The sequence below is a fragment of the Ambystoma mexicanum genome, chromosome 10, assembly GCF_040938575.1.
Source record: "Ambystoma mexicanum isolate Mex_15411 chromosome 10, UKY_AmexF1_1, whole genome shotgun sequence".
Lineage (NCBI taxonomy): Eukaryota > Metazoa > Chordata > Amphibia > Caudata > Ambystomatidae > Ambystoma > Ambystoma mexicanum.
In genome coordinates, this window is record NC_090932.1 from 1,635,230,821 (window position 1) to 1,635,374,999 (window position 144,179).

Here is a 144,179-nt window from a genome sequence, read left to right on the forward strand (position 1 = left end):
ATCTTTGGTCCACTCGCATATTCACTGGCCTCAAACTGTGTGCATCTTTGGTTCTCTCACATATTCACTGGCCTCCAACTGGGTGCTTCTTTGGGCTTCTCACATATTCACTGCCCTCCTACTGGGTGCTTCTTTGGTCCTCTCACATATTCACTGGCCTTTTACCCGATGCTTCGTTGGGCCTCTCGCATTTTCACTGTCCTCCTACTGGGTTTTTCTTTGGGCCTCTCGCATGTTCACTGGCCTCCTACTCGGTGCTTCTTTAGTCCTCTCACATATTCACTGCCGTCCAACTTAGTGCTTCTTTGGCCCACTCATATCTTCACTGGCCTCCAGCTAGGTGCTTCTTTGGCCCACTCACATCTTCACTGGCCTCCAACTGGGTGATTCTTTGGTCCATTCACATATTCACTGGCCTCCAACTGGTGCTTCTTTTGCCCACTCACATCTTCACTGGCCTCCAACTGAGTGTTTCATTGGTCCACTCACATATTCACTGGCCTCCAACTGGGTGCTTCTTGTATCCACTCACATATTCACTGGTCCCCAACTGTGTTCTTCTTTGGCCCACTCATATCTTCACTTGCCTCCAACTGGGTGATTCTTTGGTCCACTCACATATTCACTGTCCTCCAACTGGGTGCTTCTTTGGTCCGCTTACATATTCACTGGCATCCAACTGGGTGCCTCTTTGGTCTGCTCCCATATTCACTGGCCTCCTACTGGGTGCATCTTTGGTCCACTCGCATATTTACTGGCCTGTAACTGTGTGCTTCTTTGGGCTTCTCACATATTCACTGGCCTCCAACTGGGTGCTTCTTTGGCCCACTCACATCATCACTGGCCTCCTACTAGTTTATTCTTTGGTCCACTCACATATTCACTGGCCTCCAACTGGGTGCTTCTTTGGTCCTCTCACATATTCACTGCCCTCCTACTGGGTGCTTCTTTGGGCCGCTCACATATTCACTGGCCTCCTACTAGGTGCCTCTTTGGTCCGCTCAAATATTCACTGGCCTCCTACTGGGTACTTCATTGATCCACTCACTTATTCACTGGCCTCCAACTGGGTGCTTCTTTGGCCCACTCACATATTCACTGGCCTCCAACTGGGTGCCTCTTTGGTCCGCTCCCATAATCACTGGCCTCCTACTGGGTGCATCTTTGGTTCACTCGCATATTCACTGGCCTCAAACTGTGTACTTCTTTGGTTCTCTCACATATTCACTGGCCTCCAACTGGGTGTTTCTTTGGGCTTCTCACATATTCACTGGCCTCCAACTGGGTGCTTCTTTGGCCCACTCACATCTTCACTGGCTTCCAACTGGGTGATTCTTTGGTCCACTCACAAATTCAGTGGCCTCCAACTGGGTGCTTATTTGGTCCTCTCACATATTCACTGGTCTCCTACTGGGTGCTTATTTGAGCCTCTCGCATATTCACTGGCCTCCTACTGGGTGCTTATTTGAGCCTCTCGCATATTCACTGGCCTCCTACTGGGTACTTCTTTGGTCCTCTCACATATTCACTGGCCTCCAACTGGGTGCTTCTTTGGCCCACTCACATCTTCACTGACCTCCAACTAGGTGCTTCTTTGGCCCACTCACATCTTGACTGGCCTCCAACTGGGTGATTAATTGGTCCACTCACATATTCACTGGCCTCCAACTGGGTGCTTCTTTGGCCCACTCACATCTTCACTGCCCTCCTACTGGGTGCTTCTTTGGTCCTCTCACATATTTACTGGCCTTTTACTGGATGATTCTTTGGGCCTCTCGCATATTTACTGTCCTCCTACTGGGTTTTTCTTTGGGCCTCTCGCATGTTCACTGGCCTCCTACTGGGTGCTTCTTTAGTCCTCTCACATATTCACTGGCCTCCAACTGGGTGCTTCTTTGGGCTTCTCACATATTCACTGGCCTCCAACTGGGTGATTCTTTGGTCCACTCACATATTCACTGGCCTCAAACTGGGTGCTTCTTGGGCCCACTCACATCTTCACTGGCCTCCAACTGGGTGTTTCTTTGGTCCACTCACATATTCACTGGCCTCCGACTGGGTGCTTCTTGTATCCACTCACATATTCACCGGCCCCCAACTGGGTGCTTCTTGGGTCCTCTCATATATTCACTGGCCTCCAACTGGGTGCTCTTTTGGGCCGCTCACATATTCACTGCCCTCCAACTGGGTGCTTCTTTGGTCCTCTCACATATTCACTGGCCTCCAACTGGGTGCTCTTTTGGGCCGCTTACATATTCACTGGCCTCCAACTGAGTGCCTCTTTGGTCCGCTCCCATATTCACTGGCCTCCTACTTAGTGCATCTTTGGTTCTCTCACATATTCACTGGCCTCCAACTGGGTGCTTCTTTGGGCTTCTCACATATTCACTGACCTCCAACTGGGTGATTCTTTGGTCCACTCACATCTTCACTGGCCTCCAACTGGGTGTTTCTTTGGTCCACTCACATATTCACTGGCCTCCGACTGGGTGCTTCTTGTATCCACTCACATATTCACTGGCCCCCAACCAGGTGCTTCTTTGGTCCACTCACATATTCACTGGCCTCCAACTGGGTGCTTCTTTGGTCCGCTTACATATTCACTGGCCTCCAACTGGGTGCCTCTTTGGTCCGCTGCCATATTCACTGGCCTCCTACTTGGTGCATCTTTGGTTCTCTCACATATTCACTGGCCTCCAACTGGGTGCTTCTTTGGGCTTCTCACATATTCACTGGCCTCCAACTGGGTGATTCTTTGGTCCACTCACATATTCACTGGCCTCAAACTGGGTGCTTCTTGGGCCCACTCACATCTTCACTGGCCTCCAACTGGGTGTTTCTTTGGTCCACTCACATATTCACTGGCCTCCGACTGGGTGCTTCTTGTATCCACTCACATATTCACTGGCCCCCAACTGGGTGCTTCTTGGGTCCTCTCATATATTCACTGGCCTCCAACTGGGTGCTCTTTTGGGCCGCTCACATATTCACTGCCCTCCAACTGGGTGCTTCTTTGGTCCACTCACATATTCACTGGCCTCCAACTGGGTGCTCTTTTGGGCCGCTTACATATTCACTGGCCTCCAACTGAGTGCCTCTTTGGTCCGCTCCCATATTCACTGCCCTCCTACTGGGTGCATCTTTGGTTCACTCGCATATTCACTGGCCTCAAACTGTGTACTTCTTTGGTTCTCTCACATATTCACTGGCCTCCAACTGGGTGCTTATTTGGGCTTCTCACATATTCACTGGCCTCCAACTGGGTGCTTCTTTGGCCCACTCACATCTTCACTGGCTTCCATCTGGGTGATTCTTTGGTCCACTCACATATTCACTGGCCTCCAACTTGGTGCTTCTTTGGTCCTCTCACATATTCACTGGCCTCCTACTGGGTGCTTCTTTGGGCCTCTCACATATTCACTGGCCTCCAATTGGGTGCTTCATTGATCCACTCACTTATTCACTGGCCTCCAACTGGGTGCTTCTTTGGCCCACTCACATATTCACTGGCCTTCAACTGGGTGCTTCCTGGGTCCACTCACATATTCACTGGCCTCCTACTGAGTGCTTCTTTGGGCCAGTCACATATTCACTGGCCTCCTACTGGGTGCTTCTTTGGTCCTCTCACATATTCACTGGCCTCCAACTGGGTTCTTTTATGGGTCTAGCTCACATATTCACTGGCCTCCAACTGGGTGCTTCTTGGGTCCACTCACATATTCACTGGCCTCCAACTGGGTGCTTTTCGTATCCACTCACATATTCACTGGCCCCCAACTGTGTGCTTCTTTGGCCCACTCATATCTTTACTTGCCTCCAACTGGGTGATGATTCTTTGGTCCACTCACATATTCACTGTCCTCCAACTGGGTGCTTCTTTGGTCCGCTTACATATTCACTGGCATCCAACTGGGTGCATCTTTGGTCCGCTCGCATATTCACTGGCCTCCAACTGGGTGATTCTTTGGTCCACTCACATATTCACTGGCCTCCAACTGGGTGGTTCTTTGGTCCACTCACATATTCACTGGCCTCCAACTGGGTGCTTCTTTGGTCCGCTTACATATTCACTGGCCTCCAACTGGGTGCCTCTTCGGTCCGCTCCCATATTCACTGGCCTCCAACTGGGTGCTTCTTTGGCCCACTCACATCTTCACTGGCCTCCAACTTGGTGACTCATTGGTCCACTCACATATTCACTGGATTCCAACTGGGTGATTCTTTGGTCCACTCACATATTCACTGGCCTCCAACTGGGTGCTTCTTTGGTCCGCTTACATATTCACTGGCCTCCAACTGGGTGCCTCTTTGGTCCGCTCCCATATTCACTGGCCTCCTACTGGGTGCATCCTTGGTCCACTCACATATTCACTGGCCTCAAACTGTGTGCATCTTTGGTTCTCTCACATATTCACTGGCCTCCAACTGGGTGCTTCTTTGGGCTTCTCACATATTCACTGGCCTCCAACTGGGTGATTCTTTGGTCCACTCACATATTCACTGGCCTCCAACTGGGTGCTTCTTTGGCCCACTCACATCTTCACTGCCCTCCTACTGGGTGCTTCTTTGGTCCTCTCACATATTCACCTGCCTTTTACCGGATGCTTCTTTGGGCCTCTCGCATATTCACTGTCCTCCTACTAGGTATTTCTTTGGGCCTCTCGCATGTTCACTGGCCTCCTACTGGGTGCTTCCTTAGTCCTCTCACATATTCACTGCCCTCCAACTTAGTGCTTCTTTGGCCCACTCATATCTTTACTGGCCTCCAGCTAGGTGCTTCTTTGGCCCACTCACATCTTCACTGGCCTCCAACTGGGTGATTCTTTGGTCCACTCACATATTCACTGGCCTCCAACTGGGCGCTTCTTTGGCCCACTCACATCTTCACTGGCCTCCAACTGGGTGTTTCTTTGGTCCACTCACATATTCACTGGCCTCCAACTGGGTGCTTCTTGTATCCACTCACATATTCACTGGCCTCCAACTGGGTGATTCTTTGGTCCACTCACATATTCACTGGCCTCCAACTGGGTGCTTCTTTGGTCCGCTTACATATTCACTGGCCTCCAACTGGGTGCCTCTTCGGTCCGCTCTCATATTCACTGGACTCCTACTGGGTGCATCTTTGGTCCACTCGCATATTCACTGGCCTCAAACTGTGTGCATCTTTGGTTCTCTCACATATTCTCTGGCCTCCAACTAGGTGCTTCTTTTGGCTTCTCACATTTTCACTGGCCTCCAACTGGGTGCTTCTTTGGCCCACTCACATCTTCACTGGCCTCCAACTGGGTGTTTCTTTGGTCCACTCACATATTCACTGGCCTCCAACTGGGTGCTTCTTGTATCCACTCACATATTCACTGGCCTCCAACTGGGTGCTTCTTTGGTCCTCTCACATATACACTGGCCTCCAACCGGGTGCTCTTTTGGGCCGCTCACATATTCACTGCCCTCCAACTGGGTGCTTCTTTGGTCCTCTCACATATTCACTGGCCTCCTACTGGGTGCTTCTTTTGTCCACTCACATATTCACTGGCCTCCTACTGGGATCTTTTTTGGGCCTCTCGCATATTCACTGGCCTACAACTGGGTGCTTCTTTGGCCCACTCACATCTTCACTGGCCTCCAACTAGGTGCTTCCTTGGCCCACTCACATCTTCACTGTCCTCCAACTGGGTGCTTCTTTGGTCCGCTTACATATTCACTGGCATCCAACTGGGTGCATCTTTGGTCCACTCGCATATTCAATGGCCTCCTACTGGGTGCATCTTTGGTCCACTCGCATATTCACTGGCCTCAAACTGTGTGCATCTTTGGTTCTCTCACATATTCACTGGCCTCCAACTGGGTGCTTCTTTGGGCTTCTCACATATTCACTGCCCTCCTACTGGGTGCTTCTTTGGTCCTCTCACATATTCACTGGCCTTTTACCCGATGCTTCGTTGGGCCTCTCGCATTTTCACTGTCCTCCTACTGGGTCTTTCTTTGGCCCACTCATATCTTCACTGGCCTCCAGCTAGGTGCTTCTTTGGCCCACTCACATCTTCACTGGCCTCCAACTGGGTGATTCTTTGGTCCATTCACATATTCACTGGCCTCCAACTGGTGCTTCTTTTGCCCACTCACATCTTCACTGGCCTCCAACTGAGTGTTTCATTGGTCCACTCACATATTCACTGGCCTCCAACTGGGTGCTTCTTGTATCCACTCACATATTCACTGGTCCCCAACTGTGTTCTTCTTTGGCCCACTCATATCTTCACTTGCCTCCAACTGGGTGATTCTTTGGTCCACTCACATATTCACTGTCCTCCAACTGGGTGCTTCTTTGGTCCGCTTACATATTCACTGGCATCCAACTGGGTGCCTCTTTGGTCTGCTCCCATATTCACTGGCCTCCTACTGGGTGCATCTTTGGTCCACTCGCATATTTACTGGCCTGTAACTGTGTGCTTCTTTGGGCTTCTCACATATTCACTGGCCTCCAACTGGGTGCTTCTTTGGCCCACTCACATCATCACTGGCCTCCTACTAGTTTATTCTTTGGTCCACTCACATATTCACTGGCCTCCAACTGGGTGCTTCTTTGGTCCTCTCACATATTCACTGCCCTCCTACTGGGTGCTTCTTTGGGCCTCTCACATATTCACTGGCCTCCTACTAGGTGCCTCTTTGGTCCGCTCAAATATTCACTGGCCTCCTACTGGGTACTTCATTGATCCACTCACTTATTCACTGGCCTCCAACTGGGTGCTTCTTTGGCCCACTCACATATTCACTGGCCTCCAACTGGGTGCCTCTTTGGTCCGCTCCCATAAACACTGGCCTCCTACTGGGTGCATCTTTGGTTCACTCGCATATTCACTGGCCTCAAACTGTGTACTTCTTTGGTTCTCTCACATATTCACTGGCCTCCAACTGGGTGTTTCTTTGGGCTTCTCACATATTCACTGGCCTCCAACTGGGTGCTTCTTTGGCCCACTCACATCTTCACTGGCTTCCAACTGGGTGATTCTTTGGTCCACTCACAAATTCAGTGGCCTCCAACTGGGTGCTTATTTGGTCCTCTCACATATTCACTGGTCTCCTACTGGGTGCTTATTTGAGCCTCTCGCATATTCACTGGCCTCCTACTGGGTGCTTATTTGAGCCTCTCGCATATTCACTGGCCTCCTACTGGGTACTTCTTTGGTCCTCTCACATATTCACTGGCCTCCAACTGGGTGCTTCTTTGGCCCACTCACATCTTCACTGACCTCCAACTAGGTGCTTCTTTGGCCCACTCACATCTTGACTGGCCTCCAACTGGGTGATTAATTGGTCCACTCACATATTCACTGGCCTCCAACTGGGTGCTTCTTTGGCCCACTCACATCTTCACTGCCCTCCTACTGGGTGCTTCTTTGGTCCTCTCACATATTCACTGGCCTTTTACTGGATGGTTCTTTGGGCCTCTCGCATATTTACTGTCCTCCTACTGGGTTTTTCTTTGGGCCTCTCGCATGTTCACTGGCCTCCTACTGGGTGCTTCTTTAGTCCTCTCACATATTCACTGGCCTCCAACTTAGTGCTTCTTTGGCCCACTCATATCTTCACTGGCCTCCAACTAGGTGCTTCTTTGGCCCACTCACATCTTCACTTGCCTCCAACTGGGTGATTATTTGGTCCACTTACATCCTCACTGGCCTCCAACTGGGTGCTTCTTTTGTCCACACACATATTCACTGGCCTCCAACTGGGTGCTTCTTTGGTCTGCTTACATATTCACTGGCCTTCAACTGGGTGCCTCTTTGGTCCACTCCCATATTCACTGGCCTCCTACTGGGTGCGTCTTTGCTCCACTCGCAAATTCACTGGCCACAAACTGTGTGCTTCTTTGGTTCTCCTACATATTCACTGGCCTCCAACTGGGTGCTTCTTTGGTCCGCTCACATATTCACTCTCCTCCAACTCGGTGCTTCTTTGGGCTTCTCACATATTCACTGGCCTCCAACTGGGTGATTCTTTCGTCCACTAACATATTCACTGGCCTCCAACTGGGTGCTTCTTTGGCCCACTCACATCTTCACTGGCCTCCAACTGGGTGACTCATTGGTCCACTCACATATTCACTGGCCTCCAACTGGGTGCTTCTTTGGTCCGCTTACATATTCACTGGCCTCCAACTGGGTGCCTCTTTGGTCCGCTCCCATATTCACTGGCCTCCTACTTAGTGCATCTTTGGTTCTCTCACATATTCACTGGCCTCCAACTGGGTGCTTCTTTGGGCTTCTCACATATTCACTGACCTCCAACTGGGTGATTCTTTGGTCCACTCACATCTTCACTGGCCTCCAACTGGGTGTTTCTTTGGTCCACTCACATATTCACTGGCCTCCGACTGGGTGCTTCTTGTATCCACTCACATATTCACTGGCCCCCAACCAGGTGCTTCTTTGGTCCACTCACATATTCACTGGCCTCCAACTGGGTGCTTCTTTGGTCCGCTTACATATTCACTGGCCTCCAACTGGGTGCCTCTTTGGTCCGCTGCCATATTCACTGGCCTCCTACTTGGTGCATCTTTGGTTCTCTCACATATTCACTGGCCTCCAACTGGGTGCTTCTTTGGGCTTCTCACATATTCACTGGCCTCCAACTGGGTGATTCTTTGGTCCACTCACATATTCACTGGCCTCAAACTGGGTGCTTCTTGGGCCCACTCACATCTTCACTGGCCTCCAACTGGGTGTTTCTTTGGTCCACTCACATATTCACTGGCCTCCGACTGGGTGCTTCTTGTATCCACTCACATATTCACCGGCCCCCAACTGGGTGCTTCTTGGGTCCTCTCATATATTCACTGGCCTCCAACTGGGTGCTCTTTTGGGCCGCTCACATATTCACTGCCCTCCAACTGGGTGCTTCTTTGGTCCTCTCACATATTCACTGGCCTCCAACTGGGTGCTCTTTTGGGCCGCTTACATATTCACTGGCCTCCAACTGAGTGCCTCTTTGGTCCGCTCCCATATTCACTGGCCTCCTACTTAGTGCATCTTTGGTTCTCTCACATATTCACTGGCCTCCAACTGAGTGCTTCTTTGGGCTTCTCACATATTCACTGACCTCCAACTGGGTGATTCTTTGGTCCACTCACATCTTCACTGGCCTCCAACTGGGTGTTTCTTTGGTCCACTCACATATTCACTGGCCTCCGACTGGGTGCTTCTTGTATCCACTCACATATTCACTGGCCCCCAACCAGGTGCTTCTTTGGTCCACTCACATATTCACTGGCCTCCAACTGGGTGCTTCTTTGGTCCGCTTACATATTCACTGGCCTCCAACTGGGTGCCTCTTTGGTCCGCTGCCATATTCACTGGCCTCCTACTTGGTGCATCTTTGGTTCTCTCACATATTCACTGGCCTCCAACTGGGTGCTTCTTTGGGCTTCTCACATATTCACTGGCCTCCAACTGGGTGATTCTTTGGTCCACTCACATATTCACTGGCCTCAAACTGGGTGCTTCTTGGGCCCACTCACATCTTCACTGGCCTCCAACTGGGTGTTTCTTTGGTCCACTCACATATTCACTGGCCTCCGACTGGGTGCTTCTTGTATCCACTCACATATTCACTGGCCCCCAACTGGGTGCTTCTTGGGTCCTTTCATATATTCACTGGCCTCCAACTGGGTGCTCTTTTGGGCCGCTCACATATTCACTGCCCTCCAACTGGGTGCTTCTTTGGTCCTCTCACATATTCACTGGCCTCCAACTGGGTGCTCTTTTGGGCCGCTTACATATTCACTGGCCTCCAACTGAGTGCCTCTTTGGTCCGCTCCCATATTCACTGGCCTCCTACTGGGTGCATCTTTGGTTCACTCGCATATTCACTGGCCTCAAACTGTGTACTTCTTTGGTTCTCTCACATATTCACTGGCCTCCAACTGGGTGCTTATTTGGGCTTCTCACATATTCACTGGCCTCCAACTGGGTGCTTCTTTGGCCCACTCACATCTTCACTGGCTTCCATCTGGGTGATTCTTTGGTCCACTCACATATTCACTGGCCTCCAACTTGGTGCTTCTTTGGTCCTCTCACATATTCACTGGCCTCCTACTGGGTGCTTCTTTGGGCCTCTCACATATTCACTGGCCTCCAATTGGGTGCTTCATTGATCCACTCACTTATTCACTGGCCTCCAACTGGGTGCTTCTTTGGCCCACTCACATATTCACTGGCCTTCAACTGGGTGCTTCCTGGGTCCACTCACATATTCACTGGCCTCCTACTGAGTGCTTCTTTGGGCCAGTCACATATTCACTGGCCTCCTACTGGGTGCTTCTTTGGGCCTCTCACATATTCATTGGCCTCCAACTGGGTTCTTTTATGGGTCTAACTCACATATTCACTGGCCTCCAACTGGGTGCTTCTTGGGCCCACTCACATATTCACTGGCCTCCAACTGGGTGCTTTTCGTATCCACTCACATATTCACTGGCCCCCAACTGTGTGCTTCTTTGGCCCACTCATATCTTTACTTGCCTCCAACTGGGTGATGATTCTTTGGTCCACTCACATATTCACTGTCCTCCAACTGGGTGCTTCTTTGGTCCGCTTACATATTCACTGGCATCCAACTGGGTGCATCTTTGGTCCACTCGCATATTCACTGGCCTCCAACTGGGTGATTCTTTGGTCCACTCACATATTCACTGGCCTCCAACTGGGTGGTTCTTTGGTCCACTCACATATTCACTGGCCTCCAACTGGGTGCTTCTTTGGTCCGCTTACATATTCACTGGCCTCCAACTGGGTGCCTCTTCGGTCCGCTCCCATATTCACTGGCCTCCTACTGGGTGCATCTTTGGTCCACTCGCATATTCACTGGCCTCAAACTGTGTGCATCTTTGGTTCTCTCACATATTCACTGGCCTCCAACTGGGTGCTTCTTTGGGCTTCTCACATATTCACTGGCCTCCAACTGGGTGATTCTTTGGTCCACTCACATATTCACTGGCCTCCAACTGGGTGCTTCTTTGGCCACCTCACATCTTCACTGCCCTCCTACTGGGTGCTTCTTTGGTCCTCTCACATATTCACCTGCCTTTTACCGGATGCTTCTTTGGGCCTCTCGCATATTCACTGTCCTCCTACTAGGTATTTCTTTGGGCCTCTCGCATGTTCACTGGCCTCCTACTGGGTGCTTCCTTAGTCCTCTCACATATTCACTGCCCTCCAACTTAGTGCTTCTTTGGCCCACTCATATCTTCACTGGCCTCCAGCTAGGTGCTTCTTTGGCCCACTCACATCTTCACTGGCCTCCAACTGGGTGATTCTTTGGTCCACTCACATATTCACTGGCCTCCAACTGGGTGCTTCTTTGGCCCACTCACATCTTCACTGGCCTCCAACTGAGTGTTTCTTTGGTCCACTCACATATTCACTGGCCTCCAACTGGGTGCTTCTTGTATCCACTCACATATTCACTGGCCTCCAACTGGGTGATTCTTTGGTCCACTCACATATTCACTGGCCTCCAACTGGGTGCTTCTTTGGTCCGCTTACATATTCACTGGCCTCCAACTGGGTGCCTCTTCGGTCCGCTCTCATATTCACTGGACTCCTACTGGGTGCATCTTTGGTCCACTCGCATATTCACTGGCCTCAAACTGTGTGCATCTTTGGTTCTCTCACATATTCTGTGGCCTCCAACTAGGTGCTTCTTTGGGCTTCTCACATTTTCACTGGCCTCCAACTGGGTGCTTCTTTGGCCCACTCACATCTTCACTGGCCTCCAACTGGGTGTTTCTTTGGTCCACTCACATATTCACTGGCCTCCAACTGGGTGCTTCTTGTATCCACTCACATATTCACTGGCCTCCAACTGGGTGCTTCTTTGGTCCTCTCACATATACACTGGCCTCCAACCGGGTGCTCTTTTGGGACGCTCACATATTCACTGCCCTCCAACTGGGTGCTTCTTTGGTCCTCTCACATATTCACTGGCCTCCTACTGGGTGCTTCTTTTGTCCACTCACATATTCACTGGCCTCCTACTGGGATCTTTTTTGGGCCTCTCGCATATTCACTGGCCTACAACTGGGTGCTTCTTTGGCCCACTCACATCTTCACTGGCCTCCAACTAGGTGCTTCCTTGGCCCACTCACATCTTCACTGGCCTCCAACTGGGTGATTATTTGGTCCACTCACAGATTCACTGGCCTTCAACTGGGTGCTTCTTTGGCCCACTCACTTCTTCTCTGCCCTCCAACTGGGTGCTACTTTGCTCCTCTCACATATTCACTGGCCTTTTACTGGGTGCTTCTTTGGGCCTCTCACATATTCACTGGCCTCCTACTGGGTGCTTATTTGGTCCTCTCACATATTCAATGGCCTCCAATTTAGTGTTTCTTTGGTCCTCTCACATATTCACTGGCCTCCAACCGGGTGCTTCTTGGGTCTTACCCACATATTCACTGGCCTACAACTGGGTGATTCTTTGGTCCACTCACATATTCACTGGTCCCCTACTGGGTGCTTCTTTGGGCCAGTCACATCGTCACTGGCCTCCAACTGGGTGCTTCTTTGGGCCACTCACATATTCACTGGCCTCCAACTGGGTGCTTCTTTGGGCCACTCACATATTCACTGCCCTCCATCTGGGTGCTTCTTTTGTCCGCTCACATATTCACTGGCCTCCTACTGGGTGCTTCTTTGGGCCTCTCACATAATCACTGGTCTCCTACTGGGTGCTTCTTTGGGCCTCTCACATATTCACTGGCCTCCTACTGGGTGCTTCTTTGGGCCTCTCACATATTCACTGGCCTCCTACTGGGTGCTTCTTTGGTCCGCTCACATATTCACTGGCCTCTTACTGGGTGCTTCTTTGGTCCTCTCACATATTCACTGGCCTCCTACTGGGTGTTTCTTTGGTCCAGTCACATATTCACCGGCCTCCAACTAGGTGCTTCTTTGGTCCTCTCACATATTCACTGGCCTCCTACTGGGTGCTTTTTTGGTCCGCTCACATATCCCCTGGCCTCCTAGAAGTAGATGAATAAAGAAGTGTGAGTTCCATACAAGATTTGAAGTAGGTGAAGTCCTCAAAGAAGCTCAGAGATTTGTAAAAACCTAATCGAGTATTGGACCGTACATGTTTTTCATTTGGCGCCTGCTTTTAGAATGCTTGGGGTTGTAGTTGCTTTAATCTGCCTTTGAAAGTCCTCCGCAGTGTCCCAGTGGTGGAAAAGAAGCGAGGTCCCCTTGTTTGGAGCAGGTAACCCCCAGAATCTAACAGAGGGGATATCTTGGAAAATGTACCCCGTATTATTCACAGGTCATCATGAAAGGCAAACCTGTGCCTGTGGAAGTCAGTCTGCAATCCAGAAGAAGAATATTTAGAGATCTTATTAGAAAAATGAAATGTTTTGAAAACTTTCCTAAATGTCACATGATGAGAGCATTCTCCTAACTTTAGAGATTCGGACCGGCCAAATCTGCACATTACAGCCCAAAGGCGTGGTCTCTTTATATGTAACGCGCTTAATACCCAGAGGTTTCCAAGCGCGGACCCGGGGGTCGAACCTGTGGTGCTCTGCGTCATCTTGCTTCCACGCGAGTGCATTGCCGCTGAGCTATCCTCCCGAGACTTATATACAAAGGTCATAAATGTACTTCCAACACAACTGAGTGTTCTTTTGAAATGCTCTTTTATTTTAAAGATGCTCTCTTTTGAGTGTTCTTGTTAGACTCCCTTCAATAGTTCGTGCAGGAGGTATGCGTTATTTTCTCGCAGCACTCCCCCTTACCGTCTTCTGAGCATCACCTCTGAATTCAATATTGCACTGAAGGCCTCTCAGCATGTGTATCCCTGCAGTCAGCAGCTTTAGGTGGGCTGCCCTCCAATCTGCAGCTAAGGGCTGAAAACCTGAAATATGCAGGTGAGAAATGAATAACTCGTGTTCCATTATCAAGCACGTGAAGGTGTTCATTCAAGTTTTTGCCTTCTTTTTTTTTAACTATATACGTAACATTAGCTTTATTTAAAAAATGTTCATCCGTTTATATGTTTTAATATTTGTTAATATTGTATATAGCATAATAGATTGTATTGCAGCTTCATCAATTTGTATTTTTCTGTATGTTGATACGTGTCTTGTTGCATGCATATTTTGTGCTCAAAATACTCTCTGTTTATAGTCTTTTCTCTTCATGCAGTCTGTAAAAGTCTTATCTTTAGTGTAGGTACCTCTGTGAGCTTATTTGCATCTGTGAGGGGCAAGTATACACAAAGGACATCCCAAACAGGAATCCACAGTCCCCATCTCCCACTATGAGTACTGTGAGAAACCTGAGGGCATCCTCACTCCTAAACTCCCTGGATCCTCTCCTCAGGTGGCCAGGGAAAGGCCATCACTCTTGGATCCTGACCCTGGGGTCGGAGAAGCGAGGAAGGATCACCTGGCTGGAGAGTCCTTGGGGATTTGAAGTGGGGTGCTACCAGGCGAGACATGGTAGCCCCTTTTCCCATTGACGATTACCCTTCCCTTTCCCCAACCTTTATGGGTTATTGTAAGTCAGCTCCCTTCATTGTCCCTGATGTGACATTTGACTGTACTGAGGTGAGGAAGAGGCAGCTGAGAGCAGTGAACACTATAACATCATTTTTGTACTGGGACGAAGAAGATGCCTGTTAAGTGTTGGGAAGGTCAGGCATGTCCCCTTAACCATGGTCCGGCAAGTCAAATTGGAAAAGCACACCTGCAACCTGTTGGAGGGTCGCAGGTGTATAAAATAGACAATCAGCTGGGGAAAACTGCAACAGGTCGGTCCGCCGTGTGCAGCATGCCGAGACGCTGGGGACTGCAGAGGGAGGCAGTCTATGGAAGCATGGCGTGGGAGCTGGGGCTCCATGCAGCAGACTGAACATGGAGAAGGGACCCTTATGGGAAGGCTGTCCCGTTCCCTTATGTGCAAGATGCTCGGTCCCCTGTTTGGAGAGGTCCACCCAGGAGTGTCGGAGGAGCAGGAGCTGGGACTCTGACATCAAAAGCAGAAGGCTGTGTGATTCGCGCTGCTGGAAGAACAGTGAAAGCGGCAGGTGAGTTTCGGGCGAATGAGAAACCCGGTGTGTGAGTGTTTGAACAGTTCTATTGTTAAGGATTACCTTGTATCGGAGTGGTCACGTGTTTCAGTAAAAATGTTTTCAAACGTCTCTGAGTGCTGGGATCTATTCAACACCTGTTCAACCCAGAATGGAATGGAACTTTACATTCAAGTAAAAGCCACTGCATGCTGAGTTCTGAAGTGAATGTAACTTTAAAGAATAAGCAAAAACAAAAGTATACCGAAGTTTAATTCAAAATAGAATTTTACAATTGAACCAAAGAGATGAGTATTGGAGACCAAATTGTGTGAAAGCTGCAAACCACAGAAATATACATTTGAAAACAGACCTAGCTGAACCTTGGAAAGACAAGAATATTTTTGTGGAAACTAAATTAAGTCTTGGGGAAGGGACTCCTTGAGACATTTGTTGACTTGTGGATGGAGCCTCAAGGTTCTTTTCTGTTTGAACTGTGTTAATTGAAACTTGTGAATAGGGAAAGGAACCCCTGTATTGGTTAAAAATGTATCACTTTGAATCCAAGAAAGGTAATTTTGAGACTTTGTGTGGAATTGTTGGATACTTGGGGAAGGGAGCTGAAGGGAAGCTCAGAACCTTATGTTGAACACTGTTTCTTTTGGTTACTGACATCCCTACACATTCCATAGATTTAGTTGTGAGGCAAGTGTAGGATTTTGTCACACATAAATTCTTAAATTGAACTCTTTGACTCAGACATTCCTTAGTTTCATTTACGTTGGGAAAGTTAGTTAAGCAAGTTGGTAAGAACAGGGATCAAATGGTACCCTGGCCATTGTTTTGCTGTTTGGAAGATCACTGAAGCCTCAACAGGATTCTCCCGTTTGAGCTCCTTTACGGAAGAGCCCCATTGGATGTCATAGACATGTTGAGAGGAACCTGGGATGAGAGAGAGGAGGCCCCGATCCCACTCTCACAAAATGCAAATGAATTGAAACAACACATGACAGTTGCAAGATCACATGAATAAAGCACATGAACAGCAAAAAGGCCTCCTACAATAAAAATAAAACTTTTCTCTCAAATCCTTTTTAATAGGTCGAAAGGTGCTTGTTTTGTTACCTACTTCAGAAAATAAACAAGTGCCCAGGTGGCATGACCCATATGAAGTATTAGAACAAACAGGTCTCTGTAACTTTAAGATCTCACAACCAGATCATCGCCTAAAAACGGATATTTACCACATAAATCTATTGAAGGAATGAAAGGAAGACCCTTCTGAATCCCTGGTCATAACATTATTCTGCCTTTTACCAGAAAACACAGAAATCAAAGCATTAATTTCTCTTGACCTCAATGAGAATCAGAAACAAGACTTGTGTGAGCGTACAAGACAGTTCACTGATGTGTTTTGAGAAGAACCTAGGAGAGTAAAGGGCATTTCTCATCATATCTTCACTCTGTATTTATTTATTTATTTATTTGCATTTTTAAAGCGCAGCAGCTGCCTTCGGGCATTGTGGCGCTGTTACAAGAGAATTTACTTAACATGGTGAACTTGGTTAGAGGCATGGCTGTGGTTCCAAGGTTACATGGGAACCGAGAGCATGGTAAAGTTGTGGTTTACAGACATTGTTGCATGCAATAGAATTATAGGTGGGATTCACTTAAATAGGGTGGTTTTCAGAGCTTTTCTGAAAGCTATGAGGGATGTTTCAGCTCTTAGTTTGGGCGGTAAGGAGTTCCAGGCTTTTGGTGCTAGGACTTCAAAACTCGAGCCGCCAGCTTTGACTCTAGTGAAGTTAGGGATTGCGCGTTGGTTGGCATATAGGTCCCTTTTGGGTCTGAGTGATTGGACTGGATGTATCCGTTCATTGAGGTAGCTAGGGGCAGATTGGGATATGCATCTATGTGTAATGGTGAGAGTCTTGAACTGGATGCGCTCTTTGACTGGGAGACAGTGTGCATTTTGTCTTGCTAAGGAGATGTGTTCCCTCTTTGGAATATTGTCACGGATGGCACCCTGTTAAGAGAGGCACAGGACACCCAGGAAGGGTTTTGGGTGGTTGTGCCGAAGTAAGGTGGACAGATAAGTACACACACAGCTGAAAGTAATGAGAACGAAGAATAGGCAAGTGTAGCAAGGAATAAGGTGCAACAGAATAGATTCCCTCTAGGGGTGTATGCAGATATAGGAAAAGAGTATTCCACAGACCTTAGGAAAAACTCTAGCCTTCTGCACAGTTTGCTATAACAGAGGTCCACGCTGTTTGCTCATGGCTTGGAACAACAGCTATGGGTGTCTGTAATGTAGAAACGAGACAAGGGAAGGGGCAGAGGTTGCCTGATGGAAAACAACAGACAAGCTCTGTACAAAAGGGTCTACAAACAGTACAAGAGAAGATACTTACAGACAAATCCAGGAAAAGGAAGTTGATAGCAAACTAGCAGAAGGAAATGAAGGGAAATTTGTATAACAGGATTGGATAGCAGAGGACGATATGGAACAAGGTTGAGAGCTCAGAGGAGCAGGAAAGCAATGAGCAAGCCCACAGGAGCAGGGCTGTAAGGTAGGGAGCCCAGAGGGAAAGGGATTAGGGCAGCGGAATAAAGCAGGCTGCACGGCAAGGAGCCCAGAAGGGCCGGGCAGCAAGGAGTGTGCCCTGGGGGGCAGGGCCGCTGACTGTAGAAGGTTGCAGAGGACTGTAGAGGGCTGCTAGGCTGAGAACCCAGCGAACAAAGGCTGTAGGTAGCAAGCAGCGGAGCGTGATCGGCTGCAAGGTAGGAAGCCCTGAGGACAAGGGCTGTTGGCAGCGGAGAGAAGCAGACTGCGCTGCAAGGAGCCACAAGGACCGGCAGCAAGGAGTAAGCCCAGAGGAGCAGGGCTGCTGACTGTAGAAGGCTGCAGAAGACTGTAAGCTGCAAGGTAGGGAGCCCAGAGGACAAGGGCAGTAGGCAGCCGGAGTGAGGCAGGCTGCAGAGCAGGGAGCCCAGAGGACAAGGACTGTAGGCAGCCGGAGTGAGGCAGGAGCCTGGAAGACTAGGGCGGAAGGTAGCAGCTGAGCGTGATCGGCTGCAAGGCAGAAGCCATGAAGGGCAAAGGCAGAGCTGGAAAGCAGCAGAGCGTGATCGGCTGCCAAGCAGAGAGCCCGGCAGGGCAAGGGCGGAGGCTGGAAAGCAGCAGAGCGTGATCGGCTGCAAAGCAGAGAGCCCGGCAGGGCAAGAGCGGAGGCTGGAAAGCAGCAGAGCGTGATCGGCTGCAAAGCAGAGAGCCCGGCAGGGCACTGGACCCAAAACCGGAGTAAGGAGGAACCGCATACAAGATCCATAGCTCGAAGCAAAAAGGTGATGGAAGGACTCTTAATGCAAGAGACTGAGCCCCTGCAGGCAGCAGCCTTTATACCGCCCTGCCCACCACAGAGGCAGGCTAATTGGCCGCACCTGGATCAGCACACCTGCAGACAATCGGCCTCCTCCCTCTCTGTTTCTGAGCAGGTGGAAGCAAGCAGATCCCTAGGGCTTCTGGGGATTGTAGTTCCGAAGATGACAAATAGGAATGGCCAGGAATAGATGGTTATAGCCAAGTGCATTGTGATAAGTGTAGTTTGTTGGGAAAAATAGAAAAGCACCAAAGTCTCGCAAATAGGAAATAAGGTCCATATTGATCGCCAATGTATGCGCCCATGGCGCAGGCATGACAAATATTGAGGGCTGCTCTCAAAGCGTTGTTTTGTGCAATCTGGAGTCTATTAATGTTTTTGGCAGAGGTACCTAGTAGGAGGACGTTACAGTAGTCCAGTTTTGCGCCTATGGTGGCTCTGGCGATGTTGAGGCGGTTTGTAGTGGACAGGTGAGGCTTTACTGCATTGATTATTTTGGTTGTAAGAGCTGCTGAGGGGGAGATGTAACTGACATGTCTGTCCATGGACAGGGTGGAGTCGAGGTATACACCCAATGTTTTTACAGCAGGGGAGACGGAGATTACTGAGTTCTCGATTAGGAAGGTACTGTATTTGCTGTCTAACTTGTTGAGGGATTCTTTAGGGCCCACTAGTAGGATCTCTGTCGTGTCTCCATTGAGACAGAGGCTGTTGGCTGCCATCCATGCTTGGATGATGGCATACATGTTTTGTAAGGTTTTTTGGTCTTGCTCGTAATCACCAGTTAGTGGGAGAAGGATTTGAATGTCGTCGGCATAGTTGGTGAACGTTATGCCGGATTCTTCTAGGTCATTGAATAATGGGAGTGTGAATAGGTTGTATAGAGTAGGGGAGGTGCAGGAGCCTTGTGGTACTCCACAATTGATAGGGGAGGGGGTGGCTGACGCTTGGTCCGAGTAGACCCTCATAGCTCTGCCCTCCAAGAAGGATGAGATCCAAGTTGTGGCTTCATCCAAGAAGTGAGCTGTGTTGGTGACATGTGTCTTCAGTGTTTTGTGGTCGACTAGATCGAACGTGGCCGACAGGTCAAGGAGTAGGAGGATGGCACATTTGCCTTTATCCATATTTTTTAGGAGTTGGTTCTTTAGGTCGAGTAGTGCTGATTCTGTACCATGGCGTGGGCGGAAACCAGACTGTCTCTTGCCTAGGATGTTGTGAGATTCAAGGTAGGCTTGTATCTGTAGATAGGCGGACTTGTCAAGGCTTTCAGAAGGAATGGCACTGTTGTAATGGGCCTGTAGTTGTTGGGTGAGTCTGGGTCTAGCGTAGGTTTTATAGTAGTGGGCGAACCCACGCTTCCTTAAGGGAGGAGGGTACTGAGCCAGTGGCGAATGAAGCATTAATAAAGGTAGCAATGAAGTGGGCTAGGGGTTCAGCGCAGTCTTTGATTGTTTGCTGGACAAATGTCTCCCTTGCAGAGTGAAGGTTTTATTTGTTTCATGATGCGTCGGACCTCAGGGGCGGTTACCTTTCTGAAGGTGAAAGGCGGTAGAGGATTGTTAAGTTAGCTTTGGGGAGGGTGCTTAGGGCTAGGGGCAGTCCATGTTTTGTGTGGAGATTTGGGTAGATTGTCCAGGTTGGTTTTGATTTTCTTTTGGAGTAAGTCTATTTTGTCGAGCATAGCCTTCTGGATGTCGTTACACCAATTCTCGTATTTGATTATTTGATGTGTTGATGCGGGCGGTATGACTAGTTTGTTAAAGATAGCGAATAATTCTTTTGAGTGTGATTGGGCATTGTCAATTCTAGTGTTGTATGCGTCAGCTTTGGCTTTGGCTATGGCATTTTTGTATTGTTTGACAATAGTTAGATATGAATCGGGTAGAGGGGCGGAGGGGTGGGATTGCCATTTTTTAAGAGCTTGTCTTAGTGGTACACCTAAAACCATATTGGTTACCTGAGACTAGAAAATAAACCCTCATTCAAGAGGTTAAGAACATGCTAGAGACCCAACATCAATGAACTGTCTTATAGTCTGTGGTCATCCCCTATTGTATTGGTGGCAAAACCTGATGGAAGCTGAAGTTTTGCATAGATTTCAGAAACATGGATAACATCTCTGCCTTTGACGCCTACCCTATGTCCTGTATTGACGATCTAATAGACTGGTTCGGTAATGTTGTCTAACCACACTAGAGTCAACTATAGGATATTTGCAGGTTCCTCTGTATGGCCCAGATAAAGAAATAAATATGCTTTGCCACTCCCATAGGCTTGGTTAAATATAAAGTCCTGCCCTTCAGTCTGCATGGTGCTCCTGAAACATTCCATAGATTAATGGATAGATCTTACAACCTTATCTAGAATGTTATGGAGACTATATAAATGACATTGTAATCCCCACACATTGTATACATTTAGTTGTCAGGGCAAATACAGGGTTTTGACAAAGACAGATTCTTAAATTGAGCTCTTTGACTCAGACTTTTCTTAGTTTCATTTAGGTAGGGAAATCCCACCTTATCATAGGGTAGGTTAGGCATTTTTCCATCCTGACACTTAAGCTAATAAAGTGTTTTATTTTGAACTCTGAATCTCTTATCTGTCTTGCTTCATGATGCCTTCACAGCACAGGCAAGATGGTCGCAACTTCTGACAAGGTAACACTTACGCCATTGGTGGATAGGTGGTGTCCAAGCCCTGACCGCAAGGTTATGTATTCGAAGCACTGGAACCCAAAAAGCATAGGCCCACTGCAGGATTGGTGACCCCCTACACACAGACAGTGTGCGTGACCAACCCAAACCAAGAACCTTTTATTGTACCGCTGAGTCAGACTGCAGAATGGCAATCCTAGATGGCTGGCGGACTTCGTTAAGGCTTGAGTCGCCGATCTGTGCAAATGGCGGAAGTGGCCACAGAAGTGGCTTCAAAACTGTGAACCATAATTTCTCAACCAATCCAGTTCCCTGCCTTAAAGAAATACTCACTTGAATGTGGTTAAACGAGGGCAGCCCCAGTGGACCGGGGCAGGATTCTATATAACCCGCTGGATAATGGATAATTGTGTACATGTTTGGAGATGGGAAAAAGGATGGAGGAGAGTTGGAAGCGAAGAGAAAAGGAGAGATGGGTATGATATGATATGCTAGTTTATTTATAGAGTGCCTACACACAATGTGTTTCAAATCGGTTCCAGGCAAGGGAGGGAACAATGAAACATGCAATGACATTCTTACAGGCCATGAACAGTAAGGATGTGAAATTAACTACTCGGCCTGACAACATTTCAAGCTAAGACATAGATAAGCAAGACAGGCGACTACCGTACTAGGCATAATGACAAAAGGTGAGGGAGAGGGGTGCAGAAAGGGAGGGGAGGAACAAAACAAGCGACTATCGTACTAGGTCTGATGACATTTCAGATAGTGCTTTGGAGGGTTTGGGGGGGAAATCAAGTGAGGGGAGGAAGCAGGAGACTGACGAGGCTGCTATCATACTAAGTCCAGGGACCATTCTGATAGAGTAAGTGCATAGAAGAAAGTAAGGGGAGGAGATAGGAAAAGGGAGAAAGAGAGAGGAGTAGAGAACAGAGAGTAAGCAGTCAAAAAAGAGTAGAGAAGCAAGAGGGGAGAGCGAATACAATTGCAGAAGTCAGTAGTAACACATAATGTTACAAGCCAGGATACACGATGAAGATTGGAATAGCATGATTCGGGGCCACCATGAGTACAAGATGCAAAGGAAATCCAGCATGAGAGTTGAGAAAGGGTGACACACCATGAGTCAATGAAGTACGTAAAAGTCAAATCCAGCATTGGCCACAAGACAGTGATGGTGAAACCAGAATATATCATGACAGACTCCAGCAGAAGTAGGCTGGAGGGGGGAACAGGGTAGAAAAATCAAGCAAAAAAGGCAACACCTGTGTGCGAGAAGGGTGGGGGGCACAAGGGACCATCACAGGGGTCCAGAAGAGAAGAGTAAGGATGCTGCAGTGCGGTAGCCAGAGAGTGAGAAAGGAGAAGGCAGGTGGAAGAGAGCAAAGAGGTGGCGAGACAAAACAAGAGAGACAGAAAGCTGCCTGGAAGAAGAGCTATGGAAGGCCAGAAAGAAGAAATGAATATTAAGGAGGATGGGGATCATTCAAAGGGGAAGGTGGAGGAGTATAAAGGAAAATGGGGGAATTATCAAAAAGGAAGGTGGAGGAGTCTAAAGTAGGATGGGGGAATTATCAGGGGAAAGCAGAAAGCATGCATGCATTCAGGAGGAGTTTGGCAAAAGGATCCAGAGGCAAGAGGAGGACAACCAGTAGAAGAGTGAGGTTGGAGGAGAGGGTGACCACCAGAGATAAAGACAGAGGAGAAATCAGAGGGAGAGACACAGACACACCCTAAGAGTGAGACATGTGAGAAGAGGAGCAGTGGAGGAGGTGGGAGAGGAAGAGTGATGAGAGAAAGGAGCAGGCGATTCTGCAGAGGTCGCCTTAGACAAAAATGGACAAAGACGATGTGTTGGGGGCTAGAGCTAGGACCTGAAGGCGTGGAGGGAGGCAGCCAGTCTCTGGCCATAGAACGCTCGGGTGGTCTGCCTCTTGGTTGAACCTTTGGGGATTACATCACTATTGACATGCCCCAGCTCTTACCATCTTCCCGCCCTAGTGTGCAATGTCACATGGGGCTTCCAGACCCAGAGTAAGAGGTCCTCCAGGACTCAAGGAAGGGAGCAGAGGAGCGGAGACTAGGAAAACAAGAGCCAAGAAAGAACTGTGGGGTACTCGCACCCCCAGACTTACTAAAAATGTAAACTAAATCCCGTGAAGGTACCCCTGCTTGAGTGGGCAAAACTCTGATACTTTGTGGTTGAAAGCCATCCTCTTGTTATGTTGCAATTTTCTAAATTGGCCCAATCTTTGAAACAACCCTAAAGAACCTGCATCTATTATGTTGGACGCGAAGGCTACGTACAAAGGAGGCCGCACACCAGCATTGTAGATAACGTCGTCTTTATTACCTTTCTACACAAAACTAAAATCTTCCCTTCTTCTCTCCTCCCACCTTGCCTGTCACGCAAACCATGTGACCTTCTCATGGAGCCCTGTTTTAAAGGGCCAGGGCCATGTAACAACACCCCCAGACAAATGTCCCTGCTTGTACTCAACCATTGAACTCAACAGTTTATGCTCAACATTCTTCAACTAGTCTTGGAGGCGTCTTTATGGTCCTTTATGGATGCCCCTGTGGCTCTTAAACCGAGCCACCATCGGTATTGTCGGGTGGTTCCAGCCGATGTGTAGCCAGAGGTTCTGGGGGAATCCACAACTTATCTCGGGTATCATGATACTCAGGGTCCGGCTCAGGTGCCGGAGGTCTCTCCTCCTCTCCTCTATTGGCATGCTTGAATAGTGAGCAGTTCCTGATTATCTCCTTTTCATTGTTTGCTGCCGTTCCCATTGTTCCTTTGACAGCAGTCACTTGAAGAGGCTTCGGGGAAAACTGTGAGTATGTTTTCTTGCTCATGTTTTGTTGGACCCACACTTTGTCTCCTATGAGGAATTCTTTTGGTCAGGCCCCCCCTTCTTTTGTCGGTTTCAATTCTTGTCTTCTCCTTCCGTTCGGTATCTCTTTTGATGACCTCTCGATCTGATTCGGGGTGGTTTGTTGGGTTTCTGATGATTCTGGTGCGGACCTGGTATTTCATCATTAGTTCCACAGGTAATGCTGTAGTGTAATGCTCCAGCGTTAAATCCTTGGGGGCATTTTCGTCCTGGTGTTCCCAAAGAGGGACAGCAGAGCCTGATGGTCCATGATAAGGGTGAACGTTTTTCCAATCACGAAATTGTGGAAATGTTTGCAGGCCCAGACAGCTGCTAGGCTCTCTTTCTCGGCCTACGAATCAGCTGATTCAGGTGGGGTCAGTGCTCTGCTGGCATATGCCACGATGTGTCTCGGGTTGGCGTCTGGACCACTGGTCTGTGCTTGGATGGCACCTAGCCCCACTGGGCTTGCGTCCACTACAATCTCTGTATGCCAGTCTGGGTCGAAATATGCAAGCCTCGGGCTAGAGCCAAAGCATGCTTGATTGTGTCAAATGCCGATTGGCACTCGGCGGACCATATGAATGGGACCTCTTTTTGTAGTAGTCACCATAGCAGTTCTGTGATGTGGCAAAATGGGGAACATATCTGGCGCAATATCCAGTCATCCCTAGGAATTATTTCACATCGGCCACCTGGCTGGGTTCTTTGCAGGTTGAAAATGGTGGAAACTTTGCCAGGGTCAGGCGTCATGCCTTGAGCCGAGAAGATGTGGCCAAAGAATTTGAGTTTGGACTTGTTAAAACTGCATTTTTTCTATATTGATGCTCAGTCCTGCCTCTTGGATGGCAGCGCAGGCGGCACAGTGGGCTATGTCATGTTCTTCATGTGACTTTCCGAACACAGGGATGTTATCACTGTAGTTGAGTGTTCCTTTCACGGGCCTGATGACCTGCCTGATGGCTTCATGGAAGAGTTCAGCCGCGGATGACCCCCCGCTTGTACTGGAAGAGTCTGTCATGTGTGGCGAACATCACAATCATTCTAGAGCCAGGGTGGAGTACCATTTGATGGTAACCTTGGTTGAGATCGAGTTTCAAAAAGAGGACAGCCTTATTGAGTTGAACTATCATGTGCTCTATTCTTGGTCCAGGATCCCGTTCTCTTTGAATGGCGGTATTGGCCACCCTCATATCCACACATGGTCTTAGGGAGCCCCCTTCTTTTAGTATGATGACGAGTGGTGAGACCTACGAGGTTTGGCCCATGACCGGTTCAATAATGTCGTCCTTTAGGAGTTGATTGAGTTCATTACTTCGGTCTAGAGATGAAAGCCGACCCTGCGCGGATGTTGAGGGACTGGGCGGACTGATGGGTCAATGTGCAACTTGACCGTAGGACCCTTCATCTTGCCTAGACCCTGGCATAGAAGTGGGAACTCCTTAATGATGGTGTCTTTCGTGATGGTAGGATTTGGCGGTGGGTTATGTTCCATGCTGAAGACGTGTTCCTGCACTTCGGGTAGGGGGGCTGTTGAGCATATGGTGTCGCCTTCTTGTACATGGATGTCAATCAAACTTAGGCACAAGGCTGTCTTGTAGCTCAACAGGCATCTTGACGTGTAGTTGGGTCCATTGCCCCTCTCTCCTCCTCTTATGGTGGTTGTGTGGATTGCTGCTCTCATGTCTCCTCTGTCCTGCTTCGGTGTTGCTGGTCATTTGAGTTGCTTGTCTATCCACTCTTTCAAGGATCCTGGCAATTTCCCTGACTTCTTCAATGGTGAGGGGTTTCTTGAGGAGTTGTTTCTTAAGTGTTGGCGATTTACAGCCTTCTATTACTCGTAGGCGGATAGCCTCGTCTAGGGAAAATGCATGGAACTGGCAGTGCGCACCTTTGATTTGTAGCCTGGTGATGAATTCATCCACGGTTTCATCTATCCGTTGAGTGCATTGATTAAACATATATCTCTCATAGTCTCTGTTGGGCTCTATGACACGTCGCTTGTTGAGGGCTGTAATTAGTGATTTAAAATCAGGGTGCTCTGCTGGCGGAATGGTTTTAATTAGTGTTTTCACTTCAGTGCCAGCTGTGTTGAGGAACATACTGCGTAGTTGTGGGGATGTCTCCTTGCCTGCTGCTGCAATTAAGTTATTAAAGTCATCAAGCCATTCCACCCACCAGGGCCCCTTGTCGGCTTGCGGGGTCATTGAAAATGGTGGAGGCATGCGCCATGCCGTGGCAGTTGATCTTGTTGCGGGTGTTGGGGGAAGTGGGGCTTGCCCGCCTTGGTCGGAGGGTGAGCTCATGGTTATGGTGGGCCGTAGGCTGGGTCTTGAGTGCTTCGCGGCTGGGTTGCTCAGTGGGGGACATTTGTGGTGTGGCAAAGTCCTTGCTGTGCCTGGCAACACGTGTTGCATAGGTGTGGTCATAGGTCTCTGCCGCAGTGTTGTTGTGTGAACTTGCAGTCCTTCAGTTGTGCAGAGCAAGGAGGTGTTTTTCAGTTGCGTGCCCCAGTCCTTTGTGGGGCTAGCTTGGGGTGTCCGTGGGTACCTCCAGCCCCATGAGTGTATTTCCCCACTCTGAGTATTTTGCTGTGCACGGCTCCCTCTTTATTCAGGGAAGTGGAGCGTTGTGGAGGGCTGCTGCACCCCAGGAGCACATTGTGGCAATGCTCAAAGTGGTAGGGCCCGTGGTGGAGGCACGTTGTGCCTGGCTGCTGCGCGGCTCCTGCCGCTGGCAGATTATCACACAGCACATGGGACGGCGCGCGATCCTTTCCGCGCCGTCCGGCCCGTGTATAGGTCGTTCCCGAGGAGGCAGGAGACGAAAGGAGGCGGGGTCCGGGATAGAATCCCCTGTGAGGCTGTTGGGGATTCCACTGCAGCCTCTGTCGGCAGTCGGAGGAGGAGAGGAAGCGGGCTCTGGGATCGGGCCAGCACCTCTGCTCAGTAGGATCGCTGGTGTTGCAGGAGGATGCACATGAGGATTGCTGGAACTTTCTGGAGGAGGATGCTGGTGCGCGAGGGGTGCGTCTCGTCGCCAATTGTTGGCTGCAAAGGCCACGTACAACGGAGGCAGCACACCAGCATTGTAAATAACGTCTTCTTTATTCCCTTTCCAAACTAAACTAAAAACCTCCCTTCTTCTCTCCTCCCACCTTGCCCGTCACGCAACCACATGACCTTCTCATGGAGCCCTGTCTTAAAGGGCCAGGGCCACGTAACATATTAAAACCCTAACTTTCTGTTTCTGTCTCAAAATGATTCCGCACGACTTTGTGACACTCTCCAAATGTTACATTTTCTTTCTGGGCGAAGAGTTCCTATTTTCTTGACCGCAGAGGGTACAACCTTCCCCACACTGCTTCCAAGGCGCGAAAGTGTTGGATTCTCGCCAGCCTCTCCCGACAGAATGCAAGTTCATATAGTGGAGCCTCTTTTGGCATTGCAGCGACACTGTGTTGTATTCGCGTCACACTCATTCACGTGGTGACGTTAAAGGTTGTCTAATGATGCAAGGAAGTATTGGCAACCATGCTTTGCCTTTGTGTACAGATCACGCTTTAAATGTGCGCGTGGCAGGGAGCTTTGTGTACGAAAAGCCAGTCATTAGTTGATGTTTCTGTAGGGTACGAATAGTTGGGTAGGGTTTGTGTTTTTAATACATACTAAGCCTTGCTATCAATTACTTGCACTTGACCATCAATCGACATCCTTGCATTGGCAACATGTATGAACAAGTTCCAAGCTGGATAATTTGAGATTTTGTGTTAGTCGCTCGTTTTTTAGATCCTCAAAATAATCTGCCCATCTGGCAGGAAACAGCTGTACAGCATCCCTCTAGGACACACCCTACCCTCACGATACTCCATCTCCACAATCTCCACTTTAAAGACCAGTTCTTTCGTAAAACAGGTGGCACAGCAAATGACGCTAGAATGGCAATACACTGGACTTGGTCAAAAGGACACTCCTCATTGGACAACCGTCCATAAGGTTTTGCAACTGTGTCACTATCTGACAAGCCATATTTTTCACAACTTTGTACCACGAAGCAAGTGACCGTAGTCGCCTGTAGTTTAGAAGATTTCATCCTCAACAACTCAAGAATTACCTTTGATATTGCCAAGTCCTATCTGTGAAACGTCTTGCCGCCGACGATACTTTCTTACGACAACTGCTGTAATCTGTGTGCAAAAAGTGTACACAGGGGGTGGTCTACTTCCCCGTTTTCACCAGAAATTAGCGCAGAGAAATCAATATTCAGTCAAAATTGCTGCAATCCCAAATCAACATTTAGTCTCACGTATTTCTATTAATTTCTGTATTCCCGCTACGGAGCAAGAAGATCCAACAAGGGCCTACATCACACTGGTCATCGTTCCAACTGGATTGATGCATGGCTCAAATGATCCAAAGATCCATCGTCTGGCACCTATGGATGGATTGGTCAATGCAGTAGTACCTTCCATACAAGGGCAAACAAAAGATTTTGATCAGCCCCATATCCGGAACGCTTCCATACATGTATTTCCCCTGCTGAACTGCTTTCTCTCTCAGCAATGCTGCACCTGGCCACCGTCTGCCCTTCGTGCCCAGGTCCCTGCTCACCCTGTTGCCCTCCTGCACTACCCCCTGGCCACCCCTTGCACTGGGGCCTGTATCTGTACCCATACAGGCCCCCCACTCTTCGCCTGCACTGATCAGATACTCCCTATCTGACTAACCTTGCACTTGGCCCGCACAGGCTTGCACTACCACTGTTTCTGATCACCGTATTTATTTATTTATTTACTTATTATTTATCTTGTTCTCTCTTATGCTTCTGCACTTTCCAATGTCTCCCCCCTCCCATGCACTTTCCCCCTTTTTCCCTTCCCCATGCACTTGCACGTTCTCAATGTCACTGGGCCTAGTAAGATCGTTGTGTTGTGTTCTCCCCTGTTCCCCTTCCTTTGCCTGGTCACGCTCTGAAACACCTGTGTATGAGCGCGATATAAATAAAATATCATATCATATCATATTTCAATAATGTGCTTACGGATTATCAGGTCTGGCACCCACATACAGGAAAGACGACACAGTTAAGATCATAGGTTACATACGAGCGCTTGAGTGTTGTTTACGCACTCAGATGCCCTTGTGGTCTTTACTATAAGGGTCAAACCACAAACAACCTAACTTGCAATGGAATGAAGATTATTTTTATACTAGACCAAAGAATTCCAAACTCCCATTGTCTAGACATGTAGTCATAATAGCTGAAGCGAGCCTGTCCTCTATGTCCCCACAGAAGGTGAAGCATTCTGGGTACTATATCCCCAGTGGAGTGTGAATCAAGACGGTTGCTTTATCGCCAAGACCAGAGACGAAGAGTGCACCGCGACAGGGGCTTTTAGTCTTCATAGAACCTGCAAAGCCACCAATACAAGCCAAGAACCCAGGTAGGGAGGAGAATTTCATACCCAAGAGTACATGTCTAAGGGGGGAATAACTACTTACAAGAGAGGAAATCGTCCAGGGAGGAACTCTGGGGCAAGGCAGGGATCTACAGACCCTGCCTACCAGCTACCACAGTAAAATAACCACCAGAGGCCGCCCTCTGTGTCGGGCGAAATGAAAGGCCAAGGCAAATATAAAGACAAGCCATGACAACACCTGCTGGGGATCCAGACTCAATCAAGGATCAAATGTGTTTTGGGGCACTGTCGACACCCTGAGAATGTGAATGAAGGTACTGGACACTGAACTGATTGTGAAGGCTCTGGAATATTGGGATTTATATTAGGGAATGGCCATTTGGACTTAGGCCACTAGGCCTTCTCATCGGCACGCCTTCTCCATCCTTTACCCTCACTCTCTGGCCGGCCTCCCTTGGCCCTCCTCCTATCCCCACCTGCGAGGCTAAGATCCTCGGTCATCTTTTATTCCACACATTCCTTCTCCACACACATCTCTGACGTCTCTAAAAAGTCAAACTTCTTACTGCATCTCCTTAGAGGTACTCTGCCTTCCCTCTCCTTCCCCCAGAAGCTCATGGTATCCCAAGCTCTGGCTCTCTCTAGGTTGGACTATTGCAACAGCCTCTTTCTAAATCTACCTGCCTCTACTCTCCGCATGGCCTCAAGCCCTGGGATCGTATCTCTCCAGCTCTGAAATCCCTTCATTGGCTTCCAGTTGATGCAAGGATTACATTTAAATCCCTCTGCATTGTCCCCAAGGCTTTCTGGGCCTTGGTCCAAAATACCATCAACTATCCCTCCGTAAATACCTCCCCTCTCGAGCCCTTCACTCTTCTACCTCTAACTCCCCCAAGGTCAGTCGTTTTTCAAAGAAACGAGCTGGGGGTAGACCTATGTCTTCGGCTGGGTCCTCCCTCTGGAACAGCCTCCCTGCCACCTTGAAACTTGAGGAGAACCATCTCCGGTTCCGGAAGCAGCTCAAGACCTTCCTCTTCGCTTCTGCCTTTGCCCCTCAACTCCGCTGCTGACTTGCTTGCTCCTTAGCACCGTGCACCTGGACTCCCTCTGTTCTCTGGGCCCAGGTACCTGCTCACCCTGCCTCCCTCCTGCATTGCCTCCGGGCCACCCCTTGTACTGGGGTCTGTATCTGTACCCATACAGTCCCCCACCCACTTTTCTTCGGCACTTATCAGATACACCCTATCTGACTAACCTAGCACTTTGCCACTTGCTGGCTGCACTACCACTGTTTGTCGTCTGTATTTATTTATTTATTTATTTGTTTATTGTACTTACTATTATTTATTCTGCTCTCTCCTCTGTTCCGCACTTTCCACTTCTCCCCATTCCATGCACTTTCCCTTTCCCATGCACTTGCACGCTCTTAATGTCACTGGGCCTAGTAAGATCGTTGTTTTTGTTCTCCCCTGTTCCCCTCGCTTTTGCCTGGTCGTGCTCTGAAACACTTGTGTATGAGCGCAATATTAATAAAATATCATATCATAGAATAGGTTCTTCGCTGAACTATGTTCACTCCGTCCTGACACTTTGTGGGCATAGAACCCCCTCTTGAGTTACCCCTTTCCTGATTGGTACAGAGGGAATGGGGACGTCACTCAGCCGGGCGTGGTATTCCTACTGAGGAGAAATCCAGAGCCAGTCCTAGCCCTGTGGAGGACAGTGGCAGTTCAGAGGGCACCCGCTTGTGCCATCAGATGCATGTGCAGTACTGCTTTGTCTTATGTTATGTTATGAGATTGTATATAGTGCAAACCATCACCAACTAGGACATCATGGTTCTAAAGCAAAGTCCGAGAGAAACAGCAATGCAAAGAAAAAAGAAAAAGAAATAGGCAGAAAACAGAAGAGTTTTAATAGCATGCCGGAATGAAAGATGGTTACAAATGGAATGAAGGGAGGCAAACCGTTCCACAGCAAAGCAGCGGCTACAGAAAAGGAACAACCCCCAGACGGAAGTGCTTAAGACGTGGCACAGTAATAGAGTAGGCTGTAGCAGAGCACAAAGCGTGAGAGGGAATATACTGCTTGAACTTAGATTGTAGTTATTCCGGGCCTGTATTGTAAAAGGCCCAACGGCAAGGCACAGTGCCTTAAACTTGACCCGCTTGGCCACTGGAAGCCAATGCAAAGAGCCAAGAATGGCCGACGCAGAGGAGAGCCAAGAGGCCCCAACAGCGATCCAGGCCGCCGAATTTTGCACAATTGAAACACGTCTGTATAGGCATGTTATAAATGCCATATCACATGATATCATGTCATATCATATCATATCATTTGTAGGTACTGAAGGAGATACGCCGGTTGCCCAAGATAAAGGGCGTTGCATTAATCAATAGAGCCAGAGACCAAAGACGAGACAGGCAAAGGACAAAGGTGCTGTGGAAGATATGGGAGAACCTTACGCAGGATGCAAAGTTTGAACTGGACAGCCCTACATCCTGCACTATCCTGGTCAACCATCGACAAAGATGACGATAGCTTGACACCAAGATCATTTATTGTGGCAGAGGGAGGTGGCAGAGGGCCGAGCTCATGCCGCCAGAATGCTGCGGACCAAGGAGAAGAATCGGGTGGAGCACCAACCACCAGGACCTCCATCTTATCACCATGAAGACGGATCCAGTTACTACCCATCCACGCATGGACGGCCGAAAGACAAGCACGGCAACGCTCAGAGGTGGAAAGGAGGGCCAGGTCGAGACAGACTAAGATTTGTGTGCCATTCGCGTAAGAGTAACACTGAAAACCAAAAGAGTGGATACGTTTAACTAGAGGGAGAATACATATATTGAAAAGAAGAGGGGAAAGTGCAGACCCCTGTGGAACTCCACACATGATGGACAGATAAGTAGAGGTGAAAGGAGGAAGAGAAAGAGATTGAGAGCAGTCAGAAAGAAAAGACAGAAACCACTCATAAAATGCCTCTGAAACTAGTCACCAGACTCTGTTTTCCAGAATCAGTGTACCAGAGATGAACAAAAATGAGCAACTTCAAAAACCAAGAGCCCTCCCCCACTCTACGAAGACATTGTCTGGTCCAAAAACAAAGAGAGCAACCCTCCTGTGTTCATTTCAAGTTAAGCTCTCCCCTGGACACACAGAGAGGGAGAGAGAAAGAGAGATCAGTTGACAGAGGAGCTATGTGGCTACAGGGGAAGCAGTCACACACTCCATTGTAGTAGCAGCAACTCCCCCACTGCTTAATTTGTAAAAATATCTAAGTGCCAGGGCCCAAAACATTTTGGCTCATTAATGCCGGCCCCATCTGTCAGTGCGGGCGGCCGGACCGGTTCAGTGCTAGATCGGCCCACCACCAGCCCATTCGGGCAGGTTGGCCATTCAAGAGGGAGGCACCTGCAGAGGAGAGAGGTCTAGCCCCCACTCTGCCTGGCGGAGTGCCTGATCCTCTGAGAGTTTGAGGTAGCTGAGTGAAGGGCTCGAGAAGGGGGACCGCACATAGAGGTGACACTCCAAGACTTTTTGAGCATGGTAGGGTACTGAATAAATGGACATGTATGTTGTACCCGTCTGCAGATCTGCCAGTGGAGCTGTCATGTGATCAATGAACCTCAAGGCAGAGGGAATTGCTGCCAGGGGACACACACCACTTCTCACGGCTCAAATGAGAAAAACATGAACATCAGCACAAGACCGTTCTGCGAATTCCAGTTTGATAGGGTACCAATGGGCAGCAAGGCCATGTCAAACTCACTGAAGGATCTAGAAGGAAGTGCAAACAGGCCCTGTTCAAGTCTCTAACTCTCACAATATCATCCAGTAAAGGGACGATGTGCTGGTGCTTCGTGGAGAGGACAGACCCGCCGGTTGAAATTGATATTTTATTTGTATGGCGCTCGTACACAAGTGTTTCAGAGCGTGACGAGGCAAGGGAGGGGAACAAGGGAGAACAAAACAACGATTTTACTGTAGCTTGATATATACATTAGAGGTGGCGGACCGAGGGAGGTCTAGAGGTAAGGTATTCACTACAGCTTGTGAAACAAGCCCAAGCTGTGAGGTCTGTGAGCAAGAAAGACACGGGCTGGTGAGAGATGCCAAACACACCACATACACCCACACCCAGATGCTCACAGATCACCCAATAAAAAAAGCATCAGTATCTTTCATCAGCAAGTGTCCTGTCTGTGCGGTGGACAGTGCACTAGCAGTGCTATCTTACATCAAGCCAGCAGAAGGTACTTCCATAACACTCTTAATTTTCTTCACCATGAGTCTAGCTTGGCCCAGGTAATCCCAGAATGTCCCAATTTATTTGCAATTTGCCTGCAACCAAGATGGTGGTGTAACGCTTAGACACTTACAGAGTAATTCATGGAATAAATGTGCGTTGAAAAGGGGAGCGCAAGCGTGAAAATCACAGCGCACGCGTGCTAAAGCCGCGCACACAGCCGTTCGTCGCTTCATGGAATGTGCTGCACGTGTAAACCCTGGGATGAGCGCCAAATCCGTGGGTGGTGCACGCAGGCGCACACGTCACCAAGCGCTGTGCGTGACGCGCACAGGGAAAGCGCACAACGTGTAGCGCACACAAGAAAAGTGGGCGGAACACGGGGTGTAACATGCGGAATGGGGAACAACGCGTGCACATGTGGGCATTACGGGGGAAGTACAGGAGGTAAATGCTCTTAATGCCCACACGCGCGCTAACAACACGTATTCATGGAATTGAACAGGGGAAACCCATGCGCCAAAAAAGACGCGCTAATCCAGAAACACGTACGCCAGCAGGAAGCAGGCATAAGCGGCCCACAAAGCATAAAAGTGCATGCAGACACCAAACAAGCTCATACGCTACGATGAATATACCGTTCCTCGCAGCAGCGGTCGTGGGACACCGCAGGAGAAGGAGGATAGCCATGCCCCGCATTTTTTTACCCACGACCAGCCTTTTTGAGATGCCTGATGACCAGGTGTATGGGAGGTACAGGTTTCCACCACTAATAATCCTAGAACTGGTCAGGGCGTGGGCGGATGACCTCACATCACCCACCCCGTGCTACCAAGCACTGAGCCCCTTAGAAAAGGAGCTTAATGTACTGCACTTCTTGGCAACTGGGTCATTTCAGCAGACAAGTGCCATAGTTGCGGGTGTCTCACAGGCCACGCAGTCACGCTGCCTACACCAGGTGTTGGCGATCATGACTGCACACCCCTCAGTCCGCAGGCACATATACCTGCCCAGAACACCTGCAGAAAGGCAGGCCGTCGTCCAGGACTTTTACGGGGTGGCACACTTCCCCAAAGTGCTTGGTGCCATTGATTGCACCCATGTGGCTCTCCGTTCTCCCAGGGCCACTGAGCACATCTATCGAAACCGCAAGCACTAGCATTCCATCAACGTGCAGGTTGTATGTGATGCCAAGGGAATCATCACCTCAGTATATGCCAACTATCCGGGGTCCAGCCATGATAGTTTCATATTCCGAATGTCACCCCTAAACCGGGACCTGGAAGCTGGGAGGCATGGCGACACATGGCTAATTGGTGAGTATAAATGCCCCTGCACATGCATGCATGTCAGACACTGAGAAATGGGAAAACCCAACTAATGACAACCATTATAACCTCCCCAGGGGACAGTGCCTACCCTCTGAGCACCTACATGATGACGCCAATACGGAACCCCACCACACCACCCGAGGTAAGATACAACACAGCCCATATTGCAACCAGGGGTATAGTGGAGCGCACATTCGGAGTGCTGAAGTCACGCTTTCGCTCCCTTGACCGCTCTGGTGGGTAGCTGCTATATGCGCCTCCAGTAGTGTGCAGGATCATAGTGGCAGCATGTGTGCTGCACAACGTTGCAACCCGGCGGGGCGTGCCGGTGGACATGGTGGTGCCCCCACATCCCAACCACATGCACGGCCGCTGCGCATGGGAGGTGAAAGGGCACGTGGTGAGGCAGCCCGTACCCAGCTTGTGGCAAATTACTTCACCTAAAATCCCACCCCTGCAGAGTGCACACAGGCCTGGCACATACCAGCTGACAATTTATGATGATGACAAAAGGGACAGTCAACTGTCACAACCATACCACCCTGAGATTGTTTACCTGGAAGTGCTGCAGTGTGTGCATCCATAGCTACTGAAACACACCCAATGCTGTGTCAGTAAAAGTAACACATTCATGTACCATGAAGGACTACCCCCTTGCAAAATACTACATCCAAATAGTGGCATGTCACCCAACCCCTCCCTAACCCCATCTCAGCTACCCAAAACACCATGGCATGGCATGCAATGTGAAAGCAACCAAATAAATGCACAACGCATGACACAAGTGTCACAAAGTGCACCGTCCCAAATGGAAACAGACAATTTGCTCTCACTAATGAAAAAAAACAGCACACATGAACAAATACTTACCAGCAAGACAAAACATCAGTACAGGATCCAACAGTGGCAACATATGACAGTAAAAAATGAAAGTAGTGCAAGTGTCACAACCTGACAAAGGCAACACATCGACCACTTCCAACTGCAGTGTGTTGCTGGCAGCCAAATGTGGCAGTGTACTGCATACAACATGAACTGCATCTGCAATGTAGAGGGGCTCGTTAAGACATGAAGAAGTTACATGTACATAAGCAAAAAGTACTGTATGTAAAACCATATACAAATCCACCATGCAGTGGAGAAATTAACACCAATCCCCACTAGGGATGTATACACAGCTTGGACTACAGACTGCCCACACAACTTATGGGAGCCCAATGCCTCTGTGTAAGTTACTGTCACTTGGTCACACCCTTTGCGAGCCCATGGAAAGGGGAAACAGGAGGGGCGTGTGTGTCAGGAACCCAAGTTTCTAACCCAAAGACAGGACAAGCCTGCATGTGCCCAGCTGGAATACACAGTGGATGCCTATGGGAGCCACACAAAGCAACACACTGTAACATGAATTCACAATTTGAAAGAAAATGGTTATGAACAAAAAAGTAAAAGCAAATTAAAGGAAAAGAAAAAGCAAATGTAAAGTAAAACAAATAAATAAAATAATAAAAGGAAAAATCAGAATACAATTTAACTAAAAAAAATTAATAAAATTAAAATAAAAAATTACAAATTAAAATGAAATTAAAATAATAAATAGAAAAAAGAAGATAAAAAACATAAATGAATTAAATACTAATTTTATTTTGCAATTCGGAATGAAATTTGAAAAAACCAAAAGAAAAAATAAATATGCCCATGTGTCGACCCGGGGGGGGGGAGGGCACCCTAGAGGGAGGAGGTACAAGGTGCACTCCAACACCCACATGCGTGGATGTTGAGAAAAAAAAATACCTCCATGGGCTCATGGCCTGTACGGCTACCCTACAGTGGGAGAACTGCCGTCGCTGTCACCACCCTCTGGTGGTACATTAGAAGGTGGGCGTGATATGGGAGGCAGACCACGCAAAGCCCTGGCATGCTCCTCCATGGTAGCATACATGCGGGTCTGAAATGTTTGGTTCTGCAGGATGATGGTAAGGAGATCCCCATGCAGCACCTCACGGGTAGCATGCATTTCTGCCTGCAAGGCCTCGCCTGATGCCCGGATCTCCTCACGGGTTGCCTGGAGCTCAGCTGAGAGTCTGCTCCAGCTGATGTTCTGACCTTGTACACTGGGACACCTCAAGTGCACCCAGAGTATCTCCGAGGGTCCTGTGTTCTAACCTCAGGGCTTCCCTGTGGGCCTGTGACTCTGCAGATATGGCTGTGCGCAGAGTCTCCAGTCCAGCCCGTTGGTCCCTGTTGGACGCCAACATGTCCTCCCTGTGTGAGCGGCACATGGACTCGGTTGCCTGCTGCTGGAGCTCCACCTGCTTTTCAGGGGGGAGAATGGAAGTGGGCACCCTATCCATGGCCTGAGTCATCATCTCACATGATGTCCCTGTTGTGCTGCAATAGTATATATGGAGTTCTCCCACACAGTATTGCCTGGTGGCGCACGGCCACCGTGTTGGCGGGCACCACACCTGTTTGGGGCAAGGTGATGTGCACCTTGCTGGGCTGGCACTGCCTGGGGATGCAGGACTGCATTCCTCCTTTGATCTGCTGGCCCAGGAACAGGAGCAAATATAGTGGAGTGTGACCCTGCATCCGTAACTGCCACAGGTGGACCTTCCAACACTGAATGGCCCATAGCGGGGTCTACCCCCAGTGCAGGTGGGATGGACAGAACAGCATCCCTGCCAAAAACACTCACCTGCGACGGGACATTTGTCTCAATGTCAGATTCAGCGCCTGAGCTGTAGAGGTCTGCAGAGGTGTACCCAGTGACACCTGTGGACAGGAGGGTCTGTAGGAGAAATGGATTTTCATCCACCACCATCCCACGTCGTCCACTGGTGCCTGGTTGTGTCTGTGAGTACTCCTGCCTCTGCGCCATCTCCTCCTCCTCAACAGCATCTAGTGCCTCATCACCTGCAAAAACATAAAAGAAAAGTAATGAAGACAGGCATGAGGAGCATAGCCCACACACATAGGCATCACGAGTTACACAACGAATACATAAAAGACACATGTCACACATGACCATAACTGTGGCATGCATTCACTGGCAATGAAGTGGAAGGGGAGCCTAAAAGCAGCCACTGAGGACTCCAAGATGGGAAAGCAACACATGTGCTGCATACTGCATAGCACCGGCATCACACATTATCCTGTGAGTGGCATGGACAATCCACATACATGACACATACCAGCACACAGATGGCACATAGCATAGCCATTGCAGATTTCACAAGGACACCCAGATGGTAGCAAATCAGTACTGTCACCCATTCATGTGAGATGGACATCATGAAATAGAACATTCAAAAGAGTGTGACAAAACACGCATGTGGCACACGCTGCAACAAAGCCAGTGTTCACTAATGCTGTGATGGCAGGCACATAGATACATCAATGGTTGGTCACTTTGACATGACAGAAGACAATTGTCATGTTGAACATTCAAACAGGGCCCCGAAATGATTGTGTACAGGCCATGTGTAGGTGCACATTACTCAATCAGCCTGATTGATGAAATCATTCCCATAATAAGTAAACAAATGTGGGGCATTGTGGGATTTAATCTATGTCTGAAGTATGTTAGATTTGGGGCAGAACGGCACAAAAATGTTGTAAACAAGGGAAGGATTTCATCAATCAGGCAGAATGAACAGGAAAACAGTATGAACAATGTTGTGGCATGATGGCAGTTGAAGTGCAAGTGCAGTAATCAGGTGCAAATTGTCAACTGCGGTCAGAAGGGATACTGTAAAACCCAAACCCAAGGCTGGGGAATGGTTTGGAGGCACCACATGGGTGACCCATAGCAGTCATGACTACACAGCCTCACCTGGCACTCAATCAGAACACCTCACACACATAGTTTGCACACACATGCATGGCCACTCACTGGACATTGCCTCAAGATCTGGTAGGTCTCCCACGCCTTGGATCTGATCCTCTGTGATGACGTCTCCAGTGATAGACTCATGTTCTGTGAGTACTTCCTCCTCTGGTGGAGACCCACTGCCAGTCATCAGAGTAGAGGCATGATTGGAAGCCAGCTTGTTCTTTGCTCTGCGTTTGAGGTCATTCCACCGCTTAGAGCAATCATCAGCTGTGCGCCTCACAAATCCAAGGGAACTAATCTGGTCTGCGATGCACTGCCAGTGGGCCCTACATTGAGCAGTCGTAGTCTTACACCCTGCAGTCAACAGCATTTAGCGGCCATGGGCCGACACGTAGCCCACAAGTGCGTCTAGTTCCACATCATTGAAACTACGCTTCCTTGATGTGCCGGAGGGGGGAGCCGTGTCTGGGGTCCCAGCCTGTACCGCAAGAGCACCCTTCTTCCTCTTGGGTGGTGGTGCAGACCCTGAGTGGCTTACGCCGCTCTGGTTGGTAGGGGCTAAAGCGCAGGTGGACTAGGCACTGGAAGTAGCCAAAGGCACGATGACCAAAGGTCTCACTGCAGGCCGCGCCCTGAACTTCCATACATAGTTGAAACTGATGCATCCAGTTTAGCCATGGGAGCTGTCCTGTCCCAGAAGGATCCTGAAACCGGTCAACTTCACCCAGTAGCATTTTGGTCCAGAAAGTTCTCAGCACCCGAATTAAACTACGTGGTTACCGATAAAGAGTTATTAGCCATCAAATCGGCCTTCAAGGCTGGCGGCATTATCTTCTCGGTGCCAGGCATACCATTACTGTAATCACCGATCCCCGAAACCTGCAGTATTTAAAAACAGCCAAGGCCCAATCGTCGCGCCAACTTCGATGGGCATTGTTCTTTGCCGAGTTCGATTTCGTGATCACTTATCGACCAGGCTGTAAAAATGGCAAGGCAGATGCCTTATCCCGCATAGGGATGGGAGAAGCATATGCAAACCCAGAACCGGTGCCTATAATTTCAGAAAAAAGAATTCTTGGCATAACTACTCTACAGACACTAGAGGATATTCAGGTAAAGATCCAACAACTCTTCGATCCAACAGCCCTGCAGGACTGGATAAAGAAAGGCTCAGACTACTCTGTCATCAATGACCTAACTTATTATCAAGGGCGTCTATTTCTACCACACAAGGAACCACAAGAACTAGTCATCTCCAATTATCATGACACCCTGATGGAAGGGCACCCAGGTATCGCAAAAACTAAAGCTAAAATTAAGAGACAATTCTGGTGCCCCACCTGGCGAAAAGACGTAAAGTCGTTCGTGCTGTCCTGTGGCATTTGCGCCCAAAACAAAAGTCAGAAGAAAAAACCAGCTGGCCTTTTACAACCTTTGGATATTCCGCCTACACCATGGCACACCTTGTCTTTAGACTTTATTACAGATCTACCTCCATGTAATGGATTAACACCATCCTAGTTATTGTGGATCTTTTTTCCAAGATGGCCCACTTTATTCCTTTAAAAGGATTACCTTCTGCTTCAATTCTGGCCAAGGAGTGCCTCGAAAACATTGTTCGAATACACGGATTTCCTTCCGTATTGGTCTCTGACCGAGGTAGTGAATTCATTTCACAATTTTGGAAGAAATGTTGTCAATTGGCGCAAATCGACGTGAGGTTATCAACCAGTCACCATCCCCAGACCGATGGTCAGACGCAGAGGACCAACTAGACCCTTGAACAGTACCTACATTGCTTGCTACACCAGACCGAGAGTAATTGGAAAGATATTTTATGGATTTCGAGTATGCCTACAATAACTCTGTACATTCAGGAACCGGACAAAGCCCCTTTTATACCATATATGAACATCACCCTCGAACCTCAGAGCTAGATTTGCCTCAGCACTTAGAAATGCCTGCAGTTAGTCATTTACATTCTACTATTACACAAGCCTTCAAGGAAGCGACAGAACATTTGAAACAAGCAAAAGAGAAATATAAGAAAAATGCTGATCAACATAGAAGTGAAACTCCACAATACCAGAATGGGGATCAAGTTTGGTTGGCTACAAAACACATACCTCTGAAAGGAACTCAGACTTTTAACCCTAGATATTTGGGACCTTACACCATTAAGGCCATTATCAACCCGGTGGCCATCAAATTGGAATTACCCTCTAATATGCGAATTCATCCTGTCTTTCATGTTTCACTTTTAAAACCAGTTCAACCAGGAACAAGATTAACCAAACCACCCGACCCCATCTTGATAGACGGAGAACCTGAGTTCGAGGTAAAAAATATCCTGGACTCCAAGATGGTTAAATCAAAACTTTTTTATTTAATCGATTGGAAGGGCTACGGACCACAAGAAAGGTCATGGGAGCCTAGTGACCACGTTCATACACCTCGGTTAGTGAAGAGATTCCATCGGGACTTCCCAGACAAACCAGGGCCAAGGGGAAGAACAACTTTAGGAGGGGCCTTGGAGGGGAGTGCTGTCATGATGCCTACCCCCGGGCATCAGGCCCAAGCCCATCAGCTCCGGAAGCAGGCATCCAGATACCTTTTAAAACCCCAACAACCCCGGCTGTGGGCTGTTTGGGTTCAGTCCTGGCGCCTTAGGCACCAGGCTCATGGACTTTACTTACCTGTTGCAGACCATGCTGCTAGTGAGTCCAAGCCAACGTGAGGCCTGGATGGGATTATTTTTCTACAGGGACTATTTTTTACTCGGGCGTGGTTCTAGGGAACTTCTTACCTGGAACTACTTTGGAGGCTATTTAAACCACGCCCGAACAACAGCACACGCTTCGCGTTGTTCTGCATCCAGCAGCGTAACGCTCACCGTGCCTACAGTTTGCATCCAGTCTTCTGCCACGCCCGCCACGAACCTGGATCTCCTAAAACCAAGAGGAAAGAAAAGGACAAGATTAGAAAACTAACTATTTTGTATTCCTCACCTGATTTCGGATCCATCTCGCCTCCGGACCTGAAGGAACATAATTTCTGTACGCGTCGCATCTCCAACTACAGCACAGCTCCATACTCACCAGTCCTCGCAGCATCTTTCGATTCGGCGCTGCCTCCATCATTTCTTCGCTGAACTCCAGCACCTGAGGGACAAAAGAAAACAACAAGGTGAGCCGAGAAAACCAACAAATAAAACATTTATCATCATAAACTTACCTGATTATCACTGGAGGCATTATTCTATAACTCTCCACATCTTCATGTGCCGCACCTGCAAAGGGAGAGAAAACAACACATTAAACACCGGCAACATTTACCGGACGGCGTCGGGTAATACAGACTCTTACCTGAGTGCCACCAACTGCCACGAGGGGTATCTTCTCACGATCTTAGTTGCAAAACAAGGAAGGAAGGGGGGACAAGAGTGAATCATCAGACATATTGAACTCTATGAACTTGATACTTACCGAACCTTGCCAGGAACCTCAGAGTCAATACTCTCCGGAACTCTCCCACGCCTTCAAACCAGTGAAGTAGCTGGCATCAACGCGCCCCTGCAATCCACGCAGGATGGAGAGCTCATCATTTAAAAACATAAGGTAAGGTTCCTAAAAGGGGATATCGGAGGTGCCAAAAAGGGAGAATGAGAACAGTGGGGGGGGGGGGCTATCACTCATATCCATGGGTGGCTAAATCCCTTTCTCCACTTGCAGGAGAATACTTCTACGGATCAAGCAGACGAGATTAGGCGGGCCAGTCCAAATAGTCATCTCGGCACTACGCATCACGTTGGTGGAGACTGCAGCTGTCCGGGCCCGATCGACGCCCCTGTGGGAACCAGGTGAGCGTAACAAAAGGCCACACCCGGGATGGGCCATAATGCAAAATCGCATGTAAAACTTCCTGTGTACCCCTGAAATACACACACCCCGCTCGCACAAGTCCTATTGCATGTGAAACTTCCTGCGCACCCCCGAAATACACGCACCCTGTTCGCACAAGGCCTATCGCGTGTGATACTTCCCACGCACGCCCGAAATACACCACGTACCCCACTTGCACAAGGCCTATCACGTGTGAAACTTCCCGTGCACCCCCGAAACACACGTACCCTGCTCACACAAGGCCTATTGTGTGTAAAACTCCACGCGTACCCCCGAAATACACGTACCCCGCTCACACAAGGCCTATCGCATGTGAAACCCCCCTCGTACCCCTGAAATACACGCACCCCACTCACACGAGGCCTATCGCGTGTGAAACTTCCTGCGCACCCCTGAAATACACGCACCCTGCTCGCACAAGGCCTATCGTGTGTGAAACTCCCCGCGTACCCCCGAAATACACGTACCCCACTCGCACAAGGCCTATCACGTGTGAAACTTCCCACGCACCCTCGAAATACATGCAGGCACCCCATCCACCCTGGGCATGCCCCACAGGCAGCCCACTCACCCTTCCCATGCCCCGCAGGCAGCCGATCCACCCTGGGCATGCCCCACAGGCAGCCCACACCACAGGGGGTGCTTTTTCTATGCAATTTACGTGGCACGAGCGGGGTATGCGTATTCCGAGGGGTGCGCGAGTACATTTTCACGTGTTTTGTCTGCCGTGAGCGGGGTACCCATAGTATTTTCACGCGATTACAGTGAAGCAGCCCTGTAAGCTGGTCCAAGGTTAGCGCGGCCCTTTGTGCTGCATTGGGGATTTCAATGGCTTTTCCTTGCGCACGGGGAGTTCTTGGGGGCGTAACTGGTGCTGCGGGATGTTCTCTGCGCCAGCGCTGAAAATGGCTTGGAAATTCCATGAATACGTGGTGCGGCAGAATGCTGTTTAGCGCACGCTGGCGCACGCTCCCTCTCTGCGCTGCTCGCTTGCGCTGCCTCTGCGCTGAAATCTATGAATTACCCCCTTAGCCTTTGTAGAGCAAATTAGAAGGTGACCAACTAGAGGGGGGATATTACCTGCAATTTTATACTGCGCTGAAGGTTCACACTGGAGTATCTTCGAAATACTCTTGTGCAAATGAAATTCATAATAATGTGCTCTAGTATATCTTGAAGAAGCTCCAAGCAACCTTAGATTTGCTGCAGTGCGTTTCTAGAACGGTGCAGGTGGGCTGGCTGTGAATCTAAAGTGCTCATTCATGTCCATTGATTTGCGCAGCAAGAGCAATATGATATGATAGGTTGTTTATAACGCGCATGTGTTGCTCGCGGCGTCTTGCTTCCAAGGCAGCACGTTGCCCCTGAGCTATCCTCCGAGTCTCTGTTTGCTGGCAAACAGAGACATTACAGGCAGTCCATGCATTTGAGACGGCTGAGCACCTTTTAAATGAAAGTCCTGTGGCATCGACTTCCCATTGTGTCTGCAGAAGGAGCAGAAGATGACATGCTGCAAGTGGCTCGAGCTAATCATGCCTATGCTGCTGCCAAATGGATCCTCGGGCCGCAAGCAAATGTTCATACTATCGAAGTATACCTGGGTGTCAGACGCCCAAGGTTCCCGAGGGTAGGAGAGGGTGTTGTCACTGTGCCTGTCTTTACGGCAGCATGGCTCTGCTTTCACGTTGCTTCTGTCTCTTATAGCGCGCAGCACGCTTAATGTCACCCCACCTGTAAGGCCTGGCTTGGCCCGGGCCGCATGCTGGTCTGGGAGCTCTCCTGAGCCGGGCAGACCAGACAGAGAGGAGGAGGTGACTAGTTAGTCCTGGCGGTCCCACCAATCCATCAGACTGCAGCTTCAGCCTTCAGCTAGCTTCAAGAATGGAGGACCAATCTGGGAAAAAAAAGACTTGAACTGCAGCCTCTGTGCTGCCGCGGCCCTTCGCTACGGGCTCGTTGAGGATGCGGACTGACGACATCTAGCAGGACAGCGTCTGTTTTTTGGGATACTAAAGCTCCCACTCTCACTGGAATTTCTACATTTTCTACAATTTCCAGCTACAGTACTGGGGGGACCCCACTACCACCAGCTCTTCATTACTACCAGTTCCCCACAGCTACACTATACAAGCAGCCTGTTGCTGCACTAAACAACTCTTGAACAATCATGGACCACTCACTCCATTCTTCATACTGATGGACCACCAATTGCAGCATCCACAGCGTTACTACCCCTAATGGAGACCTATCCCAGGCCCTAGATGAAGGCATCTTGCCGAAACGTCTGAGGACCAGCACCCCAGAGTGTACTACCTGGCCCTTCCAACTACCTGACTTATACCCAGACGTCGACCATGTGTTAGGTCACCCTCTAGCCTGGCTAAAAAACAACCGACTGTGACTTTGTTTCGTTGATCTGGTTGTACTGTGTATCTTTAGCTAACACTTGTCACTAAAGGTGGTGGATATATACACAAAACATTTTAAAGCACAAATCTATCTCAGCTTTGTACAAATGTAATTGTGTTTCATTATTCAGTTACCATTAAAGGATTTGTCAATGTTTTGAAAAAACAAATTAAACTCGGTAAACTGAACTTTAATGTAAATGAAAAATCTATCCTCAAAAATACTTTTTAAACGCATGACTACAAAATGCATGAGCAGCTAAATAAATGAAAGCTGTACCTAGTTTCAAACTTTGTCTGTATTATCAATTGATGGGTTGAGTATTACTACATACTAAAGAAATGTAATTGTGTGTTACATGACAGAACACATTTTGGGTTTACAATAATTAGAAAGTAGACCACGCGAATACAGTGGTCAGGACAACCCCCTTGTGAACTACGTCTAAACAGTCCTCAGTCCTGACACTTCTAGGGCCCTCCCTCCAGTTACCAGCGCCCCTGCCCGTGCACACCAGTCAGCGCCAGAGTGTGGTCTCAGAATCACTGAGTATGCGCCCTTCTGCTTGGCTGGCACGCACGGACAACCATGAATGGGCGGCGCACGGACACACTGACACACCACGTTAATAAAATGGGCGAGGTGAGCCCGGCCGTGACCTGACCTGCAGGTCGGCACTGCAGGCCAGACACAAAAAATAAAATCTGGTGAGCACCGTGCGTTGCTGTCCACAGGGCCGGCAGGGCTAACAGTAGCAGCAGAGTTTAAAATGAGTGCTGGCAAACAGCCCACTGTCACAGAGTCCCTAGACCACCCACCAGGGAATCAATGGGGGAACAACCACCCATGAACTAAAGTCACTTGCCCTCAGGGAAACAGATTCAAGGCACCCCAACATGAACTTGGCCATGCTTCCCTGGCCCACTCCTATTCTGCGGCAGACCAGTGCAGATAAAGTGGCTGGGGATTAACCTGCTTGTGAATTTTACTGCTTTTACGTCCTCCCAAATGGGAAAGACAGGGCCAGGTTGGCCAGGGCCAGTAACGAATGGAGTGAAGAGTCGGGGCATAAGAGGGTCAGCAGGAAACAGGATGTTGTGGGTACTTGGAATTAGGTCAGGGGAGGAGTCGGTGGCAGGCCAAGAGAGCAGCTGGAAGAAGGAAGGAGCAGCCGAGTGTGGAGGCAATTTTTCAAGAGGGTGATGTATTGGCTAGTGGGTGTAAATGGTACTGTGTTCTGAGTGTGCCTGTAAGAGTAAGGTATTCGTTTATGTATGGTAGTGTAAGGAATGAATGGGCAGTGTTTGTAACTGAGTGAAAGGAAGGTGTCTGAGTAGGAGGTGAATGGAGTTTTAGTAGTGTGCAGGAAGCATTGGTGGTGTGGATGAGGTATAGTCTTGAGGAAGGAGTAGTAGTGTGGGGGAGGGAGTGGTAGTGTGGAGGAGGGAGTTGTAGGCTGGAGGAGGAAGTTGAAGGGTGGAGACGGGAGTAGTAGTGTGGAGGTGGAAGTAGTATTGTTATGTTATGTTACTTTGCATTTATATAGCGCCTTATGTACCATTGGTATGACCTCAAGGCGCTGGTAGGTTGAACGCCCTTGGGAACCGAAGTTCAAGTCATTAGAGAATAGAGAGAGTCATAAGGTGCGTGTGAGCACCTGATATGCATTCAAATGATAGCTGCTTCTTAGTGGTAGGTGTGGTGGTTGGGAGGTCAGGTATATGTGTTCGTTCTGGCAGGTTGTTATCCAGACCGATTTTGGCTGCGTTACGACTGAGGACAACACCTGGCTGGCAGGGGGTGTAACCAGCTGTGATTAGTTAGGATGATGGGGAGTATGAGGCACGTGATGGTATGAGAACAGCTATACCGAATGGTGTCATAGTATCGCGGTGTTCTAGTTAAGTGGTGGTGTAAAGAAGAGAGTAAGCGTGGAGATGTGATATGGTGGTTTACCTTAGGTGCTTGAGATCGAGCGCACTCCAATAGTTCCATGCACTCCATCCGTTCCATGCACTCAATCCGTTCCATGCACTCCAATCGTTCATGCACTCCGACCGTTTACATGCACTCTAAACCGTTCCATTCATTCCAAACCATTCCATTCACTTCGTTTTATGCACGCCAATAGTTTTATGCACTCCAACCATTCTGTGCACTCCAACCATTCTGTGCACTCCAACCATTCTGTGCACTGCAACCATTCTATGCACTCCAACCATTCTATGCACTCCAACCATTCTGTGCACTGCAACCATTCTATGCACTCCAACCATTCTATGCACTCCGATCGTTTACATGCACTCTAAACCGTTCCATTCATTCCAAACTGTTCCATTCACTCCGTTTTATGCACTCCAATCGTTTTATGCACCCCAACCATTCTATGCACTCCAACCATTCTATGCACTCCAACCATTCTATGCACACTAACCATTCTATGCATTCCAACCATTCTGTGCACTCCAACCATTCTATGCACTCCAACCATTCTATGCACTCCAACTATGCACTTCAATCTTTTTATGCACTTTGATTGTTTTATGCACTTAAGATCGTTCCATGCACTCAAATAATTTTGTAAGTGTCAATTCCGTGCCCTCTATCTGTTCTGTGCATTCCATCCGTTGCATGTACTCGCTCAGCTCTATGCACACTATCAGTTCGATCAGTTCTATGTGTTCTTCTGATCAATGCTCTTCGTCTGATCTATACATCTGTACATGTTATCCCTTCATCATCCGGTCTGTTCATTTCCACATTATCCGTTCTTCATGCATCATCCATCCTCATACTTGACCCGTTCCATACACCCTGTTTCACCCGTTCCATCCACATACGTCATCTGTTTATCCACTTACGTCATCCGTTCATCCACCTACTTCATCCATTCCACCCACTTCACCCGTTTCATCCACCCACTTCACCCGTTTCATCCCCACACTTCTTCCATTCCACCCATTTCACACATTCCATCCACTTCACCCGATCTACCCACTTCACTGGTTCCACCCACTTCACCCGTTCCACCCACTTCATGCGTTCTACCCACTTCACCCGTTCCACCCACATACTTCATCCACCTACTTCATCCGTTCCACCCACTTCACCTGTTTCATCCACCCACTTCACTCGTTTCATCCACTTCACCTGTTCCACCCACTACACCCATTCCACCCACTCCACCTGTTCCACCCTCTCCACCTGTTCCACCCAGTTCATCCGTTCCACCCACATACTTCCCCATTTCATCCACATATTTCACCCGTTCCATCCATCCATTTAATCCGTTCAATCGAACCACTTGACCCGTTCCATCCACATACTTGACCCGTTCCATCCACATACTTGACACGTTCCATCCACATACATGACCCGTTCCATCCACCTACATCACCCGTTCCTTCCACCTACATCACCCGTTCCTTCCACCTATATCACCCGTTCTGTCACATACATCATCCGTTCGTTCCACACTCTGCACCCGCTCCACACTCTACATCCGTTCCATTCAGCATACTTGACCTGTTCCGTCCACCTACATGACCCGTTCCTTCCACCTACATCACCCATTCCTTCCAGCTACATCACCCACTCCTTCCACCTACATCACCCGTTCCATCCACCTACATCACCCGTTCCGTCACATACATCACCTGTTCCGTCACATACATAACCCATTCCGTCACATACATCATCCGTTCGCTCCACACTCTATGCCCGCTCCACACTCTACGCCCGCCCCACACTCTACGCCCACCCCACACACTGTGCCCGTTGCACACTCTGCGCCTGCTCCACACTCTACCCCCGCTTTGCACTCTATATCCTACCCCCGCTTCGCACTCTACACCCGCTCCGCAATCTACACACGTTCCACACTATACACCCGCTCCACACTCTACACCTGCTCCACATTCTACACCCACTCCACACTCTACACCCGCTCCACACTCTACACCCTCTCCACACCTGCTCCACACTCAGACCCTACATCTGCTCCACACCTTACATCCACTCAACACCCTACATCTGCTCAACACCCCCACACCCTACATCCGCTCAACACCCTACATCTGTTCAACACCCTACATCCACTCCACGCTGTCATCCACTCCACACCCTACATCCGCATCACACCCTACATCCGCTCCACGCTCTCATCTGCTCCACGCTCTCATTCATTCTGCACTCTCATCTTCTCTACGCACTCATCTGCTCTACGCTCCCATCTGCTCTACTCTCTCATCCGCTCTACGCACTTCATCCTCTCCACCGACATTCATCAGCTCCACCGACTTCATCTGTTCCACCTGCATTATCGGTTCAACTCATGTCACTTGTCGCAGGAACTCAATCCGTCCCATGTTCTCCATCTGTCCCATGCCCTACACTCGTCTCATGCACTTGAATCGTCTATTCTATTCATTCCATTTATACCATGCACTCTCACATTCCACGCCATCGATCTGTCTCATGCACTCTGCCAGTTCTGTGCACTCTGTGCACTCATCCGTATCATGTATTCGTCTTTTCATCCTCTCCACTTTATTTCTCTCGTCCATTTTGTTCTTCTCGTCCATTACATTAATTTCATCCATTTCATTAATTTCAACCACTTTACTGCTTTCATACAATTTATTCTTTTTATCCACTTCACTGCTTTGATCCACTTTACTCATCCTATTCTGTTTGTCCTTTTAGTTTACATTAGAGGTTATTAGTTTTCGATTTCTCGCTTGGATCTTTATGTTAGATTGTTATTTATGTTATTGTTATTTATGATCTAGTAGTTTTCGATTTCTCGCTTGGATCTTTATGTTAGATTGTTATTTATGTTATTGTTATTTATGATCTAGTAGTTTTCGATTTCTCGCTTGGATCTTTATGTTGGATTGTTATTTATGTTATTGTTATTTATGATCTAGTAGTTTGGGCGAGTTGAATTGCTGTTATCCACTTCATTCCTCTCGTTCACTTTGATCCTCTTGTCCATTACATTTATTTCGTCCATTTCATTAATTTCAACCACTTTCCTGCTCTCATACACTTTATTCATTTTATCCACTTCACTGCTTTGATCCTTTTTACTCATCCTATTCTGTTTGCCAGTTTAGTTTACATTAGAGGTTATTAGTTTTCGATTTTTCGCTCGGATCATGATGCTCGATGGTTATTTATGATCTTGAAGTTTGGGCTAATCTCATTGAGTTGCTGTTTCCAGTTGAGTTAGGGGTCGGCTTTAGGGGAAGAGCCATGTTTTCAGTAATTTGCGGAAAGACATGAGGTCCTCTGTGAGTCCGATGTGGGGTGGGAGTGCGTTCCACAGAGTGGGGGCCAAGGCTGAGAACGATTATCCATCTAACCTGACTGAGTTTGTTTTTGGTATGACTAGGAGGCCGGCTGAGCTTGATCTTAGAGTACATGCATGGTGATAGGGTTTTAGTTTGTCTTGAAGATATTGAGGATCGGTTTTATGCAGTGCTCGGGGAGAAATGCATGAGGTTTTGAAGGGAAGGTCACCCTTTGGGCAACCAGAAGCCAGTGCAGGGTTTTGAGGGCTGGGGAGATGTGGTCTCTCGGGCCAAGCGCTGGTAGCATTTTGGCTGCAGCGTTTTGTGCTCTTTGCAGTTTAGTCAGTTGGTAAGCGTGGACTCTGAGTTAGAGGGGGTTAGCGTAGTCCAGTCTTGATATAACAATTGATTGGACTGCGGAGAGTCTGTTGGGAAAGGAGAGGTATGGGAAAATGCGTCTAAGATTATTAAGGTGGTAGTGGCAGGACTTTGAGACGTTGTTGACTTGGCGCAAGAGGGTTAGGTCTGAGTCAAGGGTGCATCCAAGGTTTTTTATTGAATTAGAGGGTGTCGGCGTGTTGCCCATGGCAGATGGCCAGGGTAGCGGGTGCGGAAGAAGTTCGGTGTTGCCAAATATCATGTTTTTGGTTTTGGAGGGGTTTAGCAAGAGGTGGCTTTGGGTCATCCAGAGCTCTATGTCGAGGAGGCAGGAAGCCAGGTCGGCAGTTGGGTTTTGAGTTCACCAGTTTTAGAATTAGTTGAGTGTCATCGGCGTAGTTGTAGCACAGGATGTTGTGTGAATGAATTATTTTGAAAGAGGGAATCTTTTTTTTAATTTGATTCAGCTGATAAATCAACTTTACACATTTTTCTTCATCATAAATCATCATATAAGCTAATAAAATCTGTTTTATCAAAAATCACATATGTATAATAAATGTCATCATGATTCATCATATACAATAATAGTAGAATCTATTTCACATGAGTATAACCTATTTCAGTTATCAAATACCTATTCCATGTGCTTAAGTTAATTTTGACGCATACAAGTAATTTAAAACAGCAATTTGTATTTTCAATTTCTGACCTAAAAATAAGTTTTCCCATAAATCTTCTCTCGTTAAGATATACTGATTATCAAACAATTTCTTGAAATGTAAAGTGTGCAATTCCATAAGCATAGGACACTCAAGTAGCAAATGCTTCAATGTTTCCTTGGGGTGTACACATTTGCAAAATCAGCAAAAGTTTTCGCTTTCTTTGATGAGATGCCGTCGGAATTGGATCTCTCTAGTGGGCCACAGGTCAAACCTAAAGCGCATAAAATCATTGCGATGTCTATCTGAAGTTGACTTTTGCAGATAGCGCCTGGGGACCAACTCTATTGGTGACGGTGCGCTATATAAGTACCTTTAACATATCATAACATAAGATAGCTCTCCTTGATGCCATATTATTTGATTTGAAAGGGATTGTACTTGTAGGTTTCATAATTCATACATTTCTCTCAAGTGGAGATCCAATCTCTTTCAAACAATTTGGTTTTTACTCGACATCGATTTCCTATTAAAAGTTGTAAGCTAACTTCTGTCTCACACAATGTATGGATGACCAAATCTTTCCATGTGCGTACCACACTTGCCAGGAGCTGTACATATATTTGGCTATGATACTCAAGAGTGTTTATGAGTTGGGGGAAAGTAAACATTTTCTGAATAATGATATAAATTGCCATCTATATTTGGCATATAATGATATCAGCCCACATTCATGCTTTACCCATATGACAGGCATGCAATTAGGCAACTTCAGAATGCGTCGCCTGTATTTCCCTTCAAGTTTCAGGAATCTATATTCGTTCATTATCGGCCTGGTTTCAGCACCGTGCAACAATATAGGGCTGACCTTTTGGAGATAAAAGGTGATAACTGAATTTAGGGTAAACTTCCCTTATTGCTTCATGATGATATTTATTTGCAATATTGCTGTCTGGAGTTTCCTATCCAAGTTTATATCATAAGCTTTAGCATATTCATTATCACTGATCATCATTCCCAGATAGGTGTATTGATGTACCCTCTGTAGATTGACGTTCTTCATCATTCACACTCGTGTGCATCTATTCTTTGCCTTCTCATTAAATATCATTGTCTTTGTTTTTGCTAGATTGATAGTCAACATAGTTCTGTCTACATAGGTTGCTAGTGCATTTAATAATCGTTGCAGCCCCTGAGGAGTTTTAGATATTAGAATCAGATCGTCTGCATAAAAAAGGGCAGGGATCTGTTGACCATTTATTTTAGGAGCATCACTATTGATGTTATCAAAATCAAGTGTCATATCAAATATGAAGAAATTAAAAAGGTTTGAAGCTTAAATACATCCCTGCTTGAACCCCCGAAAAGTGGGGATTTCATCTCTTAGGTCTTCATGTAGAGTTATACGAATTCTAATCTGGGTGTCGGTGTGGAGTGCTTTGATTTATTCACATAAATGTATGCAGCATCTCCTGTGACACAGAATCGAATGCGGACTGAAAGTCCACGAAGACCATATAAAGAGGTTGACCCAGGGAGGAATGAATCTGTTGAAAGGCATTAAGCGTATACAAATAATCGTGGTTCCCAGGCCGCAAACAAATCCTGTCTGAAAACAATTGCGTTGATGATAATGTGCTGTCCATTCATTAAATTCATTCAGCAAGATTCGGGCAAACCTTTTCCCAGGTGCATCAAGAAGAGTGATCGGTCTATAGTTCATGGGACTTGACGGATCGCCCTTCTTGAATATAGGCACTATAATTGATTGTCGCCAAGACGAAGGTAGACCAGAGTGTCATGCAGAGTGTACCCTGCTGTAGCTGCTTCATGGTCTGAGCAGAATGGATTGATTGCAGCCCCATACTCTAGAGGAAGTTTCCAGCTGCAACACCAATAGCTTGATATGCTATTTCCCAGCGCGGAACACCAGGCGGAGTGTCAAACAGAGTGTAGCCTGCTACATGGTCTGAACGGAACGGATTGATTGCAGCCACATACCCTGGAGGAAGATTTCAGCTGCAACACAGATAACTTGATAAGCTACTCCCCGTTGTGGGGCGCCACGCAGAGTGTAGTCTGCTGTAATTTGTGGGAGTGAAGACCAAGACGGGCTCTGCTCTTCTGTGATTTTATTTTAAAAAGAGGTGAGGTGGAAAGTTACTGTTTCAGCTATATTCAGATTTATTATTCTGGTCAGAAGATACATTTACGGAGCTACTCTTGCGTCTATCTACTAATTATCTGTCACTCTGTCACTCCCCAGTATGTATGGTCTACAAAGTAAATCAACATCGACTGTGTGTGCCTTAGCATACATCTACTTAAACGCTCAATTTAGGATGCTCTTGCCAAATACTACTACTACAATAGAGGACAAATCTGAACCTCCCTTTATGGCCCAAGGGATTTATTCAAAGAAAAACGTGGACTCTAAATATCTTTCGATCCAAAGAAACTGTTCTGAAATGGCTCTTGCTATTAGGGACATGTCGATACTAGAGGGAGTTAATCTCCCAGAAGACCTAATTATACAAACATCTGCCGTTTCCTTTCCAGAGGTATTTAAAAGGGGCCCTCTTAATATCGAATCCAAGATGAGCCCCACATATTTTAGAAGGACCTCTCCAACCTCCGTTTAGTGGGAGGCGCTGAAGACCGATTATCAAGGTTGCCTTCTTTATAAGCACCAGACAGTTTGTAAATCTTTGAACCCTCTGCCTTTTCCTACCAACAATCACCAACCCCATTGAATTCGCCTAAATTATTCCCCAGCATTCAAAACTCGATGCAACAAATTCTCTCAACAATGTTCGCGTTACATTTTGTTTGAAACATTTTGGGGAACCTTCATGAAAGTATAAGCAAAGATTTTAAAGATCAAAAGGATATCCTTACCCGAATCACCTCAAAGCAACCTTCTTAGACTGTTATATAGAGGACAAAGCAAGTGAATTATAATGTTCTAAAAAAGTATTTACCTGTTCCTTTGCTAGATGCTGTGGTGTTAAATGGTATAATCCCTGTGGATCGGGAGGATTCTGTAATATATACCAAAGGAAGAGAACTATCCGTACCAGAAGTTGTTTTAGAACACTCATCGGGCAACACAGAGGTACTGAACACGTGAATAATTATTGTATCAGATATTAAAAAAACTAAAATCAGAAGAAACTCTCTAAAGTTAAAAATAAAGGATCTTGTAAATTCCTCAGAATAATTAAAAAAAATGTCTGCTGATATTTTATTACAACTCAACCTGTTACCTCTATTCAAGAAAATAATAAATTGTCTGTGATTGCGGGAAAATGGAAATCTGGAAATTTTGGGTAAGAAGAATAAAAGATGTAAATCAAACAGTAAAATTCAGAAACCTGTAGAATGGAAATGTTTGCTAAAACAACATTTGAAGCTTACTGTTACCATCCACAAACACAAAGAATTAGACTTTAATTTAAATCCTTTAATGGAACATTCTTTTGAAGATGACGAGGTCCAAGTCATCAAAGAGGTAATTGGGCCTAATATTAAGGTGCCTTCTTTCAATCCACTGTCCTCTAATTCTCTGCTTTCAAACCCTTGGTTTTTATGGAGTAAGTCAGTCAAATGTTCTGTCTTCCTCACCTTCTTTTCAGACACTCAAGTTTAAAAGAATGTCTTTACTGAAACATAATCAGAATCTTTGTCCGGACGCCTGGTCCCAAATTTGGGACAAGGATCTTGAGTCCTTGTCCCCTGAATTAACAACAAAGATTTCTCATTCTTCTCATTACAAACTTCAGAATTCAAATACATCTCTATTATTTAACAGATCTGAAGGTATATTAACTGCTACAAGATTAACGACTACAAGATTTAGGGGATAACCAGGGAAGAGTTGATCTAACACATGCTATAAGCAATACCACTCAGATACTTCAGACCTGCTTTTAAAATGAAAACCTTCTCAAGAAAGATGCCAGGAGGGGAGTAGTTCCAGTTCCTTTTGCATATGTCTAGAGAGATGTTTCTCTCTGAAAAATCAATTAGACAAAATGTATTATCCCTTTTGTATTAAATACCTCGTCTGTGATCGATTACATCAATGGACTTGTTACAAGTTCAATTCGCTATGGATTCCCGTATTGATTTGGTGATTCTGCATTTTAGATCAAATTTGTTTATAAAAATTTTATTAGAAGAATCTACATCTTTTCTACTTTTAGTTTATGACATATACAAATATTCGAATGAAAGCGGAATAGATACTAAAAAAGAACATTTGTTATGTTTATTTAAGGTAAGAAGTATATCTACTAATAAGGATATGTTGAAAATCAGAGTAAATCAAGATGTACCTTTGAAACGTCAGATTGTGACATCTACAACTGTTGAACAATTGTCAATTGTAATTACTGATTGGTCGACTTAATTGCATTCCCCTGCATGCTAAGATGTCTAAGAACAGGCTGGAAGAATGAGACATAGTTGTTAAGCAGTTAAATATTATCTCTTGGACTACTTGTGGAACTTCCCATCTTTTGGTAAATGTTCCTTTTACTTTTAATTCTATTGAACATTCATGTATCTGCCTCCAAGAAACCTGACCATTGGTTGAGTCAACTATTGATGGTTTTTCCACATTGCATATCTGTGCTCAAAGGGGCGTGGTAGGCTATGGGGGCCTAATTATTGCAATACGTAACAATTTAGGATTGGAGGCAGAGAATTGGAAGACGGACTCAAAGACATTCTGGCCAATTATCTGAGCTGGTTTGAATATAGTACAAAAACTAAAACGTATTGTTTGCTACTAAATTTGTACTGGAACCCTAGAAAGTTATCTGTAACATTGTTTGTAACCTTACTTACTGCCATCTTGGAAGTGTAGCATTTATAAACCTCAAGGCATGTAAATGTTGTGGGAGATCTTAATTGTGACTGCTTTCAAGTGTCTTCTATGCTAACCCTTCTTAATGGGTTTATTAATTCTCAAGAATCCATTTATATTGGTAAGGCCATTCTGCACATAATGAATCTCTGGGGCCTAACCCTTTTGAATGGTAACATCCCAAACGATAGCCGCCCCCTGCACTATACTTGGCACAATCATGAATGCCAGACTTTGGACTCTATATTTGTATCCAATACTTTATGTGTGGCATTCATATTAGTTTCATGGAATTAATGTGCGCAAAAAATCTCAGCCCAAGCATGCGAAAACGTGCGAATTGCAGTGCAAGTGCGAAAATCGCAGTAAAAGCCGCGCACATCGATTCATGGAAGTCCGTGCACGTGTAAATCCATGGAGGTGCGCTAAAATCCTGCGTGGTGCACGCGTGCCCACACGGCATCAAACAGCGTGCGCTACGCGCACTGCGAAAGCACACATAGCGCGGCGCACACAACAAAAGTAGGCGTAACACAGGGCGTAACACGCGTAATGGGGAACTACGCGTGAAAATGTGGGCCTTACGAGGGAAGTACAGGAGGCAAATGCGCGGAACGCCCACACGCACGCCTACAACACGTATTCATGGAATCGAACAGGGCTAACGCGTGTGCCAAAAAAGACGCGCTAATCCGGAAACACATACACCAGCAGGAAGCAGGCGTACGCGGACCCAGCGCATCATAAAAGTGGGCGCAAACAACAAACAAGCTCAGACGCTATGATGAATATACCGTTCCTCGCAGCAGTGGTCGTGGGATACCGCAGGAGGAGGAGGAGGATAGTCAAGGTCAGAATTTTTACACCCAGGACCAGCCTTTTAGGGATGCCTGATGACCAGGTGTATGGGAGGTACAGATTTCCACCTCAGATCATACTTGACATGGTGAGTGAGTGGGGGGATGACCTCACATCACCCACCCTGTGCTCCCAAGCACTGAGCTCCTTGGAAAAGGTGCTCAATGTACTGCATTTCTTGGCCACTAGTTCATTTCAGCGGACAAGTGCCATAGTTGGGGGGGGGTGTCACAGGCCACGCAGTCACGCTGCCTCCACCAGGTTTTGGCCATCATGACTGCACGCCCATCAGTCCGCAGGCACATATACCTGCCCAGAACACCTGCAGAAAGGCAGGCTGCCATCCAGGATTTTTACGGGGTGGCACACTTCCCCAAAGTGCTAGGTGCCATTGATTGCACCCATGTGGCTCTACGTCCTCCCAGGGCAACTGAGCACATCTATAGAAACCGCAAGCACTGGCATTCCATCAACGTGCAGGTAGTATGTGATGCCAAGGGAATCATCACCTCAGTATATGCCAACTATCCAGGGTCCACCCGTGACAGTGTCATTTACAGAATGTCAACCCTAAACCGGGACCTAGAAGCTGGGCGGCATGGAGATACATGGCTGCTTGGTGAGTATAAATGCATGCATGTCAGATACTGAGTAATGTCACAACCCCACTAATGATATCCATCATCACCTCCCCAAGGGACAGTGCCTACCCTGTGAGGGGACAGTGCCTACCCTGTGAGCACCCACATGATGACGCCAATTCGGAACCCCACCACACCACAAGAGGTAAGATACAATACAGCCCATATTGCAACCCGGGGCATAGTGGAGCACACACTCTGAATGCTCAAGTCACGCTTTCGCTCCCTTGACCGCTCTGGTGGGCAGCTGCTATACGCTCCCCCAGTAGTGGGCAGGATCATAGTGGCAGCATGTGTCCTGCACAATGTTGCAACATGCCGTGGCCTGCCGGTGGACATGGTGGTGCCCCCACATCCCCAACCACATGCACGGCCGCTGCGCATGAGAGGGGAAAGGGCACGTGGTGAGGCAGCCCGTACGCAGCTTGTGGCTAATTACTTCACCTAAAATCACACCCCTGTGGAGTGCACACAGCCCTGGCTCATACCAGCTGACAATCAATGATGATGACATAAGGGACAGTCAACTGTCACAACCATACCAGCCTGAGATTGGTCACCTGGAAGTGTCAGATTGTGTGCATCCCTACTTACCGAAAGACAACCAATGTCACAAAAAGAGACACATTTATGCAGCATGAATGACAACCCCCTTGCAAAATACAACAAGAAAATAGCACCATGTCACCCAACCCCTCCCCATCTCCGCCACCCAACACACCATGGCATGTCATGCAATGTGAAAGCAAACAAAGGAATGCACAACACCTGACACAAGTGTCACAAAGTGCACTGTCCCAAATGGAAACAGGCCACAGACAATATGCTCCCAGTAATCAATAACAAACAGCACACATGATCAAATACTTACCACCAACACAATACAGCAACACAGCATGAAACATTGCCAAAATATGACAGTACAAACTCAAAGTAGTGCAAGTCTTACAACCTGAATAAGCCAGCAAATCGACCCCTTGCAACTGAGCGTTGCTGTCAGGCAAATGGGTCAGTGTACTGCATACAACATGAACTGCATCTGCAAAGGAGACGGCCTTGTGAAGACATGAAGAAGGTACCTGCGAATAAGGAGGAAGACATGGATGCACAAGCACATATCAATACACCCTGCAGTGTTCAATACAACAACAATACCCACTAGGGATGCCCACACAGTATTGACTACAGACTGCCCACACAGCTCATGGGAGCCCAATGTCACTGTGTAAGTCACTATCACTTGGTCACACCCTTTGCAAGCCCATGGAAATGGGAAGCGGGAGGGGTGTGTGTGTCAGGAACCCAAGCATCTAATCCAAACACAGGACAAGCCTGCATGTGCCCAGCCGGAATACACAGTGGATGCCCACGGGAGCCACACAAGGCAACACACTGTTAAAAAAAGACATCATAATAAAAAAAATGGCCATGTGGGGGCTGGGGGGGGAGGACACCCAGGAGGTTCGAGGACAGGGTGCACACCAACACCCACCTGCGTGGATGTTGCAAGAAAAAAAAATAACTCATGCCCTGCACGGCTATGCCATTGTGGGAGAACTGCTGTCTCTCTCTTCACCCTCTGCTGCTGCATCAGGAGGTGGTAGTGCTATGGGAGGCAGCCCACGCAAAGCCCTGGTATGGTCCTCCATGGCAGCAAGCATGCGGGTGTGGAAGGTCTGATTCTGGAGGATGATAGTGCGGAGATCCCCATGCAGCACCTCACGGGTTGCCTGTATTTCTGCATGCATGGCCTCGCGTGATGCCCGGATCTCCTAACGGGTAGCCTGCAGCTCAGCTGAGAGCGAACGTGTGAGCTGCTTCAGCTGCTGTTCTGCCCTAAAATTTCGGGAAGCCTCAAGTTCAACTAGAGTCTCCCTGAGGTTATGGAGTTCTACCCTCAGGGCTTCCCTGTGGCCCTGTGACTCTATTGATATGGCTTCGCGCAGAGTCTCCAGTGCCGCCCGTCGGTCCCTGTTGGACGCCAACATGTCTTCCCTGTGTGATTGGCAAATGGAGTCTGTTGCCTGCTGTTGTTGCTCCATCTGCCTTTCAGGGGGGAGAATGGAAGTGGCCACCCTCTCCATTGCCTGAGCCATCATTTCAACCGATGCTCCGTGTTGCGCTGCTATACTGTAAATGGAGTTTTCCCGTACAGTATTGCCTGGTGGCATAAGGCCACCGCGTCGGCGGGCACCATACCGGTTTGGGGCAAGGCGATCTGCACCTTGCTGTGCCGGCACTGCCTGAGGCTGCAGGACTGCATTCCCCCTCTGATCTGCTGGCACAGGAACAGGATCAGATGTTGTGGAGTGTGACCCTGCATCCGTAACCGCCAAAGGCGGACCTACCAACACTGACATCCCCATAGAGGGTTCTACCCCTGGTGCAGGTGGGTTGGACAGAACACAATCCCTGCCAGAAACACTCACCTGCGACAACACATAAGTCTCATCATCCGATTCAGCACCTGAATAGAGGTCTGGGGAGGTGCACCCAGAGACACCCCTGGGCAGTATGATCTGCAGTAAGAAAGGGTTTTCACCCACCACCACACCACGTCCTCCACTGGTGCCCGGTCGTGGCTGAGATTCCTCCTGGGTCTGCACCATCTCCTCAACCTCAACAGCATCAAGTGCGTCATCACCAGCAAAAACATGAAAGACAACAAATGGAAACAGGCATGAGCACCATAGCACACACATAGGCCTGACAAGCCAGAGATCCAGTACATGAACAACACATGTCCCACATGACAATAACCCTGGCATGCATGCACTGTCAATGAGTTGGAAGGGGAGGCAAAAAGCAGACACTGTGGACACCAACATGGAAAAGCAACACATTTGCTGCATGCTTGGTAGCACTGGCATCACACATTAGCCTGTGAGTGGCATGTCCAATACACATACATGACACATGCCAGCACACAGATGGCATGTAGCATAGCCATGGTACATTTGACAAGTACAGCCATATGTCAGTGAATGAGTACTGTCACCCATTCATGTGAGATGGACATGATGAGATGAAAAATGCCATATAGTGTGACAAAATATGCATGTGCCACACACTGCAACATATCCAGTGTACAATGATACAATTATTGCAGGCAGATGTACACATCAATGGTTGGTCACTTCAACATGACATGAAACAACTAGCATGTTCCACATTCCAACAGGCCCCAAAAATTAATGTGAGCAGGCCAATACTCAATCAGACTGAATGGTCTAATCATTCACATAACAAGGTAACAAATATGGGCCAATGTGGGGTGTAATCAATGACAGAAGCATGTCACATATGTGGCATTAGGGCTGAAAAATGTGTTGCAAAAATGGGAGAATTGAAACAATCAGCCAGAATGAACACTGAAAAATTCAGAACAATGTTGTTGCAAGATGACAGTTCAAGGGCAACTGCAGTAATGTGGCGCTAATTGGCTACTGTGGTCAGAAGGGATACTGTCATTCCCAAATCCAGGGCCGGTTAATGTTTTGGAGGAAGCACATGGGTGACCCATACCACTCAGGAGTACACACCCTCACCTGGCACTCATTCAGAACCCGTCACCCAAGCAACATACACATGGATTACACACACATGCATGGGCACTCACCGGACAATGCGTCGTAATCTGGTAGGTCTCCCATGCTTTGGATCTGTTCCTCTGTGACGAAGGTTCCAGCAACAGACTCATGTTCAGTGAGTTGGTTGTCCTCTGGTGGAGACCCACCGCTAGTCACCAGAGTAGAGGCATGATTTGAGGCCAACTTGTTCTTTGCTCTGCGTTTCAGGTCATTCCACCGCTTGTAGCAATCATCAGCTGTGCGCCTCACAAATCCAAGGGCACTAATGATGTCCGCGATGGTCTGCCAGTGTGCCCTACGTTGACCAGGTGTGGTCTTGCACCCTGCAGTCACCACCATTTCGCGGCTATGTGCCGACACATAGGCCACAAGTGCATCAAGTTCAGCGTCATTAAAGCTAGGCTTCCTTGACATGCCGGAGTGTGTAGCCGTGTCTGGGGCCTCAGCCTGTAGTGCCAGAGCACCCTTCTTCTTCTTTTTCAAAGGTGGTGCGGATCCTGAGTGGCTTACGCCACTCTGGTCAGTAGGGGCAGAAGCACAGGTGGACTGGGTACTAGAAGTGTGTGAAGGTACAATGACCATAGGTCTTGGAGCAGGCATTGGCTGCAGGGTGATGTTGGCAGGGCCAACATCGGTTTGATGGACCTGGACCGACACTGTCCCGGCTGGGAGACTCAGAGCTGGTGTGGATAGAGCTGCAGCTGCCCCTGCAGCCTCCGCACCCTGCCTACTTGGGGCAGCAGATGACATTGCTGCCCCAGATCCACGTGGCCTGGTGACAGCAACCTTCCCCGCCACACGTGGCTTAGACTTGCTGACCTGGAAGTCAGCCTGGGAGTCATCCTGTGCCGGTTCAGGTGCCAAAATGGGCCGGTCCAACAAGGGCTGAGCTGGGATGGTGTCAGCTATGTTTCCCACAACCATTGGGGGGGGCATGGGTGTCCCTGATTGGTCCTCCACACACTGGGGTCTAGGGGCACCCTGCAAATCCTGGCCACGTCCCCTACCGTGCCCACCATGCCCACCTTTTGGAGGTTGGCCACATTTGCCTCCCTTACTGCTTGGTCACCTCCCAACCATGGCACTGATGTTGTTGTGCGTATGTGAGTAGCAGTAAACAATTGTCCTGGGCAATTGGGGTGAAAGGGGTAGAGTAATAGATGGAATTCGTACCCTAGTGCTCTGGCAAGGCTGTATGTGACCCCTGGGGGAAGATGACGGGTCATGCAATGCACAGGCACCCCAAAAACAAAAGCACACATGCACGCAACCCCTGGTAGACCACGTGCGTGGAAAAATAAACCCGCACTACGCTGTGGCACCCAGAAAAAACAAAAATAAGCATACGCGTGTTACACACAGCCTACAATGACCTCTGAAGGGGTACACGACACACGGGGGCAACCACAGTTGGAAAATACGTGCGCGACTCACCGTCTGCCTTGAAAAAGAACGTGAACAAGACAAGCGTGTGCGCGTAGGCAACACACTCGCCAAAAGAAGAAAAGAACGCAGTCTGAGGAAACAGGGAGTACAAACTGGAAATGTTGTGAAGTAATCGCATGTGAACCGACAAGAAGTACAAGATACACCCGCTCGCTCTCCACAAAAGCATGTACAAGGAAATAGCGTGACACTCGTACCTTTTAAGCCAGCCCACACGTGAAACGTCACTTACGCGCTTACGCACTATGGCCCTTTCCTCCATTAGCACAGTGACGTGCAGTTTTCTCACGATGCACCCGTGTTGTGGGCAATGCCCGCGCGCATAACGTCACTGATACGCTTACGCGCTAAGGGCCTTTCCTCGGATTTCACGCTGACGTGCAATTTTTTCATGTGCCAAATCACTCCGTATCAACCTGGCCACGCGAAAACACACGGACGACCACGCTGCTGCCCAAAAGGCCATTTTCCTACCCGCAAAGCCCCGAGCACGCTCCCACCTGCCATCTGCTGCTGCCTGCACGTCAGCTAGGGGTGCAGTTGCTGTGACCACCCCTGCTGGGACCGAAGACTCCCGACTGGGATACCATCGCTCCACAGCCCAGCCCCAGGACCCAGTTGCCCACCCACACCTGCCTCTGGGGTTGCCATGTCGGGCACAACACCATCTGGCACCACTGACAACCCCCAGCCAGAGAGGCAGAGGGCCACGAGCTTCAGTGCCAGGGAAGTTGGTGTTCTGGTGTAGCAAGTCCTGGGGCAGTATGATGCCCTCTTTGGAAGTTTGCGCGCCGACAATGAAGGACGGACTAGGATCTGGATGGACATTGTGACTGCCTTCAACGAGGAGGGGGTGGCAGTCCACGACATCAAACATGTCCGGAAGCGCTGGGAGGACTTCAGGTCCAGGACCCTCAACAAGGCCCAGCGCCTCTTGAAGGCAGCGGATGCCCATGGGGTGACGGGGCCAGCTGTCAGACCACCAAATGAGGGTCCTGGAACACACACGCCCAGCGCTCCACGTCCAGGTCCTTGAGAGGCAGACCCGTCTGGAGTCGAGCGGTAAGTGTACATGCATACTGATTGGATGCTGTGCGTGTTGTGGTGTGCCAGTAGTGTGCAGGTTCCACATGTGTTTTTGTAGGGCCATGTATGGATGTGTATGTACAGGGGCGTGAGGCTGACACATGTGAGTCCACTCATGTGTGAGACACATGGATGGTGTATGTGTTGGTAAGCATGCAGGCCAAATGCATGTGTGGGAGCACACAAGTTTGCATTACTGTGTATATACATTGGCATGGTTGTGATGTCACACATGGATGGTGGTTCCAGCTGCATGTATCTGCACTGTGTACATGTGCATGTGTGTGTATTTGACAAGTGTGCAACCGTGATGCAACATGGATGCATGTGGCACTGACATGTAGAAGGCTGAATGCCAGATGTGACATGGATGGTGATCTCATCACTGTGACAGTTGGTGGACATCTACACATGCATGTAAGTGTGTTGTGCACTCCCCGTGTTTCATGTGATGTCACGCTCGGATTCTCATGCTGTTGTATGTGTATGGATGATGCTGCCTGGTGCAATATTGCTGTGGAATTGCTCATGTGTGTGAGTAGAAATGACATGTGTGTTGGGGAGTGTGATGCCATGTCTGAAGTTTGACACTGCCACTCATGTACAACTGTCATGTGTGTATCAGTCCATTGTGCAGTGCCCTGATGCCTGTGTTTTATCTCTCCCTGTCTGCAGCGTCAACTGATGAAGAGGACGGAGAGGGTGCTGTGGAGCAAAGCGGCAGGGATCGCACCACCAGCCGGAGACGCAAGGCCCAGCTCCTCTCCCAGATTGTCATCTTGTCGGGGAGTGAGGAGTCTGGTGCCGCACCCCAGGCCGCAGCTGCCGAGGGTAGGTCCAAGAGGCGGAGGTCAGAGGTGGACTCCTCTGCATTAGAAGGGGCAGCTGAGACCCCACAGGGTCCGACGGAGGAAGATGGCACGGAGTCATCCAGGTTGGTGGGGGGTTTGGTGGAGGAGGAGGCCGCAGAAGGGACACACATGGGGTCTGGTGGTGGGGATTCCACTGGTGCTAGTGGTGCAGTGCAGGGGCAGCACAGGCCGCCGCGGAGGTGCCTGTGTGTAATCCTGTCCCTGATCCTGTGACTGCATCCTCTGGCACCAGCAGGGATGCCTACATCCAGACCCGTTTTCAGGGAGGGGATGTGCGCACAACTGGCCTTCCTCTCCCTGCGGACGTGGGTATCCGGGACCGTGTTGAGCCTGTCCTAGCTGGGATAGCGTTGCGTCAACGGGGCATGCAAGGTGACCTGCAGTCTTTTCGTGAACAGACTGCACGTCATCTTGGATGCCTCTTTGACCGCGTTGACCTACTGGGATGGGTCACCAGTGCTGGATTCCTCCGTGTGCTGGACCTTCTTGCGACCCCCTCCTCACCTGAACCCCATACGCACCAGTTGTCCTCCATGCCATCTTCCCACCCATGTATCACCTGGGTACCTTACGTGCAGGCAGCAAGAGCCAGGGCGCAGGCACAGGCACAGCAGCAGCAGCAACAAGGTGGGAGCAATGATGGCTCGGGGCCTTCAACATCGGAGGGGCAGGCATCGGCCAGAGGGCAGGAGGACCCAGGATTGGAAGTGTCTTCCGTGTGGCAGCGGTTGGGCTAGGCCATAGGTGCGGAGCGGCGGCGGGCAGAAGAGGCACGGCTCACAATGGTCAGGGCAGAGAACTCCATGCGGAGGGCACTGAGGCGGGCCGAGTGCCTCGAGGCAATTTGCAGGGAGTTGGAGTCCAACATGTCATCATGCCTGCGAACCCTTGGGGCCATGGAAGAGGATTGCCTCCAGGACATTGATCGGGAGTTCGATGATGCCCTGTCCCGGAACATCGAAAAGTGAGCCGTTGGACTAGCCCGCCGCCATTGTAAATAGTTTTTAGTGTTAGTTTTCATTTTTGTTTTCCTTTGATTTGGGGTGATTGGACTATGCCCCACACATTTATATATAGTTTTTTTCTTAGGTAGTTTCTTAGGTAGGTTTCATTTCTTTCGTTGGGCTCATGGACCCTTGACTATGGATTGTACATAGTTGGACATTGGATTTATTGGAATTTTTATTTGTATTTGACCATGGATTTATGGATTTCTCTTATTGACAATGGATTGTACATAGTTGGACAATGGATTATTTTGAACTTTTTCTTTGGATTTCACCATGAATTAATGGATTTTTCTTTTTACGTTTCCTTTGGATTTGCTTTGGTGGAGGGAGAGTTTGGACTATTTTCTCTTTGGATTGGTTATACTTTTCATTTACTCATCTTTTGCACATGCTTTTCATCAACAAGTTTATTTAGTGAAGCAACGGATTTATATCGCCTTCATAGACCTACGATGGCTTTTGACCGAGTTCACCATAGTAAACTATGGTCAAAGCTAAATATGAAGGGTTGCCCAAGGCATCTATTAAATATATGAATACATTTGCATTCAAATACGAAAAGTTAAATCCAACTTGATCAAGAGGGTAAATGTTCTCGCTATATTGATACTTCCTGTGGGCTTTGCCGGCTGAGTTTGAGCCCTTTTTTGTGTAATGTCTGCAAATGCTTTTCCTCCTCGGTTGGGAAAATGATCTATCCATTGTATAGCATGTATAGTTGTATAGTATACATTGTATAGTGATCTATCCATTGTATAGCATATGCAGATGATATTGTTCTTTTTGATTTGACTCCTATAGGACTTCGGAGATCACTTTATGCTTTGTCTAAATATCTAAAGACCCTGGATTAGAAATGATTGTTTCAAAAATAATGCCTATGGAACCCTTGAGAAAGGAAGGGCAATTGGATATTTGGGTGTAATGATTTAATCTAAAAAAGACACATTGAATGATTATAAGACGTTTTACATAAATATGACTGCATTTGTGTCGCAGATGAAGAAAATTGATTATAAATTCAGTAGATTTTCTATGTTACTCCTTTTAAATATGTACAAATCTAAGATTGTCCCGTGCCTGATCTTTGGTGCGAAGTCCAAATCACAGACTATGAATAAAGATGGAAAGTTTCTTATTGAGACAATGCTTACATTTATTGAATGTTGTTCCAATAGCAGTTACTCAACAGGAATGAGGTCTTATTTCTCTCTTTTCATTGGTAGACTGGAAACAAATTCAATTATTATATACGATTTTGACCCAGCTACCTTGTTAATTTCTTTACTAGGAAATAGATCACGTGCTGTACTGAACATATGAAATTCCTTTTGTTTAAACAAACTGGCCTCTCTGGAAGATTAGAAAGATGTTTTAATTTACAATCCTACTAATATATATTTTTTTCAACTCTGGACCCTAGAGAGGATTAATACGAGAGGAAATCTCATGACGTGTCATCTTTTTTCTCAATCATCATATGAAGCAAAAGCATTTAATAATATTTCTCAATATTTATTACATAGTTACAAGAAAAGGAAGTGATAACAGCAAAAACCACAGCCTGCTGGGGCTACTACTACAGTAATACACATCAGCATTTATTACACCATCCTAATGGAGCTTTGAGGGATACTTTTATGAGATTCAAATTTTATTTAATATTAACTGATGAAGTCAAGGGTGCCAGACTTAATATCCTGAGAGCTTTTATACTATGTCGATTTTGCCATCTCAATGTTGTAGCTTTAAACATTGGTGCATTGAATGTCAACCTCTGTCAGCTATTAGAGTTGAATATTTTAACCGTTTTTTGCATAATGAAATGGTTTACCAACTGAGTAATTTTGGAAAATAATTTTATAGGAAAATCAAATATTGTCAATTATTACAGTTCTAAACTTTTAAAAACTAATTCTGAATGTATCTAATTTATGATTTTATGTGAATTGTATAATGCAGTCTGATTTTCGATATGAAACTTTGTTTTTCATATTAACTTTCTTTGCATGTGTTACTGTTTTTCTGAATATTTGCCCTGATTCATGGATTCTTTGCGCCAAAAAAAACGAGATTTGTGCGCCATTCTGCCCGCAAATCCCTGTTTAACAAATGCGGATTTGCGGGCAGAATGGCGCACAAATCCTGTTTCTTTAGGTGCAAAGAATCCATGAATTACCAGTTATCTGTTTAAATCAAACCACAAATGAAAAACGAATTGCAGAACACTAACAACTGGATAGAGTAGGGACTGTATTATTTGGGAGGTCCCTGAGGGAGATTAACTCCTTCAACTTGCCTTTAGTTCCTTACATCCAGGCAGATCTGAGAATTTACGGGTCAATAATCACTATCTGCTAACCGGTGGGACCAGGGACACTGTGTCACACCCTTCTTTCTTTCCCACCTGTTTTTCCTTGCTTGTGGTCTTCTTGGGAGCACCTTCCTTCTTCCTCACTGTTCGAGACTTGTACAGGTAGGGGCGCAAGTCATCGGATTCAAGCGTGAGGTAAGCCGACTGCCTTAAGCAGGATAGCGTTCAGAATCCAGGAATCATCAGCGACGGATCCAGGAAGGAGGAGGGGCAGGCGTCCTATGCTCAGAGAGTGCCCGAAGACCACAGCACAGAGCACAAGACGGGATCCGGAATAAGGGGTGATAAGGCTAGCAGAAGCAATGCAGGAATCAGGAGGGCGTTCCAGGAAGGAGAAAAAAGGGGGTAAGGAACTGGAAAATAGTATGGGTCAAGGACTCGATACACACGCCTAACAACTCCAAGCAGTTGCGTTGAGAGGCGCAGAGCCGCGGGGGCGTGCCTGTTTTCTAGGAAGCAGAGCATTGTGCGTAAAGACTAGAGTGCAGCGTTTCTGGGCCGTCGGCCATGTTGGAAGAATCACTGACCTGATGTTGCGGTGCATCATGGACCACGAAGTCCAGAAGGGCTCCATGCCTCCTCCTAAACCCAGAACCACCGGGTTTGCCTGGATGGATTCGATAGAACCTTTGTGCTAGACGGGGGCATTCATATTTGAGACAGGTTCCCAGGTGCGTTCGATGGGGGGGTATCCTTTCCATTCCACCAAATATTGGAGCTGACCCCGTCTGTATCTGGAATCACATATCCTGGAGACCTTGAACTCAATCTGGTCATTGATGAGGACTGGGTTAGGTTTAGGAGTAGTTCTGGTGGACCGTGCATACAGTTTCAATAAGGAAGCATGGAAGACCGGATGTATCCTCTTCCAGGATTCCTGAAGTTGAAGTCGAAAGGCCACTGGATTAATGATTTCCTTAATGGAGAAAGGTCCATAATACGTGGGAGCCAGTTTATTAGGCCGTAAATGTCAAGGGAGAAGTTTTGAGGATAACCAAACTGTATCCCCGATTTCATATGAAGGGCTAGGTCTCCACTTGGTATCTGCATATCTCTTGACTTCTATCCTGGCTTTCTCCAGGTGCTCCTTTGCGTCCCTATGTACGTTTACTAGTGTTTCAATCCAGGAATCAACTGCGGGAACCGGAGTAGGATGTGGTAGGACAGATTGTAGAACTGAAGGACGAAATCCTTGACTGCAAAAGAATGGGCTGTCTTGCTAGCCTAATGGTCAGAATTTTTGTAAGCAAATTCAGCTACAGGAACCAAAAGTGACCAATCATCCTGAACCTTGGTTGCAAAACAGTGGAGGTACTGTTCCAGGGTCTGATTTACTCATTCCGTTGCCCCATTAGTCTGAGGATGATATCCCAAAGATAATGCAAGCTGGATGCCTAATATTTGGCATAGTTGTTTCCAGAACTGGGATATATACTGAGGTCCTCGGTCGGTATTGATCTTGGTAGGTAATCCATGAAGCCTAAATATATGTTTTAGGAATATCCCAGCCAATTCAACCGAGGATGGTAGTTTGAACAAAGGTGTGAAGTGAGCCATATGGGTAAACAGATTGATGGTAACCATTATGATTGTATATCCTCTGGATGGGGGCAATTCCACAATGAAGTCTGTGGCAATAATTTCCCAAGGGCGTGTTGGTAATGCGGGTTGATGTAGAAGCCCTGCAGGTTTTCTGTTATCATGTTTGTTCTGATTGCACACTGCGCAGGTTTGGATGTAAGTTCTTGCATCAGCAATCATCTTCGGCCACCAGAATTGTTTCTGAATGAGGTGGAGAGTGGTAGAGATGCCACAATGTCCCGGATGGAAGGTGTCATGGCAAAGATTCATGATTTTGTCTCTCAGTTTTTGTGTGGGTATTGCCAGTTGTTTGTCCTTGAAGAGATACCATCTTTCATTACTAGGTTCCATTGATTATTCCTGATGTAATCCTTCCAGAGATCGGAAGAAGTTGTTTCGGCTCGGACGTCTTCCAGGAGGGAATTTGCTTGTGCCACAAACACAGTATTTGGGAACATCTTCGGAAAGGCACTAGCTTCGACAGACTCGTAGTCAGGACACCTGGATAAGGCATCTGCTATAATGTTATTAGTTCCAGGAAAGTGGTGAATATGGAATTGGTACTGGGCAAAAAAGAAGGCCAAACGGGCTTGACGACTGTTTCTGCATTCCAGGGACTGCAGGACTTGCAAGTTTCGATGATCTGTCCGTACTTGCACTGGATGTTTAGCGCCCTAGAGTAGATGGTGCCAGTCGGTAAAGGCTTGTCGGATGGCCAATAACTCCTTCTCCAGGACAGAATAGTGGCTCTCGCTGGGAGTCAATGTGCGCGATAGGTAGGCAATAGGATGTTCCATCTTGTCTTCTAATTCTTGTTTTAAGACCGCACCAATGGCGTCGTCTGATGCATCTGTTTCCACCAGAAAGGGCCGATTTATGTCGGGTTGGGCCAGGATTGGACCTTGAGTAAATCTTTGTTTCAGCTGCTGAACGGCCATCTCTTGAGCAGTATACCATTTAAACGGTGTATCCTTCTTTAAGACTGCTACTATGGGATGCACTATGTCAGAAAATGTAGGAATACATTGTCGAAATTTGTAAGTCCTAGGAACGATTGAATCTGTTTTACAGTGGTGGGTGCTGGCCAAGAGAGTATGGAGTCGACCTTGGCAGGATCCATTCCGATTCCTTTGGAGCTCAGCACAAATCCAAGATAATGAACGGTTTGGACATGGAAGAGACATTTTACTGGTTTGGCCAGGAGTTTGTGTTCACGTAGACGTTGTAAGATTGACTTTATATGTTCTTGATGGATCAGGGGGTCGTTGGAACAAATCAGTATATCATCCAGGTAACGATGACAAAAAGGAACAGCATATCTGAGAGAACTCTATCCTTAAACCGTAGAAAGACTGCAGGGGCGTTGGCGAGACCAAAGCGCATTACCAGATATTCAAAGTGACCAAAGGGAGTTTTGAAGGCCGTCTTCCATTCATTGCCTTCCTTTATCCGAATGAGGTGATAAGCACCCCTAAGATCGAGTTTAGTGAAGATGACAGCACCCCGAACTGCCTCCAGGATGTCAGAAATGAGTGGCAGCGGATAACGATCCTTGAGAGTACATTGGTTGAGACCACAGTAGTCCAAACAGGGTCGAAGTTCTTTGGTGTCTTTCTTTGGAATGAAGAATGGGGAAGCACCGGCTGGAGATTTCGAAGGACGAATAGTCCCATTTGCCAGGTTGGTATCCAGGTATTCTCATAGGGCCTTTTTTTCGGGTTCGGATAATATGAACATTCTGCCGAATGGAATCACTGCTGAAGCATCTGTGTCAATGGCGCAATCCTCAGGCCTGTGGGGTGGAAGAGCTTGAACAATGGCTGTTGAAAACATGTCTGAGTACGGTTGATAAATCTCAGGTACTTGGATAATGTTGGATACACTTAAGGATGATTGTTTGGGATTCCGGGAGCTCGCAGGAGGGTATTGCAATGGGTCTTGAGACAAACAATGGGACATGCAGAATTCAGAACCTAGAAATAGGGATCCGGCTGCCCAGTTGATGTATGGATTGTGTTTCTGAAGCCAGGGCATGCCTAAAACCATGGGGTAGTGAGCGGCCTTTATGATATAAAAAGGGAGCCTTTCCTGGTGGTTGTTTATCAAGAGTAGTAATTCCTTGGTTTGGTGAGTAATGGGCCCGGAAGACAATGGTCTTCCATCAATTCCTTTGACAGGTTGTATTACTTCTTTGGGTTCTCGAGGAATATTGTGACTGACAGCCCAGTCATGGTCTATGAAAACACCCATGGCACCGCAGTCCACTAGAGCTAACATGGGGAAGGATTCTTTCTCAGCAGATGACAAGATTGTCTGGAGAATCACTAAGGTGTTCTGTCCTGGAGTATTCAAGGAAGGAATGGATGGGGAGCAGGCATCTTTCTCCCAAAGCTGTGCTCCACTTAGGATCGGGAGCTGGCGTTTCCCGAACGTCGGGGTGGTGCTATTGGGCATTCTCTCACAAGATGTTTATCAGAGGCACAATACATACAAAGTCCGGTATTGATCCTACGGATCCTTTCTTGCAGTGAAATTGGTCCACGGAAGGTACCCAACTGCATAGGTTCTGGATCTGAGGACCGTGGAGTGGATGCTTCCTTGAGGCAAGGATATTCTACAGTTGTCTTTGAGGATGTCTTTGTCTTTCTTTTCTCTGCCTTTCTCTCCTGGATTCTGAAGTCAATCTGTAAGGAAAGGTCCATTAGGGCCTGGAAGGAACTCAGACGGGCTACTCTGGCTAACTCATCCTTTACTTCATCATTCAATCCCCTTCTGAATAGGGTGAAACTAGCTTCTTGAGACCAGTCGGCTTCAATAGCTAGCTGTTTGCTGGAATTCGAGAAGTGTTTCTTGTGCACTGTAGACAAGTCCAGGTCGATCAAACATGGCCTTAAAGGCTTCCAAAAATCCATCGTAATCATCCAAGAGTAGGTCTCCCGAATTGACTAGGGGAGTTGCCCATGTTAACGCATTGCCGTTGAGGTGAGATATCATAAACCCCACCTTAGCCTGAGGCGTGGAGAAATAGTACGGTTTGAACGTGAAATGCACTAGACAGGAGTCAAGGAAGGAATGCAGGGACTTGGAAGAACCATCATATTTGTCCACTACACCCCCTACCAGGGCGCTTTCTTTGAACGCGGAATCCCGGGACAAGACAAGCTGTTTTCATGCTGCATTTTCCGCCTTGAGATTTTGAACCTCTGTGGTTAATTCTTGCATTGCTCTCATGAGGTCTTGAACTGTGGCTTCCATGTCTACTTCTATATCAGGTTTTTGGCGTCTCAATCTGTCACACCCTTCTTTCTCACCTGTTTTTCCTTGCTTGTGGTCCTCTTGGGAGCACCTTCCTCTTCCTCACTGTTCGAGACTTGTACAGGTAGGGGCGGGAGTCTTCGGATTCTGGCGTGAGGTAAGCCGACTGCCTTAAGCAGGATAGCGTTCAGTATCCGGGAATGTTCAGCAACGGATCCAGGAAGGAGGAGGGGCAGGCGTCCTATGCTCAGAGAGGGCCCGGAAGACCGCGGCACCGAGCACAAGACGGGATCCGCAATAAGGGGTGATAAGGCTAGCAGAAGCAATGCAGGAATCAGGAGGGGGTTCCAAGAAGGAGAAAAAAGGGGGTAAGGAACTGGAAATAGTACGGGTCAAGGACTCGATACACACGCCTAACAACTCCAAGCAGTTGCGTTGAGACGCGCAGAGCCACAGGGGCGTGCCTGTTTTCTAGGAAGCAGAGCGTTGCGCGTAAAGACTAGAGCACAGCGTTTCTGGGCCGTCGGCCATGTTGGAAGAATCACTGACCTGATGTTGTGGTGCATCATGGACCACGAAGTCCAGAAGGGCCGGAATCAGTGGTTCATGACACACTGGGGTTAGGGAACAAGTGTTTTTTAAGATGAGAGATGGGTTCCAATAGAGCCCCTTGACAAATAAATAAAATCCTTGAACCATCTCTAGGGCTTGGAGAATTTCTTGTTCCATCTTTGACAATAGCGATTTGTTTTACTCTTTTGTTTTTTTCCTTTTTCTTAAGAATGTACTTAGCTTTTCTTTCATCTGCTTCTCACTGGGAGTGAGGTCCTGTTTCCACCCTCCTGGCCATCTGTTGTTCTCCTGCACATGTGGAGTTTGTGCCTGGCTTCTGACCATTCCATTAGGTAGGTGCACTCTCTGTGCATTACTGCACCTCCAGGGGAATTATTGAACCTGAAAAATCGAAATTTGAAGAAAGAAAAGAAGAAGAAAGAAAAAAAGAGGAAATTTGCATAAAATTGTTGGAAATTACTGTTTTATTTGGCATTTTCATCGTACAGCCATTTTTTGAGCTTTTTAATACCTGACGGTGCCTTGCTCTTTTGAAAGCACAAGTTTTTCCCTACTATTGCTGCTTATTTGAAAGTTTTTGGCCCTTCAAAGATGGCTGCCATGGTTTTATATGTTGTGTAGGCAGGCTGTGCTGAACCACCTCTCCCCGTGCTACACTCCCATTGGTTTCTGAGTGTTTTCTTCCATCCAATCAGGGACCGGCAGGCTCCAGCCGGCCTTCTCAGAAAAAGCCCATTTCCAAGGCCCCTGTCTGCTCCCTGTCCGCTTCCGGAACGCTAATTGGGGTCCTCCCTGCAACTTAACCACAATGATGCTGCCACCTCACTCCTCTAGAAAATCCAGACTGCCTTGACTTTGCCCTCCAGAACTATGGTTTACTTCCCTCCTTATGGACTCACTCCTACTGCCTTTGACTATCACTGTTCTTTCTGCTTGTTGCTTCCTAAAACCTTTTGCTAACATCTGATTCCAAGATTGAAAAAGTCAAATCTTGATGTTTTTGCTTTGTGCTTAAAAGTCAAATCTTGCTGTTTTTTGCTTTGTGCTAAAAAGTCATATTTTGCTGTTTTTGCTTTGTTCTAAAAAGTCAAATCTTGCTGTTTTTGCTGTGTGCTAAAAAGACAAATCTTGCTGTTTTTGCTTTGTTCTAAAAAGTCAAATCTTGCTGCCCATTGCGAAATTCTCTGTATTTTGCTTGTATACTGTTTCTTCTCTGTAACTTGCCAGCCCAGTGACCTTGCCACTCTCTTTTGTCCCACACCTACCTGCCTTAGCCCCCCAAGTATCTCCATCCTCTCCTCACTTCCACCCCAATGGCACTTTCTGTTTCTCCTATCTTTTCCAATTGCTTCTCCATTGACTATCCTTCCCTTCTCACTACGTCTGGTAGGAAGAAGATCAAAAAGGATATCTTGGCCTCTAACCCTGGTCTTCCTATCGCCGACACCTACTCCAATGCTTCTGCCAGACAGACCCTTACCGACATCCTCTTTGTCGTTCCTTCGCCAGATCTATGGACTCCTCATATGGTCTCTGTGCTCTGCCCTATCTCCTCCTCTCCCATTTATGGTGGCACTCGCTGGGAAGTTCTCATGGTTTCCTTCGACTCCTCTAAAGTCATCATTAATGTCTACCTAAATGGCACTGTCATGGTCCAAGGCCCTCAGGCCAATCTCCTCCTCTTTGATAGGCGCTTCCCTCGCCTCATCATTTTCGTCTGATCTCCTGCTGTCCCCTCCGCTTCCCCCTTGGCTACCTTGCCCTCACTCTCCTCCTCCTCTGCCCCTCCTAGGGCTCTTTCTCCTCCTCAGGGCGTATCTCTGATCTGTACCCCTCCCCAGAAGGTCTTTAAGGCTGGCAACCTTCTTCATATTGCCACTCTCAACTCTCGCTCTGCCGTCAAACACCCTTCTGACATCTGCCACCTCCTTGAAGAACTAGACCTTGATGTCCTTGGTCTTACTGAGACATGGTTCACGGCCAGCTCTGTCACGAGCTTTGACACTGTCCTCCCTGATGGCTACAAGATCCTCTCTGCACCCAGATCCTCCCGGTCCGGTGGGGGGGTAGCCCTGATCTTTCCTGAGTGGATTCCTGCCTCTATCATTCCCACTCAGACCTACTCCTCTTTTGAATGCCTTGTCTGTAGGCTTTCTCTCTCGCCTACCCATTCTCTTACTGTGGTTACCATCTACCGGCCTCCTGGTCAAATCACCTCATTTCTCTCTGAGTGGGCAGACCTCTCCTCCTCCCTCCTGGCCTCTACCACTCAACTCCTCCTCCTCGGTGACCTAAATATATATTTAGACTCTCCTTGCTCCTCCTCTGTACTCTTCTGTGACCTCTGCGACTCCCTCTCTCTGTCTATCCTCCCCTCTGGCCCGACTCACTCTGCAGGGCACACACTCGATGTCTTGATCTCCTATGACCTCTCCCTCTCCATCCCTCAGACCACTCCTCTCTCCTGGAGCGATCACTCCCTCCTCTCATCTCATCTCTCCCTCTCTTCCCCCCAAGCCAAGCCTACCCCAACACTGCCACCTACCTTCTCGGACATTCGGCCCATGAAGCGTGTGTCAGTTGAGGCTTTTGCTGCCACTTTCTCTCCCCCCCTCCACCTTTGGCTGTCTCACATCCTGACACAGCCCTGTCTCTGCTCTACTCTTCAATTTCTGATACGCTTGATGTTCTTGCCCCTGTCATGAGGATCCGTTTGAAGTCCAAAGCCAAGTGCAATTCCTGGTATGACTCTGACCTAGCTACACTTAAACGTAAGTGTAGGGCAGCTGAGAGGAAATGGAGGACTTCCTGTTCATGCTCTGACAAACTGACCTGTCGCCTGCTACAAAGGCAATACCGAATCTCTGTCCTCACCAAGAAGAGAGTGCACATTCAAGTTCGTGTCTCTGTGGCATCTGACAACTCGGCCGAACTCTTTATAATCTGCAAGGAGCTGGCCAACCCTGATGCAGTCTCTACCCCTCCTGTTGCCTCCCAGGCACTTTGCAATGCCCTTGCCTCTCACTTCATTTCAAAAACCCAGGACATTCTGTCCACCCTCTCCACCCACACCCCTCCTCTCCCCTCTCAATCTGTGCTTGCTGACCCTCCTTTAGCCACCCTCCCACCATCCTTCTCATCCTTTCCTCTTTTCACCCCTGACGAGGTCGCTAGACAAGTCCGATCTATGAAAGCCTCGTCAAAACAGTTTCATCCCTGTTCCTCTATAACCCTCAAGGACCACATTGACACCTTCGCCCCGGCCCTTGCTGATTTTTGCAACCACTCCTTTGCCTCGGGATCCTTCCCCTCCCCTCTGAAGCACTCCTTTGTGCATCCTCTTCTCAAGAAACCAACAGCTGATCCTTCTTGTCCAGCTAACTATCGCCCAATTTCCATTACTTCCTTTCTTGGCAAACTCCTGGAAAAGTTGGCCATCTCTCAGCTTAACCTTCATTCCAATTCTGTTGGCTGTCTCCATGACCACCAGTCTGACTTCAGAGCTGCCAGAAGCACGGAAACTGGTCTCCTGAAGATCTGTGAAGATCTGCTCTCCAACCTTGACTCTAACATTCCCTCTGTCCTCATCCTCCTCGATCTCTCTTCTGCCTTCGACACGGTCAACCATACCATCCTGCTCAAACGTCTCCATGAAAAACTGGGTATCACTGATCAGGCTCTGTCTGGCCTGGCTGACCTCTTTCCTCTCAGATCGACCCTCCCAGGTCCAACTTGGGTCCTTCCTTTCATCTATCTTCCTCTCTACCTGTGGTGTTCCCCAGGGCTCTAACCTCTCGCCCTGGCTTTTCAACCAATACCTGGCAACTCTCGCCCATTGCATTGCCACGTTCTGCTCAAATTTCCAGTGCTATGCTGATGGCACTCAACTCATTTTCAGGCTGCCCTCTGCCACCTCCTCTCCCCCTCTCATCTCTGATTGCTTAACTGCCATTGAAAATTGGTGTTCCACCAATGATCTTTGTCTGAATGCCAGCAAGACAGAGATCCTCCTAATCAGCACGCCTTCACCATCCTTTCCCCTCACTCTCTGGCTGGCCTCCCTTGGCCCTCCTCCTACCCCCACCTGCGAGGCTAAGAACCTCGGGGTCATCTTTGACTCCACCCTTTCCTTCTCCGCCCACATCTCTGAGGTCTCTAAAAAGTCAAATTTCCGACTGCACCTCCTCAGAGGTACTCTGCCTTTCCTCTCCTTCCCCCAGAAGCTCATGGCATCCCAAGCTCTGGTTCTCTCTAGCTTGGACTATTGTAACAGCCTCTTTCTAAATCTACCTGCCTCTACTCCCCGCCCTCTGCAACTAATCCAGAACAGGACTGCGAGACTTGTCCTTGGCCCCAAGCCCTGAGATCGTATCTCTCCAGCTCTGAAATCTCTCCACTGGCTCCCAGTGGATGCAAGGATTAAATTCAAAACCCTCTGCATTCTCCACAAGGCTTTCTGGGGCCTGGGTCCAAAATACCTTCAGCTATCCCTCCGCAAATACCTCCCCTCTCGTGCTCTTTGCCCCTCTACCTCCAACTCCCTCAGGGTCAGTCGTTTTTTCAAAGATCTCGGCTGGGGCCTCCCTCTGGAATAGCCTCCCTGCCACTCTAAAACTTGAGGAGAACCATCTCTGGAAGAACCTCAAGACCTTCCTCTTTTCTTCTGCCTTCGCTCCCCCTCCCCCTGCTGATCTGTTCTCTCTTGGCACTGTGCACCTGGCCACCCTCTGTCCTTCGGGCCCAGGTACCTGCTCACCCTGCCACCCTCCCGCACTGCCTCCGGGCCACCCCTTGCACTGGGGTCTGTATCTGCACCCATACAGACCCCCCTTTTCTTCCTGCACTTATCAGACCTACCCTGTCTGCTGCGTTAAACCTAGCACTTGCAAATTGCTGGCTGCATTAACACTGCTTGTTGCCTTTATTATTTATTTATTGTTATTTATCTGTTTCTCCTCTGCTTCGCACTTTCCATTTCTCCCTTCTTCCATGCACTTATCCCCTCCCCCTCTCCCATGCACTTGCGCGTTCTCCATGTCACTGGGCCTAATAAGATCTCTGTTTTGTTCTCCCCTGTTCCCCTCCCTTGCCTTGTCGCGCTCTGAAACACTTGCATACGAGCGCGATAGAAATAAAATATCAATCAATCAATCAATAATCTGATAATGAAGCGATATCTATCTGGGTGGGGGTGTAGAGTGAGCCTGACAGTTGTGGCCGGCTGCTCAAGTAAAGGTCCTAATCAAATTCGGGATTGGTGTTGTCATTACCAGCATGGTGAAGCTGCCCCGGTTTAACCTCATCATTAGCACCTGCGAATACAATCTGAGCTCCTACTGGTTTAGCAAAAATGCTTTCATGAAATTACGCTTATGAAGAGAAAGTCAACCCAAAGTTGGCCACCAGTGCACTGGAAAAGTAGCCCTTCTTCTCTTTCCTTAGTGGCCATTCATAAGAGGAGACCGGTTGCAATTGAAAGACAGGTTAGTGATGGGGTTCATGCAGAGCTGGAGTAAGCTTCTAGGGTGCCTGGTGTGCACTCATTAGGGGAGCCTAAGATAATCTCTGCAGAAAACACATTATCCTGAGCTACATTACTTGGATTGGAACCTGTAATTAGCAAGCTAGACATTCAGCTCTGCAGCAGGCACCTTAACGTGCTGGGCTTTTTCCTGGGATTGGAAAGCATCACTGCTAAGCAATCCTGCCACCTTATCCTAGGTGATTTCATAAAGTGCACAGTGCAAGTGGAAGCGGACCGCGAAGGGACTGACAAGGGCAGTCAGCAGTACCAGCACGCTGTGCTGGTGATCGAGTCTTTCCTTCTACTCCATTGCTGGAGGCGTGTGCTCAGAGGCGTGTCCCGAGCCCTCCACTCTACTTACCCTCAGTCTCCCGTGAAGCGGACCGCGAAGGGACTGACAAGGGCAGTCAGCAGTACCAGCACGCTGTACTGGTGATCGAGTCTTTCCTTCTACTCCATTGCTGGAGGCGTGTGCTCAGAGGCGTGTCCCGAGCCCTCCACTCTACTTACCCTCAGTCTCCCGCGAAGCGGACCGCGAAGGGACTGACAAGGGCAGTCAGCAGTACCAGCACGCTGTGCTGGTGATCGAGTCTTTCCTTCTACTCCATTGCTGGAGGCGTGTGCTCAGAGGCGTGGTCCCGAGCCCTCCACTCTACTTACCCTCAGTCTCCCGCGAAGCGGACCGCAAAGGGACTGACAAGGGCAGTCAGCAGTACCAGCACGCTGTGCTGGTGATCGAGTCTTTCCTTCTACTCCATTGCTGGAGGCGTGTGCTCAGAGGCGTGTCCCGAGCCCTCCACTCTACTTACCCTCAGTCTCCCACGAAGCGGACCGCGAAGGGTCTGACAAGGGCAGTCAGCAGTCCACGGGCCCGCGTGACTGCGTGCCGATCTCAACACTGAGATACTTTCTACATTGAGCCCCTGCTCTTCAGGCCCGGCGGATGGCAGCCCGGGACGAATCCGTAAAGCGGAACTTTGGGCTGGAAGAGCAGGACAAGCGTTTGCTAAGAAACGGCAAACCCCGCCAGACACCGACCCATAACAAGGACTACGTAACCTCGCCGGAAAGCGTGGAGCAGTTGGCTACTCAGAGGCTTCAACGGATTTCCCGCATTAAACACGCGGGAAAAGTGATACAGGCAAACACAACCCGTCCAGCTGAGCCTAATGAAGTAAGTGACTTTACGTTTCCCCCGAATGAATCCTTGGGCTTGGATGGTACGCCGTCTCAGACGGCGCCAACTCCAGAAAACGATCTATCTATTCCTCAATATGCGACTTTAGCAACGACGTGCCCCGCGACTCCCCACACACTTCCCTCACCTCTATCCAATACGGAGGTCCAAGGACCAGAAACAAGGTGGGGAAGTCCGATAAACCCGGAGTCGATCCCACTGTGTGGTGAGGGAGCGCAAGAGGCCGCGTTCGACCAGCCTATGACCCCCACACGGGATGCGGAGGGGGGGAAACCAGACACCGCGCCGCATTTTGGACTCCCCGTGGAGCAAGCAATGCGCACGGGCGATAGGAAAATATCCCGGATAGACCCAATCCCGCCTTCACTCCCGGGGGAGCGGGTAGTGATCATGGTACATAATACAGAGAGAGCGGAGGAAGTGGAGGACTTACGAACACCGCCGGGACTGGATGTCCCCTCTTCCTCTCCCCAATCGCTGTGCAAACTCGCTGTTGAGGAGGGAAGGGAAGATCACAGGGGGCTGGAGATTCCGGGGATTGCCCTGGAAGAGGTGGGTGGCCAAGTCATTGCTCCCCTTTCTCGGGTGGTAATTCCGAAGCCCAGCTCCAGCCCAGTGAAACTACTCCCATTTTTATCCAGTATCCCCCCCTCAGCTTTACCCGATGCGGCTGATGCAACTGCAAATGCTAACCAGATTCTGAGCAATTTGCCGAAAACTTCGGGGGGCAGTCACAAGATGTCCTCTCGTAGGACGGTGAGGGTCAAACCCCCGTACAAAAGAGGTCAGGGGGGGGAAACAATCAATCCCTCACTGTATGTCAACTCTGAAAGAGTTTTTTGGAAACAAAACACGAATGGAGGGCGAAGGTTACCAAGATGTATCAGACGCAGAGCTCTTGGCCATAGTTGAAGATAGAGCCATGCACCTCTCAACATTAAACTTTCCTGCTAAGACGACCGCTTTATCAGAGAAAGCAGCTAATAGTGCTCCGCACTTAACAGCTCAAGGGAATCGGAGTCTCAACTTAATAAACACGGGAGTAGAAGCTGTAATGGGGAGGGACATCACAGAACCTGTTAATGGCGCTGGAACCTGTGACCTGCAGAACAAGATGACTGTCTCAACTCAGCTGAATGCCGAGCTAGCCCACCCAGGAAGGGGGTCCTCGGGAAGTGCCACCTTGATTACTGGCACCACACCCTGCATAGATCAGCAAGTAGAGGGATTGGGGCTGTCAGGAACCCCAGCAGGGGAGATATACCCGCCCCCGGGATTGGTTAGTGGCCGCCCTGTGCTACACAAAGGGACAGTCCCCTTTTACCCTCGATCTTTGGATACCAGCTTGGAACCGCACACTGGAGGGAAGGGCCCTCCGTATGATAAAAGTTCGGGCCACCACAAAGATCGGGGATTCGCGGTGCTCCCCAGATGTCAAGGTGAATCCCCTTCTAGCCAAGAGACTGAAACCCCCTCGAAAAAAGAGGATCTTATGACTATTCTATCTACAGTCACTATCGCGTTGGCCCCATTCGGGAAATTATATGAAGCCATTAGCGATACCCTAAAAGACCAAACCACTCTGATCGCACATATGCACACTAAACTGAATTTCCTAGAGGGGTTCATTACTGCTTTCCAACAGCACAAAGGCGATGACATGAGAGGTATGAATGTGGGGAGCAAATCCCTGTTAGCGGACCGGTTGGCCCCACCCCTACCGTGCTCGGCAAACAGGCCAGGAAACGCTCAGGGGACTCAACCTATGGAATGGTCCTGCTCGAGAGAACCCCCTGTGATGAACCAAGGTTTTGAGTCTGTCCGGGAGATGGAGATGGGCACTCGGCCCACCGATAGACCCCTACCTTTGGCGAATTGTGCATTACAGACAGAGCAACGCACACAGGGGGGCCTGTCTTCGCACGGATCGACTGACAAGCCAGGTAGGAAAAATGGATCAGTTGCATTTGCCCTCCCAGAATGTGCAGCGATGCAAACAGTTGCGAAACCAATAGACTTCTCCAAAATGAAAATCCCGTCTACCTTTGAAATATTTCAACACAAAGGCCAAAGTGAACCGGTCGGTAAGGGCAAAAAGGCTTTGAAACATAAGCCCCCTCAACAGCCCGCACAAAAAGACAAACCAGAGAGCAGAGGTCTAAGTAACCAAGGTAAACCTACTACCCCAACACAAAATTGTCAAGTTTTCAAATTAAAACCCGCGGCAGGCCCTACGGAGTCTAGAGAGGTCGCGAGAGGATTCTTGTAATCCAATTGACCTAATGAACATGAGTACATACACGGTCGAGGAATCAGATCCAGAAACTCGGCAAGCGCCGAATCAAAAAAGAAAAAAACCTGAAAATCGCGACAATAGAGAAGCGGATGAACCGAAATCAAAGGCCCTGCTCCTTGATTCTCCCTCGACCTCGCCGGGAGCTTTGGAAAAAACTACTCTGTCACAGAAAAGAGCAAGTAGGAATCTGAGACAAGTGCGGGGTAAGGGACCCCATGGGAGGAATCAAGTTGAAGTCCACCCGCGAGACCCACAGCAAAGATCGTACTCTCCCGGGGAAAAAAACCCCTGGGTTCAACATGACAGAAAAAAGGACAGGAGTCCAGTAATGGACAAACCTAAATGCCATTACAGAACCAGGGTTCAAACACCGTCGGGATCAATAGGCCGGCGGACTGGCGGAGCCATCCGTACTAACCGCTCCCCCCCGCCCAGACAAAGGAAAATGATGACAAGAACTTTTAAATTGCAAAGAATATATGAAAGACAGGACAGTTGGACACTGAATCGTAAGGCCCTACTTAAACTGTTCCAGGAGAGCGGGTTGGCTCATATCGATGTCACAAAAGACATAAAAATCTTGGAACCGAATCCTAATGGAAGAAAAGACAGTTCGTTCCTACACATAGGATCGAATTATATTCAAGAACAAATCTGGAAAGCAAGAGACAAATTGTACTATCTTGGCTTCAAATGCGGTGGAGGGTAAAACATTGTCTTTGTCCCTGCAGGAGCGGGATTACTCTCGATCTAGACAGCAGGAACCTGTTCGAGGTTCTAGGCCTCACAAAATTCCTACCGGGGAACAAGCTCTCAGTAAGTATGTTGAAAACCGGTCCCGGCGAGAATCTAATATTTTGAACACTCGACGTGTTGTGAAAAGGAAATTGAGTTCGGAGAGGGGTCTCTCACCGGCAGCACACTCGACACGTAATGTAACTCACAGAACCTTTCAACGCGTGGAACAAATAGATGAGACAATGAAGCAGGGTAGAAGCCTATCTGGAAAAATTTACCCTGTTGTGGAGGGAACGAGATACAGCATGGACTCCCCGAAACCCCTAGTCAGTAGGCAGTAGCCACCAGAGGGTCCTTCCAGCGTTTCCTTCAGGAAGGGACCGGTTCCCATGGAACCCCCAGAGGTGTCGCTGAAACTGGGTTCGTGGAATACCAGAGGATTCGCACACTTAACTGTTACATCAGACGTCAACTTTGGGAGTTTCGACGCCCTATGTTTGCAGGAAACATGGCTAATCAGGCCTCCCACGCTGGACGGTTTCCAAATGGCACACTCACCTGCCCATAGAAGCGAGAGGGGCAGACCGAGATCCGGCCTTATTACTGCCATAAGAGTGGGCTTAGGTTTATCATTGTCAAAGACACTTTTGGCTTCGGAATTTATCCTGGCGACGCTCTTGGAGTGGGAAAGGACGGAAGGTTCCCTGGAGCTTAATCAAAGTGCAGAGATCCTTTTGATCAATGCCTACTGGAACCCAAAGCGAGTGACTAACGATTACTTCCTCGCTCAAATAGAGACTCTAATAGATGATTTTCTGATAACATCTAACTCCAGCGACGTGATCATCACCGGAGACCTGAATATTGATCTAACCCTTCACTCTAAAGTGTTCCAAAGTAGAAACAACAGATGGCACAATCTTCTAAATGCAAGAGAGATGCACATCCTCAAGCAAAAGGATGTGAAGAAGCTCAAAGCGATTCCAACTTGGGAGAGAGCGGACCAAGCGGCAATAATAGATTACATCCAGGTTTCGAGGAGCCTACTGCCGCTGCTCACATCCTTTATAATCACCAGGACGCAGCACAGTGATCACAACTTGCTTACCTTCTCGTGGCATTCAAGGAGAAGAGAGGCGATTTTCGACGCTCAGAACCTGGCAGTAAATCAGAGCGGGATAAGGCTGAGATTGTCAGAAGTAGCTATTGCCAACATAACTACACAATACAAGGCACGTAAGTTGGTTGACCACCTATGCCCGGCAAGTCGGATCGAATACTCGCCCCTTCTGACAGTATACCAACGGAAAAAAGGAGTGCTGAAACAGGGAAACAAGGTCCCACTCCATACATATAATGAACAGCTAGTAGCCCGAAGAAAAGAGGTCAGAAAATTGCAACGGGAGGCCGCAAAAACAATGTCCTTAAGTAAGAAGGCTGAAGCTACTACGGCAGTAAAAACTTATAAAGCCTGGCTGAAGTCAACAAAAGCAAAGAGGACCCAGGCAGACGTGGAAAACATGCTGCGCGCTATCAGTGGCCATAAGGCACGCGACTTCTGGTCACTAATTAAGGGCAATTCTAATTCAGTGAACCAGGCACTGCAAAATTTGATTGGTGAAAAAACATGGTTATCCCACTTTGAAAATCTTTACGGAATCCTGGATAAGGAAAAAGAGAGTGGGGCCCTTAGCTCTGGGGAACGGTGGGAAATCCCTCTGGACCTATACACAATCAAAGGGAAAATAACACATCTCAATGGATCCAGAGCGGCAGGCCCTGACGGAATAACCAATTTTGACATAAAAAACAAATTGGATTTCTGGGCACTCTTCATCAAGGAGGTTTTCTCAAACTGTGTTAGACTCTCGACCATTCCCTCATCATGGAAAAAAGCGATTCTGGTTCCCATTTTTAAAAAGGGAGATAAAGATAACCCTGCACATTACCGCCCTATCGCTTTACTTGATTCCATAGGAAAACTTTTCGGTGCCTTAATCTTGGATAATTTTAGTAATTGGATCTCTGTGACTGGCCTGTCGGATCCTTTCCAGGCGGGTTTCGTGAAAAACGTCGGAACTATGGTTAACATCTTGGCGGTGAGCACACTTAAAGCTAAAGTGTTCGAGGGCAGCCCGAAGATCTACATGGCATTTATCGACCTGGTGCAGGCTTTTGATCGGGTAGACAGACAACGCCTTTGGGCAAAACTACAACTTCACGCCTGTCCCCCAAGGATACTGGAGCCCATAAAGGCCTTGTACAAGGAAACCACAATATTTGTCCGGTTGAACAACCAAGGCCTTTTATCTTCCTGGATGAAGACGGAAAGAGGGGTAAATCAGGGGTGCCCCTTAGCCCCCGCCCTGTACAACGCATACACGGCCGATTTCAAAGAGTATGAAGCTAGAGTCCGGATGTTCCCCCCAACACTGGGATCAAGCAAAATCTCACGCCTATTATACGCGGATGATATAATACTCTTTGACGTAACCCTGATCGGCCTCCAGAGGCAGATAAATAACCTAGACTCCTATTTGAAGGAAAACAACCTTTTGATGAACTTGGAAAAGACTAAGATCATGACTTTGGGCGGAAATGAAAGGAAGTAGGAGAAATTCACATGGGCTGTAAACAAGACCAAAATCGAACTGGTGGATAGCTTCAAATATCTGGGCGTTATTATCAACAAGAACAGCAAGGAGACCATCATGTCCAAAGCGAGATTGCTCATTTCACAATCTCGGGCAATATTGAAAAAATATGGAAAATTCACTATGGCGCCAGTAGTGACTTTCTACAAGTCTAAAGTGGTCCCAACGCTCACTTACGGGGCAGAAGCTTTACTGAACCTCCCAACATCATTTTGGTTAAAACTGGAAGGATTTTATTGGAGAAAGGTTCTTAACCTTCCTGACTCGCTACCAATGGTGCTAATAAGAAGAGAACTCTCTCTACAATCTTTGACCTCCATTGTGACCCGTAACGAAGCTATGCTATTTCCAAAGTTCTTACTTCCAAGCTTCCCACAGATTATGCAAGAAATCCAACAAGAAATTCATTCGGGATCATGCAAAATGCTAATAAAATGGGCGGCAAAGATCGATTGAATCCTAGAGGGCGCTGGAAGCTCTAAAGACGAATTAATTCACAACCCTTTGAAGGTCAAATTGCGCCTACTACAGCAAGATTGGATTGATACTTTGGAAAAAGCAGCCGCATCGAAACTGTTCACAGATCAGCCTCCACAGTTGACTAAAGTGAACGAACTTAAGCCTTACTTGTTAATAGGCCCGGATCCCATTCTCAGGGCGAACTTCTTAAGAATCCGCTTGAACATTCTCCACACAAGGGAAGTCCTACTCCGAAGAAAATTGGTATCGGATAAAGCCTGCAGATTCTGCAGAAAGTTAGAGATGGCAGAAACCATAAGGCACCTCCTGCTAAACTGCTTAGGAGTCACGGGCCCCCGCCTGAGACATCTGGGGCACCTGTTCAAAAATCTACATGTCTATGATGAAGAGGAATGGTGGTGTCGGCTTTTAAGTGGGGAGCACACTACTTGGGTGATTGCGGTGGTGGGCTTCTTCCGAGAGATCGAACTGCTTACCTGACGGTAGTTACGAGCGAGTAGGATCGCTAGCTGGGCGTCCTCACCTTAACTTCTCCTGGGGGGACGCTGTCTCTGACTCTGATTTTGAATTTGAAATAGAAATCGAAAAAGAATTGATCTGACGGAGCCTTTCGGGGAATGTTGAGATGTTTTGGGGTTCTGAACAAAGAATTATTTTGCGGGGAATCCCGACCAGTTAATGTGGGGATTTCTCTTCGTTTTTTTTTTCGTCCCCTCTTCAACTTTGTAAAAATTGTTGTATACAATTAAATCAAATTAAAAAAAAAAAAAAAAGTGCACAGTCCTGCGTGTTCTGCTAGGGCTACGGTTCACTATATAGGAGCACTGCCTAAAATGCTCTGTAAAGCGCTGAAATAGAATGGGTGCTGTACCTTTGAACAGACCTTGGTTGAGTCTGTTGATAACAGGTGCTGTTACCCTCTGCAAAATCACTTATATTATCACCTTGGGAAGGAGGAATGGTTGACATGTCGACCTTAGAGAAGGTTATTTGTGAGAAACGTGCTGAATTCACACATGTTGTAATTGTGATGCCAAACAAAAACAAAGCTGGAGACTAACCGGTCATATGGCTCCATAAGGTATGATCACAGTTGACTATCCAGTCCGCCGCTGCAGAGCTCTGGCGTTTGGAAAGAGCAGTGCCGGACCCCACACCATCTCTTTGGAACTCGCTGCCACTCAATAGCCCATGCTTCACGAGGCACTCACAAAATACCTCTATGCCATGAGCGCCTCTAAACATAGCAACTCTTTGAGGGCGCAGGGTGAGCTTTTCCCAGACAGAGTTGGGAGGCTTATTTTCAATCCCTGTTCCTGTTTATTTGTTTTTCTTTTACTTTCTCTTGTATAATAAAGAAGCATAACAGCACAAAGTCTGTCAGGTATGCACTTAAGATGCCTTTGTTGTTAGCAGAGCTTTTGAAATGGAAGTGGACGATGACTGCAGACCACTGTGAGTGGGTAGTTGGCATTCACTATTGTTAGTGGAATGCCCCTAAGGAGCACACACCTTCTGTGATTATGATTGGGAAGGGGACATAACAGCCTCCATGCTGTCTCAAATAATGACTATGGGCAGGTGACCTCAATATGAATTGTCTTTCACTTGTGAATTTAAGTCGCCCTAGTACAGCTGTAAAACCAAGAGAAGATTTGTTTGGGCTCCGATTAACACGTAGCTGTACCAACTAGAGCTGGTAAGATATGTGGCCTAGTGTCTAGTGGGCTCAAATCTCGACTTCACCACTTTACCAAAGTGTGTGTGCTGGGCAAATCATTTAATCTCACTATGCCCTAGCTACCAACATTGTGAATCCCTCCAAGAGATTCGGTTTGCAGTGTCCACTATTAAACAAAAAGGTCTCGCTCATTGTGCACTAGACTGTGGTTATACACCAAGCCAACAGTGATGAGGAGTGGATGGTGAAAACGCGTTCTTGTTTCACACAGCGCTCCAGATACAATTTTGAAGTGAGAGTATTTTACTCCCTATTTTTTAAAGTTGGGAGTAAAATGAATTTTGAGGGAGTAACAATACAAGTCACATTCCCAATGGGAGTATTTATTAAGCGGGTAAATAGGTTTTAATGGCAAAACAGAAATGTGCGGTAATAAGTATTTTTTTTGTACCGAGGTATTCATTCACATTAACATATAGATGTGTACCTCTTCAGATCCGGCAGTAATAACAGTAGAGTTGTATATCCATGGATATAAAATATACCCATGGAGCTGTGTGGGTGAAAGCAGGGGCACAAGGTTCTTTGGGTCAGTTTCCTATTTTTGCTGGGAGTATTGTTGCTCTCTATTTTAATTTTTTGGGAGTGTTTGCTTATTTTTAGGGAGTAAAATTGGCGATACACCCCTTATCTGTAGGGCTGGTTGCACCATTACAATACACATTTGTGGTTGGCAAATGTGCGGGTCACTGTGATGGTCCTGGTTAGAGGTTAGGCTGCGGAGAGGAGATTCAGTCAATTAAATCTCATGACACATTTACAGTGTTTAATCACTGAAGTTATACATTCAATTGAGAATAAAATCAATGCCAAAGAGATTACCCAGGAACAACAAGCACTGAAATCTAGGAGATTGCGCTTTAGACAATGTACGTACACATGTGATAATGTAATGCGCGATTTATAATGCGCTTAATAGCCAGAGGTTTCTAAGCGCGACCTGGGAATCCAACCTGTGTTGCTGTGTGTCGTCTTGCTTTCAAGGCGAGTGCTTTGCCCCTGAGCTATCCTCCCGAATAAATGGAAGTGAATTATCCTTTTCAATGCCTACTTTTTGCTCAATTCACATGTTAAAGAAATGAGCATTTGTTTATATTGCAATTAGTCTCTTGGTGGTGGGTGGGTCGGTGCATTTTGCCAAGATGGTTGGAAATGATCTCATCTGGCGCCTTTACCCTCGCCCTCACTTTTAATCTTCACTCCTCACACTTCTTCTTCTAGCTCTGACTTCTGCATTGACTTTATGCTTTGACTTTTGGCCAAAATACTTTTGTGAAGTTTCTCTTCAGAAATAATTTAAGTTTTTCTTTGTTCATCTTGTAAAAATCACTTCGGTGATTATATACTCGTAATAGAAAAATAAAAAAATAGTCTTTATAAAAAAACTTTTTTCTGCACTTCAAAAGCAGGCATCGCAATTGCAATAATAACAATACATGCGAGGTTATCGACAGGCAACAAGATATTCAGACCCCCACCTCACACTAAGTGCCCCAGCGTCTGATCCCTCGTACAAAGAGGAACGATGACGCGCCTGTCAATCGTCTCTGTTCTGTATGTCTAGCGGAATATCTTCATCCGACACATATACCTGCAAAGGATTCCAAATGCCTTTAGGTCGACAAGATTTGGTTACCATGGCGATATACATCTCTTCCCTCTCAGAAGTATACACAAGATCTCTCATTCACTCCGAACAAGTTGGGGCCCGATTTCGCCCTCCAATGTCATGAAATGCATTTTTTTGCAAGAAAACAGGCAACATTGAAGAGCCTTGGAGTAGCTACCAGTACCTTCCCAATATCACCTAGCAGGTATTTCATAGGATACGTCGTGGGTGGGATATCGGCAATGTCCATCATAGCCCCAGCCACCTGTTCCCAGAAACGAATGATACAAGGGGCTTACAGAACCGATGCAAAGTGTTTGCCGGGGATACCCCACATTTCATGCCGGCATCACTAGCCCCAGGGGTAAACTTGCCAGACGAGCTGCCATATAATTGTTATTGTTATTTGCCATTTATATAGTGCTCTATATATCATTGGTATGATCTCAAAGCGCTTGTGGGTTGAACGCCCTCAGGGACCGCAGTCCATGTCCGTCAAGAGAGTAGGGTAGAATACAGTGCTTGAGTGCACTCAGTATGTGTGCTGCCAGTGTGATTAGCGTGGTGGAGGCAGCATCCTAACATTACGTGTGGCGGTAGTGAGAGATCAGTCGAATTTGTGGAGTCAGGTGGTTGGTCACTGAGACTGCATTCTGGTGGCATTAGGCCTGTGTAGGAAAGTTATGTGTGCAGGTAGGCCGATTTTCGTGGGGTGTAGCTGCGTTCTAGCAGGTTGTTGAGGTATTCATGTAGAAATGTTCGTAAGTGTACAGCTAGGCTGAAATTGATGGAGGGGTATAGCTGCATTCTATTGTTTTTTGGTGGAAAGTGAGCATGGTGGTAGGAGAGGTGAGCGTCTGAGGTCGGTGGTGTACATTGGAGCTCACTGGTCTTGGTTACTTCTGGATACGGATGGTAGAGATCGTTCTCATGATTCCTGGTAAAGGTATTCAGGGGTGGTTTCCCATGGTGGACCGTAGTTTATGATTTGTACGGTCAGAAGGTCATTACTCTCAGGGTCAGCATGTGCCTATATTCATTGAACTCTGCATTCTATAAATAGCGGTGAGTTTCCGTGGGCATTAGTCGTGGTTATGGAAAATCCAGGTTTTTAGAGCTTTCCGGAAAGGGCATGTAGTCTTTGGTGTGTCGAATTTGAGGAGGGAGGAGTTCTACAGAGTCGGAGCCAGGGATAAGTAGGCTGACGCCCCAATCCTGGATGAGTTGGAAGCTGGGATCACTAGTAAGAGCACAGCGCTTGACTTTAGGGTGCATGGTGGGTGGTAGGGTGTAATGTAGGTGGTTCAGTACCTTAAACAGGATTAGCCTATATCTGGCACATATTGACTCTTCTTTCCTCTACCATTGTATATCAGAGAGTTCATGACCAAAGTCTTGTTCCCACTTTAATCACACCTCATTTACGGTGTACCGACTAGTCCGGACGAGTCTATATAGCCTGGAGACCATGCGTCTGGTTTCCCCACCCCAGCTATAATTGGTTCTATACATGGATGGCTTTCTGGATCTTGTGGGCAGGATGACCAGAGTCGTCGGACAGCTGTTCTCATGCGGTAGTACTGCAGTATCTTCGTCGCATTGTTCCCGAGTTTGTCTGTGAATTCCCTCAACGAAACAAATCGCCCTTTGGGAAAGAGATCATCTAGCACCAATTTCTCCCCCTCTCCCCAAGATTTCTCTATATCTACATCGAATGATGGGGAGAGATATCCAGGAAATTACACAATGGAATACCCCTATTATATAGGACAGTTAGCCCCAATCTACGGACATTCTGGACCAAGCGTTAGCTGTAGTTTGCACTGGGCCAAAGGTGCAAGAGTCAATTTATCTGTCACTGAAGATGACTGCTTTCAAGTTAGTGGGCACAGCCCGACACCCCTCCATCGGCAAATGCCCACATGTGAAGCCGGGCAATACCAATAGCTGGCAAATTGCACTTGGGCCACGAGGTAACATAACTCGAAGTCTGGTACATGCAGCGCACCGCGTTCATATGACTCGATAACGTTCTCCCAGCTCGTTCTTGCTGCCCCAGTCCGCGTAGCAATTCTATCGCCATAGATCTTAACGTTTTGAAGAATGTTCTACCAAGCCATATGAGTATATTCCAGGGTACATACACCAGCTTGGGGAGTTCTCTCATCGTCAAGAGGAACCGTTTCACAATTCTTTTTTTAATGTTGGGTCAGTGAGGTGTTCCAGTATAGGAGTGCAATCTAGTGTTTCACCCTGGGTTCTATGTTGCCTATAAACAGCCCTGGTGCACTTCTGCCAGAGACCTGCTCCTCTTTTGTCACGTGTCCGCACCATTGAGAACCACATCTAAACATATAGCTGGTTAAAAGCTTCAATAATATAATTATTGCAAATCGTTCTTGAATTAAACTCGACTGGTATTCCTTCAAAATGCATTTACTTGCAATGCCACGCAGCCTGTAGATGGACTGCTTTTGATCGAAGACAGAAAATGGCCGCCCTTCCAGTATTCACGGCAGAGACCTGCTCTCTTGTCAATTTTTCTTTTTGGAAACCCGGCAGGAGAAGCACTGACCTGTCTCGGGAGGATAGCTCAAGGGCAACGTGCTTGCCTTGGAAACAAGGTGACATGGAAAAACACAGGTTCGAACCCCGATCCGATCCGTGCTTAGAAACCTCTGGGTATTAAGCGCATTATAAATAACCAATCATATAAATTGCATGAAGGCAAAAATATTATTTGTGACATCATTTTAATGTCCCTTTCCTATTTGTGATCTAGTGTAACGCTATGATATGATATGGCATATACAACGCGCCTACACACACGTGTTTTAAGGCGCGACGAGGCAAGGGAGGGGGAAACAGAGGGAGGACAGAGAAAACAATCTTACTAGGCCCCGTGTCATTGAGCTCGTGCAAGTGCAGGGGAGGGGCAAAGGGAAAGTGCAGGTAGGGAGAGGGGGCAGTGCAATACATAGGATCCACAGTAAAAAAAAGAATAAATAAAAAAAGTAGGTAAAAGTGCGGCCTAAACGCTGTCCAGGGCATTGTGAGGGCCTCTTTTCTCTGACAGTTAAAGCATCATCCATAATTTGTTTGCACAAGGCTGTGTCACTAGGATAATACCGTGCACTGCTGCCCCGTGCACGGCCTGCACGTCTGAAAGGGGCGCTCATAGCTGGGTCATTTCAGGATAAGAGGGGCAAGGAACTGAAAATGTTATTCATGACAGATAACTGCACAAGCCTGTTTCACACTTTGAAAAAAAAATCGATAAGCAAAGCAGCACAATTCATCTGCTTCAGAGGGGGTTTATTTGATTAGGGGGGGCATGGTGCAGGTGGACCTTTTGCTCCAGGGCTAATCCGAGCCTGGAGTGGAGGGAGTAAGGGGGATATGATATACGATCTGATGTGGCATTTATAACGCGCCTGTACACAAGTGCTTCTAGGCGAGAGGCACAGTGGCTGAAGAATCAGGGGTGTGGCTAGGTCTGGAACGGATCGAGGATACGCTAATGTCGGGACTGTCGGGACTTGAGGATATCTAGCCTTTTGGTTGTAACCGCTGAGCTTCTACCCCGGGCTTCCGCATCAGTTTCCCTTCTCGAATACTGTATCCTCCGACTGTGACCTCATGGCGGAGGATTCTGGAAAGCCCTAATTACAGCATGGGGGGGGGGAGGGGGTAAAGCATTTACTCTGCAATGACTTTTTAGAAGTTTCATTGTTGGGTTGTTGTGGGCTTGGGGAGAGTAAATCTGGTACTTTCCATGTTGTGCCACTCGACAACTACTACACAAGGGGCACAGTGGCTCCTTGAGCAACATCAAACTAAACCAGGGTCTCTTTGAACTACGGGGTACGTATCCCGGTGGGATTCTGAGCGACATCACAGACAGCTTGAGGTTTGCTTTCGTCCACCAGCTGTTACTTGGAAAACCACTGATTCTATGAGACTACATCGAAAACAATTCAACAAATACGATTTCAGCACATTTATCTCCCTTCAATTCAATTTGGCTGCAAATATGAGGGGTGAGGGGAGTCCCCTGCAGTCCCTCCCCCAGCTTCACCCTATCTTAATGGTGTTAGGTTTATACCGCTCTCTGGGGACAGATTATCTAACATTTGCACCGGGGCTAAACGTTTGCTGCTTAGGTAATACAGAATGGAGTTAAACAGGTTTTGCCAAAAATGAAGACTATTCGTTTGTAATGTGTTTTCTACATAACAAAGAAGAAGTGTGTTTCTGCAGCAAACATAGGAAATAAAAAATGCACTTCATTTATGTCCTAATGCAAACATTTTTAGTCTGTGCTAATAGGTGGCGCTTTAAAGCCGAACCTACAGACTATCTACAGGCCACCCAGATACACTACGCTGTTCTTCTCGGAAATGGGCTAATTTCACCTCTTCTCTCCTCGCAACCACCTCTAAACTCCATTTTGTGGGTGATTTCAACATCCACCTTGACTCATCAATCACAGTATCTATTCTCTCCGTGACCTCTGCTCCTCACTCTGCATTCTCCCTTCTGGTCTTACCACACGGCTGGACACACTCTTGACACCTTCATCTGCATTGATCTGTCACTCTCCTTCCCACTGATCACCCCACTCTCCTAGTCAGACCACTCCCTCCTCTCTTCTCACCTGGGTCCTCTCGACCTTCTGAACGCACCTCTCCCAGCCCTGCCAATTTCGTTCACAAACATCAGCCCGATGAAACGAGTCAGTTGCTGTCTTTGCATCTACCTTCATCCCCCATCTCCCACCACCACAGACTCTACCTCTGACTCTGCTCTCAGCAACCTCCATCTTGCCATTACTAACACCCTTGACATTATTGCCCCAGTCATGAGGAGCCGCCTGAAACAAGCCTCCAATCGTAATACCTGGTAAGAGTCTGAACTTGCAGCCTTGAAACACAAGTGCAGAGCTGTGGAACGGAAGTGGCAGACCTCTGGCTCACCTTCTGACAAACTGGCCGGTCGCTTGCTCCAAAGGCAATACAGAATCTCTGTCTGCACAAAGAAAAGGGCTCACATCCAGATGCGGGTCTCTGGTGCATCTAACAACACGGCTGAACTCTTTAAAATCTCCAGGGAACTAGCCAACCCTTCCACAGTCTCCTCCTCCCTTCTTCCATCCCAGACCCTCTGCAACGCATTGGCCACACACTTCACTGCAAAAATTCAGGACATCCTGCGCACCCATGAGTCCCTCCCCATCTCCCCTTCCCCCACCCCCTGCCTCGTATGGCCCCCATCCTACTTTAGCCTTTCTCTCCTCCTCCTCTCATATCACACCTGATGAGGTTGCCAGAGTTGTTCACTCCATGAACGTCTCCTCCAAACAGGTTCACCCCTCTCCCCCCAGAACCATTAAGGACAATATTGGCTCTCTTGCCCCTGCAACTGCTGATTTCTGCAGCCACTCTTTTGCTACTGGATCTTTCTCCTCCCCCCCTCAAGCACTCCCTTGTGCGTCGTCTCCTGGAAAAACCTTCTGCAGACCCCTCTTGCCCAGACAGCTACTGCTCCAGATCTATCACCGCCTTAATTGGGAAACTCTTGGAGAAGCTGGTCTTCCCTCATCTGACCGAAAATACTGAGCTTGTTGGTTGCCTAAACGACCATCAGTCTGGATGCTCACACCTCTTGATTCCAGCTCTCCAGCTGTTCTCATTCTACTTGATCGCTCCTCTGCATTCGATACGGTCAACCACCCATCCTCATAAAATGGCTCCATGATACCCTAGGTATCTCGGAGCGGGAACTGGACTGGCTGACCTCCTTCCTCAATGACCGTCCGTCCCATGTTATTCTGGGCTCTTTTTCCTCCCCCACCTATATCTCCACCTGCAGTGTCCCCCAGGGCTCCGACCTCTCTCTTTGGCTCTTTAACACCAATCTCGCCCCGCCTGCACATCTCATCTCCGCTTTCCCCACTGACTTCCAGTGTCACACAGATGATACACACCTCTTTTTCCTACTTCCCTCTGACCCCTCCTTACTTCCTCCTTCATTCCTGACTGCCTTTCTGCCATCCAGTCCTGGTGCACTTCCAACACTCTCTGCCTCAATGCCAGCAAGACTGAGATCCTTCCTATTGGGACTCCTGCTCCCTCTTTCTTCCGCTCACTCTGGCCATCCTCTATGGACTCTCTGCCTTCTCCTTCATCTGAAGCCAGAAACCTGGGAGTCATATTCAACTCGTCCCATTCCTTTCTCCCTCACATTCTGGACCTTGCCAAGAAGTCCCAACTCTCTCTCCTCAGAGGAATTCTTCCTGTCCTCACTTTCCCCCGGAAGCTCAATGTCTCTAGAGCACTGGTTCTCTCTAGGCTAGACTACTGCAATAGCCTCTTCCTTAATCTACCCTCTTCATGTATACGGCCCCTCCAGCTAATCCAGAATAGGGCAGCAAGAAACAAATTGTTCTAAATGTATAACCTGTATCCTGTAACCATATCCTTGAGCGCCCATTTACCCCCGGGTCTGGCGCGCTATATAAATAAAATAAACAAACAAACAAACAAGACTTATCCTTGGCCTCAAGCCCAGGGACCGCATCCCTCCAGCTCTAAAAACTCTCCGCTAGCTCCCGATTGCTGCAAGGATCAAATTCCATCCATAAGGCTGTCTTGGGCCGGGGACCACGCCACCTGCAACTTGCTCTCACTAGATCTTTAAGTTCCTCCTGAACCACCTCTCTGTGTGTCAAACGCTTGGCTAAACAGCGAGCTGGTGGCCGATCTCTTTCCTTGGCAGGTTCCCTCCTATGGAACAGCCACCCCACCCCCTTCGTCTTGAGCCAGATCTCCACAAATTCTGAAAGCTCCTCAAGACTGTCCTTCTCACCTCCTCCTTCCCCTCCTCCCTCCTCTGCTAAACCCCACAGTTGCTGAGATTGGTGACAAGGGCCCTTATGTGTCCACCTGGGCCCTGGCCTCCCACACCCAACCGCCTTCAGCCTCTGCCTGCCCCAACTTACCTAGTCACTTAGCTACTCACTCCCTAGCACTTCCCTCCTGGAACACCTTGACTTACCCCCCATTCCTCTCTCTCTCTCTCTGCTCTTGCACCTTCTGAATGCTCATGAGGCCTAGTAGGTCCGCCTCTATCTTCATTGTTATATTTGATTGTATTCCCATGTTCCCTCCCTGTTGCTGTCTGGGCGCTTTAAAACACAATTTACTTGTTGTATACGTGCCTTACAAATGCACAATAAATAAATAAATAAATCAACTATTGGATTAGACTACAACTAGGGAGAAATAGCATGTGAGGATGGACACAAAGCGTGTACGTGTTATTTAATACCCACCCATTGACTGCCCATGCCATGCTTATCCCTGTGGCCATTCCCACCCACTTTCTGCCCCTCAACGCCCAAAACGCTTTCTCTTGGGATCTCCTCGAGCTAGCTTTTGTCAAGCCATGCCATCAAACTGAGTGTTCAACGTGCCTTCCAGTGTTTTTTTCAAAGCAGTGTTCTGAGAGTTAATGACGTAATTGGTGCTGTAAACGCGCTACTGGTAGAAGAAAAATGTCTTAACCACGTCTGTCTTCAGCCAATCCATTTCTAAGCACCATGCGTGTCCTTCACTGAAGTCTTGTTGAAAGCAAGCACTGGCAAAGCCAGCAGTTTTGTCTTGTGTATAAGTATTATGCATTTGCCAGGCACTGCTAGCGGATGCCCGGGTACTCGCCCCCATTTTGCAGCTGCCAGCTTCAATGGGCAGTTAATACAACCGCGGAAGTGTCTGGCAAATGCCTTTCCCATGCCCGCACAAATGCCCAAACTGTTGGCATTGCCAATGCTTGCTAGATAATGCGGATTGAAGCAAAGCCTCGAATGCAAGCAGCAACACGAGTGCTAAATTCATGTGTCCTATTGTGCAGGCCAGGGGCAAAGCTTAGATAAACTGGACCCTGGCGGCGCAGCCTTTCACTCGAGTACAAGGGAAGGCATGGGCGGCCTTCTGTGGCTCTCAGGATTTAGGGTATAAAGTTGCCCCCGAATGCTGACGCTCTGGCCACGTGCAAAGCTGCCATAACCAGTGCCGCAGATGCAGGGGGGAAGTCTCCCGGTGCAGAGCTGGAGGGGGGGCGAGTTGCCCCCAGGAACTTGTCACTTGTTTGACATGGAAAAGCTGTGCCCCCAGCACCTGCCCCATGGGAGGCCCGGCTGGAACCGCTGTCTTTTTTTCCAAACAGGGTCTCGTCTTACTGACAGAGTGCCAGGCCGGCCGGGGGCTTTGTTCCTCCGGCCTTGAAGGTGGTCCTGGCTGACAGTGCCCGGCGCATGCGATACCCGTGAAAAGCGCCGTGAGCGGAGCCAGAAGGTGCTGCTGGCGACTGGCTGTAAATCCTGCCAGGCGCTGGTGGGGGGCGCCCCTGCACGGGGGGCTCCTAGGCACGGGGCTAGGCCTGGCACTGGAGCCATGGGCTGGAAACATCTGTCTGCCCAGCCCACCTCTGGCCCGGTGAAGTATCGTTCTAAAAAATACCTGACGAATAACGGGTTTAGAAGTGTTCTTTCTTTCTTTCTCTTCGCTCTGTTTCTCGGTTTTAGTCTTTTTTTCCTCCTCGTCTGTTGCACTCTTTTTCATTTTTTATCTGCTCCTTTTGGGGAACCTGTACTTTGAGTGGGCAGTGCTTACATACACCGCATACTTTATAAACATGGTTTATTTTAAAGTCGGTACTTGAACAGGTGTTGTCACATATGACCTATTCGCCAAATATTCTAATATATTGGCACTGATCTGGGTGGTGGGGGTGGGGGGGGGGGCTGGGTTCTCTTGGAAATTCCTATAATGATCTGCCCTCGCTGTCTGCAGTGACTAAAGCACAGACGAGCATGCGCACTGAAGACCTGGTATATCAGCGTGAAAAACAGAAAAAGTAAAAAGCACAGTAACGGAACATGGAACTGAACAGATGGACAGGAAAGAGAAGAACAAACCTCAGTGATGGCTTTTTACTGCACTACCCATCCGGTGCCGTCCATTCCTATGAACCCACGCTCCCCCCTCCCCCCCCGCACATGCACACCCACTTCATAGCATGTTTGACACGTCTCGAAAAATCAGGTTGACCTTTGACCCGGGGTGGCCCGAGTGGAAGGAGAAGGTTGGTGCACATGTTTGCCATGGTTGTTAGTGGTTGCAGGTGGTACGAGGGGGTGGGGGCCTCTGTGTGCACGTGCAGGAACCCTATGATTTCTGTTATGGCTAAAAAGGCCTTTTTTCATTATTGTCAGCAAATAGAAGTTCCCGCCCCTAAAATGTCCCAGATGTTCAGTCCTGTGGGGGTGAGGGGAAGCGGTAAACAAGTAGTGCCTGTGGGTTTAGCCAAATAACCCAGCCCTGGCATGAGGTAATAACCAAACCCTGGTTCAATCATGCGGCACCGCCGGATGGCCTTAGCCGGCCCGACTGCACTAAGGCACGTCTAATAAGGCCTGCGCCTGTCTCCTGCCTGAACCGCCTGCTGCCAGAACACATGCTCGACTCCACAGAGCCCCCCACCGAGGTACCAACAAAGGTACTGTGCTTGTCCCACCCGTGAGCGCCCACGACGCCGTGTCCTGCTCACACTACTATAGATTTACATATCACAATGTTCCCCATTGCTACTCTGACTAGCGGACTTGCCTGAGCCCGCTAGCTACCGTGGCTGTCCTCTCCTGTTATCTTTCTCATCCCTGCATTTATGAGACTTGCGCCTATGCCTCTAGCTGCTATACTGCAATGCAATTGTAAGTACGTCTGCTCACACTTTTCAACTATTAAGCACCTGTACTTGAGCTCTTGTGCTGCTGGAGAACCTAGCTTCAAGACAGGCGCCAGCTGCATATATATATATATATATGGGGATTTGGCCATAACTACTGCATTGTTGACTTGACACTAGCCATCTAACTCATTGTACTGCTTGTCATTCATGACTTGTGCAAGAGCTCGCACACCATTGACTCCTACATACGCTATAACAACACCATGAGGACACCAAGGAGCTTCACCATACTCGGTGTACTGTTACTACCTCTGATTGCTGCACCTAGCAGCCATGTCACATCTAGTATCTACCTGCCTTGCCATTTGATTGCCATTTGATCATTGTATTTTGCACCTAGTTGCCCTGCCACGGGATTATCGCATTCTGCATGCATGTTGCATCTAGTAGCTACCCGCCCCGCCATTTGATTGCCATTTGACTACTGTATTTTACACCTAGTTGCCCTGCCATTTGATTATCACATTATGCATTTATGTTGCATCTAGTAGCTACCCGCCCTGCCATCTGATTGCCATTTGACTACTGTATTTTACACCTAGTTGCCCTGCCATTTGATTATCACATTATGCATTTATGTTGCATCTAGTAGCTACCCGCCCTGCCATCTGATTGCCATTTGATTATTGCATTTTGCACCTAGCTGCCCTGCCATTTGATTATCGCTTTTCTCATCTATGTTGCATCTAGTAGCTACCTGCACTTCCATTTGATTGTCGCATTTTGCACCCAGCTGCCCTGCCACTTGATAGCTTGACCTGCCATTTGATTGCCATTTGATTATTGCATTTTGCACCTAGCTGCCCTGCCACTTGATAGCTACATTCAGTATCTAGTTGCACTGCCATCTGATTGTGGCATTCAGCACCCATGCTGCACTCAGCCTATATCTGCCCTGCCATCTGATTGTCGCACCTTTCCCACACCCAACAGAATGTACCTACCAGGTATCTACTCACACTGCTGAGAGTAATTCTCCACCTCATCCACTCATCCAGCTATCCAAGCTTTACCTCTAGCTCTGCCTCCATAGGCACTACTCCCCCATCCATTATGCCTTATGTAACACCCATTCTGCCCCACCTCTCCACGCCATGCAGCCCTTCCGCTAGAAATGCCTTATTATGTGCCAGACTACCTACACTATATGAGTCTCGTGCCAGGGACTCCATCCAGTCTAAACTGACTAACCGGACCCCACCTATGCACACGGGCACTCCCACTAACCGTCCCATGGACAGACCCAAGCATAGCCTAATTAATATTACGACCAAGCATAAGGTTCACAACCCCGCCACCATACCTACCCGCACTAAAACTATTGCCCCGCCCATAAGAGGCGCCTTAATTAATGCGCGATCTGTAGTAGCCAATGCCACATATATAGCAGATCTCATTCTAGCAGAAGAACTAGACTTCCTAGCCATCACCAAGTCCTGGCTCCATGCAGCCGCTGGTCCAACTCTCTCGCTAGCAATCCCTGATGACTATACTATCCTCCAAGCAGACAGAAGAGAATCCAGAGGTGGAGGCCTCGCCATCATTGCCAAAACACACCTCAACATTAGACTTGACACCACAAACAACCTCCCATCATGTGAATCACTAACAGCTAAGCTGCCTACTGCCAATTCCCAAACTATCACCATTCACTTATTCTACAGACCTCTTGGACCCTTAGGTTCCTTCGAGGAAGGCCTCACTACCACCCTTACCAACAACTTAAAAAATACCTCCCGAAACCTCCTCTTAGGAGACTTTAACCTAGGCCTCAAAGACCCCAAAGACTCTCAGGCTACCCTCATTAACAATACCCGGTCAGAATTAGGCTTTACCCAAAGAGTGTCCACCCCTACCCACAACAAAGGGAGACCCTTGACTGGGTAGCAGACCATAACTGTGTGGCCCTCATCATCGCCAACTCCCCTCAATCATGGTCCAACTACCATCTCCTCACCTTCACCCTTGAAGCTTCAATCCCCATCACCAATAACTTACTAGCCACAGCTATCTCTACGGGAAGCAAGAAAAACATCACTGTGGAAAAACTCATCCCCCTCAGTCATTCTCCCGACTTTGAACCAACTCTCAGCTACTTCCAATCCTCACTACCTCGTAGAAGGTTACAACAAAATCATGCGCTCAGCCATAGACTCTATTGCACTGCTAAAACTGAGAAAATGTAAGCCGAAAAAACACTTGAACACTTGGTTCTCTACCCACTTAAAAGCTCTCAGATTAGAGAAACGCAAAAAGGAACAAGTGTGGAGACAATCACCTACAGACAATAACAAGTATGATCCTCAATAAAATAGCCTCCACATACAAAAAAGAAATCATAATCGCTAAACAAGACTCATATAAACAGAGAATATCACAAGCCAAATTTAGTACTAAAGAATTGTTTACTATCATCAAAGAACTGGAAACACCTGTCCTAGTCCCAGACACATGTGTGAAAGACAAACAATGGTGCACTAGTGTCCAAAATGCCCTTTCCAACAAAGTCACAGGCCTACAAATCAAAATAAACAACAAGAAAGAATCCCTAACTAACTCTACCAACTCCACTAACACTCCCCCACGCCCCACACCCCAGAACCCTATACCCAACCCACTCACCCGCTTCAGCTTTTCCAAAGTCTCTACGTTATAAGTGGAAAAAATCATCCTCAGCCTTAAACCGTCAAATTGCCACGGTGACCCTTGCCCCTCACAAATCATTAAAGACGCGGCAAGAGACCTCTCACCATTCATTACCAAACTCATTAACGCCTCCTTCTCTTCAGGCATCATCCCCAACAATCTCAAAGAGTCTTGGGTTCTCCCTCTACTCAAACCCCCCCCCCCCTAGACCCTTCTATACCCACTAACTACAGACCCATCACCACCGTCCCCTTCCTGCTCAAAATATTAGATAAGACCGCCTATCAACAAATACAAAAATACCTCGAACAAAACCATCTCCTGGGAATCCGGCAATCAGGCTTTAGACCCCAACATGGGACAGAAACTGCTCTTATCGATCTTAAGGCTCAAATCGACCCTCTGAGAGATAATGGGAAAACTGCTTTACTGTTTCTTCTAGACCTCTCTGCAGCATTCGATCTAGTAGATCACAAAATTCTATGCAACCACTTGGACTCGGCTGCCCATTACTCCCACGAAGCCACCGGCTGGATTGAGTCGTTCCTGAGTAACAGATCTATGCGTGTCTTCTCCACTTCAGCCTCTGCTGACCCATCCCCATCACATGCGGGGTCCCTCAGGGATCATGCGTCTCCCCCACACTGTACAACGTGTTCACAAAGCCCCTGTTTGATGATCTTGATGGTCTGGGTATCACCTACACTAATTACGCCGATGATACCCAGATCCTCATCCCGTTGACGGGCGATTACAATAAGGATTTGGCCTTGGTGAACAGGGTGTACCTCATCATCCAGGCATGGATGGCCACCCACAGTCTATGCCTGAAAGATGACAAGACGGAACACATTATCCTCGGATCCACCCCAAACCTAAACAAACTGGATCACAACTACACCAGCTTCATTATAGATGGCAACTCTATCAAGATAGCCAAGGAAGTGAAACCCCTAGGAATCTACCTAGACTCTTCCCTTATCTTCCACAAACAGGTTAGCTCCATGGCCTTTTTCCACAGCCTACACATGTAAGCTAATAAGAGCTGCCAAACCTTTCCTATCCACCCAGAGCTGCATTACCCTAGCCAGAGCCCTTGTACTATCAAAACTGGACTATTGTAACGCCCTTTATGTAGGAGCCAACAAACAGGTTACTAACAAAATCCAGAATCAGCAAAACAATGCCCTCAGAGCAGCGCTTAGCATCCCCAAGAGAGAACACATTTCCAACATCAGGAGAACACATAACTGGCTCACCACCACTGCCAAAATCCTGCTCAAAGTAGCTAGCCTCCTTAACACACACATGCCTCAATAATGCAGCCCCCCGCTACTTAGCCGACAGAATAAAAAGATACACCCCTAACAGACCCACCAGAACCACCAATGCAAACCTGCTCACAGTTCCCAGATTCAAACGAACCAAAACGGGCGGCAACAGCTTCCAGGTGAAAGCAGCCCAACACTGGAACTCCCTACCTCCCGCCTTAAGGATACCCCAAACCTATCCCCACTTTAGACGCAACTACATTCAGTGAATAAAGAACAATGACTGATGACTTGCCTTGCCTTTGTAAATTATGCAAATATGTATACTTGTAAACTGTATATCACTGCATCCTTCGCAACTGCTCGAACCTATGTACACACTGTAATCACTGTACAGCACTGTAACCAAGCTGAGAATAACCTTACTGCTCCTGCGCCCGCATACCTTCGGGTCTGGCGCGCAATACAAATGAATAAACATAAACATAAACATAAACATGAGGGCAATCACCCAGCCCTGGCATGAGGGTAAGAACCCAGCCATGGCAAGAGATTAGTAACCGAGTCCTGGCAAGAGGGTAACAACCCGGCCCTGGTATTAGCATAGGAACCCAGCCCTGTCATGAGGGTAATGACCCAGCCCTGTCATGAGGGTAATAACCCAGCCCTGGCATGAGAGCAACAACCCAGCTCTGGCATGAGGGTGACAACATGGCCCTGGCACGAGGGTGACAACCCAGCCCTGGCATGAGGGTGACAACCCAGCCCTGGTATTAGCATAGGAACCCAGCCCTGTCATGAGGGTAATGACCCAGCCCTGTCATGAGGGTAATAACCCAGCCCTGGCATGAGAGCAACAACCCAGCTCTGGCATGAGGGCGACAACATGGCCCTGGCACGAGGGTGACAACCCAGCCCTGGCATGAGGGTGACAACCCAGCCCTGTCATGAGGGTGACTACATGGCCCTGGCACGAGGGCAACAACCCTGTATTGGCATGAGTGTAACAACCCAGCCCCGTCATGAGGGTAATAACCAAGCCCTGGCATGAGGGTAGGAACCAAGCCCTGGCAAGAGGGCGACAACCCAGCCCTGGCATGAGGGTAGGAACCAAGCCCTGGCAAGAGGGCGACAACCCAGCCCTGGCATGAGGGTGACAACATGGCCCTGGCATGAGGGTGATAACATGGCCCTGGCACGAGGGCAACAACCCCTTATTGGCATGAGTGCAATCACCCAGCCCTGGTGGCACGAGGGTGACAACCCAGCCCTGACATGAGGGCAACAACCCAGCCCTGGCATGAGGGTGATAACCCAGCCCTGGCATGTGGGTAGGAACCAACCGCTGGCAAGAGAGCGACAACCCAGCCCTGGCATGAGGCCAACAACATGGCCCTGGCACGAGGGTGATAACCCAGCCCTGGCATGAGGGTGACAACCCAGCCCTGGCATGAGGGCAATAGCCCTGACACGAGGGCGACAACTCAGCCCTGGCACGAGGGTAATAAAGCAGCCCTGGCATTATTTATTTACATTTTTAAAGTGCTCACACAGCCCGCGGGCATCGAGGTGCTGTTACAGGAATTGTTTTTGGCTTTGTGGCGTAATTGTTTTTTTTTGTCTTAGTTGTGTATTCATAACGCGCTTAAACACTCAGAGGTTTTTAAGCGCAGACCCGGGGTTCGAACCTGTGTTGCTTCGTGTCGTCTTGCTTCCAAGGCATGCACGTTGCCGCTGAGCTATCCTCCCGGGACGAGGGCATGAGGGTGGCAACCCAGCCCTGGCATTAGGGCAACAACCCAGCCCTGGCATGAGGGTAATAAGCCAGCCCTGGCATGAGGTGACAACATGGCCCTGGCAAGAGGGTGACAACCCAGCCCTGGCATGAGGGCAACAACATGGCCCTGGCACGAGGGTGACAACCCAGCCCTGGCATGAGGGTGACAACCCAGCCCTGGCATGAGGGCGACAACATGGCCCTGGCACAAGGGCAACAACCCAGTATTGGCATGAGTGCAATCACCCAGCCCTGGCACGAGGGTAACAACCCAGCCCTGGCATGAGGGCAACAACCCAGTCCTGGCACGAGGGCAATAACATAGCCCTGGCATGAGGGTAATAATCCAGTCCGAAGGGGGTAATAGACCAAACCCTTCAAATTATAGACCAATTGCCCTTCTTGATACACTGGGCAAGATTGTTGCCCGTCTGATTCTGCGAGACTTGCGGGCCTGGATTAAAACTTCTGGTAATGCCGATGTCTTTCAAATTGGTTTTGTTGTAGGCAAAGGAACGGCTATAAACATTACTGCAATCAATTCCATAAAAGCCTTGTGTGAATATCAAAACCAACCCCTGTTTTTAGCATTCCTTGATTTTAGAGAGGCTTTTGACTCAATTGATAGACAACTTTTAATTAACAAACTGATTAAAATGGGCTGCCCTAGGTCACTAATGAAATTGATTGCACTTTTACATTCAGACACTGCAGTCCAGATTAGAATCTCTTTAGCTGGGCAATTATCCTCGAAAATGTTGACAGCACGGGGTCTAAAACAAGGTTGTATTCTGGCGGCCACCATTTTTAACCTGTTTATCTTAGACATCGGCAAGAACTTTATCGACATCAACTCAGATGCTCCGAAATTAGGGCCACATCAAACTGCATGGATTTTATATGCGGATGAGCTCATTCTAATTTCCAAAACTCTGTCTGGTCTACAATGGTTAATAAAAGGACTTTCGCATTACGTTCAAGAATATCACATGTCAATTAACTTAACCAAAACTCAGATTATGCAATGTGGTAATAGAAAATGTCGCCTGATGAAATCGTCCATCTGGACCTTTCAGGAAGAGCTCATTTGTATCACCCCACAATATAAATACTTAGGAGTGATTATTAACAATTTGAGGCTTGACCTTCCTTATGTTCTGGATATGACATAAAACAAAAATTACAAACGCTAACTTGCCAAGCTAAAGTCCTCTTGTACAAATATGGTAAATTCACTTGCTCCCCGGTTCTCCTATATTATGCACAAAAACTTTTAGCAATTCTCACGTATGGTTCTGAAACAAAACATCCAAGAGAACGTGTGTTTTGGGATCGATTAGAGGGCAAATTTTGGCGTGTAGTGTTCAAGCTACCAAATTCAACTCCTGGGCCCTTGATACGTTATGAGTTAGGAGCAATTTCTATATTTGTGTTTTATGCTTGAAAATTATGGTCGTTAATGAGGAAATTTTTGTTGTTCATAAACTGTATTGATTTATCGCACATATTGGCCATTTATATGTTGAAATCTACCCATCCATTTCCAACTAAGTGGAGAAATGTTGTTAATAATCTGTTAGTAGATGCTGATATAACAATTGACTTGCTAATAACAAATCCCAATCGTGCTCAGAAGAAATTATATCAGCACGATTGGGATTTGTACCTTAGATCAATGTTCACATTACAAAGACTAGAGCAACCAACCTTTTGGATTGAAAAAAATGAGAACTACAGCATTTTACTTACTTAAATTTCCTTCATCTCACTTTAGAAATCATTACCTCAGGTTTAGACTTAACCTATGGCCCACTAAAGAAATCTTATGTAGAAGAGGACACCTAAAGAAACAGCAGAATATTTGCCGGTTTTGCCAACTGCCAGATTGTGAGGAAAATCTAAAACATTTAATAGTTGTTTGCTCCTCACTGAAGGATCTACGCTGTAAATACTTTAAAAGAGTATATGAGGTATTATAACCTGCTAACTATAGATGTATTCTGGCATAGAATATTTTCTTCTCCTCTGCAAGCTGGACATATAGCTACTGTGCAATTTCTCTGAGAATTAAATCTAGAAACAACTGAGACTAACGTGATCTAAATCGGTCCAATAATTTGTTCAATGATAAAAGTTCCGAGCTAACATGTTTTCCAGCATACGTTTCAAATTGTGGGTTTTGCACGTGCGGAAACTCTGTAAGAATTTAGAGACAGAAATTGCATAGGACCTGTATATATATGGACCTCTAAGATGTTTTAGACTCTAAAATGTAAAAATGTAAAAGTTGCTTTCTTTTGTGTAATGTGATGTATTGAATTGATGAAATATCTGATTATAACATGTCTTTTTCTATTTGTTGTTGATTATGTGTGATATTGAAAGGTTGATTTATCAACCAAACAACTAATAAAAAAATAAAAAAATAAAATAATTCAGTCCTGGCATGTGGCATGAGGGTGATAACCCAGCCCTGGCATGAGGGCAACAACCCAGCCCCGGCATGAGGGGAATAACCCAGCCCTGCCATGAGGGTGATAACCCAGCCCTGGCAAGAGGGCAGCAGCCCTGCCCTGGCATGAGGGCAACAACCCAGCCCCGGCATGAGGGGAATAACCCAGCCCTGGCATGAGGGTGATAACCCAGCCCTGGCATGAGGATAGGAACCGAGCCCTGGCAAGAGGGTGCCAACCCAGCCCTGGCATGAGGATAACAACCCAGTCCTGGCATGAGGATAACAACCCAGCCCTGGCATGAGGGTGACAACCCAGCCCTGGGACAAGGGTAATAACCTATCCCGGGCATGAGGGTAATAACCCAGCCATGGCATGAGGGGAATAACCCAGCCCGGGCACGAGGGTGAGAACCCAGCCCTGGCAAGAGGGCTAGAACCCAGCCCTGGCATGAGAGTAATAACCTAGCTCTGGCATGAGGGTGATAACCCAGCCCTGGCAAGAGGGTGACAACCCAGCCCTGGCATGAGGGTGATAACCCAGCCCTGGCAAGAGGGTGACAACCCAGCCCTGGTGAAAGGGTGACAGCCCAGCCCTGGCAAGAGGGCAATAACCCAGCCCTGGCATGAGGGTGACAACCCAGCCCTCGGACAAGGGTAATAACCTGTCCCGGGCATGAGGGTAATAACCCAGCCATGGCATGAGGGGAATACCCCAGCCCGGGTACGAGGGTGAAAACCCAGCCCTGGCAAGAGGGCTAGAACCCAGCCCTGGCATGAGAGTAATAACCCAGCTCTGGCATGAGGGTGATAACCCAGCCCTGGCAAGAGGGTGACAACCCAGCCCCGGCATGAGGGTGATAACCCAGCCCTGGCAAGAGGGCAACAACCCAGCCCTGGCATGAGGGCAACAACCCAGCCCTGGCACAAGGGTAATAACCCAGCCTGGGCATGAGGGTAATAACCCAGCGCTGGCATGAGGGTAATAACCCAGCCCGGGCATGAGGGTGATAACCCAGCCCTGGCAAGAGGGCGAAAACCCAGCCTTGGCGAAAGGGTATTAACCCAGCTCTAGCATGAGGGTGTCCCTCTTAGCAGCAAGACCGGGCTCATTAGGAGTTCCCCGTTCTGGAAAAAATGCCAGTAAAAATGCTGGTAATGGGAATTTATCGGCATATCTCATTCATTAAAGCATTAAATTATGATGGACAATGGAAGCCTGTGAGGGTCTCGGCCATGTCGCAATACACACAAATTGGCAACTGTACCTGATGTCCACTGTGTAATAGCAGTTTTTTTTAATTTAAACTTTATTTATCATTGCACACAGATAATGAACATACATATATATAATCCACTTCACATCAGTACATTGTAAACAATTACTTTCCTTCTGAGTCTGGGTTTTCGAGTTCAGCTTTACCCGCCAAATATTGTTTGTACCGGGTCCATATATTCCTGGGCTTGGATGAGGGCAGCACTGAGTCTATATATAGCTCTTCTGTGTCGTTTGTCCATAGCATATCTCTGTCCCAGTCCGCCTTTGTTGGCGGGTTTGCATTTTTCCACTTCACTAATATTTCTCTTTTAGCTATTAATAGGCTTAAATTTAAGAGTTTTCGCCAGGTCGGGTTCATTTTCCCCACTGCTCCCAGCAAGCACACCTGTGGCGACCACTCCACCGGCTGATCAGCCATTCCATCTAGAGTTTCACAAACCTCTGCCCAGTAGTTTCTCAGCTTTATACATGCACAGAGCATATGATATATATCTGCGTCCTCAGTGTTACATCTGGGGCAGGTTCCCGGTGTAGCAGGATAGATTTGTTTAAGCTTTACAGGGGTATAATGTGTCCTGTGTACTATTTTATAATGTATTAATTTGTATCTGGAGTTACATGATATTTGTTTGGTCAATGCACAGATCTGGGACCATTCGTGTTCTTCTATTTGTTGCCCCATGTCCTGTTCCCACATGCTTCTGGCCGTGTGGTTCCCTGCTGGGCGCGTCCGCACTATAACTTTATACAGCGCAGAGGCTGTAATTTTCTGTGTCCCTCCTGTAAACATATATCCAAGCCCCATGTTTATCTCCGGTTCTTTTGGGAAGGTGGGGCATGCATTTTGTATGGCAGTTTTTGCACGCATATATTGTAGCTTGTGTTTGTTTGTATTTCCCACTATATCCTTGATATCATCCCATTGCACAAAGCGCTTCTCTGGAAATAACTGTCCCCTTTGAGCAATACCTCTGCCATCTCCCCATCTAGAGTGAATGGTATTTGGGGGTCACCCCAGAGCGGCATACTTGGGTGGTTTAGCCTGTCCGTGCCAAATATGCCGACTATTTTGGCCCAGGCTGTGGTCTTCACCTTTGAGGGGTCTATAGAGTTATGGTGTTTGGGGTTTGGTCTAGTCATCTTATGCAGCGCTTTTATTACTTCTCGTTCTTTCAGAACAGGTGGTGGGTTCCCTGGGTTGAGAAAGTGTGTGGCCCAATGGGCGGCATAGTGTGCCTGTGCAGCCAGGTAGTATAGTTCCAGGTCAGGTGCCATCAACCCACCCTTCGGATACGTATCAGTTAATGTCTTCCAACTTAGCCTAGGGTGCCCTCCCCACACAAACGGGATGCAAGCACTGTTCATTTTAGCAAACAAAGCACAACCCGGCAAAACCGGTACTGTAGTGAACAGATAGAACAGTTTTGGTAATATTTTCATTTAGATTAAGGTTATTGTTCCCATCATTGCGATGGGAAGGGCGTTCCAGCGTTTCATCTTTGCACATAGGGTGTCAGCTAATGTGTTGTAGTTTAGGGCACGGGTCAATTGGGCTGTTTTAGCAATGTATGCTCCTAGGTACAATACATGTGTCGGGCTCCAGATGAGACCGTGTAAGTCTTGGGGTTCTATTGTATTTTCTGTGAGAGGGAATATCTTTGATTTGTTGGGGTTCAGTCATAGGCCGGAATATTCACCGAACCTTTTAACTTCTGCCAGGACCATGCCCATTGTGCGATCTGGGTTCCGCAGATATAATAAAATACCATCTGCATATAGAGTTATAATTTGTAGTTTGCCCTCAAGCCATGGTCCATATGAGCTGTAGCGTGACCTAAGGATGTCGGCTAGGGCCTCTATAACTAGGGCGAACAGTAAAGGCGACAGCGGGCAGCTCTGTCCGGTGCCCCCGAGTAGTTCTAGTATGTCTGTTAAGGTGCCATTGACTCTAACTTTGGCATAGGGACGGGTATATAATATTTGTATCCATTTTACAAAATTGGGGCCAAATCCATAGTTTCGTAGCACCCCAAATAGAAAGGGCCAGAAGACAGTATCAAATGCTTTTTGCATATAGAGGGATATCGCAATCCCTTGAGTTTCGGGGGGTATTGTGGCCAATATTTTGTAGCATCTCCTGATATTCGTTGCTGTGGACCTGCCCATAATAAACCCAGCTTGGTCTTCAAGTACCATATAAGTCATCAGTGGTGTTAGTCGGGTTGCTAATATTTTTGCAAAAATCTTTGCGTCTGTATTTATTAAAGACAGCGGCCTATACGAGCTGCATTCTTCTGGGGGTTTCCCTGGTTTAAGCAGTAACGTGATCACTGCATCCCTAGTAGTTTCAGGCAGTTCTCCTTTATTTAAGGCTCCCATCCATACTGCATACAATCTGGGCACTAAAAGGTGACTGAATTCTTTATAAAATTCTGCCCCAAGACCGTCTGTACCAGGGGCTTTCCCGTTAGGGAGTGCTTTTATTGCCTCCAATATCTCCCATTCTGTAATCGGACTCTCTAATGACTCCTTAGTGGCGTCAGCTATAAGTGTTGTTGGTATTTGGGAGAGGTATTGCTCTATCTCTTCCTCAGTGGTGTTGAATTGTTGGGAGTGTAGTTTTTTATAAAAAGCATAGAATGTTCCTTTCACCTTCCTGTTATCCGTGGTCACTGTGCCGTCTTCTAATTTTATGCATGCTATAGTTGTTGAGCCTCTTTCACCCCTTACTGTTCTGGCCAATTGCCTCCCTGGATGTTCACTCTCCCCATATCGAGGTGCCGTCGCCGGTTTATCGAAGTAACGGATCTCATGATCCGCCGCTTCTTTATATTCGTCTAGCTTAGTCTTTATCTCCGAGCTCAGCTGTGATGTTGGGGTGTGTGCGTATTGGGATTGTAGGGCAGCTATTTGCGTCTCTAAGCGCACCAGTCTACCCCGGATATCCTTGAGGACTCCGCATTCAGTGGATATTGAATGACCTCTTATGCAGACCTTAAATGCCTGCCACAATATTACCTGACTAGAAACAGAGGTCTCATTAATGTCAAAGTATTCCTGTATTTGCTGTACCATTGCATTTTTATAGACCAGGTCTTGCAGGACCGCGGGTTTAAATCTCCATGGTGGCTTGTTTACCGTACTACCAGGAATTCGCAGTGTTGGGTGTATTGGCGAGTGATCACAGTATGTTCTGGGATAGATGTGGGCACTATTAACCCAGGTCAACACTTCGATGTCTACCAGCCATAAATCTATTCTAGAACGCATGTCGCGCACTGCGGAGTAATATGCGTATTCTCTCTTTGAAGGGTTTAATGTTCGCCACGCATCTTTTAGATTTAAAACTGACATATGGGTGAGTATCTTCTGTGCTGCCTTGGTCAGTGCTCTTGGTTGTGTTGAAGTGCGATCTGAGTGCGCATCAAGGATGGTATTAAAATCCCCAGCACATATCAAATAGGCCGTAGGGTAGTTCGCCAATTTATCAAATATTGTGCAATAGAAGTCTGTGTCATCGATGTTTGGACCATATAAAGTAAGAAGAACCATCTCCCTGTCATAGAGGGTGCCATGAAGTAATACACACCTCCCCTCTGGGTCACATTCGGGAGTAATACAGGTAAATGGGAGGGTTTTATTTATTAGAATCGTTGCCCCTCTTGCCAGTTTGGAATATGTTGTGTAATATTGGTGAGTCCCCCAATTCGGCACCAGTTGTCCCACTTGCTGGGTTCCTATATGTGTTTCCTGCAGAAAAATAATTTTGGGAGTCTGTCTATTAATGTATGCTAGCATCTTCCTTTTCTTGATTCTGGATCCCAAGCCTCGTACGTTCCAGCTCAATATTTTAATGTTGTCCGTGCCTGATTTGGCCATTATCTATGAAGTGAGTGTAATCATATGCATGCCAGTTTATTTCCATTATGCACTTAATAACCGTAGTGTTAAGTACCTGTGTGCTTTTTATTTTAATAACTTTCATACCACAACTAAACCCCAACCACCCCAACCTGACCCCTCCCCCCTCCCTCACAGTTCCCCTAACTTCAACTGTGCCCCTTGAATCACACCCTTCCCCACCCATCAACTTTTTGTGCACCTGCTACAGGGGGGACTGTGGCGACATCCAGTGCCAGTGCCATAATTGGTAGTTTATAGTATGACCGGTTCTTCGTTGTTGCTCTCACTCCTGTTAACACACTTGGGGTTATGCTCAGCAACATGATTTGTAAAGTAAGTCATGTTCACCCCCAATGTGATCCACCCGAGGGGGGCCCTTGCTTTTGCAAGTCCGTAATCTATCATGTACATGCTTGCTTTCATATGGCTTCGGAGGTTTCAAGAGTTTCCATCGGCTCTGGGCTGTCCGGACGGAGCGGGGATATGTGTTTCAACAAAGTTCGCCGCCTGCTCTGGGAATGTGAAAAAATATATTTTGTTCTGGTGTTGTATTTTTAGTCTCGCCGTGTAAAGCATTGCGTATTGCACTTGTCGCTCCCGAAGTAATTGTTTGACCCCTGTGAAGAGTTTCCTTTCTTGTTGTACCGCCAGTGTGAAATCCGGGAAGATACGTATGGTGTTGGCTTCCCATCTCAGCTCTTGTTTTTCTCTGGCTCTTTTCAAAATCAAGTCTCTGTCTCTGTAGTTTATCATGCGTGCTATGATAGGTCTAGGGTATGCCCCAGGTTTTGGCTTTGGGGCGAGTGACCTATGTGCCCGCTCCACGATGAACATTGCTGACCATCCAGGGTCTCCCAGGAGATTACGTAAAAGATATTCTACTGCTTTTTCCATTGACCCTTTCAATGCTTCCTCCGGAACTCTGACTATGCGAATGTTATTCCTCCAGGATCCCGCCTCCAAATCTTCACATTTGGATTTCACCGTCCCTAGTTCTATTGCCATTGTGGACACTGTGTTCTTCAAGGCCTCAAGTGCATCTTCTGTGCCCGAAATCCTCGTCTCTGCCTCTGTTATACGCGACGTTGATTTATCCAGTTGTATTTTGATGGAGGCCACATTAGCTGTTATACCGTCCAGTTTGTCGTTGAGGGCAGAGAAGCCCTGTTGCAGAGCCAGAAAGACCGCCTGAGGGTCCATCATTGGTACGGTGGCAGCTGTTGCTCCTGTGGGGCGTTTCCTCAGCCATCTCAAGTTTCGTATCTTTCCTCATTGCTGTTGTGTATTTTTCAATGGTTCCTCTTCCCTTCTTAGGGCCAAAGCTCTTGGGCATCGTATTTTATTTGAGGGGGTGTAGCTTGGGAGCAGGCCCTGTACTCCTCTTTTGCATGTTTTCTGTACCTGGTGGGTGCGGATTAGTAACTAGAGCTGACCTTGTGGTGAGTGTTTGGCATCCCTCCTGGGCTGGTTCTGCGCACCTGCAAGTGTCTGCTCTGTCCGTGTTTTAACTTCGTTATTAGTAGTCCCCTCTTGTTGTCAGCCTCTAGCCTCTGTATGAGTCTTCTATAATTCCTTTAGTGACTTAGGGATCAGATCGTTGTTGACAAGGAGTGCGATTGCGTAGATTTTTCCCCCTGGAAGTGCGTGTAGTCAGTGCGTTATGAAATCATGTCTCTAATGCACTTCTTCCCCCGCCAAACGGATTCCTCAGCTGTCCAATTGCAATGAGTCCTGAGCTTATAGCCCGTGGTGAGTATCACTTGCCCTCTCTGATCCCTGAATTTGCAGGGGGGCTGCCCCTATGTACCACTCGCTGCCTGGGAGCCAGATTTCTTCTATAGGGTCTCCGATTGCCTGTCTTTAGGTTCTTCTTCCCTGCAGGGTTTCCTCAGCATCTACTCAATTGTCTCCTATTGCTTGTTTCTTATGGCCCCGGGGGTGGCCTGGTACCCCTGCTTTCTGAGGATTGCGTGATAGAGGGGGTATTTTTGTTAGTGCCTGTGTGATTCCTTTCCAGCCTGACCCGCCTGTGGTGTTTTGGAACGCCGTTGGCCCGATTCAGAGTGGTTCGCTGGTATTAGTCTGCCTTGCGGCGGCGGAACAGGGCGTGCCTCGAGCCGACACAAGTGGACGTGGTGAGCTGTGCCCGGGGGAGGGAGGATAGTATCCTACCACGTTCACTCCTGGTTCGTCAGTGTCCTGCACCACAGGGGGGGACTTGGTCCGGCCCCCTAGGAGCAGCCGGGTCCCCCTGCTCTCTCTCTAGGCCCCACCAGGCGCTCACAGGGGCTCGCAGTGGGGCCGAAGGGCAGATCGCAGCTCTGGGGTGCAGCAACGCATGTGCTCTTCTCTCACCTCGTCGGCGCCTGCTCCGGGCGTTCTCAGGTCCCGCTCCCTTCCATATTAGCAGCGGTGTAACTGGGGGGGTCTGCAGGCGCTCAACGGCCCCCGGCCAGGTGCAACTGGGCCGTGTATCCTTCCGCCGTCCCTCGCGTTGGTTTGGTGCCGGGCTCCTCCTCCCGGCACTCGGCGTGTCTCTGGGCTGTCTCTCTCACCTGCGCGTAGGAGACAATTCGTGCTGCAGCTCGGATCTCCCTCAAACTCCAGCCTCCAAACTTCGTATGTCAAATCTATTAGTATTGCTGCACGTTCCTCGCAGATTTCAATGAGAACCGGATTCTGGGTGCGGTTATAGCGGCATTTCGGCCCTGGTGGCCGCTGGAGCCCACACGAGAGCAGCCATTCCTTCTCGTGTCCAACAGCGCCCCCCATGTGTAATAGCAGTTTAAACAGATGACCCGTATTGCTTGTATATATGTAATGTGTGTTTTCTGCATGTACTGTCTCCTTTTGTGTGAACCTATAAACACTGCAGAGCCGACTGCCTCTACGACTGTGCTTGCCTCTATGGTCCACTGATCAGTGATGGCAGCCGCCATGGCGTCTGCTATTCAAATTAATGCCTATGGATTTCACCTGCCTTTGCGGTTTTGAGGTTGTACATCTCTATGGATTCCAGCTGCTTTTTGCAGTTTTGCGGTTGTAAATCCCTATGGATTCCACCTGCCTTTGGATTCTGCCTGCCCTTTGCAGTGTTGATGTTGTAAATCCCTATGGATTTCACCTGCCTTTCACAGTTTTGAGGTTGTAAATACCTATGGATTCCACCTTCTTGTTTCAGGTTTATGGTTGTAAATCCCTATCAATTCCACCTGCCTTTTTCAGTGTTGAGGTTGTAAGTCCCTATGGATTCCACTTGCCTTTTATAGTTTTGCGGTCATAAATCCTTATGGATTCCACCTGCCTTTTGCAATTTGGAGGTTGTAAATCCCCACAGATTCCACCTGCCTATTACATTTTTGAGGATGTATATACGGCTGGATTTCACCTGCCTTTTATAGTTTTGAGGTTGTAAGTCCTTATGGATTCCACTTGCCTATTATAGTTTTGAGGTTGTAAATCCCTATGGATTACACCTGCCTTTTGCAGTTTTACAATTGTAAATCCTTATGGATTCCACCTTCCTTTTGCAGTTTGGAGGTTGTACATCCCCACAGATTCCACCTGAGTATCACATTTTTGAGGATGTATATACGGCTGGATTTCACCTGCCTTTTATAGTTTGGAGGTTGTAAGTCCTTATGGATTCCACTTGCCTTTATAGTTTTGAGGTTGTAAATCCCTATGGATTAAACCTGCCTTTTGCAGTTTTTCGGTTGTAAATCCTTATGGATTCCACCCTCCTTTTGCAGTTTGGAGGTTGTACATCCCCACAGATTCCACCTGAGTATCACATTTTTGAGGATGTATATCACGCTGGATTTCACCTGCCTTTTATAGTTTTGAGGTTGTAAGTCCCTATGTATTCCACCTGCTTTTTGCAGTTGTGAAAAACACACAGAAATCCACAGGGATACAAGACTCTGCCCACATCAAATGCACATGTAGGCGGGGATACTGCTGGCTCCCCATCACCGAGTCGAGAAACGTGTGGAGCGTAGTTTATTGTCCGTTTTCCTCTTATTGTGGGGAAACCTGTCCAAGATTGCACAGATTGACGAAAACACGTAGAGAGCTTGTCGCCACATGTTTTTAATGATCAGTACCATTTTCCACAGGCATAAGCATGCAGCTGTTATGATCAATTGTCTGGTTTTAGTCACGAGAAGGCCTTCTCCCGTCTGTATCGAGTGACGTCCACGTCTTGTGAAGTCCTTAATAGACTACTTTGAAATTGAAAAAAGGTAGGGGTTAGCTTCCAATGAGATTCTTTTCATCTTTTCTGATTGATCAAAGTTGAGCTCTATGGACGTAGGAACACTCTACTGTTCTGACGGGTGCTTAGCCCAACCAGAACGCTTCAAGGGATCACCTCTGTGCACAGAGGCCTCCAGATCATGTGTAGAACATTAACAACCACCATAACTCCACTGAACAAATGTAGGCATCGTTTCTCCCACTGCTTAGTCTCCATATGGTTTATCGGGCTTGTAGAACCTCAACCCGACCAAGACTGCTTCTGGATTGGTGGAGTTGTCAAATTAACTGCTCTCTGTCTCCCAGGAAGCACATTGTTGGGTCATTGTAGGCAGACTATGGTGCGTAGTTTCCAGATTGAAGGGGAACAAGGCATTTTGGTCCAGTCTCTTTAATCAATGGCTGCATTAGGTATGTGAGCTGGCTGGGCTAGCTCTCTCAAAGGTCACACCTTGGTTAATGCGGATCCCTTCCTGTGCACTTGGTGTGCACTTTAAGTGCGACAAAAGGAGGCATGACCACCAAACAGTCACAGCAATCAGGTGGGTTTCTCACAAATGCTCACAAAGGGTGCGTTTAAGTCTTGAACTTTGCAAGACCTATGGGACAGTTTACAGAGCTCTCAATTTGTCAAAGGTTATGTGTGTGGAATAATTTCCAATTCTTATGATATGATATGATATGATAGGTTATTTATAAAGCGCTTAATACCCCAGGGATCAAACCTGTGTTGCTCCATGTCGTCTTGCTTCCAAGGCGAGCACGTTGCCCCTGAGCCATCGTCCTGAGACATTTCCCAGCCATTAGACTCATATCATGTTGCATCCTGATACTTGCAGTCCAGCATATATAATGTGCACATGAATGCAAAATGAAGTACTCAAAATACCACGATTGACACAATATTTAGAGCAGCCTTGGGAAAGAACAGTGGGCCATGGTTTGTCTGCTTTTGTATCTTAGGTAAGCTTTAGAATTCTCATCTTGAGCAATTACTTTCCATGTGGATTGTTGTACGACAGAAGTGAATACATTTTCATTTGCCAATTGAGTGGGATCATCCGTTCGGTCCAGGTACACATGAATGTAGATCTCCAAAGATCTTTTAGCAACCTGTATGTGTATGTTACAACTGTAGAATGGCAGGGCCGGCTTTCTGCCTTAGGCAGGATTGAAATATCTACCATTTAGTGGGGGTAAGAGTAACATTTGTTATATCCAATGCAGTTAAGCTTGTGACACTGACTGTGATGCAATGAAGTTTACTCCTTGCACTGCATAGCTTCCAGAATGCATGGGGGGGCTCCAGGGGATTCTGGTCCTGCAGCACTAGGTCAGGTTTCTGCAACCTGTGGCTCTCCAGATGTTTTAGACTATCCCTCACCATCCACTCTGTTGGCTAAGTCTAATGGGAGTTATACTCCAAAACATCTGGTGAGTCAATGGTTGCGGACCCATGAACTAGCGTGCCTGGTGCTGCCTGGGTTGTAGCCTCAGGATATGCTGAAGAACAGACACAATGGCTCCAGATTTGATCCATCAAAATACCTTCTTGTACCTTCATGAAGCAGGACCTCTGGTTTTACTATAGGTCAGAGCAGTGCCAATGAACTATTCTGGGACCTTCAAGAAGCAGGACCTCTGGTTTTAGTATAGGTCAGAGCAGTGAATGGAACTATTCTGGGCCCTTCAGGAAGCTGGACCTCTGGTTTTACTATTTACTATAGGTCAGAGCAGTGCCAATGTACTATTCTGGGACCTTCAGGAAGCAGGACCTTTGATTTTAGCCTGGGTCAGAGCATTGCCAAGGAACTATCCTGGCACCTTCAGGAAGCAGGATCTCTGGTTTAAGCCTGGGTCAGAGCATTGCCAAGGAACTATTCTGGGCCCTTCAGGAAACAGGACCTCTGGTTTTAGCATAGGTCAGAAATTGCCATGGAACTATTCTGAGACCTTCAGGAAGCAGGACCTCTGATTTTAGCCTGGGTCAGAGCAGTGAAAGGAACTATTCTGGGACCTTCAGGAAGCAGGACCCCTGGCTTTAGCATAGATCAGAGCATTGCCAAGTAACTATTCTGGGCCCTTCAGGAAGCAGGACCTCTGGTTTTAGCATAAATCAGAGCAGTGCCAAGGATCTGTTCTGGGACCTTCAGGAAGCAGGACCTCTGGTTTTACTATAGGTCAGAGTAGTGACAAGGAACTATTCTGCGACCTTCAGGAAGCAGGACCTCTGATTTTAGCCTGGGTCAGAGCATTGCCAAGGAACTATTCTGGGACCTTCAGGAAGCAGGACCTCTGGTTTTAGCATAGGTCAGAGCAGTGCCACGGTACTATTCTGGGACCTTCAGGAAGCAGGACCTCTGGCTTTAGCATAGGTCAGAGCATTGCCAAGTAACTATTCTGGGACCTTCAGGAAGCAGGACCTCTGGCTTTAGCCTAGGTCAGAGCAGTGCCAAGGTACTATTCTGGGACCTTCAGGAAGCAGGACCTCTGGTTTTAGCATAGGTCAGAGCAGTGCCACGGTACTATTCTGGGACCTTCAGGAAGCAGGACCTCTGGCTTTAGCCTAGGTCAGAGCAGTGCCAAGGTACTATTCTGGGACCTTCAGGAAGCAGGACCTCTGGCTTTACCATAGGTCAGAGCATTGCCAAGTAACTATTCTGGGACCTTCATGAAGCAGGACCTCTGGTTTAACTATAGGTCAGAGCAGTGCCAATGTACTATTCTGGGACCTTCAGAAAGCAGGACCTCTGGCTTTAGCATAGGTCAGAGCATTGCCAAGTAACTATTCTGGGACCTTCAGGAAGCAGGACCTCTGGTTTTAGTAAAGGTCAGAGCAGTGCCCAGGTACTATTCTGGGACCTTCAGGAAGCAGGACCTCTGGCTTTAGCATAGGTCAGAGCAGTGCCAAGGAACTATCCTGCGACCTTCAGGAAGCAGGACCTCTGGTTTTAGCCTGGGTCAAAGCATTGCCAAGGAACTATTCTGGGCCCTTCAGGAAGCAGGACCTCTGGTTTTAGCATAGGTCAGAAATTGCCAAGGAACTATTCTGGGACCTTCAGGAAGCAGGACCTCTGGTTTAAGCCTGAGTCAGAGCATTGCCAAGGAACTATTCTGGGCCCTTCAGGAAACAGGACCTCTGGTTTTAGCATAGGTCAGAAATTGCCATGGAACTATTCTGAGACCTTCAGGAAGCAGGACCTCTGATTTTAGCCTGGGTCAGAGCAGTGAAAGGAACTATTCTGGGACCTTCAGGAAGCAGGACCCCTGGCTTTAGCATAGGTCAGAGCATTGCCAAGTAACTATTCTGGGCCCTTCAGGAAGCAGGACCTCTGGTTTTAGCATAAATCAGAGCAGTGCCAAGGAACTGTTCTGGGACCTTCAGGAAGCAGGACCTCTGGTTTTACTATAGGTCAGAGTAGTGACAAGGAACTATTCTGCGACCTTCAGGAAGCAAGACCTCTGATTTTAGCCTGAGTCAGAGCATTGCCAAGGAACTATTCTGGGACCTTCAGGAAGCAGGACCTCTGGTTTTAGCATAGGTCAGAGCAGTGCCACGGTACTATTCTGGGACCTTCAGGAAGCAGGGCCTCTGGCTTTAGCATAGGTCAGAGCATTGCCAAGTAACTATTCTGGGACCTTCAGGAAGCAGGACCTCTGGCTTTAGCATAGGTCAGAGCATTGCCAAGTAACTATTCTGGGACCTTCAGGAAGCAGGACCTCTGGTTTCAGCATAGGTCAGAGCAGTGCCATGGAACTATTCTGGGACCTTCAGGAAGCAGGACCTCTGGCTTTAGCCTAGGTCAGAGCAGTGCCAAGGTACTATTCTGGGACCTTCAGGAAGCAGGACCTCTGGCTTTAGCATAGGTCAGAGCATTGCCAAGTAACTATTCTGGGACCTTCATGAAGCAGGACCTCTGGTTTTACTATAGGTCAGAGCAGTGCCAATGTACTATTCTGGGACCTTCAGGAAGCAGGACCTCTGGTTTTACTATAGGTCAGAGCAGTGCCAATGTACTATTCTGGGACCTTCAGAAAGCAGGACCTCTGGCTTTAGCATAGGTCAGAGCATTGCCAAGTAACTATTCTGGGACCTTCAGGAAGCAGGACCTCTGGCTTTAGCCTAGGTCAGAGCAGTGCCAAGGTACTATTCTGGGACCTTCAGGAAGCAGGACCTCTGGCTTTAGCATAGGTCAGAGCATTGCCAAGTAACTATTCTGGGACCTTCATGAAGCAGGACCTCTGGTTTTAGTAAAAAGGTCAGAGCAGTGCCCAGGTACTATTCTGGGACCTTCAGGAAGCAAGACCTCTGGCTTTAGCATAGGTCAGAGCAGTGCCAAGGAACTATCCTGCGACCTTCAGGAAGCAGGACCTCTGGTTTTAGCCTGGGTCAGAAATTGCCAAGGAACTATTCTGGGACCTTCAGGAAGCAGGACCTCTGGTTTTAGTATAGGTCAGAGCAGTGCCAGGGAACTATTCTGGGACCTTCAGGAAGCAGGACATCTGGTTTTAGCATAGGTCAGAGCAGTGCCAGGAAACTATTCTGGGACCTTCAGGAAGCAGGACCTCTGGTTTTAGTAAAGGTCAGAGCAGTGCCAAGGAACTATCCTGCGACCTTCAGGAAGCAGGACCTCTGGTTTTAGCATAGGTCAGAGCAGTGCCAGGGAACTATTCTGGGACCTTCAGGAAGCAGGACCTCTGGTTTTAGCCTGGGTCAGAGCATTGCCAAGGAACTATCCTGCGACTTTCAGGAAGCAGGACCTCTGGTTTTATCATATGTCAGAGCATTGCTAAGTAACTATTCTGGGACCTTCAGGAAGCAGGATCTCTGGTTTTAGTAAAGGTCAGAGCAGTGCCCAGGTAATATTCTGGGACCTTCAGGAAGCAGGACCTCTGGTTTTAGCATAGGTCAGAGCAGTGCCAGGGAACTATTCTGAAAAAAAGTTAATTTATAAAGAAACAGTGCAAGATTGTGAGTGGATGGGGAGAATAGGCACAATGCATGCCAGGTTGTAGTCACAGACTTAATTTAGAACTGGGGACAGTACAACATATATTGTTAAGACAAACCACTTGATTTGCCTTTGGCACTAGCACAATTAAGGGGGGGCTGCACAAGTATATATTGATGATAGAAACCACATGATTTCATTGTGCCACAGCAGCATTAAAGTGGGGGAGCAGTAAAGGCATATTTTGTTGAGCCAGAATGCATGATTTCATTTCGGCACTAGAAGCATGAAAGAGGAGAGCAGTGTCAGGAATGTATTGTTGACACAGATATCATTTTCCTTGGGTATAGCCAGGGGAATGGGCCAGAGTGGGCATACATTCTGGAAAGAATTCTCATATTTTCTTTGGGCACTAGGAGCATGAAAATGTACTTTACAGTGGCAATGACGGCATGTATTGTTGGCCACCAGTATCGTGAAAATGTAATTTACTGGGGCAATGCTGGTATATTGTTGAGACAGGCTTCATGAGTTTCTTTGGAAATAAACGGCATCAAATCGGGGCAGAGCTGCCAGATACTGTTCTGTTCACATGCTTCATGAAGTTCGTTGTGTACAATTAGGTTGAAAGGGGCCAGTGGAAACCACTGGGACTCACTCTTTCCATATTTTGTCAAGATTGAGCAGCACACGGTTAGGGGAGACCCCCGAGATTCCCCCTTTCCCACTATTCAATCAACACATCAGAAAATGAAGACTGCTCTATTCATCTCAAATCTTTTAAGTTCTACTTTGAACTAATGCCGTTTCCCTGGCGCGCTGGTTCTTCCTGCGCTTATGTCCTTTGCCTTTATATGTCTCCATTGTGTTTTTGTTTGTGCGCCCTGATGCCTACGGGGCTTCGGCGCCCTCTAAATCTATACATAAATAGATAAACACCCATCTGCCATGTCCCGATGCAGGCAGTGGGACGAGATTTGGTGCCCTGTATAATGCCACAATGAAAGTACCAACCGTGGGCCAGTGCACTCTCATGTGTGGACCCAGACCTGGGAACTCATTACCGGGGTCCCTTCACCTGCCAGGGGGAAAAGAGTCAGCTGCAACGGAAGCAAAGCTAACCTCTTTAGGTCAGAAAAGCAGCAGGCAGTCTACATTGTTTCTATTGAACGGGGCGACATGCAGTGCTGGGGCATTACGAATGACCGCATTAGAGAAGCGCTGTTTGCAGAAGCACTTTAATGCTCTAATCCAAAGTGTTCAGCGGCCACAGGATCTGCTTCGGGTGCAACTCAGATATAAATATGTTTACAGTGGCCATGTTGGCATATATTGTTGAGGCCAGCCTCATGACTTTCTTTGAGCCCAAGAAGATGGATGGTTAGGTGTCCCTCTTTTATTGACCACGCGTGGGGAGAACCATTTCCCCCACAGTTTGCCTCCCCACTTGTGCCACATTGCCCACGCCTGGCCCCCGGTTCGAAGACCAGAAGAGCCTTAGAAACAGGTCATAATAACCAGCATCAATTGCTGCACAACGGCATAGAGTTCTGATGTGATGGCTAGAATAGCCAGAATCATTCGGCCTATCAGATTACTCCTCCTCGTCTGGTCATGTGACTGTGTCCGTTTCATCTCAATACATGGTGTGGTACTGGTGAGAGAAAGGCACATCATTATCCATTACATAGTGTATGTTTTATATGTATAAAAGGTTTATTTGCAAATAAAAATATACTTTAAAAAAATAATTCTGAAAGGCACGCTAGAATTAATAACATATGCTAAATTTGGCCCTCATTGTTAAGCAATCTCTTGTGGTCGGGTCACTTAAAATCTGCACTTTATAAAGAAAATTCACACTTTATTAAGATAAAGAGTCCTTCTTGCATGATTCCTTCGACTTCTAATCGCAGAAATGAAAGGTTCTTTTTTTACTCAAGTTACCGACTTAGAAAAGGTGAAGGGCTGGAGCAGGCCTGTCTGGATTTGAGACAATTGAGTGTTTGTCACTTGCAACCTGTGCGCAGTTTACTATGACATTGTGTCTGCCTTGTAATGATAACAGAATCATTAGTGATTTGCAAACAAGAAATAATTTTTCCCGATGTGTCAGCAACACGTGTTTCAACCAGCGGTGGCCTTCCTCAGGGATCCCAATACTAAGAGACGCCTTGTCGACAGCACGTGGGGTGCGCATCAATGCAACAAAACCACTGGTTTCTCAAATGACGCACTGCTTGCTGTGTGAGGACAGAACTGCACAGTCTATAGCGTAATTGCTGTTGTATGATGGAATCTCCTACAGAGCAGCCGGATTAGGGTTCGCGACACCAGCGTTCTCTACATCCTCTCTGGAACCCCTGCCTGGAATCCCTCTGGATCACTCCCCTTGCAACATTGATTGCTGAAAAAAACAAGGAGAGCTCGGACCTAGGAAAGGCCCTTTTTGTGCGTTATTGCCGTCTGGTTTTAAACCCGTGACTGCAGGTAGGGATTTCTGCAGTGAGCACTTAAGCCGCTGAGCTATCCCACAGGCTTAGCTGCTCTTTATTGACCAGACATTCCAGCTTCACTTCATATTCCAGCAAGATCCCGCTTCTTCGGGCGTTGGGCCAAGGTCCATGAGTTTTTCTACGCACTTAACAACGACAGTGCGCCTTTGTGATGCCTGAGGCTTCTTAATGAGCTACCAAGGGGTGGGAGTACCCCACTCCTAAACCTTCTGGCTGCCCTTTCCCCATTTTTCATTCTTATCTTTTTAATGAGAATTCGTTCTCCTGTATTCTCCCTCTCTTCCCGAATAGCCCGTGCCCCGTTCATTGGCCGTGACTGCTTGGGAGTGTGAATTATAAGGAAAAGATCACAAGGCTTCACGGGTGTGTGTGACAGTGTCCTTGCTTCTAATCAAGCGTGCTTTCTGAGAAAACGCTTAACACTGGAAACCGGCAGTGGTATTGTTGACTGCTGAAATATCGACACACATAAATCTGTCTAAGCTTGTGCCAGCTTTGCGAGATCTTAAGGAGAAAATGTTTTCTGGAGCTTTCCACTGTCGTTTCAGTGTCCGAATGGATGGCACAAAATGGCCGTCACTTGTGTCTCCATTGGTCCATTGCAGATACATGCTTTTACGCTCATGACTATGAACCATGTCTTAATTTAATGTAAAGTAGAAAAAGAGGTCAGGCGCGCACTCTGGTTCAAAGTCATTTAATCCTGATGTAAGTAATAACAGGGTTGAATCCCAACACAGTTCAAAAAATAATAACAGGGCTGAATCCCAGATGCAAATAGTCCCAACAATGTTCAAAAACTACCAGGGTTAAATATCAACTGCTACAGTTCCAAAGCACAATAGTTAGTTCTACTCCTCCAAGTACTTTCAAGTCTCAAACTCTCATCAGGGAGGCTGTTAGCTGTGTTCCTTTTCAGGTGTTGCTAATTACTTTTTTCAATTTCAGTCTCAAAGGATTCTGGTTATTGTAGTGATGGCACAAGTGTTTCATTCAGGAGACCAGGAACCAACTCCCCTCCAAACACAAATCTTACCCACAATTGAGGGAGGGGGGAAAACCATGAATATGGCTCTCCAAAGTGGGGGCATAATAGCCCCGGTGCTGCTGCCTCTGGAGCCCGGGTCTCCTGTAACATTAAGTAGAAAAAGGTCAGGCGCGCACTCTGGTTCCAAGTCATTTAAACCGGCAAAATTTGCACTGGTTATGATATGATATAAGTCATTTATAACGCACTTGTACACAAATGTTTCTTGGCACGACAAGACAAGGGAGTCAAGACAGAGGGAGGACAAGACAAACAATCTTACTGGGCCTTGTGTCATTCAGATTGTGCAAGTGCAAAAATGCAAAGTGCAGGGGGAAGGGAGAGGGGTAAGGGGGAGTGCAATCAGGGCAGCATTGCTCTGAGTAAGTACAACCAGGGCAGCGCGGCTCTGGGTAAGAGCAAGGACTCAGGGGAACAGTAGAGGTTCCAGTTAGAGCCCCTAAGTGCACGGTAGGCCCGGAGGCAGTGCAGGGGAGACTGATCATGGAGGAGCCTGGTACCCAGTGAGACTCTAAGAGTAGCCAAGCAACCAGTCAGCACTGCAGACAGGTCGGTCAGCAGGGGAAGGAGAGATAGAAAGCAGAGGAGAAAAGGAAGGCCTTGAGCTGCTTCCGGAACTTCAGCTGGTCCGGCTCACGTTTGAGAGGGGCAGGGAGCTCATTTCAGAGGGAGGCTCCTGCAGAGGAGAGAGATCTACCCTCCACTCTCTGCCTGGAGAAGTGTCTGATATTCAGAGAGTTGGAGGTAGCTGAGCGAAGGGCTCGAGAAGGAAGGTATTTTGGAAGAGAGAGTTGGATGTAGTGCCGGTCCCACCCCAGAAAGCCTTGTGGACGATAGGATCTTGAATTTAATCCTTGCAGCCACTGGGAGCCAGTGGAGAGATTTCAGGGCTGGGGAGATACGGTGCCTGGGCTTGAGGTCAAGAATAAGTCTTGCAGTCGTATTCTGGATTAGTTGCAGATGGGGGAGAGTAGAGGAAGGCAGATTGAGAAAGAGGCTGTTGCAATGGTCCAGTCTAGCGAGAACCAGGGCTCTGGAGACAGTTAGCTTCTGGGGAAGGAGAGGAAAGGGAGAATACCTCTGAGGAGGTGCAGGTAGTAGTGGGCCTTGTTGGCAAGGTCCGTGATGTGAGGGAAGAAGGAGAGAGTGGAGTTTAAGATGACACCAAGGTTTTTTGCCTTATAAAGGTGACGGAAGAGGGCTCAAAGAGAGCGGCCAGAGTTACAGAGGGAATGCGAGAGCAGGGGTTCCAATGAGAAGGATCTCAGTCTTACTGACATTAAGGCAGAGATCGTTGGAGGCGCACCAATTCTGAATCGCGAATAGACGGTCAGGAATGAGTCAGAGAGGAGAGGATGCTGAGGGGAGCCTGAAAGAGAGCTGAGTGTGATCCGCATAACACTGAAAGAGATCAGTTGGGCCAAAGGGGTCAAGTAGACATTGAAAAGCCAGGCTAAGAGGATGGAGCCCTGGCAAATACCACATGTGAAGAGAGAAGTGGTAGAGAGAAATGACCCAAGTTGGACCTGGGAGGATCCTCCAGGAGAAAGGTGGTCAACCACTCCAGGGCCTGATGTGTGATGCCCAGGTTCTCACTGAGTCGATTGATCCAGATGGCGTGCTTTACCGTGTCAAAAGCAGAGGAAAGGTCAAGGATGATGAGGACAGAAGGAATGCTGGAATCAAGATTACAGAGCAGATCTTCACAGGTGTTCAGGAGAGCAGTTTCCGTGCCTCTGGCTGCTCTGAAGCCAGACTGGTGGTTATGGAGACAACCAACAGATTCACAGCTGAGAGTAAGCTGGGAGATGGCCAGCTTTTCCAGGAGTTTGCCCATGAAAGGAGTGATAGAGATCAGGCAATAGTTTGCCCGACAGGTAGGATCGGCAGAAGGCTTTTTAAGGAGGGGTTGCACAAGGGAGTGTTTGAGGGGAGAGGGGAAAGATCCAGTGGTGAAAATGTTTACAGAAATTGGCCAAGGCTGGAGCAAGAGTGTCAGTGTGGTCTATGTTGGTTCTGGAGGAGCAGAGGAACTCCTGTTTGGATGACACTTTCATAGATCGGACTTGTCTAGAAACATCGTCGGGTGTTGTCATAGAAAAAGAGGAGCAAGGAGGAGGAGCCGGAGAGGCGGCCAGAGGGGGGCAGATAGAGGTAGAGGAAGAGGAGAGCAAGGGCAGAATGTCCTGAGTTTTGTACTGAAGTGAGAAGCCAGAGCCGTAGAGAGGGTCTGGGAGGGAACAGGGGAGGTGCAGACTGCAGAAGGATTGGCTTCCGCCTGTTCCGCAACATTGCTAGCAAAGTTCTGCTCTCAACAGAATAATTCATCCGGTGTGGTTTCACGTTGGGTTTCGTGAATTCCATGTGCCATTGCTCCAGTTTACCCAAGTGAACCTTTCACCAGTGCACCAGCATGTTTTGCACGCCAGGACATTTCATGCAGTACAGAAACTGGGACGCATGACATTGTGCACATGCCCGTGGTACCGATATTCAGGATTTGAGTCATTCATTGCCACACAGGAAGAAAAGTGTATGAACACGAAATGTGTCCCACGTGGGCCGAATCCGAAATGGACAGGTGTGTGGATGTGTGCAAAAGAGAATCAAGCAGGTCGCATGAAATACGCAAGAGACGCGATAGAGGAACAATATGTCCAAAACGAAAGTAAAATGTGGTGCGCCTGTGGGTGAATGTGGAGAAGTGAAGCTTGTACTTTCCTTCGGCAGGTTTAGCTGTAAGGGAAGCCGGCACGCAACAGCGAATATTTGTCACATTTCACAACCTGACGGATGAGCGCAAACATTTTGGGTGAATCCGTGGGCGTGGTGAAACGGTGGAGACTGGCAAAGCAGATCGTAATTTGATTTCATTTCCGCCGCTGGCAGAGCAGAATCTAGCAATTTCACCCAACACTTATTACGACACGCGAGAACTTTGAGTGAAACTTCTTGTGCTAGTATGTTTAGGGCAATTAGTCATTTAATTGATTGTGTCAATACTCAACATTTCTAATGTTTATGTTTAGATTAATGAACACCAGTGTTACGTTCTGGCTTCGCGCGGAGGCAGAACGTTGAGGGCCTCTGAAGTAGGCCGCAGTGGCGCAACCCGGCCGGAGCGAAATGAAACACGCCACATGTTGTTAGGGTCTGTGCCCGGAACTGCCTCCCTTGCGCGGGGGCGGGGCTTTTATTGAGATGCCCTGCGTCACCGCGTTGCGGGGCGCAGGGCGGATATAACATTCCTCCTTTATTATAAATAAACTTAACAACTAAACGCACACACACAAATAATCCCATGCTTATAAACACAACAACACAGGCACTTTTCGCTTTAACGGTTCTCGTGGTGCAAACTACCACACATAGTCCTTGAGCCGAGCTGGCGGCTTGGTGGCGGTTCTTAGTCCATATCTCCCACCCCGGGAGCTGGGCTCCAAGATCTCATCTGATCTCTCACCTTCCACCTCCGGCTCACACATGTCCGGTTCACTCCACTGCTCCCACGTTCTGTCACCTGCATTTTCTTCACCCTGAAAGTTGGCGGGTTCATCTTCGATCAGCGGGGAGTCCTCATCTTCTTGGGGACAGTCCCCATCAGTCCAAAGGTTGCGCGCCACCGCCTTGAACCACGACGCATCACGCGTCACCTGACGGTGCCCTCTTTGCACGGTTATCATGGTCCCTTGTGTCTTGCTGAAGGTCCATGGGCGAGTCTCATATCGGGAGTCCAGCTTGGATTTTGTCGGGTTCCACATCATGACCACCTGGTCACCCACCTGGTGGTTGGATGGTTTCGACCTCCTCTTGGCACTCATGTGGGCATTGGCATCTGTTGTCCTTCTTTCGGTGCGCCCATTGTCGAGCTCGTCCGGTCTTCTGCTGGGGTGATGTGGAATGGACGAATTTATGACGGTGCCGAACATGAGATCAGCTGTGGGGACACCAGTCGTGCAGTGCGGGGTGAGCCTGTAGTTTCTCAGTAAGCGATAGAGGTCGACTTTCCACGGACTGGCATTTGCTTTTGATAACCTCAGCACTTTGTTGATTGTTCTCATGAACCGTTCCACATCCCCATTCGCCTGGGGCCACCTTGGCATGATGTGGTGATACCGGATATTCAGTTCTTGCAGGTAGTGTTTAAACTCCTCCCCTTGGAAGGGTGCGCCTTTGTCACTCTTAATCGTAGTGGGTAATCCATGTGTCGCAAACATCTTCTCGATGGCCGGGATGACCACTTCTGCCACCGTTGATTCGACCACCTCGACTTCGGGGTATCGGGAGTGATCATCGATGGCTACCAGGAGGTACAGGCCTTCTTGTAGTTTGCAGAAGTCAATGCTTATTGCGTCCCACCTGCCAGAGCCTCGTTCCGCCGATTGGATAGGTTCTGGATCAGGTGGGGCTCCGGTTATCAGGCAGGGTAGACAGGTGTTGACTAGTCTTTCCACCTTTACATCTATCTGTGGAAACCACACTCGGTGTCAAATTCGAGCCTTCGTTCGAGCCATCCCTTGGTGGCCCTCATGGGCGAGTGCCACTATTCGGTCCTGCAGGCCCGGCGGGATGATGATGCAATTTCCGCGGAGCAGCAAACCTTGCTCTGTTATCGACAGATCCTGGCAGACGGTGAACATCCCTGTGAGGAATGCCTTTGCTTCCTCAGTCCTGTTGTGGGTGTTCTTCATGAAGGACCTCCAGTCACCTGAAATGATGGCATCCTTTACCACGTTGCAACATGGGTCCTTGCATGTTTCCTCTGCAATGTCATCGATCCTGACAGCCTTTGGCCTCATGGCCCGCACCACCTGGCAGATGTGCTCCTCGGTCTCTTTCGGCCACCTGAACCTCCTGTGGCGTCGCCGCTCGAGGGTGTCTTGAGAGGAAGTCCGCCGGGTTGCTGCTTCACGGCTGATACGTCAATTCAAAATTGTACTGCTGGAGATGGAGCAGCCATTTGGCTATTCTGTCCGGCGGGTGCAAGGAGGTACCCATGAAGATTGGCAGGAGGGGTTTGTGATCCTTGATCGCCGTGAACCTACGGCCATACAGATAGAGGTGGAAATGGCGACACCCCCACAGTACGGCAATTGCCTCCTTCTCAATGTGAGAGTATCGCTGCTCTGTCATTGTGAGAGCTCGTGACACATAGGCAATGGGTCTCTTCTCGCCCTCTTGGGTGACCTGCATGAGGATGGCCCCCAGGCCGACAGGGCTGGCATCCACAAAAAGTTGAGTCGGAAGCGCAGTGTCCTAGTACGCCATTTTTGTGTCCACGGATAGTGACTCTTTGATACTTTCAAAAGCTTCCTGGCACGCTTTCCCCCATTCCCACTTCGTGTTGAGCTTGGTAAGTTCTCGAAGGGGTTCCGAAAGAGTGGCCAGGTTCCGGATGAATCTCCCACAGTACGTGGCCATCCCCAGGAAGCTGCGGACGTCGGTGGGTGTCATGGGCGGACTCGCGACCTGTATGTCAGCAACCTTCTGAGGGTCCGGTGAAATGCCAGTGCTGCTAAACTTGTAGCCAAAGAACGATATCTCCGTCTTGAAAAACTCACATTTTTCCTAATGGATGGTTAGGCCTGCATCTTCTAATCGGCCCAAAAGCATCCGTAGTCTTCTAGAGTGTTCACCTTTGTCCTGAGCATGGATCAGGATGTCGTCACTCACATTTAGGACACCTGGTATGCCCCGGATGACTTCTTGAATTGTCTGTTGGAAGACTTCGGCCGCCGAAGATATCGCAAAGCTTAGCAGCTTGCATCTTTGCAGACCCAAATGTGTTGAAAAAGTGGTTATGTACCGAGAGTCCCTATGCAGCTTCAGCTGGTGGTAACCTGCTTTCAAATCAACCTTCGAGAAGACTCTCGATCCCGCAAGGTCAGACACAATTTCGTCGAGGGTTGGCGTGATGTGGCGCTCCCGCTTGATGGCGGTGTTCGGGAGGTGCATGTCTATACAAATACGGACCTTTCCCGGCTGTTTGGGTTTCTTTGTGACCACCATCGGGGACACCCATGGTGTCGGCCCTGTCACCTCTTCTATAATCCCAGCTTCTTCCAACGCTTTGAGTTCTATCTCCACCTGTTCACGCATGTGGAATGGGGTCCTCCGGTGTCTGACGGCCTTTGGCTGGACTGACTTATCAATGTAGAGCTTGATCGTCTTTCCTTTCAAACACCCAATCCCGTTTTGCAGGTTGGGATGTTATGTTATGTTATGTTATTTTATCTTATACCGCGCCAAAGCCCGTAGGCATCCAGGCGCCGAGAGACAGAAACATGCAGGCTACCTATGAGGAGAGGGGGTACTAATGGAAGAGATAGGTCTTCAACTGTTTCCTAAACGAGAGTAAATCCTCGGTTTTACGCAATGTAGCTGGTAATGCATTCCAGGCCTTAGCGCCTTGGATATGAAACGCTCTGCCCAGCCCACGGGATCGTTTCACACGATGTTGGACTAGTAAGAGATTGTCCGCTGATCTGAGCCTTCTTGAGGGTTGGTAAACACTTATAACATCCTTCAAATAAATTGGTGCAGTCCCAAAGACACATTTATGACAGATGATGAGTAGCTTAAACTGAATTCGGGCCTCAACAGGAAGCCAATGTAGCTTTTCCCTAGCAGCAGTAATTGGTTCTGAATATTTCATTTGGTAGATGATGCAAATAGCTTTATTTTGTACCTTTTGTAGTTCAAGGATGTTGGCTTTACTTGCCCCACATAGGAGAGCATTACAATAATCCACGCATGGTAGAATAACAGCTCTCACCAGTTTAGTACGGTTTTCAATGGAAACAAGTGGGGCAACCTGTCTGAGCACTTTAAGATGGTAGTTAGTGCTCTTTGATATGGCAGCGACGTGAGCTTCACAGTCTAAGCTACTCTCCATGAAGGTGCCTAACATTTTAACTTTCTGTACAACTTTTATGTCACTACCATCAATCCTGAATCCTGAGTACGCCTGGTCCAGTTTGGTTAGTACCTGACGGGGTCCGAATAGCATGAGCTCCGTCTTTAAGGCATTAAGGCAGAGCCAGTTTGTAGACATCCACTTTTTTATCAGTTGATATACCATATCTACCAAATTTTGGTCTGTGTCATGATTACCCGTGATGTCAAGGACCAATTGGAAGTCATCCGCATAATTGCAAAAGAAAATCTGAAAGAATTCCAATTCATTGCAAAGGGGGAGGATGTAAATATTAAATAATAAAGGGGAGAGACAGGCCCCCTGTGGAACTTCACATGTCAACAGTTGCGGTTCCGAGGCACAGTCCCACCAGTATTCCTGCGATCGGCGACCCTCTAGAAATGATCTTAGCCATTCTATGGCATTTGCAGAGAGGCCCCTGACTGGCTGCATTCTCTCAAGAAGTATTTTTATGATTAAGCAGGTCGAAAGCTGCCGATAGGTCCAACAGCATCAGCAGCCCCAACCGGCTTTCTTCTAGCTTAGAAAGCATAGGAGTCTGCAGGTCCAGGAGGGCGGTCTCAGTGCAATGATGGCTTCTGAAACCTGACTGTTTAGTATGAAGTATGTCAGCCATCAATACATAAACCTGCAATTGGATGGTTGCAACCTTGTCTATAAGTTTGAGTAGAAACAGGGTATTCGTAATTGGCCTTAAGTTGGCAGCATCAGAGGGATCCAGTCCAGCTTTTTTTAGTAGAGGTGAAACTGCAAAATTTTTCAGTGGCTGAGGGATTTTGCCTGACCGAAAAGAGGCATTTGTGAATCTACATAGGAAAGGCGCAAATTGCTCTTTGTGCTCCAAGATGATTTTGGATGGGAGAAGTTCACCTGGGCAGTTGGTAGGCCGCATAGATTTCATAATATTGATCATTTCTACTACGGTGGTTTCCTAAAAGGTGAAACCAACTGCAGGTTCAGTTTTGGTGACAGTATTGGGCATAGAATTTTGTTCAGTATCTGTTGGTTTAGCATCAGGTTGTGATACCTGACTAGACAGAAGTATAGTCTTAACTGCGGAGAGTCAGAGTTTCCTGCTTAATTTTGTATTGGGCTTTGCGTAGTTTATCCGCAAAAGCTTTCTGCACACGATTGCAGTCCTCAATGGTGGGTTTAATAGTGGAACCACAAGCGGTGGGTTTTTCCCAAGATCTAAAAAGGCGAAAGAGTTCTTTGGTCTGACCACCTGCAGAATTGATTTGATCATTATAATAAGTTTTCTTGGCCTCGAGAATTGCTAATTTGTACTGCTTCTCTTTTAGCTTCCAGTCCGACGAGTTGGCCATAGAACCATCTTTACGCCAGATATGTTCAGCCTGCCTTTTACTTGCTCTGAGGTCAACCAGAGAAGGAGAGAACCATTTCTGGCGATTTGGTAAATCCCTGACCAACTTATTTTTCATCGGAGCGAATTGATCAAGCATATCAGTGGTCAGTTTATTATGTTTGTCTATTAATGACTCAGGATCATCGGTATCCTTGGTTACGGTCATCAAATAATGTAGGTAATCAGCTAAAACGGTGTGGTTATATTTTTTAAATTTCGGACTCTAACTGGATGCATGGGGACATGCACTCTGCGCGCAAGGGCTGGAAGCCGCAAAGCACAGGTGACGAAGGAATGATCAGACCAAATACATGGTGTGGTCAAAATATCTTCGATGGATAAGTTACTGCTGCCAACCCAGTCCAAGATGTGGCCCTTATTGTGTGTTGGGTCAACATTATGGATTGTGATATGGTGGTTAGCCAGCATTTTTCCTAATGACAAAGCTTCCTTGTCTTTCCTGTCACCTTTCCAGCGGTTGAAATCACCCAAGATGACCAGGCCAGTATTGGGAGTTAGCATAGGCGAGATGAGATTAACTAAATCTTCATTAAATCTAACAGAAACCTCAGGAGGTCTATATAGAAGAACCAAATTCAAGGTAAAATTGGGGTTGGATGTCATCTTAATGTGTATCATGTCAGTCCGACAACATTCAATTTGAACTTCATAAAATCCTAGGTATTTATTACATATGATGGCCACTCCTCCTCCCACTGCCCCTTCTCTATGATGGCCACTCCTCCTCCCACTGCCCCTTCTCTATGATGGCCACTCCTCCTCCCACTGCCCCTTCTCTATGATGGCCACTCCTCCTCCCACTGCCCCTTCTCTATGATGGCCACTCCTCCTCCCACTGCCCCTTCTCTATGTTTCCCGAAAAAAGCATAGTCAGGGGGGGGTCACCTGCTCTATGGTAGGTCCATGGGAGTCAATAAGCCATGTCTCAGTGAGACACATAATATCCACTTTATGTTCCAATATATAATCATATATGTCCAAAGAGTGTTTAACTACAGACCGGGTATTAAGTAGGGCAACCTTAAGTAAGAACTCAGGCCCCTGATTTGGGAGAGGGCCTGGTAGAGGGATACTGTGCAAGGATGTTCTCGAACTCTTGGGCTTCCTTGACTTGACTGACGAACTGTACCAGCCCTAGGTCCTCAGCCGCATCGCCACTCAGAAGGCATTCAATCCCCACATTTACTGCATAGATTATGGACGGTAGCCTGTTTTCACCATGGCTGAGGGTGGTACGGAATCTGCCAACCACTGGTAATGGTTTTCTGCAGCTATATGCAAACAGAAGAGTGTCTGTGTTCTTGAGGGCTGGTCGTGGTAGCAGTGTTTGAAAAGTGCTTGTAGGCATGACGTTTACCGAGGCTCCCGTGTCTATAGTCATCCATACCTTCTGGTTTTGGAGGGTGACCTGGCATTTGCGCCTCCGGAGCCCTTTCTTCTGCGTAGCGTGCCCACGATCCAGAGCTGACACCCGGTAAACTTTCCTCCCTTTGGTCCGCTGCTCTCTACCGGAGTCTTGTTGAGTCCCTGTGACGTCATCCCCTTCTTCCTCGGTTGAAGAGTTGGTCGTTTCGACTCGCCTTGTGATCGCCTGCTTCTTTTTCTTGGTTCCACTCTTCTCCTGGGGATTCTGCGGAGGCGGTAGTGGAGCGCCCGATGATCGGCACACCTTGGCATAGTGGTCCTTTCTGCCACATGCCCCACATGTTGTTCCTTGCGCCGGGCAATTTCGCCGTCCATGACGCGATCCACCACACCATCCACACTCCGTGGGTCCCGGGATCCGTGGCTGCCATCTGGCTGGTGATTAGTTGCCGCCAGATTCATCTCTAGTGGAGTGTCTATTGGTGACATGGGCCACCATGGATGATGCGAGGGCAGGTTGTAGTTTTTGCAGAGTCATACCCATGTTAGCGGCCCTGGCATGTGCCAGCTCACTTTGACGACCCAACTCCAGAATGCGTGTTAGGGAGATGCCCCTCTCACCCAGCACCATCCTTCTTAGTTTCTCCGATTGGATGCTGTTAATGAGTTGTCTCTGGATTTCTTTCTCGACATCTGTGAACTCACACAAAATCGCCAGCTTCCTGAGTCGGGTGTGGTAGGCATCCAAGGTCTCCTCTTCTGCCTGAAATGTGGTGCAGAACATGAAAGTTTCATAATCCGGGTTGAGTTGTGGGAGAAAATGAGCCGTCAAAGTGTCTTTCGATTGTTGGTAAATGTCCTGGCCATCAGCAATGGTTAGCGAGTTGAAGATTCGTAGCACCTCGTCCCCCACATTTCACAATAGGTGCAATCTCATTTTCCTGGCGGAGGTTCTGTCTTTGCACTCCATTGCCATTTCGAATTTATGGAGCCATAGCTGCCACCGGGGTCCAACAGATGATGGATCTGTGAATGGGTCAGATGGCTGAATCATTGTGGAGGAGCTACCTTGTGGGCGAGCTGGCGGTGACGACATCGACAGATTCGCCGTGAGTCTATAGGGCGTGCCGGGACTGGGGGTGGACGTGCCGGTCGCCATGGTGGGGCGTTGACATCACTTGATGGTGTCTATCTTCCTCAGCCAGTGTGTGTGGTTTCAGGTGTCAGCGGTCCCTTTCGAGGCCGACCTAGGAAGCAGTAGCGGATGGTACCACTGCCTCGCTCCAGGTGCCTGCTGTCGTGATCGCACGTGCGCACTGCGTATGCGGTGGACTCACACGTCGTGTAGCGGTGCCTATGGCCCCTGGATGCCAGTCGGTCATGTGTCGCAGGAAGAATCAGCTGGTAGGGCGTCGAGCACGTGTGCTGGGTCCCGTTTCCTTCGTCATCAGTGTTACGTTCTGGCTCCGAACGTTGAGGGCCTCTGAAGTAGGCCGCAGTGGCGCAGCTCCGGCCGGAGCGAAATGAAACACGCCACATGTTGTTAGGATCTGTGCCCAGAACTGCCTCCCTTGCGCGGGGGCGGGGCTTTTATTGAGACACCCTGCGTCACCTCATTGCGGGGCGCAGGGCGGATATAACAACCAGCACAACAGATATATGATTGATTCCTTAAATGATATCTGTCTTTAGCGATAGAAGAAACATTTTATACATGCTGTGTCTTGGAAACTCCTCTAGCTAACTTCCAAAGATTAGATAGGATTTCCACCAATTTGAATAATATACGGCCATCTGCCCCAGACATTATAATCCAGAGCCTCATAGCATTGACATTTGTGATGTCATCTTTGATGTCCTGGGTGTTAGTGTTAGCAGTGCACGGTGGCGCGAGTTATGGTTGGTTATTTTACCATAACTGCCGAATTTCAGGGGGTTTTCGGTTTTACTTTGAACCATAACGTCCCTTTAACAAAGTTTTTTTTACTGAATTTGATAGGTTTTTAGTAGCGCAACTTAACCATAACATCCCTTTTAACAAATTTTTTTCATTGAATTTCATAGGTTTTTATTAGCGCAACTTAACCATAACGTCCCTTTAACAATGTTTTTTGACTGAATTTCATAGGTTTTTATTAGCGCAACTTAACCATAACGTCCCGTTAACAAAGTTTTTTTACTGAATTTCACAGGTTTTTAGTAGCGCAAGTTAACCATAAACTCCCTTTAACAAACTTTTTTCATTAGCACGCAGACAATATACAAAGATGGAGTGTAAAAAGCAATTTCTCAGGGATGGCTTTACACAGAATGTTGCAAAGTAAGAATTTATGCTCATTCACAGTGAAGGTCAGCTGCTTCCATTTTTTGCTTGTAGGCCGGAGTGGCCCACGACTCGCACTATAAGGTTCTATTGTTTTTTGACCATGACAGACAGGGATCGTGCCAAAAGACTTCTTTTGAAGGAGGGGTGCAAAAACGTAAGAGACGATAAGGATGAAATTTCTGAAACGAAACCGCTTTTATATATTATATTACTATGAGAAAGATCGTTGGCACAGACGGAGTCGTATTTAGGGACTGCATTACGCGTAGACAATGAAAAATGCCAATATAATGTAAGTAACCCTTTAAATTATTTTATACCGGATATAATAACAATAGCGTGGCGTTAAAGCCCGGTTAAGTTGTACTTGTTTGTTCAATGTGGCATATTGTTTTGTACTGCGCACTATCACCGCCGAAGTGGTCCGCTGGCGCTCAGATGGCTCTGAAAAAGGCAGAGGAGAGAGGGTGGATTAGTGGGAATAAGTTAACATACTCCGTTGCACTATCCTCGCTAGCAAAGAGTTTCACGCCCTAATAAATAAAATGAATATTTTTAATGAAGATCGGCTCGTGAGACTAATTTATGTTTTTAAAACAGGTACATCCTTCCCTACTGTCAATGCCACGATTTTCAGACCCCGGCCGAAGCATTTTTTAACTGCCAGGTGCAGCTCCTAGTAAACAACTTCATGACCCTCACCATTTTATGGGACAATCGCGAAGGTCCAATATGCCCTTACGCGGTACTAGCGGCTAGAAGCAACATACCAACCATTATGGTGGTCTAATGCCTCGTTGTTGGAACAGCCTTCCACTTATCAGTGCGATCACAGTCCTTCTTTTATCATAAACGAACACCCTGTGTAACGCGAAGGAACAGCGCGTGACTCAAGATGAACTTTTGCAGATCAACAGCAAAGACAAATGCAAATCGCTGAATATTCTCTAAACATTTGATGTCAAATAAATGTACGTTACGAAATGTACAATCTTGCTGTTTGCTTTTAAATCACAGTTTCATATTCCGAATTGTGGCGCGCTGTGTTGTGAGATGATCTGTGTTGTTTTCCGGATTCTGTATGAAGTCGCGTAGGAGCAGTGTTGGCAACTCCTTAGTAAGAAAAGTAGCTATTGGCCGTCATAAAAGTAGCTAGAAGTAGCTAAATGACGTCATAGCCTAATTTGCATAATTCACCAGGTGCATGATGGGTGATTGCCGAGGGCATGGTTGTTATAGCCTCTCATTGAGCTCACCCCTTTTTTGTGATGAAAGTCGTGAATGCACAGATGCAAACTCATTACATCCATATGCATACATTCACATGCAAATGCACTAGTATTTAAATAAACCCCACAATGATTAGGTTGTTCTGTTGTCGCTTCTTAAACATGTACTGCCATTTTTAATATGCTAGTATTTTATAATCCATAATGCCTCGTTGTTGGAACAGCCTTCTGATTATCAGTGCGACCATAGTGCTTCTTTTATCATAAACCAACACCCTGTGTAGCGCAAAGGAACAGCGCGTGAGTCAAGATGAACTTTTACGGATCAACAGCAAAGACAAATGCAAATCGCTGAATATTCTCTAAACATTTGATGTCAAATAAATGTACTTTACGAAATGTACAAACTTGCTGTTTGCTTTTAAATCACAGTTTCATATTCCGAATTGTGGTGCACTGTGTTGTGAGATGATGTGTGTTGTTTTCCGGGTTCTGTGTAAAGTCGCGTAGGACTGGAGACGACTGGGCGCATTTGGCTACGCACCCTGTAACGTCACAGAGAGAGACGGGGAATATGAATGCTTTGATAATGTCAGGCTTAGGGGTGGGAGATATGATTTAGTGTCGCAAAAGCAGGTCAGCCAGGTCGATAGGGCAAGTGATAGGATTATCACATAATGTTGGCGCACAGCAGCCTGATTTATCGTTTGTTTAGTGGACAAAAAGTCGGGTAAAGCCCATAGGAAATTGTGATGTCAGCGGACTTACTGACGGTTCTTAGAACACTTTCAACCTGACAACGAACAATACGAACAGCGTTCTCAGAACACCCCCAGTTTGTTTAATTGCAAACATTTCAGCACCGCGAGTGTTCTTAGAACACATTGAACTTGCCAGAGTACATTACGGACAGCATCCTCAGGACACCCCCATTTTGTTTATGTACCAACATTTAAGGACACCGCGAGTGTTCTTAGTTCAATTTTAGCTTGCTTACGAACAAACCGGATACATACTCCGTCCTCGGAACACCCCACCATTTAGTTTATATAGAAAATTTCAGAACAGCCGTGTTGTCCGCAGACAAATCAAACACAACAAAAGCGTCTAGCACATAAAAAAACAGAACATTGAACCTATCTCATACTCCCCCACCCTCCCCAAACACTCTTACACACCAACACACTCCACTAAATACAATTTTTAATCCAAGTACCACCGCGCTGACCGCGGTCGTCGGCGAATGCAAGATGGCGGGCGCCACAAAAAATCTGACGCGCTGTCCGCGGAGCAAACAGGGAAGTCCGTCAGCGGAGCGAACGGAGATATCACTAATTTTTTTGCCTTACATTTTGGTCATTTTTTAAAAAAATACTGGACAGATTTACACCAAATTTGCAAAAGCATGCTTTCGGGACCAGGCCCCGCTCCTCCCGCAAATTTGGTGTAAATCCGTCCAGCGGTTTGGGCTGTAGGCGTGCGCAAAGTTTTTTCCCATTATGTCTATGGGAAAAAACAAAAGTTTTGGGACCCCCCTATAACTTTGCCCCCCCCCCGGACCAAACCTCTCCAATCTTTGCATAAAAATTCAGAGTGGGCCATATACCTTTTCTGCAAAGCTTGGTGAGGATTCGTCCAGAGGGAGCGAAGTTATAAGCCACCCAAAAAATGCTCTTCCTATGGAAACACCAATTTAACCATAACTACATGGACGCTACCGCGTCCATGTGAAATATATATATATATATATTATATATATATGCATATATATTTATATTTGTCCTGTTATCTGTTTATAATTGATTTATTTTGTTATGTCCTGATGTTATATAGTATCAAAATATTTTCTTTATAGCTCGGGGGTGTCACGGCTCGCTCCCTTCGCTCCCGTTCCCGCCACTTGGGGGCATGTTTTGGGGTTTCTTCCCTACTGGACATTTCCTCCGAACCTTATGCTACAGTGTCCTGATGAATTGGGAGCGCTAAAACCTTATTTCCCAAATTACTTCCCTTCCGGATCCATTCCAGGTTTTTGGCAGCCAGCATGCTACTGCTGCTTTAATCAAATGACTATGCTTCCCAGAATGCCTGGCTCACTGCCTCACCTCCTCCCTTGCAGGACAAGGCTGGGTGGAGGATAGGCAACACCTGTGGCTGCAGGTGCAGCAGGCGACACACCTGAGGGGTGTGCTCGTTAAGCAGCTTTAAAAGCCTCAGTTTGCTTCAGTACAGCGCTGGTCATTGTTGCAGCGTTCCTGTCGTGACTGGTCCCTTGTTCCTGGTTCCTAGTTTTTGTGCCCAGTTTCTAGTTAGTGTTTCTTGTTCCTTGTCCTGGAATTCGTATTTGTATGCCTAATTGATTTCTGCCTTTTGGAAATCCCTTTCTCCCTTTCTCTGTCTGCAGGCAGCCTTTCCCTGAGCTTTCCTTTTGCTGTAGCCCAATTGCCTGTGTTCACTGTTTCCTAGAAATTGTCCTTTGCTACTGAAAGACTTGTTCCTTTACAGGTTTAGTTTCCTGCCTTTTCACCTTGGATGGGTGGGAAGGTTTCCCTTTTGATATCGTTTTCACTGCTCCTGATCCTTACCTTCTATTGGGATCCATGCCATGTTTTCCTTTACACTTTTGCATTTATTTCCTATTTTATTATTAGGTGTGGGAAGCTGTTGTAACTAGCTCCTGTGTGATTATCTTTTGTTTTCCACACTGTACTATTCCTTCTTGCCTCTTGACTTGGGTTTAGGTATTTAGTCATCCTCACTCTTTGCCTTTACTGCCTTCTGGGTTCTTGTTTGATTTACAGGGTTGTGGGTTAGTACTGACTTTTGAGTGGTCTTTCCGGTCCTTGTGAATACGGACATCCAAGTGGTCTTTCCGGTCTTCGTGAGTACTGGCATTCATGTGGTCATTCCGGTCCTTGTGAGTACTGTTTCCAAATTCTTTATTCAGTATCGTCTAGAGTGTCAGCTTACAGATTCTGTCCCTGCTTGCCCTCTACGTGGGCTTAGCGCTGTCAGTATCTGTAATAGCATAGTGGGTAAGGAGTTTGCCGACTTTCCTTTCAGTCATAAGGAGGTTCTAAGTGCTTACCCTACATTCCTTTTCATATAGTGGTATACACGAGTCTTGGGTATTGAATGCACGTTGTTAGATTCAAGGTTGTTTACTGTGCATTTTGTGCACATTTCCCCTGCCATATCCATCGCCTTCTTCCTTTCCTGACAGAATGACCAGCCGTTGTTCCCGTTTGAACATGGCCAGATTACGAAGGAAAGGCAGCAAGGCCTCTAACAAGCTTATACAGAAAGCCTCCCTTACAATTACCCATGAAAATCGAATCTCTGCTCCTGACTTAAATGAACTCCTTGACACGAATGGGTATTTACGTGCAAAGTATTTTACCCACTGGGTGGCCCATCCTACATTGCCTGATCCTAGCTCTGTCTTTAATTTTGATCCAGAGTCTATGTCCGCACAAGCCTTAGCAGTGGAAAACAACACACTGCTAGAATTTATACACACAAGTACCTCTGTTATTGAACCCCATGACTCCGGTTGTGCTTTACCTCAGATTGAACAGTTTCATGATTCAAGCATGAAGAATGGAGGGGTTCCTTGCATATCTTCTGTTTTCTGCCCTCAGTCTACAGCTTACTCCTCTGCACAGGTTCTTACTGTGGTCTCTAATGTCAAGGGGTCTGATGCCAATAGTCTGCTTAAAAGAAACACAGACCACGTCGGTAAGAGAGAAGATCCGAACCTCTACCTCGGCCGCCACCTTCTTTGTCTGAACATGAACATTTCCTGAAACCTGCTGTTTTCTCACCTCCTATGTGTCCACTCTCAGCAGGGGGGCTACCAGAGCATCAATCATTGTCCAAAGCATGTTGCACCAGCCTGCCTCCCTCCGCAATGATGTATGAGTGTTCGCTCCCAGAGACTGAGCTTCCTGGACCTTCCAACTCTGCTTCAGGTCCTGCAAGTCCTTCATGCCTTTCTTCGACCCATGAGTCTCTTCCTCACCGAAAACCCGCCTATGGCTCTTATAGACTGCGGCCTGATTCTATTCATTCCAGTCCTTCTGCTTCTGCCCGTGGGTCATCGTTTCCGTCAGTGCCACTTCTGAAGACAAAGCGCTCCTGTCATGGAAAGAGGATGTTTTGTGCGAGTAACGGCCGCCTGGAGTCGGCCGTGGGAGGGGGTATAGTGTCACGGCTCGCTCCCGTTCCCGCCACTTGGGGGCATGTTTTGGGGTTTCTTCCCTACTGGACATTTCCTCCGAACCTTATGCTACAGTGTCCTGATGAATTGGGAGCGCTAAAACCTTATTTCCCAAATTACTTCCCTTCCGGATCCATTCCAGGTTTTTGGCAGCCAGCATGCTACTGCTACTTTAATCAAATGACTATGCTTCCCAGAATGCCTGGCTCACTGCTTCACCTCCTCCCTTGCAGGACAAGGCTGGGTGGAGGATAGGCAACACCTGTGGCTGCAGGTGCAGCAGGCGACACACCTGAGGGGTGTGCTCGTTAAGCAGCTTTAAAAGCCTCAGTTTGCTTCAGTCCAGCGCTGGTCATTGTTGCAGCGTTCCTGTCGTGACTGGTCCCTTGTTCCTGGTTCCTAGTTTTTGTGCCCAGTTTCTAGTTAGTGTTTCTTGTTCCTTGTCCTGGAATTCGTATTTGTATGCCTAATTGATTTCTGCCTTTTGGAAATCCCTTTCTCCCTTTCTCTGTCTGCAGGCAGCCTTTCTCTGAGCTTTCCTTTTGCTGCAGCCCAATTGCCTGTGTTCACTGTTTCCTAGAAATTGTCCTTTGCTACTGAAAGACTTGTTGCATTAATCTTTCCTTTACAGGTTTAGTTTCCTGCCTTCTCACCTTGGATGGGTGGGAAAGTTTCCCTTTTGATATCGTTTTCACTGCTCCTGATCCTTGCCTTCTATTGGGATCCATGCCATGTTTTCCTTTACACTTTTACATTTATTTCCTATTTTATTATTAGGTGTGGGAAGCTGTTGTAACTAGCTCCTGTGTGATTATCTTTTGTTTTCCACACTGTACTATTCCTTCTTGCCTCTTGACTTGGGTTTAGGTATTTAGTCATCCTCACTCTTTGCCTTTACTGCCTTATGGGTTCTTGTTTGATTTACAGGGTTGTGGGTTAGTACTG